This window comes from Myodes glareolus, chromosome X, assembly GCF_982192425.1.
Source record: "Myodes glareolus chromosome X, mMyoGla1.1, whole genome shotgun sequence".
Lineage (NCBI taxonomy): Eukaryota > Metazoa > Chordata > Mammalia > Rodentia > Cricetidae > Myodes > Myodes glareolus.
The window spans coordinates 130,512,766-130,656,944 of NC_142053.1; the positions used below are offsets into that span (position 1 = coordinate 130,512,766).

The window sequence follows — 144,179 nt, forward strand, 5'->3', positions numbered from 1 at the left end:
TTAATTCAGTCTTGTAATTAATGTAATTTCTGTATGATTATTTGAGTCTGGGAGGTGAGGAAATGAGTGAGCAGTCTCCACTTACAAAATGGCCCCAAACCAAAAAAAGCTTAAGAAAAAAAAAGAAGGCTTCTAGACCCACAAAAATGGGAGCCAGGCACAATTTCTTGGTAGCTGCAGTTTTTTTTTTCAGATAGGCTCTGTTTGCAGATGGCAAGCAGAGGCACAGCTCCTTTAAGAGAAGGCTGCCTGACTCAGCACTAGCAACAAATCTGTGTAACTCCTTTAAGAGCTGGCTTCCTGGTTCATGCTGGTCCTGTTACAGAGAACTTAAATGAAGTCTGTGAGTAATGTGTTACAAATTACTTAATAGAAACATAGACCCACTGTGCCCAATGGAAAAGTCTGCCAGATACTATGGACTTATAGGTTGAAGATGGATGCGCTAATGTTACAAGAGAACTTTGGATGAGTATCCAGGCAGTGAGATATCTCTTTATTTCTAGAAATTTGGAAGTTGCTTACAATGCACTTCCTGTTTACTTAGGTAATATTATATCTTTTTGGGGTCTTTGTTGGGGTTGAAGACTAGATAATTATAATTATAGTTTTCCTTAGAAAAGATAAATTAGATATGAAACTTTAGACTCACAAAGATAGAACAGATGATAGAGTATTTTTCTTCATTTTCCGTATATAAATGAACTAAATTATAGCCAGAATTCTTGATAACTGTTTTGTTATATGTAGTTTTACTATATTAAACTTAAAACCTTCCATTTTAATTAGACAGAAAAGTGGAGATGATATGGGATGTCCATATATATAAACCTTCCTTTTTAATTAGACAGAAAAGTGGAGATGATATGGGATGTCCATATATATATATATATATATATATATATGTTGCTTTTTTTGAAATATTTACTTTATGTTATTTTTTTAAAGAAAGAAACCAAACTATCCTTCATTTTACACACAAATCCCAGTTCCCACTCCCTCCCCTCCTCCCATTCCATCCATCTTCCCTCCATTCAAACCCCCATCCACTCCTCAGAGAGGGTAAGTCACATTGCTTTGAGGAAGGACCAAAACCCTCCCTACTATACCTAGTCTGATTAGGATATCCATCCAAAGAAAATTGGTTTCAAAAAGCCAGTATAAGCAGTAGGGATAAACTCTGGTGCCACTTACAGTGTCCCCACAGTCTTACACAACCATAAATCTGTTTCCCACATTCAGAGATCTACTTTGGTCCTATGCTGGTTCCTTCCCTGTCCAGCCAGAGTTGGTGAGCTCCCATTAGCTCAGGTAGACTGTTTCAATGGGTATGCCCATCATGGTCTTGACCTCTTTACTCATATTCTCACTTCTCTAACACTTCCACTGGACTTTGGGAGCTCAGCCCAGTGCTCCACTGTGGGTTTTTGCCTCTGTTTCCATCAGTTGCTAGATGGAGGGTCTAAGGTGACATTTAAGATAGTCATCAATCTGACTACAGGGCAAGGCCAGTTCAAGCACCCTCTCCACTATTGCTTAGGGTGTTACCTGGGGTTATCCTTGTGGATTCCTGGGATAGTCTCTAGTGCCAGGTTTCATGCTATCCCCATAATAGCTCCCTCAAATAAGCTATCTCTTTCCTTGCTCTCCATCTCTGTCCTGTCCTCATCTTTACTATCCTGTTCCCTCAAGTTCTCCTCACTCCTACTGTTCTCCCCCTCCTTCTCCCCTTCTGTCATCCCTTCTCTCCCAACCCCATGCTCCCAATTTTGTCAGGAGATCTTGTCTATTTTCTCTTCCCAGGGGCATCTATATATGTTTCTCTTAGAGTGCATCTTGTTCCTTACCTTCCATAGGGTCATGGACTATAGGCTTACTATCCTTTGCTTTACAGCTAGTATCCACTTATGAGTAAATGCATACCATGTTCATCCTTCTATGTCTGGATTACCTCACTCAGGATGATATTTTCTAGCTCCATCCATTTGTATTCAAATTTCAAGTTGTCATTGTTTATTTTTACCTCTGAGTAGTATTCCAATGTGTAAATATACCACATTTTCTTTATTCATTCTTTGGTTGAGGGGCATCTAACTTGTTCCCAGGATATAATTATTACAAATAATGCCACTATGAACATAGTTGAAAGAATGACCTTGTAGTATGATTGAGCATCCTTTTGGTATATGCCCAAGAGTGGTGTTTCTTGGTCCTGAGATAGGTTGATTCCCAATTTTCTGAGAAATCACCGTACTGACTTCCAGAGTGGTTGTACAAGTTTGCATTCCCACCAGCAGTGGAGGAGTGTTCCCTTTACTCTGCATCCTATCCAGCATAAGCTATCATTGGTATATTTGAACTTAGTCATTCTGACTGGTGTAAGATCTCAGAGTTGTTTTCCTTTGCAGTTCCCTGATGGCTAAGGATGTTGACCATTTTCTAAAGTGTCTTTTGGCCATTTGAGATTCTTCTGTTGAGAATTCTCTGTTTAGATCTGTACCCAATTTTTAATTGGGTTATTTGTAATTTTGATGTCTAATTTCTTGAGTTCTTTATATATTTTGGAGATCAGTTCTCTATCTGATGTGGGGTTGGTGAAGATCCTTTCCCATTCAGTATTCTGCCATTTTGTCTTATTGACTGTGTTCTTTGCTTTACAGAAGCTTCTCAGTTTCAGGAGGTGTCATTTATTTATTGTTGTTCTCAGTGTCTGTGCTTCTGGTGTTATATTTAGGAAGTGGTCTCCTGTGCACATACATTGAAGGCTACTTCCCACTTTCTCTTCTATGAGTTTCAGTTGGATTTATATTTACGTCTTTAATCTATTTGGATTTGAGTGTTGTGCATGGGGAGAAATATGGATCTATTTGCATTCTTCTACATGATGCCATCTAGTTATGCCAGCACCATTTGTTGAAGATGCTTTCTTTTTTCCGTTGTATAATTTTAGCTTCTTTGTCAAAAATCAGGTATTCATAGGTGTGGATTAATAACTGGGTCTTCAATTCCATTGGTCAACCTGTCTATTTTTATGCCAATATCAAGCCATTTTCATTACTGTAGATCTAAAATAGAGCTTAATGTCAGAGATGGTGATGCCTCTGGAAGTTCCTTTATTGTACAGAATTGATTTGGCCATCCTTGGTTTTTTGTTTTTCCATATGAAGTTGATAATTGTTCTTTCATGATCTGTGAAGAATTGTGTTGGTATTTAGATGAGGACTGCATTGAATCTATATTATGTTGATCCTACATATCAAGAGCATGGGAGATCTTTCTATTTTATGGTATCTTCTTCAATTTCTTTCTTCAAAACTTAAAAGTTCTTGTCAAACAGGACTTTCACTTCCTTGGTTAGTGTTACCCCTAGATATTTTATGTTATTTGTGGCTATTGTGAAAGGTGATGTTTCTCTGATTTCTGTCTCAGCTTCTTTATCATTTGTGTATAAGAGTGCTACTGTTTTTTTTTTTTTGAGTTGATCTTATAGCCTCCAACATTACTGATGATATTTATTAGCTGTAGGAGTTCTCTGGTAGAGTTTTTTGGGTCACTTATGTATACTATCATATCATCTGCAAATAGCAAAAGTTCAACTTCTTCCTTTCTAATTTATATCCCCTAGATCTCCTTTTGTTGCCTTATTGCTCTAGCCAGAGCTTCAAGAATTATATTGAATAGATATGGAGACAGTGGACTGCCTTGTCTTGTGCCTGATTTTGGTGGAATCACTTTGAGTTTCTCTTCATTTAATTTGATGTTGATGTCAGCTTGCTCTATAGTACTTTTATTATGTTTAGATATGTTCCTTGTAACCCTGATATCTCCAAACCCTTTATCATGCAGAGATGTTGGATTTCATCAAAAACTTTTTCAGCATCTAATGAGATGATATGTTTTTTCCTTCAGTATATTAATATGGTGAATTACATTGATATATTTTCATATGTTGAACCAGCTCTGCATCTCTGGGATGAAGTCTACTTGATCACGGTGGATGATGTTTTGACGTGCTCTTGGATTTGGTTTGCCAGTATTTAATTGAGTATTTTTACATCCATGTTCATGAGGAAGGTTGGTCTGTAATTCTCATTCTTGGTTGAGTCTTTATGTGGTTTCAATATCAGGGTAACTTTAGCCTCATGAAAAGGATTTGGTAATGTTCCTTCTGTTTCTACTATGTGGAACACTTTGAGGAGTATAGGTATTAGCTCTTCTTTGAAGTTCTGGTAGAAATCTCCACCGACAACATATGCCCTGAGCTTTTTTTGTGGGGGGAGGCTTTTGATGACTGCTTCTATTTCCTTAGGGGTTATAGGTCTATTTAAATTGTTTACTTGCTCTTGATCTTGATTTATTTTTAGTATATGGTACCTATCCAGAAAAATTATCCATTTCTTTTACATTTTCTAATTTTGTGGAGTACAGATTTTTGTAGTACAACCTAATGATTCTATGGATTTTCTCAGTGTCTGTTGTTATGTCTCCCTTTTCATTTCTGATTTTGTTAATTTGTATGTTCTCTCTTTGCCTTTTGATTAGTTTGGATAAGGTGTGTCTATCTTTTGATGTTCTCAAAGAACCAGCTCTTTGTTTCATTGATTCTTTGTCTTGATTCTTTTGTTTCTATTTTATTGATTTCAGCCCTCAATTTGATTATTTCCTCTCATCTACTCCTTCTGGATGAGTCTGCTTCTTTTTGTTCTAGAACTTTCAGGTATGCTGTTAGGTTGCAAGTGTGAGATTTCTCTACTTCATGTAGGTACTTAGTGCTATGAACATTCCACTGCTTCCTTAGTGTCCCATATGTTTGGGTATATTGCGCCTTCATTTTCATTGAATTTTAGGAAGTCTTTGATTTCTGTCTTTATTTATTCCTTGACTCAGGGGTGGTTCAATTCAGCACTGTTCTATTTCCATGAGTTTGTAGGTTTCTACAATTAGTGTTGCTGTTAAATTCCATGGTGATCAAAATAGATACAAGGGGTTATTCCTTTTTTTTTTTTTGTATTTGTTGAGGTTTTCTTTGTTACAGAGTATGTGATTAGAAGGTAGTTTTTTGTGTGTTTGGGTAAAATGTTCTGTAGATTTCTGTTAAGTTCATTTGAGGCTTCCTTGGGTTGAAGTTTTCCTTCTAGTACTTTCTGTAAGGCTGGGTTTGTGGCTACATATTGTTTAAATCTCTTTTTGCCCTGGAATATCTTGTTTTCTCCATCAATAGTGAAAGAAACCCTTGCTGGATATAGTAGTCTGGGCTTGCATCCATGGTCTCTTAGTGTCTGTAGCACATCTGTTCAGGCCCTTCTGGTTTTCATGGTTTCGAATGGGAAGTCAGGTGTAATTCTGATAGGTCTGCCTTTATATGTAACTTGGCCTTTTTCCTTTGCAGCTCTTAATATTCTTTCTTTATTCTGTATGTTTCACATTTTGATTATTATATGGTGAGGGGACTTTTTTCCAGTCTATTTGGTGTTCTGTAAGCTTCTTGTACCTCCATAGAATATCCTTATTTAGGTTGGAAAAGTTTTCTTCTATGATTTTGTTGAGTATATTTTCTGTACCTTTGAGCTGGAGTTCTTCTCCTTCTTCTATCCTTATTATTCTTTGGGTTTTTTTCATGATGTCCCAGATTTTATGGATGTTTTGTGCTAAGAATTTGTTGGATTTAATGTTTTCTTTGACTAATGAATCTATTTTCTCTATAGTATCTTCAATGCTTGAGATTCTCTTTTCCATCTCTTGTATTCTTTCGGTTACGCTTGCCTCTGTAGATCTCATTCATTTACCCAGATTTTCCATTTCCAGAATTCCCTCAGTTTGTGAATTCTTTATTGCCCCTATTTCAGTCTTTAAGTCTTGCACATTTTGAACTGTTTTCTTCACCTCTTTGATTGCTTTTTCTTGAGTTTCTTTAAGTGATTTATTGATTTCTTCCAATTTTTGGTTTGTCTTTTCCCCCATTTCTTTAAAAGAATTTTTCACTTCCTCTTTAATGGTCTCCATCATCCTCATGAAGCTACATTTAAAATCATTTACTTCTGCTTCTTCTGGGTTAGGATGATCAAGTCTGTTAAAAATGCTGCAAGATCCCTGGTGGCAGTAGGCAGGCAGCGGACCCACAGGGCAGCTAGTCCCAGGCAGAGATGGCTCCCGAGCAGTGGCTCCCTGACCGGGACAGTCACAGATGGGCCCAGCCATGCAGCTCTGGACTGGTCCCGGTGGGCTGGTCCCAGTGAGCCTGGGGGTGTGAGCAGGTGGCGGGTTAAAGGCACATGGGCAGACACATCGTACAGAATAGAATTGGATATTTATTACTTAGAGGAGAGAAAGAGTGGGGAAAGAAGGATAAGAGAAAGGAGAGAGACACAGAAGGGAGCAGAAGCGAGGGAAGCGTCTGCGCCAAAAGGAATGGTGAGAAGCTAAGATGGTAGTGAGAAGCTAAGATGGTGAGAGGAGGGCAGGGGGTCACCGGGAGTGGGCGTGGCTTGTCTCTTAGACAAAAACCATAACAAAGTCTTCCTGTTGTATGACTACTGGGTTCTGTTGTTACCACATTGCTTTTTATGTTGTTGAATGAATTCTTGCATTGGTACCTACCAGTCTTTTCTTTCAATTGATGCTGGCAGTGTCTTTGTCTCTTGGTCCAATCCTTGAAGTTGCTGTATGTGTCTTTGGGAACTGTTCTTGGTCTGCCCTGTGCTATTGTTGTCTTTGTCTCAGGGAGCTGCTGAGGTCTCTCTTGACCAGCTAGCTCTCTTGGTCCACTTCTTTTGTTCTGTTCTCTTGGTCCTCTCTGTGCAGTCACAACCTGTGCTTCAGAGTTCCTCTGAGGTAGTGGGGGATAGGAGAGTTTGGGAGCAGAATGTGACTTGTATGTAGCTTGGAGAGTCCGATAGATGGGATGGGGTATTGGAGCAGCCTACCTGCAGGAAGCTTGCCTGCTGACTGGCTAGAGAAACTGATGCAGGTGGGGGAGGGGCCCTGGATTTTGCCCTGGTATGGAGGGCTTACAGAGTGGAGTGCCTTGCTGGGTGCATGATCACTTTCCTCCAAGTTGTCTCTGTGTACTTGCAGCCTGTGATTCAGCATTCTTTTGAGGTCAGGCAAGGGACATGGGAGTTTGGGGACAGAGTGTAACTTGAAGCTTGCAGGGTCCAATTGATGGGATGAGTGTGTTGGAGTAGCCTACTTGCAGGACGCCTTCCTGCTGGCTGGCTAGAGAAGATGCAAGTGGGGAAGGGACCCTGGGTTTTGATCTGGTATGGAGGACATAGAGAGTGGGGTGCCCCACCGAGTTGGTGGGTGGTCACTAACTTCTTGGTCCTCTCTGTGTAGTTACAGCCTGTGTTTCAGAATTCCTCTGCAGTTGCAGGGGATAGGAGGGTTTGGGGGCAAAGTGTGACTTGTAGCTTACAGGGTCTGATCAATAGGATGGGATATTGGAGCAGCTTATCTGCAGGAAGCTTGCCTGCTGGCTGGCTAGAGAAGATGACAGGTGGGGAAGGCTTCCTGGGTTTTGCCCTCCTATGGAGGGACTAGAAAGTGGGGTGCCCAACTGGGTGAGTAATCACTCACCTCTTGGTCCTCCTATGCGTTGCTTTCATTGGTTGATGAATAAAGTTGTTTGGGCCAATGGTTTAGCAGAGCAAAGTCAGGCAGGAAACCTGAAGGGGGGGGGGTAGAGTCAGGAAGATGCCATGTAGCTGCTGAAGTAGAAGGATGCCTGACAGAACCTTACTGGTAGTCCCCAGGCTCGTGGTGATACATAGATTAACAGAAATGGTTTAATTTAAGATACAAGAGTTAGCTAGAAATATGCATGATCCATTGGCCAAACATTGTTGTAATTAATATAGTTTCTGTGTGCGTATTCAGGTCTGGGCTGCAGGAAACAAATGAACAATCTCTATTTACACACATGCATACTAAACAAATTAGGCTTTCTATGCTATTTTAAATTATCAATCCTTTATTCTTATCGACATCTAGGAAGCAGGGTATAAAGTTTTATCCTTTATAGTTATCCTTGTGCTTGTGCAAGGAAACGTCAATAAAGTACACTGTATTTCTTTCAAGTAAAGGACAGTATATGTTTTGAGTATATTATCACAAAAATGTTAAGGTGATCAATGTGTTAAATTGACTTCATTTAATCATTCTGTATTGTATCCACATTTCAGTCCATATATACAAACAATTTTGAGTTGTTAATTGTAAACAATAGCAAAACAAGCAAAAAATAACACAAAGATAATAGTTTGATATATGAAAATGGGGTGAAATGTGAGTTACTGACTCCACAAATAACATCTGACAAACATTACATTCATTGCTCGTTTTGTGATAGTAAATAGACAAAAACTATTGTGTAAAAATAACTTGGGCATTTACTTGTCACTGCACATGCCTATCACTATGAGATGGCTGTGCTTTGAGAAGTCATGATGAACACTGCACTAGATAATAAAGCCCAACTCACACAATCTGTAAGAAAAAAAGGATGAAATCATGACAGAGTCTATCCTGTATGGATGTGGGCCTGAGATGGCCCATACTGCCAACTTTCAAAGACAGTCTGTCTCTGGTAATATTTTATTGTATTAATGTCTGCATTTATTCTATGTGCACATGAACATAGATAAACCTTTTTCTGTTTGAAAAAATAAACTGGCTTACAGTAAATACATTCTTTTGTAAAATGCCCTGTCATTTTAAAATATGAGAACCTATTAAGTGATAAAATGTTAATATTTAGTTATCAAAAATTAGTTCAATGTTACTATTAAGATTCAGCAAGGAAACATTGAGACCTATTTGTCTTATTTCAGTTGAGGGAGAGTTCTTCTCTGAGACATAAAAACAAATAAATAAAATTTACCTGGTTTTGAAAGAATTGCAGTTTATTTAAAATAGTTCCATAGTCATTTAATAGGCAAAGGCAAATATGTAAAACAAAAACATAAAACATGCACACATATACACAAAAATAAGATAACTGGATTTATAAGGAACCTTAAGTAAACAAAATATTTTTAAATTTATATAGACAAGGCAAAGAATACACAGAAATTTTGGGCATATGCATTCTATTATATACATGAAACTTTATACTCTTCTTTTAGAATAATCAAAAATGACTAATAAAATAAGCAATAACAGTGGTTACCATTTGGATTGCTAAGAGTTGTTGGTAAATATTACATTCAATAATCACAGGGAGTGATCATCTATCACACCCCAGGGGTGGAAGTTGGAATATGTACAATCTTTAACACACATCATGATAGCTTTGACCTGGTCATTATCTTTATGGAAAAGAAGATTCGACTTACAAGACTGAGGCAGGTGGTTTTGACTATTGAGTGAGGTCATCTTCAGCACCATAGTGTGATCTGTTTAGAAACCATGGAGGAAAAGGAGGGGGCAGAGGAAAGGAGAAGGAGAATGAGAAAAGGAAAAGAAGAAAGGAAAGAAAGAAGGAAATTAGGTAGAAGGGAAGGGAGGGGAGGAGGGAAGGAAAGAGGAAGGAAAAGGAGGTAAGGGGAAGAAGGGGAGAAGCTAGATCACACTTCATAATTTTAAAGGGGCCTGTTGCCAGGGGGCGGGGCCACTGCTCCAGAAGGGCAGTAGTAGACATTGATGAATGAATGAATGGCCTGCCTTCTGTGTGACGTTTGAGGCTGAGCTAGAGGAATCCAGATAGCCTGGGCAGTACTGGCTGACACAAAACATACAGCAATATAATGGGAGAGAAACTTCTGCGAGTCTCTTGAGAGGTGCTAGGTGATTTCATCAATGGGGCTTTTAAACAGCCGCAACCTGAGATGCGGTGATTCCAGCTTGGCTGAGCCAGCACAGCCAGAAGACAACGCAGGTCCCAGTTATATCTCTGGCAGTCGCAAGCACAAATGGAGCATTTGGGACTGTGTAGCATCAACCCCTAACATCCACGGATCTCGGAACCAGGCAGTCAACCTACAGCAAGTTTTTGGCATTGTCTACAGGAAAAAACCGAAGCTATCATCTAAGTATGCTTACCAAACTTTATTTTTGGACGGGAAGGATAGCGACGTTAGAATCCATGCACTTGGAAGAATATGGTCTCTACACAAAGTATTTTTATGTCAGTCAGGCTTCTTCGCTAAGATGCTAAAAAATACTTGGAAAGAATCCCACAGTCATGTTGTCGACCTGGAGATTAAGAACGAGGATATAGATGTCAGCTCCTTGCACTTTGTGTTTGGGTCATTGTACAGGGAGGAGGACTTGCCAATAATACCCCGTCGAGTTCTTCACGTTTTGGCTGCAGCATGCCTGCTTCAGGTGGAGCACATCATCCGGCAATGTAATGAGACCATGAACAACAGCATCACTAGGGAAACCGTGTGCTCATACTACACAGCAGCAGAAACTTATGGACTGAAATCTGTAAAGACACGCTGCTTTGACTGGCTTCTCTGCAACTTGATGACCCACCCAAATGTTGAACTTTACAAGGAAATTGATATAAAGCTCATGTATCTCCTTATTTCTTCAGCTGATTTACTAGTTATGCGAAAGGAAATGGACATCTACACCACCCTGAAAGAGTGGATGTTCCTTTGTCTTAATCCTTCCTGGAAAGGCCCAGAGAAGCAGATTTTAACTAATGCCAACAGCTGGCTTTCCAAGCACGTGGAATGCATTGATGACATCAGTTTTCTTGAAAGTGAAGAAGGACTCATATTTCAACCGGTTTTTAAAAAACTGAGGTTTCAACATATCATCTGTGATCTGAGTGACACAGCTACTCTTGAACGAGATCGTCTAATACCTTTAGAATGGTTGGCACCCATTTATAAACAGCAATGGCTGGCTTTGCTTCAAGAACAAGAACACAGGGAAATAGGGCCACGAATCATCAGTGAAGAACTCGAAGACTGCGGCATGAGATGTGGTACAATGATTAGCAGAGATGGTGATTACTCCTGGAAGTGGTCAGCTTTTAGGTTTAGTTTCCCTATAAGCATCACCTTTACCAACCATAGCATCATTTTCAGGCAAAGTCCTCAGTGGCGTGATGGTTGTTGTTTAAAACATATACGAAACGTAGTGTTCAAAATAACTTTGGTGTGTTTTGATTCCAACGGGAAAGTAACATTCAGTAAAACAACTGGTCAAAAAATTGTTACCTTCGAACAAAACGAGGAACAAATTGTAATGAAGTTAGATGGCATAGTTTTAAGCTTTCCTTTATATATATTCTTCAATTTCCTGTTTCTATCATTAGGAAACAAGGAACACGTGTGATCTTGTCAATTATTAGACCATATGAGTAGCTTCCAAACATTGAACGATTCATTAACTTGAAGGCTGTGTTATGAATGAGTTAAGATGACCGACAACAAAATGAAAATTCTTAGGAGTCTAGCACCACCACAAATGACTCAATTCCATCTTCACTTTATTTTAATGCATTTCTGAAGAAAAATCCCACATCCAACAAAGAATTTGTCAAAGCAAATCAGAAGAAACTGGTCTTTTGATTTTTATTTACCATCAACGGTAAAGCTTCTAATGGCAATAAGAGACGTATTTGCAAGGAAAATCAGCTAAATCAACTTGTTGAGTAGATTTGACGACAGCCAAGCTTGTGACAGAATAAAAAAAACTCTCAATTTCTGAAACTCTTGTGAATCGTAGCTTATTCATATGTGTTTAAGATATAAGTCATTGGTTAAAAAAATAATTGAGATTATTCACTATTGATGTATGCTTTCAAATAACCAAATAGTGTCAGGTTTTTTCCAGATAGTGTAACATGTAATAAGTTGGTACTTTAAGATTGGATTTCAGATCATTTTACATGATTTGAATAACTTTTACTTCTGATTATCTTTAACTATTTATGCACAAAATGGATATTTATCTTACAATCGAACATGCCAGCTGCTATGTAAACAAGTTAATTATATATTCAGTGTGTTTACATTGAAGTATCTATGTTTACATACATATATGTACATATTTATGTCACTGTCAGTAGCCAAGAATGCAAATTTTGAATGGGATAAACCAGCCAGGAAATGGAACATGGATCTTCATGATTCCAGTCTTCTGGCTATCAAGAAAGAGTTATGTCACTTTCCCTGCTTTACTCTCTTTCCCCATTGCTGTGATAAAACCCCCTTATGAGAACAGCTCAAGGGAGAGGGTTTATTTTATCTCATGCTTCAAGGGGATGCTCCATCACTGCAGGACTTTGCCGCAGCTCGTCACATAATATCCACAATAATAAAAAGAGATGAGTGCTGCCCAAGTCCTCAGCTTTCTCCATTGCCAAGCTGACAGCTCGAGCTGTCACAGCTCTGCCCCTTGTCCACATGACACCCAATCACACCACTTTTCAGCCACAACCTTCAAACGCTTCGTCCTCATAGGCTCACCACCATGTCGTGGTATAAAATGCATTCATGTACTCACTCACATGGTTAAACAGAAAGCAAAGAAAACCAGCCTACAAACCACAATCCCAGAGAACCTAGACAACAATGAGGACACTAAGAAAGACTTACATAGATCTACTCTATATGGGAAATAGAAAAGGACAATATCTCCTGAGTAAATTGGGAGCATGGAGACCTTGAGGGAGGATTGAAGTGGGGAGGGGAGAGGCAGGGAGAGGAGCAGAAAAAAAATGTAGAGCTCAATAAAAAAGAAGAGAAAAGAAAAAATGCATTTAGTCCAACTTTAAAAGTCCTCATAAATATTTCCAACAAAGTCTTTGCATGAATTATCTTTATTGGTTTTTTTCGTGCATGAATATATTTTGTTTCTATACTCACTGACTCCCACCAACTATCTGGTCTGTCTTCCCACATCCTCTCCCGGCTTCATTTGTTCTTATATAATCTACTGAGTTCAAATTGCTGTTCATATGCACATGGTTGTTGGTCTGAGATCAACTTGTTGTCCATATTTCCATGACTGTAGGACTGTCCACTGTATGTGGATAACCTACCAGGAATCCTATCTCTGAAGAAAACTGACTTTCTGTCCCCTGGCAGTTCTCAACTCTCTGGAGCTTATCAACCAACTGTAGTGAGCTTCTCCACCAACTATGCTGGAATAGTGACGAGACAGTTTGTATGCAAGACTTGTGTATTGTGTATGCAATTATGGCTGTGGAAAATTGAATGTCATTTCCTGTCATGTGTAAAAGACATTGCTTTGTGACAGTCTTTCCTGACTTCTGGATCTTAATAAGCTTTCTGTCACCTTCTTATGCAGTATTCCCTGAACCTTGGGAGGAGGAGTTGTGATGTGTGGGGTGACCATCCCCAAACAGTTTCAAATACTTAAAACTCTTAATTGTGAACACACAAAATAAAACATAAGTTATATACTTCTAGGGAAAACACTCTTGGGCAGTTCCCTTTTAAAGAAAATAAGGTCTTTTGCTTAGACGTTCTCTCTTTAAATGGACTAGGATCATCACACAATGGAAGCTCCAAGGACCTGTGCTTTGCCCTCAGAATACCTTCCCTATGGCCCCAGGGAAACACAGCTTTCCCTTCAGTAGTCCTGATCTCTGTAACAGTTCCAATTGCTTCCTCAGAACTAGCCTGAATACTCACCTGTTTTTAAATTTATCTTATTTATGTGTGTGAGTATTTTACCTGCATGTTTGATGTATATTACTTGTGTGCTTGGTGTCCCAGAAGACCAGAAATGAGCATTGGATCCCCTGGGATTGAAGTTGCAGAGGTTGTGAGCAACCATGTGATGGCTGGGAATTAAATTCAGATGCCCTGGAAGAGCAGCCAGTACTCTTAAACACTGAGCCATCTCCCCAGCCTATGCTTGCCTGTCTTGAAATTTCTTCTGCAAAACAAGCAGCCCATTATCTTTAAATGGATCTTTATTCAGTCTCTCAGAAGATGGATAGAATGGAGACAGATTCTTGAGCAAAATATCACGATAGTGTTCCTTTTAAACCCTCGTGTGTTGGCCACTAGTGTCTACATGTCTCTCAGAGTTCTTGTCTTTGAGCTTCTACCGGAATTGCCCATTACAGTCTCCTTCCAGCTTGTTAAAGCTTTTCTAGTCCAGAGTACCAAACTCCTGCACATTTCAGCCCAAAACAGGTAAGCAGAGGGAGGCCAAAGGATCACTTAGGTTCTTCAAAGCAACAGCCCCACTTCTTTACCAATTTGTGTCTTAATTTCTTTTTCTGTTGCTGTGCTAGAAATCGTTTCCTAAAGCAACTTACGTGGGAAAACTTTAGGGTTCACAATTCAAGGATACAGCCCACTATGTCAGGTAACTCACAGCTGGGCTTCAAAGACGTCAATTAGGAGCTTGAAGTAGCTAGTCACACTGTGGCCACAACCATCCCATGATAAATGCTCTCTTAGCTCTCAGCTTGCTTCCTCTATTTTATTCAGTCTAGGAGTCTCCAAACAGGAAACTACACCACCTATTATGGGCAGAGCTTCCTATCTCAATGAACATAATTAACATACCCCACACAGGCATGCCACCATTCCTGGATGATTATAGATTCAAGATGACAAGATTAAGAATCACATTCTATTTGTGCTATTTGGTCTTTTATATTTATTTATATCTTCAATTTTTCTTTTTTTAAATTTTCTTATTTTCTTTAAACCAATTACAGGAGTGATTTTTGAATACACTACAGATGAATAGGGCAGATCACTTTCTTAGTATAGAAAAGACACTTAGATTTTACCCAGTAGTATAGAAGCAATCAATTATTACAAAAGTCATCTTTTTTAATTTTTCCATTCAAAATTTACACTTCCTCCCCTCCTTCCATTCCCTCCCACTCCCCCATTCATCCTCCTCTCTTCCCCTCCCTCCTTAAGAGAGGGCAGGGAACTCTCCTCTGTAGAAAGTCCAAGGCCCTCTTCCCTACATCCAGGCCTAGAAAGCTTTGCACCCAAATAGACTAGGGTCCCAAAAAGCCAGTACATGCAGTAGAGACAAATCCCAGTACCATTATCATTGACTTCTCATTTTGCCCCCATTGTTAGCCACATTCATAGAGTCTGGTTTGATCACATGCTCATTCAGTTCCAGTCCAGCTGGATTTGGTGAGCTACCATTAGAACAGGCACACTGCCTCAGTGGATAGACCAACCCCTCATGGTCCTGACTTTCTTGCTCATCTTCTCCCTCCTTCTGCTCTTCAACTGGACCTTGGGAGTTCAGTCTGTTGCTCTCTGATCAGGGTCTCTGTCTCTATCTCCATCTGTCGCTGGATGAAGATTCTATGGTGACATCCGAGATAATCATCAGTGTGATAGTGGGGCAAGGACAGTTCAGGCACCCTCTCGTCTGCTGCCTAAGGACCTAGCTGGGGACATCCCTGTGGACACTTGGGATCCCCTCTAGAGCCAAGTCTCTTGCCTACCCTAAAATGGCTCCCTTACTGTAGATATCTTCTTCCCTGCTCCTATATCCACCCTTCCTCCATCTCCACCCTCCCACTCCCCCAAGCTCTCCCCAGTCTTTCCCTTCTCTCTCCCCCTCTCCCTTTCCCCCACCACCACCTTCACCCCCACCCCCATGCTCCCAACTTTTGCCCGGCGATCTTGTTTGCTTCCAATTTCCAGGAGGATGTCTATATATTTTTCTTTAATCTTCAATTCTTGAATTTTTTATTTTTCATTGGTCAATATCTATTGCACATATTGTTAGGTGTCATGCAGACAGTTTAAGTATTAAGACATTACCATATCCACTATCCAAACTTTTCCTTTTTTTTAGTTTCTTCATTCTTCCTCCTGATAATCTCTTCCCTGCTTTCTTTTTCTGCTTTCATGTCATATATATGTCATATAAAATGCTTTATATTTTATAAAAAAATAGAGGTTACATAAATAAAAGAAAATACAATCTTCATTTTTCTGAGTCTCAGTTTGCTTAATATGTTGATCCCAACTTGCATCTATTTTCCCAGAAACAATATTATTTCATTCATTTTTAAAATTTCCTCATTCTTATTAATTTTTTTCCAGCAATACATTGCAATCAGATTCTTTCCCCTTCCCTGACTCCTCCCAGATCCTCCTCACTTCTCTTCCCACATAGATTCATGTTCACCCCCTCTCTATCTCTTTCTCTCTCAAACACACACACACACACACACACACACACACACACACACACACACAAATAAACTAACAACCACCCCCATAAAGGATATATTTTAGGAAGCTTCTACAGTAGAAAACTCCCATGTGGCTTTTCAAAAGCCCATTGCCTTAGTTGTCCCTCACCACAGCCCCTTTTCCTTGCCTTCCCTTCCCTCTCTCTATTTAATCCTTCTAGTCCAGTTTCCCTAAGTCTTTTCGTCACATTTTTCTCCCTTCCTGGGAAGATCCCCTCCTCCATTCTGATCCTTCATTAGTTACCTGACCTCTATTGTTATTTGAACAGAAAGACACATATCTAACCGTAAAAGCTAACATATACATAGAAGAGAAAATGTGCAATATTTATCTCTCTCTGTCTGGGTTATCTCACCATCGGGATGGTTGTTTTAGCCTCCATCCATTTACCTGAAAATTTCATAGTTTCAGTCTTCTTAACAGCTGAATAATATTGCATTGCATAGTTTTACCATATTTTTCCTTTCCTGTTCATTAATTACTGATCATCTAAGCTGCTTCCAATTTCTGGCTATTATGAATAGAGTAATAAAGAACATGGCTGAGCACATGTCTCTGTAGTAGAATGTAGAATCTTTTGGGTATATGTTCAGGAGCGGTACGGTTGGATCTTATGGTAGATCAGTTTTCGGCTTTCTGAGAAACCTTCTCAGTGATTTCCATACCAATTGTACCAGTTTGCACTCCCACGAGCAATGAATAAATGTTCCTCTTTCCCCTTTCTCAACAGCATGTGCTGTCCTGTGATTTATTGATCTGGGCCAATCTGACTGGAGTAGGATGGAGTCTCAAAGTAGTTTTAATTTTCATTTCCCTGATGGCTAGAGATGTTGAATAATTTTTAAATGCTTCTCAGCCATTTGTGCTTCATGTTTCGAGACCTCTCTGTTTAGTTTCATTCTCCCTTGTCTTTAATTAGGTTATTTGCTTTCTTGACTTTTTTTGGTTCTGTATATATTCTAGACACTAACCCTCTCACACATGTATAATTAATGTTTTCCCATTCTGTAGGCTGCCCATATCTGAATAATGGTGTTCTTTTGCCATACAGAAGTTTTCAGTTTCATGAGGTACCATTTATTAATTGTTGTTCTTAGTGTCTATGTATCCTATTCAGAAAGTTTTTTCCTGTGCCAATGAGCTCATGGCTATGCCCCATTTCTCTTCTATCAAATTCAGTGTATGTGACCTTATACTGAGGTCCTTGATCCATTTGGAGCTGAATCTGGTTTTTTTTTTTGGCAGGGTGATAAATATGACTAAACTTGCATTCCTCTACATGTAGACATCTACTGTGATCAGTATTATTTGGTGAAGATGTCTTTTTATCTTCACTGTTAAATTTTGGCTTCTTTGTCAAATATTAGGTGTCTGAATTTATTTCTGTTTCTTCTATTGGATTCCATTGATCACAGAGTCTGTTTTTTTTTCCTCAGATACCATGCTGTTTTTCTTACTATAGCTTTGTGTATAACATGAAATTGGGAATGGCAAGACCTCCAGCAGTTCTTCTTTTTCTGTTTTTAAATTCAGGATTGTTTCAGCTCTCCTTGACTGTTTTTGTTTTGTTTCCATATAAAACTGAAAATTGTCCTTTCAAGATCTGTGATGAAATATATAGAAATTTTGATGGTGATTACATTGAATCAGTAGATTTATTTTGTTAAGTTGGACAAGTTTATTATATTAATACTAATAATGAATGGGAAATCTCTCCATCTTCTGGTGTTTTCTTCAACTTCTTTCTTCACTGTCTTAAAGAGATTTTATTATGTTAGTCTTTCACTTAATTGGATAATATTGGCCCAAGATATTTCTTGAGATTGTTGTGAAAAGTACAGTTTTCTGTTTTGTCGGGGCTACTACTGCTACTACTACTACCTCTACTACTACTACTACTACTACTACTACTACTACTACTACTACTACTACTACTACTACTACTTCCTCTCTCTCTCTCTCTCTCTCTCTCTCTCTCTCTCTCTCTCTCTCTCTGTATGTGTGTGTGTGTGTGTGTGTGTGTGTGCTAATTTTATATACTTTTGCTTTGCTGCAGGTGCTAATCAACTGAAGAAATTTCCTCATGGAATCTTGTGGTCTTTCATGTATAAAATCATATGAACTGCAAATAAGACTGCTTTGAGTTTTCATTTCCTCTTTGAATCTCATTTGGTCTCCTTCAGTTGTCTTACTGCTCTAGTTAAGACTTCAGGTAGAGGCCACGTGGTGATGGTGTATGCCTTTAGCCCCATCACTGTGAGTTTGAGGACAGCCTGGGCTACAAGTGAGTTCCGGGATAGGCTTCAAGAGAAGACTGTTTCTCATGTTAATGGAATAGCTGTGTTTTTCTCTCTGCTTAGGATGGTGTTGGCGTGCGTTGCTTTTTCCTTCTAGTACCTTTGTAGAGTCGGATTGGTGCACAGAATCTTCTAATATTTGTTTTTAATTATGAAGTAGTTTTCTTTCTCCAGAGATTTTGATTGATAATTCTGTTGGGTAAAATAGTATGGTGTAACTTGGAGACCATCCATCCAGGCTGTCCAGGCTGTTCTGGCTTTAAGAGTCTCCATTGAGGAGGCAGGTGTTTATTTTAATGGGTCTGCCTTTATGTGTGACTTGGTCTTTTCCCCTTGCAGCTTTTAATATACTTTTTTCTGTTTGGTTATTACATGTAATGGGAAGATTCTCTTGTGATTTTGTCTATTTGGTGTTCTGTATGCCTCTTGTACCTTTATAGGAATCTCTTTCTTTAGAATGGAGACATTTTCTTCTATGATTTTATTAAAAATATTTTCTCTGCCTTTGACCTGTGCTTATTCTTCTTTCTCCATAACTATCATTCATAAGTTAGGTCTTTTCACAGTGTCCCAGATTTCCTTGATGTCTTGTGATTGTATTTTTTTTTAGATTGCACATTTTCTTTGACTGGTTTATGTATTTTATCTACCTTGTCTTAAGACAACGTAGATATTTTCTTTCATGCTTTTAAATCTATTTGTGAGTTGTTCCTCTGAGGTTTTAGTTTGACACACTGAATTTTTCAACTTCATTTTATACATTTTATTTCAGTTTGGGTTTTCTTTAGTGATTCTATTCCTTTGGTAAAGTCTATTTTTTCATTACTTAAGTAGGTTTTATTACTTAATTCAATTGTTACTTTGTGCTCTCATGGTCTTATTTTGAGGCACTTATTCATATCCTCTTACTGTGTAGATGGAAGTTTCTGTCTTACCCTGCCCCACAGTTATTCAATCCCCACAAAACACACAGAGGTTTATATTAATTACAAACTGATTGGCCTATTTGCTCAGTCTTATCATTAATTAGCTCTTACAACTTATATTAGCCCATAATTTTTATCTATGTTTAGCCACGTGGTTTGGTACCTTACTCAGTGAGACATTCTCTTCTTGTTTCCTCTGCATCTGGGTGGCTACTGAAGACAGAGACTTTCCTCTTCCCAGAATTCTCCTAGTCTAGTTACATGCCTATATTTCCCTCCTGGATACTGGGCCAATCAGCATTTTTATTAAACCAATACAAGTAGCAAATCTTCACAGGGTACAAAAGCCTTATCCCACAGCATTAATGTCCTTCAACATATTCATAATTTGTAATTTAAAATCCCTGTCTTGTCCTTCAGCTAAATTGCTCTTTCAGCAGAGGCCTTTTTTTTTTCTTGGTTGTTTGTAGGGATCCAGGTATCTGGAGTCATGATGTTTGCAGTATTTCTTGGTGTGGATATCTAATCTTTTTGTTAGGTGCATTTTCTGTTAGTTGCTTGTTTTTGTCTGCTCTGTGTCCTCCTAGACACATGTGGTGGCTGTGTAGTCCCTGAATCCCAGCCAACAGTGGAGCCTGTGGGGTCATCTCTGCATTCCTGCCTAGTATAGTGGCTCTAGGGTCCTTCATAGAGAGCGATTCTTCCAGTAAGTGGGAGACCACAAAGAAATGGAGATGAGTTAGAAGGGTGATGGGGACAGTTGGGGAAGAACTAGTGGGACCCTGGGGCTGAACCAAGAGGCCAAGTCCCTCAGGGGTTGGAGTGGCTAGACGGAGGAGCTTCTATATAAACGTTTCAGCAGAACTAAGAGTAAGTCAGGAGAGACCAGAAATGAAGACAGGATGGAGAATAAAGGTCACCTCCATGAGTCTAAGCCTAGTGTGGTGGCTGTGGGTCCCTGGTAGAGAGCAGTTCATCAGGTCAGTGGAGTTATAAAGTAATAGAGACAGATTGGAAAGAAAGGCTGAAAGTGGAGGTGAGGAAGAATCAAATTTCATATATTTTTTAAAGTAATGAAGCACTCTTATGTGCATATGCCAGGATTTCTTCATTCACCTGGTGATAGATACCCAGGCTGATTCCTTAACATGAATGTAGTTAATAGTGATTCAATAAGAATGGATGTTCCAATATCTCTTTGGTAGGCTAACATGGTGTTCTTGGTATATATGCAGTTAGGAGTCCTATAGCTGGATCATATGGGAGCTCCAATTTTGGTTTGGGGTAGAAGTCTATACTGATGTTCATAGTGAGTAGACTAAATTACACTCCCAGCAAGTGTATATATTGGATTCCCTTTCTCTGGATCATTTCCAGCATTTATTGCTGCTTTTGTGGTGCGGGAGAATTGTCTGTTTTCTGTCAATCATATTTTAAATAAACGATTGGCCAGGCAGGAAGTATAAGTGGATCAAGCAGACAGGAAGTAGAGGTGGAGCAATGGGAACAGCCTATTCCTCCACAGTTGTGCTCAGATCACTGAAGAAGCAAGAGGTGAGCTGCCCCTCTGAGAATACCATGTGGCTAACATAGAGAAGAATAGGCTAATATAAGCTACAAGAGCTAGTAAGTATCCCTAGCTAATGGGCCAATCAGTTTTATAACTTTGGAGATCTCTGTGTAATTTTCTTTGGGACTTGCCATGTGTGGGGTACTGGGCAGGACAGAAACCCCAACAAGCTGGCCCTTTTGATACAAAATGGTGCCCACGTGGATTGCTGCATCCACATAAAGCCTGAGACATCTTGGAAAGTAATTCTAGAACAAACTGACAGCATTGCGCATAGTTTCTTGGTAGCAGCAATTTCTCGGGTCTGTTCTGCTTGCTAGAGGCAAGTAAGCACTCTCATCCAAAAGAGGCTTCCTGACTCAACTTTAGCTGCAAAACCCTGCAGCTCTTTTAAGAGGTCCTGCCATGAAACACTTAAATGGTGTTGATGAAAAGCTGAACACATGCTTTTCAGTTTTCAGCCGTAGCAGGAAAAAAGCTGCTGCCATTTTAAAATGCTGGCTTTCTGGACCGTCCTGCCAGGACAAACTCTAACTCTTTCAGGTAGGCAGTCCGACTATGGAGCACGTTTGAATGTGGTTTCTGAGTGTACTGCTGTAGCTTGCTTGCTGGCAGGGACCTTGAAACACCATAGAGTTGTGGCAATAAACTTGGCTACGGTCATGTACCTCAGCCACAAGGCTGAAATCTCAGAAAGCTAGGAAATGGGCTGGATCTAGCCGTCAAAGCCATGTCTTTAATCCTCTCCATACTGCTTAGCAAATTAAAGGCTCATGTAGTCAGAAAAAGAGAGATATACAGTAAAGAGAGATTCAAACACAAAGAAAACCTCTAAATGGTTTACGGTGTGTTAAAAATATATGCAGACTTGAAAAAAAGGTTAAAGTCCTTAAAATAAAGAAAGAGAGTAATTGGGTATGGTGGTACATACCTTTAACCCCAGTGCCTGGGAGGCAGAGGCAGACAGATCTCTGTGAGTTCAAGGTGTGGCACATGCCTTTAATCCCAAAGCTTTGGAGGCAGAGGCAGACAGACTTCTATATATTCAATGTGTGGTGGTGCACACCTTTAATCCTAGCACTTGGGAGGCACAGGCAGTTGGATCTCTGTGAGTTCAAAGACAACTTGGTCTACAGAGGGAGTTTCAGAACAAAGATATACAGAGAACTTGTCTCAAAAAGCCAAAAGTTAAAAGTAAAAATAAAAGAAATAGATGTTAAAGTAAAGCCACATAAATATGGAAAATACACAGAGAATCTTGATACTGTATGCTATTATGCTCTCTTTGAATTGTTTGAATGCTGAGGCAGGAGCAACAGCTGCTTAAAGATATTTGCTTATAAATGCTGCTAAATTAATCCAAGGTAGGTATTTTGAAAACACCTTGACTTCAAAATTGAAGTCAAAAGGTATATTACTGTGGAGAAGAGATTTTCTTTTGTTTCCTCAGGAAATGAGAGGCTTTGGATTCATTCTGAGATAAGAAAAATCCAGTTTGATCAAGGAAGATCACCTGAAAAAATTTCTGGTAGGAACAGATGGTGCGGATGTCTATGTTCTACATCCAGAACAGATTCAAGACTGCTGCCTGAGATGATCAAGACGCACAGGATACTCCAGTCATGACTTGATGATAATTCTAAATCTTCTTTAGGTCCCCATAAGATTATCAGCACCCCCAAAAAGCTGGAAGTAGCCTGGAATACTACGCCCACATTCCCAAAAAATGGACTGTGAATATTTTTCTTTGTTTTAAAAAAAAGAGGAAAAAGTGGTGTGGGAGAATTGTCTGTATTCTGTCAATCATATTTTAAATAAACATTGATTGGCCAGGCACGAAGTACAGGGGGATCAACCAGACAGGAAGTAGAGGCTGGGCAATGAGAGCAGGGGAATTCTAGGAAGGAGGAAGCCCATTCCTCCCGAGTCCTGATCAGACCACCAAAGAAGCAAGATGTGAGCTGCCCCTCTGAGAAAGGTACCGAGCCATGTGGCTAATGTAATAAGAATAATGGGTTAATATAAGATACAAGAGCTAATAAGTATCCTGAGCTAATGGGCCAAACAGTTTTATAACTTATGGAGATCTCTGTGTGATTTTCTTTGGAACTTGCCGACTGTGGGGTACAGGGAGGGACAGAAACCCCAACAAACCAGCCTTCATGATGCACTTCTGTTTTTAATTATTCTGACTGGGGTGAGATAAATTCACTATGTAGTTTCAATAGGCATTTCCTGTATGACTAAAGATGTTGGACCTTATTTATTTACTGGCTACTTCCACTCCATCTTTTGAGAACTGTTTGTTCATTTCAGTAGTCCATTTTGAGTAGGCTGTCTGAATGCTTCATTTTAAAGTAATTCTATATATGTTTAATATATAAAATGCAAATTATATAGATAGTAGTCATCTACCAAAGATGTTCTTCTATTGTACAGACATGCTGTAGTTCAGTTCTACAATCTCTTTATTGTTGTACACCATCCTTGAAACTCCATATGATACTATTTGACAAGTTTAGTATTATTGCCTGAGCTCTTGGACTCTGTTTCAGTAAGTTCTTATCTGAGCTTGTATTTATTTGTTTTCCCCAAACAGTTTCATATATTTTTAATTTCATGTCTTTTTAGTATTATCTCTAGTATGTGTCTCAATTAAAATGTAATTATATAATTTTCCCTTCACTTTTCTCCCTCCCATCCCTTCCCTGTACCCTGCCTCATCTTCTCTCTATTCAATAACCCCCCATTTCTTTTATTGTACTTATTACATATATTGACACATAAATATATTAAACAACCTGCTAAATTCATTTTAATGTTACTGCATGGATGCAACTTCAGAGTTGAACACTTGGTATTTAGTAACCAATTAGGGGTCTCACCACTGGGGAAGATTATTTCTCTGCTCTCAGCTTTCCAGAGCTCTCTGTAGTTCTTTACCTAGGAGTGAGGATCCCTGAGATTTCTTCCTTTCATGTTAGTATGTCTATGGGAGGCCTACATACTCAGGTTGTGCTTAGGCACTCCTATTGGTAAGGTTTCAGGGTTGAAACATCTCTGTACTTTTTAGGATTCAGAATCTCATGGCAGACCTCCTGGTACTTTGGCTTTTCCAATCTTTCTACTACCTTCCATGATGTTCCTGAGCCTTAGGTACAAGCACTGTATTATAGATGTGTCCATTGATTTTGGAAACCCCAGTATCAGTTGTTCTTTGTATTTTAAATAGTCAGGGTGTTTTATTATGGTCTCTTTCTGCTGCAAAGAGAAACTTCTTCAATGGAGGTTGAGAGCTACACTTGTCTGTGGGCATAAGGATAAGTATTTAGAATGCAGTTAGGAATTATGCTGGTTTAGCAAAGACACCATAGAATGTTCTCTAAGACACATGACCTCACTAGCCTGAAAATTAGATAGATTTCCAGTACCAGGTATGACTTCCTTCCCGTTGAACAGGCCTTATGCCTTATTAAACTGCTGTTGGTTATTGTCGAGATATGAGCTTACTATTGAATTTTCTGTGGTATAATGGCATCTAGTCATTTTTGTGGTTCATAGGTGCCACGGTGGCCCTTCCTGTAAGCTTACATAGCACCTCTGATATTATGAAAGCTAGTCCATGTTATTTTGAATGTTTCTTGAACACTCTTGAGCAACATCTCAAAAGAGGGTTTTCATGCCTAACACTCGAGTTTCTGTTAGTCTATGGTTCTTGGAGACATCACTGTCATCTCAAGAGTCACAGAATATGCACACACACACACACAAAAAAAAAAAAACTTATATAAAATATATGATTTTTCTAAGAGCAACAAAACATCTGACAACAAATGCTGAAGAAGTATGAGTGGGGAAACATTATTCACTGTTAGTAGGATAATAAATTAGTGCATCCACTTTAAAAGCCAGGAAGAGAATAACAAAAAAGTTTAATCTACCATATGATCCAGCTACAACACTCTGACATATGCGCAAAAGATTTGACATCCCTCTCCACAGACACTTGGTCATCCACATTCATCTCAACTCTATTCACAATGCCGAGGAAGTGGGAACCACCTAAATACTCTTCAAATAACAAATGGATAATGATGATGGGGTACATATACAACATATAAAATGAGATCTGAGCATGTGTACATCGTTTGTTAGTTCTGAGTCTGTGATGGATGGAGCAGGGTTGGGGTAAGGAGAAGATGAATGGCTATGTTAGGTCTTGAAGTTGGAATCGGCTTGGGGGTAATGAATTCAGATGGACAGAGGCTACTGAATCAGCACATAGGTTGTTCTTCCTGTTCCAAGATGGGAGTATAGGAGTAGACAGGTCAGAGTGGAAATGTTGGATCTGATATTAGAGAGCCCTATGATGGTGGTGAGTAGGTAGGCAGGATACTGGCCCAAGCAAGACCTCTTGTACAGTGAAGTCAGGAAGGCAAGACTAGGCTGATGTACTCTTTGTGGGACCCAGGATATATGGTAGGTTACAGAAAAGGCCTGGGTGACTTTTCCCTATATAATTCTTATTGCAATGCTGGGATTTGAACCCTGGGACTTGCACATAGTAGGCAAAAAATGTACCACTGAGCTATGCTCCAAATTGAGTAAATGAACTTTAGGGACTTCTAACTAGATTGTATTTATTATACTATAATCATATCATTAATGATAGTATTAATGTCAAATGTATTTCTTCCTTTATGACCACACAGTTCAATTATTCATCTCACTGAGTGAATTAAGATATACAAAAGAATTATTAAAACAATGTGTTGCTCGGTTTCACAAGGAAAGCTCTTACTACTTCCTATTGTGGATGATGTCACAGTTTTCTGCGTGTTGGTTTGTTGTGATGTTGGTGTTGGGTCCCAGTGCCAGAGCATGCAGGCAGAGCTCTCCTGCTGAGCTGCATCTCAGTCCTGTTATGGTTTTAGCTATTTATGGAGAAAAGAACTTCCTTTACCTTCTCAGAGATAAGAAAGGCTTCATTATGACGATAACTTGAGATTTATCACTTTTATTATTTATTATTGATACAGACAATTTTCATATTATATTTTGTTAACACCGTGAGTTGGGGTACATTTTTGTTAATGATAGGCCTTTGGTCCTGACATATCCTATGATTTACATATTACTGAGTTTTCTTAACAATAATTTGTCTTCTTCAGTTTTCATCTATTACCTTGAGTATGTTTAGCCTGGTTTCTTACTGTTCTTTATTTGTCTAGCATGATGCCCATTGTCATGTTACTACATGCTATAAATGTAGAATGACTGCCCTTTCCTGAGATTCTTTGGTTTTCTCTAAGAGTTGATGAGCTTGGGATTTAGTGTTCATTTAACTGTAGAATTCTTTGGGAAAATTCTTCTTATTGTTCTTTTATTCTGATTGTTGATGGTCAGTTTATAGTTCTGTATTTTCCTGAGTCATCTAAGTTATATTTCTAAAATATGGGCCACTCCAATTAAATGTTTAAATATTGCACATGTCCTCATTTTTATCACAGTGAAAGACTGCTCATATAAAATGTAAATGAAATATAAGCATGCAGGTGAAAATAGACACAAATCGTCCTCTGTCACCTTTGAAAAGACTTAGGTTTTTCTTTTGAAATCCAGGCTCCCTCAGAGACCTGACATACAGGAGGAGCCCTGTTTTCTGTGACTACCTGTGGAAAGGCAGTTTCTCCTGGCCTGCAGGAGCAAACTTACCACAAATTGAGTGTTTCACATGCAAATGTGCCTGCATCCACAGTGCATGTCAAGTTCATGCAGAGGGAAAGGATCAAGGAAGCCTACCCACCCTGACTCTGAAATCACAGCCAATGAAAGAAATACACCCTGATTCAGAGACCTAAGCCAGTGAAAAAAAATACTTTAGCCTTGAACACAGAACTAAAGAAATATGCCCTGACTCTGAAACTAGTGCCAAAGAAACACACATGGTCCCTAGAATCAGAGTCAGTGAAAGAAATATGCCCTGGCGCCAAAACCAGAGTCAAAAGCATAAAAACGCCAGTGAAAGTTCTATGGTGATAGAACCTTCATCTGGCGATGGATAGAAATAGAGACAGAGACACATATTGGAACACTGGACTTAACTCCCTAGATCCAAATGAGAAGCAGAAAGAGGGAAAACGTGAGCAAGATAGGCAGAACCAGAGGGAACCTTCATCCGACGATGGATGGCGATACAGACAGAGACCCACATTGGAGCACCGGACTGGGCCCCCCAAGGTCCAAATGAGGAGCAGAAGGAGGGAGACCATGAAAAAGGAAATCAGGACCGCGAGGGGTGCGTTCACCCTCTGATACAAGGGGACTGATCGAATGAGAGCTAACCAAGGCCAGCTGGACTGGGACTGAACGAGCATGTGATCAAACCGGATTCTCTGAATGTGGCTGACATGGGGGCTGACTGAGAAGTCATTGACAATGGCACTGGGTCTTGTTTCGTCTGCGTGTACTGGCTGTTTGGGATCCTAGTCTGTTTGGATGCTCACCTTCCTAGACCTGGAGGGAGGGGGGAGGAACTTGGACTTCCCACAGGGCAGGAAACCCTGACTGCTCTTTGGACTGGAGAGGGAGGAGGAGAGGGAGTGGGGGGGAGGAGAAGGAGTGGGGGGAATGGGCGGGTATGGGGAGGAGGGGAGGAAGTGGAAATTTTTATAAACAAACAAATAAAATAATAATAATAATAAAAAAGACAAAAAAAAAAAAAACGCCAGTGAAAGAAACACAGTTTTGCTCTGAAATGAGTCATCACCAGCCTTGACCAACTAAACTAACCAACCCCTGAGCAGGGAAAACTAACCAATCCATCTTCTCCCTGGAAAAACTTCATCCCTAAGAAGCCCTATGTAAGGCCTGTACCCGTTCAGTTCGGGGCTGCTCTCCTTCCACCCTGGAAGAGGCAGTCACTCTTCTGGATTCTTCCCTCTCAATAAATCTCTTGAACAAGGTTCGTTTGCTGGAGCAGAGCAGAGAAGAGCAGGACTGCAACACTTTCCCTGGGGGGTGTCTTCCCCTAGAAGCACTGAGTTGTTACAACTCCATCAGGGAAGCCAGAGATGGAGGAGCAGAGTGGAACAGGGTAGGGCTGTAACACTTTTGCTGTGGAAACCTTCCCCTAGCAGCAGAGTTGCTACACTCTGGAGCACCCCACCCGCTATAACTACTGTAACAATGTTGTTGGGGAAACCCTTTCCTCCTAGAGCAGAGCTATGACATTGAGGAAACCTTTCCCTAGAGCAGGGATGTAAACTGCTAAGCTAACTGTGATCTGTGCTATTCCCTGGCTCTTGACTACCAGAATACACTTTCCACCGGAGCTGTAACACTCAGTTTTCCTTGGCTCCCGACTGCTAGTATTCCTATCCATCCAAGCTGCAAAACTTACATTTGGTGGATCCCTTTCATCTGAACTATGACACTTAAACTTCATACCTCTTTTTTCAGGGAGTATTCCTTTACTTGGAGAGTTGAATTTTTTAAAAAGGAATTGTAGAGCAGGTATTTGCAGAAAATAGACTTTTATTGGTGTTGAAAATAGAGGAATGGTGTTTAATCCTGGAGTCTTCCACTCTGCTGACATGGACTGTCTCTCCATTCACACAGCCCATTTTCCCTCTCATTTCATTTCATAACTTTCTACTTGAAGACAAATTTTATAGTTTATTGATTTTGGGGGAAATGTGTGTGTTTTAAGATTATGTTGACTTAATTGATTATTTTTGTTGAAGTGTAATTTTAAATCTGAGAGTCTCAGGCACCAGCAGACATGTAGCAATAGGACAATCACTGAACACCCTGACTCTGAACCCAAAGTCAATGAAAGTAACACACCCAGGGTCTAGAATGTGAGCCAGCAAAAGAAACACCTTATCCTTGAACCTAGAACCAGAGGAAAACACCCTGACCCTGAAACCAGAGCCAAAGAAACACACTTGCCCTCTAGAATCAGAACCAGTTAAAGAAATAGACATTGACTCTAAAACTAGAGCCAAAAGGCTAAAAAGGACCAGTGGAAGAAACACAGTTTGGCACCGAAATCAGAACCATCGTTGCCCCTGACCAACTGAAAATCAAAATCAACCAATCCCTGAGCAGGAAAACTCAACCAATACCTGAGTAGGGAAGTAGCTGCTCTAGTATAGAATTGTGACCTCCTCCTGACTTTAGCAGGAGACAGCCTCTTCCAGTTAGTGACTGGACTGCCCCCAACCTTCACCTGACCTTAGCCCATCGGTATGGATCAATAAGAAACAGGCTGCACTACATCCTACTGAGAGAGGCCACTCAGGAAAAAACAACACCTTAATCCACAGGAAGAGCCCAATTAGAAAGGAGTAAAAAGATCCAGGTCCTCCTGCTACGACACTGCTGTTGCAATACCCCTAGACCCAAGGCAGCTAATCAGCTCAATCCAGATACCTCTAGTCAGGGTTTGAGCCAATCCCGAGTTGGTAGCTATAAAGGTCTGGAATTCACCAGGTCCGTCCCTGTTTTCATGGCCACTATAACAACCTTCCCCCACCCCCACCCCCATCCCACCCGCCCCAAACTGCTCAGGGTCTCTCTTGCTCTGCTGCTGCTGCTTCAGATGGACAGAGATGCCAGAGTTAACTTGCAGTAAAGACTCTTTGCTTTTGCACTGCATTGGGTCTCATGGTAGTAATTTGGAGATCCGGACTTAGGGCATAACAAATCCATACACTCTTTCTGCATAAAATGCCTGTGACTGCATGTAACAACACGAGTCCAAAAATCAAGAAAGAACAGTTCTCCCACCCGCCCCCAAATTTCTCTGTAGGAAATTCCCTCCCCCCCTTAGAGACAAGCACTGGCCCATCACCAGCCCTTTGCCTAGGATCCCTTCCCTTCTCTTAGTCTCTGGATCCATGTCTTTCACTGTCCTTGGAACCTCCTCTCGGATCTCTAATAAAATCTACCAAAGACTTCTGAGCTCTTTACCAACCTCACTCCTGGTTCACATCCTGCTCCAAATTTCCCTTCCCCTCATGTGCCTGAGATTTAAAACACATCTCCAGAGAGTCTTCCAGCCAGTGGAACCCTAGGATCACGTTACGACTGCCCTAACTTTCTTCTGTATGGTCCTGCCCTTTGGTTCATGCCTCAATCCAAACACAATTTAGCAATATATATGTAGCAGTCCTCAGAGATTGAAACATTTAATCCTGCAGGGAGGCTCCTTTTTTAAAAGCATTATTTATTTTTATTTTATGTGCTCTGGTGTTTTGCCTGCATGTATGTGTAAGAGAATCAGATCCACAGGAACTGGAGTTACAAACACCTGTGAGAGGCTCCTTAAACCAGAAGTAAACAACCTCAAAGAGCTTCAGAAAGTCCCTGAAACTGATCAGTATCACGAGACCCCCCTCCCTCCCAAGAGTAAACAACAAAGATTGCTGTGAGTCACTCTCAGACAAACCTACCCCCAGCCAATAAGACTCTGAGACAAGGCCAGCTGCCTTGGAGAAGCAGAGATCAGCTAAGCTTTGTGGAAGAGGTTTAGATCAACTGAGTACGCTGGAAGGACAGTTGCCGAGCATTTGAGAAGCCTGCAGGCTCTGCAGTGTACTCCTGATTCTCCGCTTTTGTGAGCAGTCAGTCACCCATGCTGGACTGGGATGTGTGGATGCAGATGTGTTTTTGAGTCATTTCTGTTCCTGTAAGAAACCCCAATAAAACTCACTGGTTCACGAACTTGGACGTTGGTGCTATCCGTACTTTGTCCTGTTGTGGGCTTTCTGTCTGGGGTGAGTAGAGGAGTGTTGTGTCTCCCAGAAAAAGTCTTGGCACACACCAGCTCTCCCTTCATATGTCCAAACACAGATAAAAACATTCTGGTCTATGACGGCATTAACTGACCTTGCTTTATCTCATTGTGTTTTGTTCTTTATTGGCTATGGTTTGATTTTTGCAGTGGCCCTAACCAGTGACCTCATTCCTGATGGAAAAGCTAAGGCAGAACGTAGAGTATGTGTTTCCTCTGCTGCAAAATCATCCCTGAGTGCTCAGCCCCTGTCCAAAGGATGAACATAAAGCATTTCCATATAGGAGGGTCTGTGGTACTGTCCCAGTTCTGGGTTCCTAATGTGCCAAAGGCATTGCCAGTGACCCAGAACCCGAGATCCTCCCGGGGTGTGTACAGCAGTACTTGCAGTGTACTATAGATTTAACTGGTCTGTGCACACCTGTCATTCACAGCTTGTTAGTGAGAATCAATACCCAGATCCTAAAGACAAATCTGCCAGAGTTCCTTATGAAGCACGATGTGCCCACTACATCTACAGAATTTACTACATGAGTCACTTTTCCCTTGATAGAAAGCAATCTCACGGTAGCCATGGTGACAGCTCTGCAGGGGCCAGCATTCTGGCTACTGCTCAGAACAATAGCATGTATGATTTCCTTAATACTCTCTCCTTACTGTGTCAGGGATCAGCAGCAAGCCTGCCCCAGTAAGAATGGGGGAGCCCCTGAAGCAAGAAGGAGATTGGGGGGATGTGATCTGCTGCCCCTCAGTATCTGAAGAGACACCCATCCCCCAGCACTTGCTTTTCAGTCACAGAGGAGGCTTGTCACATGCTGCTCCCTCTAGCTGTCTGCCTCAGGCAGCTTCTCTGCTGCCACTGCTCCCTGGTATTGTGGGCCTTCCTCAGGTATCTGTGTCTCATTCATCACCATCCCCCCCTCCATGTATCGCCAGCGGCAGAGGAGAGGCAAGGAGGGGGAACTAAAAGTCAATACCACGTTCCTGACAGCAGCAAGCACCTTCAAACATGGGTATGCCAGAGGACACAAAAGCAACACTTTCCCCCAAATCCAGAATTCTAACAGCTGGACAGATTCTGTTCCATGTAAGGAGTGTCATGGAGTATTTGCTTTCTCCAAATCCAGAGTTGATGCCCAACTCACTGATAACATTAACAGCTTGTGGTGTGGTAGCGCAAATCTTTGAACTCAGTTCTCCAGAGGCAGAGGCAAGTGGATCTCTGAGTTCAAGGCCAACCTGATCTATGTAGTGATTTCCACATGGCCACCCAGGGCTCATAAATAGGATCTATGTCCTTATAAAGGTCATAAGTGAGAGGGAACCCGCGTTCCTTTCTCTGTGTTCTGTCATGTGGTGATACAGTAAGAGTAACAGGAAACAGCTAAAGGAGAACCTTCACTGGAATATAACCATGCTTTCCTCTGAGCCTGGACTCATACTTCCCGGAACTGTGTAGCGTCAGCTTGTTGTTTATAAACCACCTGACCTGTGACATTATTATAGTGGCCCAAGTGAAACTATGTGCTTCTGAGAAGAGGTGAGCTGCCTGGCTTTCCGAGGCTGGTTCTTTCAGCCAGCAGATCTGCTACTCACTTGTAGCCTTTAGCAAGCACTGCTGAGTCGGAGACGTCCCACATCTATTCAGGTAACTTCTGGTCTCTTGTTAAAATGCTAGCAGTGTAGTACTCCACTATGTAAATGGACCACATTTTCCTTATCCATTCTTTGGTCAAGGGGCATTTAGGTTGTTTCCTGGTTCTGGCTATCACAAACAAAGCTGCTATGAACATAGCTGAGCACATGTCCTTGTGGCACAATTGAGCATCCTTTGGATATATACCCAAAAGTGGTATTACTGGGTCTTGAGGAAGGTTGTTTCCTCATTTTCTGAGAAATTGCCACACTGACATCCAAAGGGGCTGTACCAGCTTGCATTCCCACCAGCAATGCAGAAGTGTTCCCTTTACTCCACAACCTCTCCAGCACAAGTTTTTGATCTTGGCTATTCTTAGAGGTGTAAGATGGAATCTCATAATTGTTTTGATTTGCATTTCTCTGATGACTAAGGATGTTGAGCATTTCCTTAAGTGTCTTTCAGCCATTTTAGATTCCTCTATTGAGAGTTCTCTGTTTAGGTCTGTACTCCAGTTTTTAATTGGATTATTTGTTCTTTTGATGACCAATTTCTTGAGTTCTTTGTATATATTGGAGATCAGACCTCTGTCTGATGTGGGGCTAGTGAAGATCTTTTCCCATTCTTTAGGCTGTTGTTTTGTCTTGTTGACTGTGTCCTTTGCTTTACAGAAGGGAGGGGAGCATAGAAAAATGTAGAGCTCAATAAAATCAATTAAAAAAAGAAAAAGAGAAAGCCAATAATCTCAAAAAAAGAAAGAAAACATTACAATTCATAACAGTAGCAAAAGTACATTTTTGAAACAGCAATGACATAATTTATGTTGGGGGTCACCACAACATGAGAAACTGTAGTAAAGGATTGCAGCATTTGGAAGGTTGAGAACCCCGGCTCTAGATATGTATTAGTCAGGTTTGTTTAAAGAAAAACAAAAAAAAACCCTAGAAATTCAAAATAATAAAAATAAAATGCTAGCAATTTATTTTTGATCTGTACCCATGGTGCACCAATCTGTCCCTGGCCTTTTTGTCTTTGATAATTGAGACTTCGTATTTATAGGGTAATAGGACCCATTGCTCTTGGAAGTAATGTGCGTGCTTTGCCATTTGTAGTTCTCTAGCCCAGGTGGAATCATTTGAAACCTGACAAGTCGGTGTATCAAGAAACAAAGGTGGTTTATTTGATGGGAAATGTGTGTTTCTTTCCAAAAAGTTCATCTGAGCTTGAGTCACCATTATCTGAAAAGTAGGTGCAACACAAGCTTTCCATTGAAAATATAGACTCTCTTCCAGTGATAGAGGCAACAGGCTCTGTGGCTTGAAATAAGCTGAGTGGGATAAACTAGGCCACAGATAAAGGTCTCCATGGACTCTCTTAAGCCCACATGGCCTCTCTTCCTATCAGCATGTCATCTTCTGTGTGTGCTTGCCCCGTGAGGATTTTAACTGCTTTACCTGGAGCACCTCTTCACCCCCAAGAAAGTGAAGTGGACCAGAGGCATTGGACGAGGGGACGTAGGAGGATCCGGTGTTTACCATTAGACAAGAACATCCTGAAGCACGGGGTTGCAAGAATGTAATTTGCTATGGCTGGAGTCTGAGCCATTCTCCAAAGGCACCTGTGGTACAGGCTTAGTCTAGGCCTGTGGTACCGCTGAAAGGGGGCAGAACAGCTAGGAGAAGGGACCTCTTAGGAGAAGATATGTCCTTGGGAAATTGGCGCTGAAGGGAACAGAGAAGTACTTGCTTCTTCCACTCTTCTTGTTTTGTAACTAAGAGGAGAGAGCACCTTTGTTTCACTGTGTGCTCCCCGCCACGGTGTCACCACATGCTTCTAAACCAAGAGGCCAACTGACCATTGCCTAGAATTTCTGAAAGTATGAGGTAGAACCAGTCTTCCTTGTAAGTTTCCTCCACCCTCAGATATTTTAATACAGTGAAGGAAAGTTCAAAACAGGGCCACGAATCACAGATCCATGGGATGTGGAAGACCTGCCTCTGACAGGAGGAATCACTGGGTAAACATGCTAAGGCACAAAGAAAGGCTGAAAAAGAGTGGTACAAATTGTCAGCGTTATCCTAACCCCTAGCTTACATTTGTGTGAGAGACCCAGAAATATTTTGAGTAACACAGAGAAAAGGACACAGGGTTTAAGATATATAGAACCAAAACTTCAAAACGTTTTCCTTATTTCCAAGAGGCAAGGAGGATCCCATCTTAAAGGTGACTTTTCATCTTTATCCTAAGGCCCAGGATCTGGTCCCTACCACTACCAAAACAAAGAAAAGGAAACGCTTAAAATGTGTTACTTCCTGGCATCTCAGCAGCATGGCCACCAGGTGGCAGCACAACTTTAGACATTGTGTATCCTAGAGCCCTCAGCCCTTTCTATCTTTCGTGAATCTCTCATGAATACATGGACCAGGTTTAGGTCTCTGAACTATTGACACAGGCTATAACTACAGCTATGTGATGTCTTTGGAGGACTGTGGGGTGGGGGCGGGGCGGGGGCGGGGCGGATAAGATCATTGGCGTCTACTCTAGGTCCCTAGGCCGGGAGTCTCTACAGAATCCACATGGTTCCAGTAGAAGTCTGAGGTGAGGTAAGAGATGAATCTGTCCTGGGAGTCAAAGTTCTCTGAGGATGTGAAGCAGTGAGTGACCGTGGAGGAAGTAGCACCCCACAGCTGAACTGCTTCAAGGACATTCACTCTATTTAGGATATGTGGGTGGCAGAAGTGGCAGAAATCCAAAGCCTCCTCTACTCTTGGAGTCATGGGATGTGAGATCTGGACAAGGTCTCATAGATCCAAGTCCAGTCTTTCCACAGTGCGTGGTCCAAATACTCCCTTGAGAAGAGAATGACTGGTTCCCCTGGCTACTAGAAGTGCTGCCAAAAGCCAGCCCTTTGGAAATTTCCATTCTCTGAAAGGAGCCGTTGTGTACAAGTTTGAATTCCCACAGCTTCGTGTCTTCAATGACTGTCATATTAGAAAGTATACAAACCTTATCCCTGACTGTATTTCAGGAGGGCCATCTCAATTACAGAGTTCTTTGTGGGGTCACCTGGAGCCTGTACTGGGGTTTGTGCTAGCTAGTTTTGTGTCACTTTGACATAAGCTAATATCATTTTAGAAAAAAGGACATCAATTGAGAAAATTCCCCCATAATATTGGCCTGTGGGGAAGCCTTTAGGGCATTTTCTTGATTGATAATTGATTATAGAAGGGCTCAGCCCAACATGGGTGGTGCCATTCCTGGGCTGGAGTTCCTAATTCTACAGCAAAACAAGCTGACCAAGCTATGAGGAGGAAGTCAGTAAGCAGCACCCCTCCAGGGCCGGACTGCTGTACCAGCTCCTGCTTCCATGATCCTGCCCTGTTTGAGCTCCTGTCCTGACTGCCTTCAGTGACGGACAGTATGTGGATGTGTCAGCCAAAGAAACCTTTCCCTCCCCAACGTGCTTTTTGGTCATGATGTTTCATCACAGCAATAGAAATTCCAACTGAGACAGGGTTGTTTTTCATCTCCTATCTGTCATGCATCTTTCCTTCTCTCACAAGTCTTGATAGAGGGAGCACTCCCAGTAGATAAGTTCTGGTTCAGAGTCAGCTAGGAAAGCTAATATCACCATTGTTTTACTTGCGGGTAATTGTGGGGAGTGGGGAAAGTCCTGAGTGAGTCTGAGCTGTTGACATGGGTATGCCCTGTCAAGCATTCCATAGCCCCAGGCTCAGAGGGATGACACAAACTTCCTAGGAGGACCAGGACCAAATGCAAGTATTGACAATGTGTGCAGAAAATGTCCATAATAGATTTCTCCCCTGGGTATTTATGGCCTGAAAACTGCCTCCCCACCCTACCCCCTGGATATTTACAGCATGAAGTCTGCTCCCCTACAGAGACTGCTTCTGTAGATATTAGCTACACCTGTCCCCTTGATCCAACGATATAATAGGAACCCAGCCTCTTCCTTTATCGGTCTGTAATGACCCTGCTTCCTTGTCCAGATGTACGCAATAACACTGCCTCGTGTTCAACTCTTTATAATAAACACACTGAACTTCCAGGATGCCTTGGCTTCTCCCACTGAGAGCACACACCGCCCAATCCCAGATTCCTGTCCTTGTATCTGTTTGTCTGTCTTTTCTTCATTTCCTGGATGCCTCAGTCAAGTCTGTCCTTGGAACCATGCTGGATGCTGTGGATAAGACTATTTGGAGTCTCAAATTTTAAGTAAAGAATATATAATTCTAAAGACAGCAGTACCCAAAGTCACGCTGTGCATTAAATGAACAAGCCCTTCATAGGCAGACATATTTTTGTCTTCTTCCTCACTATCTCACTAAGGCCCCTATGTTAGGCCCTATAAACATGCATTCACTGATCAAAGAAATGAGCACTCACCCTTGGGTGGCAGATATAAGCAGAAATTCCCTTAGATGTCTCACAAGAGGCTACTGAGGTTAAGACATGGTCCTTTGCAAGGAATCATGAAGTTGGTCTGGTCTAGCTGTGTTTTTTCAGATTAGAATCCATAGCTCTTGGGGCATTGTGAGTCTTTCGCTTCTTGAGAAACTGAGGTAATCCCTCAGTCATTGAAGCATTCAGGCCACCTATGTGTATCTGTGCTCCCTAGACCTCAGCAAAGCATGGAGAAGCTTGGCTGCATGATTAGTCTCAGACATTAGTCTTGTTTATTACCCATCTAGCTTGCAACTGCTATTATATTCTGGCAACCATCATTATATTCTGTTTTTGTAAATGTATAAAATGTCTGACTGCTTAAAATAAACTTGTCTTAGCCTCCATCTTGCTGAGACCCTCTTTCACCCAGCCTGGTTTTCATTGCCACCAACTATATCAGGAGACCCTGGTTTAGCAAATAAGCATTGGCACTTACAATCCTTTGATTGCTGTGACTAGGTGTTTTCAGCATGAAATCCCATAGCTGTTTTCAGAGAAAGACTTCCAAATCATCACTGAGAATGGCAGGAAGACTTGGAGCATTATCAGCAAACCTGCTAGCTATTGAGCACAGACTCTGTATTGATTTCTTAAGGTTTAAACTGAGACTAGACATTCAAATTACCTTTGGGGATCTGGGATAAAAGAATGCAAGAATTAGACAGACTTAACATCAGTGACTTTTCTAGTGATGTAGAAAACACCTTGTAAAAGAGAGACATAGAAGAAAGAGTTTGTTTTGGCTTATGGTTCCAACTCTTTGGAGTCTGTGATGAAGGGACAACAGGAAGAACAGGCAGCTGGAGCAGTAAACTGAGAGATTACATCTTCAACTGAAGCACAAAGCAGAACGACAACAAAAAGTGGGGTAAGGCTATAGACTCTGAACTCTTCTATGATTTAGTTCCTCCATCAAAGCTGCAACCTCCCCCCAGAGCCTCCCCCAACAGTGCCACCAACTGGGAAACAAGTACTCAAATGCAAAAACCTATAGGAGACATTTCTCTTTCAAATTACTGCAGGCACTGTTGCTGCTGCTGAGATCTTGGAACAAAACTGGCAGCAATTAGTCCTAATTGCACTCCTTCCTCAAAAGCCCTATTGTCGATAACTGGAAAATGCCTATTTTTTGTACACTGACTTCTAAACATGTCAAATTAGAATCTATGAGAATTTGATTCAATCTGAATTTAATAACACATTTTCTGAAATTTGAGAATCACTGGTTTGTGATTTCAATAGCATAATATAGAATCTTGTAGTGTTATTTTTCTCTTTATTCTTTGGGAGCCCACCAACCAGCTCCCAAATAAATACACAAGAGGCTTATTCTTACTTATGAATGCCCACTTAGCTTGGCTTGTTTCTAGCAAGCTTTTCTAACTTAAATTAACCCATTTCTCTCCTATATTTTCCCTCTGGGCTCTTTACCTTTCTTTATTCTATATGTCTTTCTCCCCTTCTTATTCTGTGACTAGCTGTGTGGCTGGGTGGTTGGCCCCAGGTATCCTCCTCTACTTCTTTCTCCTTTTCTCACTTCTCCTCTTCTCTTGAGCCTAGATTTCTCCTCCTATTATTCTCTCTGCCTGCCAATCCTGCCTATTCCTTTCCTGTCTAGCTATTGGCCATTCAGCTCTTTATTAGTGCTGTGTTTCAGCGGGCCAAATAACATGGTTTTACAGAGTTAAACAAATGCAATATGAAAGAATGCAACACATCTTTGCATCATTAAACAAATGGTTTCATAAAATAAACAAATACAACACATCTTAAACTAATATTCCACAAATGAATGCTTCTAATAAGAATCTTCTTTAATAATTTTATTTTTATTAAAGTCGAACAGATTTGGGCAGGGATTGCATATAAATTTATCATTGCTTGTCTATCAGTAATGCACCTATTGAGATTATAATGCATAAATTATTGCTTCCTAGAATTTTGCAATTCAATTAATCTCTCCTCGCCCACTTTTTCTATAACTCTTTTGTAGCAGTATTTTAATAACAATGACTAAACTTTCTTGTTCTAGGAAAATACAGAAGTTATACTGTTGAAAATTCTATGTACAGTCCACTGGTTTCATTGTTTGAGTGATCTACATTTTGCTCTTAAATTTCAACATTAAGATTTTGGATAAGATGCTAATCTTTTTAGGTAGTACAATAAGCCAAACAAACTTGGGGACATTTACAAATTGCAGTGATATTATCGTGGTGCCACTATCAAAAGCAAATTTATCCAAATCTGTCATTGAATTGATGCTGTCTTTGTTCAAGGTTTATCTTCACCCTATATATTGCTTAAAGTCAAATATTTGCTTCTTGATGGTATTGCTGATCATTAAACTTAGGGATGTTCACAACCATGTCTAGCATAGATGTACTCTTTGAAGGGCAGTCTCAGGAGATCTTGTCTTTTTCTCCTTCCTATGTAGATTCATGTATGTGTCTCTTAGGGTACTCTTGTTGTCTAGATTCTCTGGGGTTGTGGACTATAGGCTTGTTTCTCTTTGCTTTATGTCCAAAAGTCACTTATGAGTGAGTACATACCATGTTTACCTATCTGGGTTTGGGTTACCTCACTCAGTACAGTTTGTTCTAGATCCACCCATTTGCCTGCAAATTTTAAGATGTCATTGTTTTTTACTGCTGAGTAGTACTCAATTGTGTAAATGTACCACATTTTTCTTATCCATTCTTTGGTTGAGGGGCATCTAGGTTGTGTCCAGGTTCTGGCTATTATGAATAATACTGCTATAAACATGGTTGAGCACATGTCTTTGTGGTATGATTGAACATCCTTTGGGTATATACCAAAAAGTGGTATTGCTGGGTCTTGAGGTAGATTGTTTCCTAATATTCTGAGAAAACACCATACTGATTTCCAAAGGAGCTGTACAAGTTTGCACCCCCATCAGCAATAGAGGAGTGTTCCCCTTACCCCACAACCTCTCCAGTATAAGTTATCATCAGTGTTTTTGATCTTGGCCATTCTGATAAGTATAACTGGATATCAACATGTAGAAGAATGAAAATAGATCCATATCTATTGTCATGCACAAAACTCAAGTATAAATGGACCAAAGACTTCAACATAACACCAACCACACAGAACCTCATAGACGAGAAAGTATACTTGAACACATTGGCATAGGAGACCACTTCCTAAATATCACCCCAGTAGCATAGATACTGATATCAACAATAAAAATCTTGATGAAGGTCTTCCTGCCGATCTTTTACCTCAAGACAATTGCATAGGACCATCTTAATAAAGCTGTCAGTTCTTTTCACTATTAGTGTGAGAGAGACTACTTAAGCAGACCTTACTTGGACTGACTTGATTTTAATAGAATTTTAGAATGGGCAGGTAAGTTTGATGGCTGACAATTGACGCCAGCAGAGGCGCAGTAGTGTTCATGACAGGTACTCAAATCGAACACAGGAATGACCACCATGCTAGTTTCTTTCTTAGTGGAAATTCAACAGTTGCATAGAAGAACGCTCCCCTATAGAAATCCATCCATGATTCCATAGTGGAAGTCATCAGAGGTCATGGAATTAACCTTAAACCCTTTTCACCTTTCATGTTGTGTGTGGAAATTTATGAGAGCAAATCTGTCTCACAGGGCAAAGCATTTGTGCCTTGTTCTATTAAGGTTATTGAGAGAAAGTAATGTTGGCTCCATGACTGATCATCCACACCTACCAGTTGAGAAATGAGATTGATTAAGGTTTACCTTTCGCCCACTCATGAATATGATTTAGTGAGGTTATCATTTTCATAGATATCTGTATGACTCAAGTGATGCTTATTTTATTTACACCAACCCTAGAGCTGGATGCACGAGGACTTAGTCTAGCATTTACTCACTATGTTCTCAAACAGATTCAGTTTTTCTATATCCACACAGAATTGGATTCAAATCACATGGGATTTGGGAAGTGGGTACTCAAAAAATTTGTTCCTTAGTGATAAGAAACAGAATTAAGGAATTTTAATTTCAAAAACTAATTCCAATTCTGGTGCCGTTTTCCATAGTTTCAAGGTCCTTAGAGAAAGACAATTCACTCTGTGATTTTCTTGTCAATTAGTTTCTATACTATATTATTGGTTAAAGCACACTGAGATCCAGGAGTCATTTAGAGCATGTCTCAATTCTTCAGGCCTGCTTGGGAGCTATCTGAAGTCCAGAATAACTCAGAAACAGACACGTTTATAATAATCTCCAGGCTTCCACAATTCAATTTGATGCCCATCTCACATATTTTAAGATTTTCAGGATATTGCCTCTGTATGCTTTTATTCACCCATTTATTTATTTATTTTGCTGTAAAGCTAATGTTAAAAAACCTTTTCACTATTTCTGTATGAGGAATATACTCTGCTATCTAGCTTCAGATTGACATATCCTACCTAATTATTATACAAGAATAATTTCAGGGATCAGGGTAAAACTTGGTGGTAAACTGCTTGTCTGGTATTTCCAAGGAATCCTAGAACTAGAAATCATCATCACCACTACCACCAGCACCCTTCTCCTCCTTTGGGAACAATGACTAGGAATGGAAAGGGAAATATAAATTAATATTTTGCTACTTAATATGGCTCAACAACTCCCAATTCATTTATTATTTCATCTAAAAAATTCTCAACAACTCTGAGACAATGTGATCTTCAGTTTTAAAGATATAAGAATATGGCTTAACAACAATGAGTAATCTTCCCTAGGTCATAGAACCAGGATATAACAAAAAAAATCATGCTTTAATCAGTATACAGTTGTATTCATGGAATAATCATTTCAACATATTGTTGTACATCACATGCGCGTTTATCATACTGGATTTTCCACAATTCTGTCTTCTGAAAGTTCAAAAGTTCAATTAAAAATTCAGGACTTATGTACCCCAAGCTACAAAACTATTGAGAGACAAAATAAGGAATAAGTCCTAAAATATATACATATATACAAGTGAGTTTAAATGGAAATACTATATAATGAGAACATAATATCCCAACTAGACATCATACGCTGTCAAATAAAACTGCCTGTACTTGGAATGGGTTATATCTTTTCAAATCACTGACCAAAGGAATCCCAAACACCCCTCAACCACAAACATTAAAGACTATCACCAGTGCTATGCATAATCTTTCACAATCTGACTGTAAGGCCCAATTGATGAAGACATTGTGTACTTATGTCATCAAACATGGAGAAATCTAGCTGGTACTCAGCTGGGAGCTTCACCTCTCCTGGCTCAGGTACAAAGTGGTAGAAGGTATTACGCACCTTAATGGAGGAGAAATATTCCTTAGTCTCACCCAACAAACCTTATGACCTACCTACAACAATGACCTGCCTACAAATATGCCTACTGGTGCAATGGTGGTATGAAAGTTATAGGAGTAGCCAACCACTTTTTTTATTGGTTTTAAGGCCTGGTTCATGAGATGGAGCCCATACATAAGGTTGTTAATGAGGCCAAGAACCTGAACCTAAACATGTTATGAGCCCTAGGGAAAAACTTATTACTATTATTCTGCTAAGTTGACATATCAATGAATGACCTCTACTAACATATTGCTGTAGATCAGTGCCTCACTCAACCCTCATCAGAGAAGCTTCTTTCTGCACAAAGTGATAATTAACACAAAGACCCACAAGGGCACAATATGAAGAGAGTGAGAGACTTTGGGATGCTTGGCCCTAAGTGGTATGTTTATATAACACCCCCTTCTCTCAAGGTCCAGAGGTGAGAAATAACTTCAAGGAAATGGTGTTTTCCGGATATAATAGGAACTGTGCACGTATGAGCTCCCAGAGACTTGTGCCAGCATAAATAAGATTGCCATGAGCTCAAGTTTGACAAAACCCTAGCACAGGGGAGGGGAACTGGGCACAAAGTCCCAGCCATAGCCAAGAAGCTATTTGCAATTAATACCTTCTGGGAGAGGGCAAAAAACAGTTTTCTTCAGTGGAATGACACTAAGTATATCAACCACACTCCAGGGTAAGCCTCATGCTCATGAGTAGCTGGTCAACACAAATAGTACTCCATGTTTGATTGTTTTCTTAAAGAGAAATTACATAAATACATAAACTTGGGTGGGTAGGAAGGTGGACGGGGATCTGAGAGGAGTTGGGAAAGGAGAAAGAATATGATTAAAATATACTACATAAAATTCTCAAAGAATAAATAAAATATTTTATTTAAATTTATTTATTTATTTTACATACCCACTGCAGTTTTCCCTCCCTCTTCTCTTCCCATTCCCTCCCCCACCTTCCTCCAAACCCCCTAATTCACTCCCTCTCTGTTTTTTGTTCAGAAAGGGACAGACTTCCCATGGGTATCAACAAAGAATGGCATATCAATTTGTCCTAAGACTAAGCACCTCTCCTTGTATTAAGCCTGGACAAAGTATGAGGAATAGGTTCCCAAAGCCATTCAAAGTATTAAGGGAAGCCCCTGTTTCTGCTGTTAGGAGTCACAAAAGCAAACCAAACTACACAACTGTCACATATTTGTAGAGGGCATAGGTCAGTCCCTGGTGTCCAGACTATGAGAGCTCCTATGAGCCCAGGTTAGTTGTTTCTATGGGTTCCCTTGTGATGTCCTTCATCCTTCTGGCTCCTACAAGCCTTCTTCTCTCTCTTCAGCAGAATTACTTGAGCTTGGCCTAATGTTTGACTGTGGGTCTCTGCATCTGTTTCCATCAGTTACTGGATGAAGCTTCTCTGATGACAATTGGGGTAGGCACCAATCTATAGGTATAGAAGAATATTGTTAAGCATCATTAAATTGACCTTTTTTTTCTCCAGCTGTGTTTGGTTCTATCCTGGGTCTCTGTGCCATGCAGCCTCTGGGGCCTAACACTCCATGCAGTGTCAGGGGTGGGCTCACTCTGATGCCGTGAATCTCAGGCTGCACCAGTCATTAGTTGGCCACTCCCACAATCTCTGCACCACCTTTATCCCAGCACATTCTGTAGGCAGGGCAGATTGTAGATCAAAGGTTATGTAGATGGTTGGTGTTCCAATCCCACCACTGAAAGCCTTACCTGGTCACAGGAGATGTCCAGTTCAGACTACATATCTACTATTGCTAGGAGTCTTAGCTGGGATCATCCTTGTGGATTTGTAGGACTTTCCCTTGCTCCGGGTTCCTATCTGGTCCTGAAATGGACCCCCTTTCTAGTCATCTTTTTTCAGTACTCTCCCCTTCCACCCACCTCCCAACCTGATCCCCTGTGTTCCCATCCCCCCCCACCCCAAGTTCACCCACAAGATCTCTTCTATTCCCCCTTCCCAGGGCCTTCCTTGTTACCCAGACTCTCTGATCTGTAGATTATAGAATGGCTATATTTTACATTACACCTAATATCCACAAAAACATTTTAAAAAGAGAATTCAACTTGGTGAAAAAACCGTAAAATTGTTTAGAAGTTAGTACTCTCCAAAGTGATTTAAGATTTAAACAGAACTGGTATAAAAGCACTAACTCATTTCTTTGCAGAAATTAACAAGGGGATCCTTAAATTATAAGAAAATTCAAGGGACCCATCACATCTTAAATAAAGTTGATCAAGAGGATAATTGAGAGGGTTTATACTTTGTGACATCAAAACTACAATAATGAGAATTCCATGGTACCAGTTTAATGGTAGACATACAAATCACTTAAATAAAAGTGCTCTTACAAAAAATAATTTTAGCCAAGAGCTTGTCTTAGTTATTTTTCACTACTGTGATGAGATACCATGACCAAGGCAACTTACCAAATAAAGAATTATTTGGTGCTTACAGTTAAGACAGTCCATGACCATTCTGCCAGGGGGGCATGGTGGCAGGCAGGCATTGTGCTAGAGCAATAGCTAAAAGCTTACATCCTTATCAGTAACTGGGAGGCCGTGTAAGCTAACTGAGAATTGAATGAGATTTCAAAACCTCAATGCCCACCCCCAGTGATACACCTCCTCCAACAAGGCCACACTCCTAATACTTCACAAACAGTTCCATCAACTAGGGACCAAGCATTCAAGTATATGAACCTATGGGGCTCATTCTCATTCAAAGCCCCACAGAGCTATTGGCAATTAATTTATACTAGCAGAGGTAGAGTCAGTTTTCTTTAAGAATGCTGCCCCCAGTAAGTACACTATGCTCTTATGTAGTGGTTCTCAACCTATGAGTCGCAACTCCTATGTACATCATATATCAGATAGCCCATATATCATATATTTACACTACAATTCATAACAGTAGCAAAATTACAGTTATAAAGTAGAAAACAAAATAATTTTATGGCTGGGGTCCCCACAACATGAGAAACTATATTAAATGGTCACAGTATTAGGAAGGTTGAGAGCAGCTGCTCTAGTGGAAGCCACACTTCCTAAAAGAACATGAACTTCCTCTCTTTTTCCCTTCTTCCCCATCCCTTCTATAATAAGGCCACAAATTCCACTCTGAGTTCTCTACAACCATGACCTGACCTGTTTCTTTTCACTGCACAAAGTCTCCATCTGCAAATACCGTCACAATATGGGAAGTGGGCAGTTTTGACATATGAATTTTGAACTGGACAAAATACCAGAAAAGTAGAAAAGTACCTTTTCTACTTCCTTAACCAAATTCCCCAAAATAGTGGTCTTTTTATAGGAGTAACAGACTACTCAATTTTTAAATTGTATGTAAGAACTACTCCATGAGACAGAGCCTACCTGACATTCTGTAAAGGGCCAAGAATATGAGACTGGATAGACCATGGGCCCAGGGGAACACATAATACTGTTATTCTGCTAAAGAAATATGGCAATAAAATGAATCCTAATGACATATTGCTATACCCATAGATCAGTGCCTAGCTCAACCAACCTCAGAGAAGTTTCTTCTTGTAGTAGATGACAATTAACTTAGAGACCCACAACTGGACGATGTGTAGAGAGGAAGGGACTTTGGAGCACTGAGTCCCTAAATGAGATGTCTTTATCAAACCTGTCCTCTCAGAGGTCAGGGATCTATGCAGAAGAAGAGGAGGAAAGATATAAGGGTCAGAGCTGATAGATGATTCCAGGGAAACTATGTCTTCTAGACATAACAGGATACACACACATACACACACACACACAGAGAGAGAGAGAGAGAGAGAGAGAGAGAGAGAGAGAGAGAGAATATGTTAGCATGTACTAGACCTGCACAGCTGTAGCCACAAAGCTTTTTGTACTTGATACATGTACATGCTGGGAAATGGAAATTAGTTTTCTCCAATGGAGAGTCACTGGGTATAGAAACCACAGTTCAGGGAAGCCCCTATGCCTAGGTCAATACAAAATGAATTCTACGTACATTTGTGGAAATTATTGTTTAATTTTGTTTTCTTTGGGCCTTATTTTTTTAAATTTTATTAGTGTTTTGCTTGTTTTGACTTTTCTTTTGTGTTTTTTTAAAGAGAGAGAAATTGGATGAGGAGAAAGGTGGGGAAGATCTGAGAGGAGTTGGAGGGAAGGGAAAAAACATGATCAAAATATATTGTATAAAAAATAAAAATTATTAAAAATTACAGAGTCATAATTAGCATATTCAGGGAGTCAGCAACAAAACAAGCAATAACAATGACCACGAATAGGTGATAAAAACACACCTACATACAAATCCAAGTTTTTTCATATTATTCTACCTATTCATTTAAAATTCTTCCCTTTGTCTACAAAGTGACACCTAAGTCCTCAAACCCCCAAACGTCAATAATGACATCTTTATGAGCTAGTATTGCTCTTCTACCTGCTATTTAAAAACATCTGTGAGGGGATTCATTATCTTCCCACGGTGCTGAAACTTGTCACTTTTAGATTTACCTTTTGTAGTTTTAATATGTAAGGAGAATGGCATGTTTAACTTTATGGTAAATTTCAAGTTTTGCTGGAAGGCAGACTTGAATTAGTGTCACAGTGATGCTGTACTTAGACTCTGCTGCTGAGGGTCTCTAATTTGCTCCTTAGCGCCCACACCAGAGTGGGTCTACTGTTCTCCCCCAAATGATCTAACTTTTACAGCTTCTGCATTACATATGAGGCAACTGAAGAAATTAAATATCATGCATTTGCTTAGCAAACACACTTTGAGTACTCATTCTAGAAATTGGAAATACAACAATAAACAAAATAGCTATTCTGGAGCTCATATTCTTGATGGGAAAGCATGAAATAATCAAGTAATATAAATATTATGACTTCAGTGAAGAAGTGCTTTTTAAAAATAATATATAAAACCCCGAAGAAAAAAGAATGAAGCAAAGACAAAATAAATATGCACAAAACTATAACTTCAGCACAAAGAGAAACAGATGCTAGAGGAATGGGTGAATGCAAATTGTTCTGCTTTACGCAAAAATATTCAATGCAATGGAGTGTCTCCTGAGGTGATGTTATTGAATCACTGTTAATAAAAAATATAGACCCATCTTAAACATAGACATAAGATAGAAAATATTCATTCACTGAAAAATTTTGGTTTTAAATGTACTGTGTATAAAATGATAATGTATTTTTTAATTTTTTGAGACAGGGTTTCCCTGTGTAACAGCACTGACTGTCCTGAAACTCACTGTCGAACAGGCTGGCCTTGAACTCAAAGATTCACCTGCCTCTGCCTCCCAAATGCTAGGATTAAAGACATGTGCCATCACTGCCTGGCAATATTATATTTTTATTTAGACAAGGTATTGTTATAGTGCCCAGGGTAGCCACAACCCTTTGAACTCAAGCCATTAACCTACTTCAGCATCTCAAGTAGCTGAAAGTATTTGATCTAAAATCAGTGCTAATCAGAACTAAGAATGACTATAACAGTGAACAAAAAAAGACAGCATCCTTGCTTCCAGAGAATTGCAGTTTTAGTGTTATAGGAAAAATGAACATGTGAACAATTATATAGATTATATGACTTTAGAAATTAGTCAATGCTCTGAAGATAGTAGAACAAAAGCAATAGAATGGGTTTGAGTATTTAGTGGTCCAGAAAGCACTGAGGGGGTGACATTTGAGCTGAGACATAAGTAAGATGAATGTGATCAACTATGTACAGATCTTAGGGGAAAGAATCCTGGAACCATAGTCCAACAAATACATACCTCTATAAGGGAAATCAAGTTTGCCAAATATTGAAAACTGAAAGAAGATGGGCTTTGGATGAGTGATGGGTGGTTGTATATTAGTTGGGAAAGAAAGACAGAGATCATATTATATGGGGGCAGGGGTTAAAAATAAACCAGCTAAAGAGTTGGTTTTATTTTAGGTAAAATGGGATGTTCTCAGACTGAGTACCTCAGTTGCTACATATTGCTTTGTAAGAAGAGCTCGAGGTACTAGATTAGAAGGTTTGGAAGGATCAAGCTTTTGATCAGAGAGACTAAAGACTTGTTTCTTCCCTTCCACACTTCCTTCTCTCACATGCTCCAGACCCAGGAAATTTTGTGGAAGAAAAGGCAAATCTTCAAGAACCAAAATTCAAAGGGAAAGGAGTTAATCTTACCCAATTGATAGAGCAATAGTTCCAAGAGGGTGAAGTAAATCTCTGTCAATCTGTTTTATCTGCACTCCTGTGTCAGGAAATGAAAGTCTATGATAAGGAATACTGGCTTATTCACTGAAGGGCCAAAAGTGCAAGATCCAAGGGGGCAAGACTCACCTGGAAGGATGTAGAGAGCAAACAGTGGAGAAATAGCCTATAAAGATTATTTAAAAAAAGAACTCTATTATTCAAATTTGAGCTATACTTGCCTGAATCTGGTTCTGAGATTTGAGAACTGAAGTAACTGATAGACCTCTTCTTAAGTCCCAGACTTGCCTCTGAATTGTGAGACACTTAAATGGCAGCTTTGAATGGTACTACCGAGTCTTTGGAAATTTAATTGACTTTGTAAGAAACAGAAGGTATGCTGAAACACAGTACTACAATTTACCCAGGCAGATTGCCTACTTTGAAAAATATTGACATTCTCTGCTATAACACTGACCTGCCAAGTAAGATATGGCCAGTCGTGCAATAGTGGCATGAAGGATACGGAGGTAACCAATTACTTTTGGCTTAGATGTGAGACCTATTTCACAGGAAGGCCTTCATGCCTAATATTGTAAATCTGGTTTTAAGAAATGGCTCAGGAGTCCTCTACATGGAAGAACTTACTACTATTGTTTGCTAAATTGACATGCTGCCACACTGCCTTCTAAATATTTGTGATTACATCCATTGACAAATATTACTCTCAGCCTCAATCAGAGAAGCTTCTCTTTTCAATGAATGGTGGTAAATTCAGAGACTCATTGACTACTCAAGGTGCTCTGACTACATTACTGTTAATTGCTCAGTATGAGGCAGGACATTTACACCACCACCTCTAAGGCTCAAAAAATAGTGTAGAAGGGGAAAGTAAATGATATAAGAGCTAGAAGATAGGGAGAAAAGCTATCTTTTTTTCTTGAGCTATTTTTTTATTGATTTTTATTGAGCTAAACATTTTTCTCTGCTCCCCTCCCTGCCTCTCCCCTTTCTCTTCATTGGGCCCTCTCCCATGGGCCCAATGCTCCCAATTTACTCAGGAGATTTTGTCTTTCTCTATTTCCCATGTAGATTGGATCCATGTATGTCTCTTTTAGGGTCCTCATTGTTTTCTAGGTTCTCTGGGATTGTGATTTGTAGGCTGGTTTTCTTTGCTTTATGTTTAAAAACCACTTGTGAGTGAGTACATGTGATAATTATCTTTCCAGGTCTGGGTTAACTCATTCAAAATGATGTTTTTCAGCTCCATTTATTTTCCTGCAAATTTCAAGATGACATTTTTTCTTGATGTGTAGTACTCCATTGTGTAAATGACCCACATTTTCCTTATCCATTCTTCAGTCAAGGGGCATTTAGGTTGTTTCCAGGTTCTGGCTATGACAAACAATGTTGCTATGAACATAGTTAAGCACAGGTCCTTGTGGCATGATTGAGCATCCTTTGGATATGTAACGAAAAGTAGTATTGCTGGGTCTTGAGGAAGGTTATTTCCTAATTTTCTGAGAAATCACCATACTGATATCCAAAGGGGCTGTTACCAGCTTGCATTCCCACCAGCAATGCGAAAGTGTTCCCTTTACCCCACAACCTCTCTAGCATAACTTGTCATCAGTGTTAGTGATCTTGGCCATTCTTATAGGTGTAAGATGGGATCGCAGAGTTGTTTTGATTTGCATTTCTCTGATGGTTAAGCATTTCCTTAAGTGTCTTTCAGCCATTTTAGATTCCACTGTTGAGAGTTCTCTGTTTAAGTCTGTACTCCACTTTTTATTGAATTGTTTGTTCTTTTGATGACCAATTTTTTGAGATCTTTGTATATTTTGGAAATCAGACCTCTGTCTGATGTGGGGTTAGTAAAGCTCTTTTCCCATTCTGTAGGCTGTTGTTCTGTCTTGTTGACTGTGCCCTTTGCTTTACAGAAGCTTTTCAGTTTCAGGAGGTCCCATTTATTAATTGTTTCTCTCACTGTCTGTGCTTCTGGGGTTATACTTAGGAAGTGGTCTCCTGTACAAATATATTCAAGTGTACTTTCTCTTCTATGAGGTTCAGTGTGGCTGGCTTTATGTTGAAGTCTTGATGAATTTGGACTTGAGTTTAGTGCATGGTGATAGATATGGATCTATTTTTAATTCTTCTACATGTTGATATCCAGTTATGCCAGCACCATTTGTTAAATATGCTTTCTTTTTTCCATTTGATGTTTTTTGCTTCTTTGTCAAAAATCAGGTGTTCATAGGTATGTGGATTAATATCCAGGTCTTCAGTTTGGTTCCATTGGTCCTCCTGCCTGTTTTTATGCTGATACCAGGCTGCTTTCAGTACTATAGCTTGGTAGTAAGTAGAATTTGAAGTCAGTGATTGTGATGCCTCCAGACATTGTTTATTATACAGAATTGTTTTGGCTATCTTGGGTTTTTGGCTTTTCCATATGAAGTTGAGTATGGTTCTTTCAAGGTCTGTGAATGTAACATTATGTTGGGGCACCATTCTCTAACATATGGGCTGGCTTGTTGGGTTTCTGTCCTGCCCAGTTCCCACAGTCAGCAAGCCCCAAAGAAAATCACACAACAAACACATGACAAGTTGATTGGCCCATTAGCTCAGGCTTCTTGCTAACTCTTATATCAACTCATTATTCTTATCTATGTTAGCCACATGACTCAGTACCTTTTTCAGTGGGGCAGGTCACATCTAGGTTCTTCGATGGTCTGGGAAGGACTCAGAAGGAATGGGCTTCCTCCTTTCTAGAATTCCCCTGTTCTCATTGCCCTGCCTCTACTCCTGTCTGGTTGACCCGCCTATATTTCCTGCCTGGCCAATCAGTGTTTATTTAAAACATGATAGGCAGAATACAGACAATTCTCCTGCACCAACCACTTCTCCCTCTTTTTTTATAAACAAAGGAAAATACCCATAGTCCGTTTTTTGGGAATGTGGGCATAGTATTCCATGCTACTTCCGGCTGGTTGGGGGCACTGATAATCTTATGGGGACCTAAAGAAAATTTAGACTAACGATCAAGTCTGACTGGAGTATCCTGTGAGGCTTGATCATCTCATACAGTATCTTGAATCTGTTCTGGATGTAGAACTCAGACATCTGAGCCATCTGTTCCTACTGGAGATTTCTCAGGAGGTCTTCCTTGATCAAACCCGATTTTTCTTAACTCGGAATGAATCCACAGTCTCTCATTTCCTGTGGAAACAAAAGCAAAATCTCTTCTCCAAAGTAACATACCTTTTGACTTAAATTTTGAAGTCAAGGTATTTTCAAAAGACCTATCTCGAATTAGTTCAGCAGCATTTATAAACAAATATCTTTCAGCAGCAGTTCCTCCTTCCTCAGCATTCAAATTCAAAGAGAGCATAATGACATACAGTACCCAAATTCTTTGCGTGTTTTCCATCTTTATGTGGCTTTACTTTAACATCTATTTCTTTTATCTTTACTTTTACTTTTTGAGACAGGTTCTCTTTATATCTTTGACTGTCCTGGAACTCTTTCTGTAGACCAGGATGTTTTTGAGCTCACGGAGATCCACCTGCCTCTGCCTCCCAAGTGCTGGGATTAAAGATGTGTACCACCATACCTTGAATTCACAGAGGTCTGTCTGCCTCTGCCTCAGGATTAAAGGTGTGTGCCACCACATCTTGAATTCGCAGAGGTCTCTCTGCCTCACAAGCATTGGGATTAAAGGTGTGTACCACCACACCCAAACTACTCTCTTTCTTTCTTTTTTATTTTAAGGACTTTAACCTTTAGCCTGCATATATATTTAACACACAGGTTTTTTTCCATCTTTGAATCTCTCTTCACTATTTATCTCTCTTTTTCTGACCACATAAGTCTTTAATTTACCAAGCAATATGGGTAAGATTAAAGTCGTGGCTTTGATGGCTGAATCCAGCCCATTCCTTAGCTTTCTGCAATTCCAGCCTCATAGGCTATAGCCATGTTTATTGCCACAAATCTATGGCATTTCAAGGTTGCTACCAGCAAGCAAGCTGCAACAGTGTGTCCACAAACAACACTCAAATGCTCTTTCTGTAGTCAGACCTCCTGCTTCAAAGAGTCTGAGTTTGCACTGGCAGGATGGCCCAGAAAGCCGACATTTTAAAACAGCGCAGCTTTTTTCCTGCTATTGCTGAAAACCAAAAAGCATGTGGTCAGCTTTTTGTCAACAATATTTGAGTGTTTCTTGGCAGGACCTCTTAAAAGAGCTGCAAGGTTTTGTAGCTAAAGCTGAGTCAGGAAGCCTCTCTTTTTTTTTTCTCAAAGTTTATTAAAATACAAAAGTCTCCATTTCCGCCTCTCCTCCCAACACCTTCCCACTCCCCCCATTCCCTCCCCTCCTCCCTCTCCATCCCCAAGAGCAGTCAGGGTCTCCCACCCTGTGGGTAGTTCAAGCTCCTCCCCCTCCCTCCAGGTCCAGGAAGGTGAGCATCCAAACAGACTGGATCCCAAAAATCCAGTATATGCAGAGGAAACAAGTCCCAGTGTCATTGTCAATGGCTTTTCAGAAAGACTCCTGGCCAGCCACATTCAGAGAATCCGGCCTCATTCAGAGAATCTGGCTGGATTACGTGCTCGCTCAATCCCAGACAACTGGCCTTGGTGAACTCTCATTAGATCAGTCCCCTTGTATCAGTGGGTGATTGCACCCCTCGCAGTCCTGATTTCCTTTTTCATGTTCTTCCTCCTTCTGCTCCTCATTTGGATATTTGGGGACTTAGTCCAGTGCTCCAATGTGGGTCTCTGTCTGTATTGCCATCCCTCATCGGATGAAGGTTCCCTCTGATCTTGCCTTCCTTGCTCACGTTCTCTTTCCTTCTGAGGAAGCCTCTCTTAAATGAGAGTGCTTGCTTGCCTCTAGCAAGCAGAGCAGATCCAAGAAATTGCTGCTACTAAGAAGCCATGCTTTACTCTATTCTTGTCCGCCCAGAATTATTTCCCAAGCTCTGTCAGGCTTTATGTGGATACAGTTGTCCACGTGGGCACCATTCTGTATTATTAAGTTGGGGCACCATTCTGTAACATGTAGGCCGGCTTGTTGGGGGTTTCTGTCCTGCCCCGGATACTCCAGTCAAGGACTTGATCATAACTCTCAATTTTCTTTAGGTCCCCATAAGATTATCAGTGCCCCCAATCAGCCAGAAGTAGCATGGAATACTATGCCCACATTCCCAAAAAATGGACTACAGATATTTTCCTTTGTTTAAAAAAAAAAGAGGGGGAACTTGTACAGAAGAATTGTCTATATTCTGTCAATCATGTTTTAAATAAATGCTGATTGGCCAGGCAGGAAGTATAGGCAGGTCAACCAGACAGGAAGTAGAGGTGGGGCGATGAGAACAGGACAATTCTGGGAGTCCTGCTGAGATCACGGAAGAAGCAAGATATGACCTGCCCTGCTGAAAAAAGTACCGAGCCATGTGGCTAACATAGATAAGAATAATGGGTTAATATGAGTTATAAGAGCTAATGCGAAGCCTGAGCTAATAAGCCAATCAGTTTATAACGTAATGTAGACTCTGTGATTTTCTTTGGGATTGATGGGCTATGGGGTACCAGGTGGAACAGAATCCCCAACAAGCCGGCCCTCATGTTACATGTGAAAAATTTTACTGGGATTTTGATGGGCATTGCATTGAATCTGTAGATTCTTTTGGTAAGATTACCATTTTTACTGTTATTCTACCTACCCAAGAGTATGGGAGATCTTTCCACTTTCTGGTGTCAAGAAAGGCTATCTTTTGGACATGACACAACTATTATAATCATGAACATGCACCAACTGTAGTTTCATGCACTGGCCTTCATAAGACTGGCCTTGTCAAGAAGTCATGGATGGGGAAGAAGTTCTGGGGACAGACTCCTCCCTTGAAACTGCTGGGTACTGAAGGATAGTTGGAGAGTGCAAGTCGTTGTCTTCAGTTGTGAAAACATTGGTGAGCCTACCAGGTTCCAATGGACAGACCCACACCTATGGAAACATGAACTGTCTAACTAAACTCAGTATGTCATAAAACAAAATAAAAGACATCAACATAAGAAAAACTTTGTAGGGAAGAGTGGGAGTTGAGAGGAATGCGGGAGATAAGAAAGAATGGGAGATGAGGGTAATTAGAAAGCACGTGTATGAAATTAACAAAGAACAAACTTAAATAATGAAAACATGTTAATTTATAGTAAAGCAAAACAGTAGTGTGGGAGGCAAAGATAGAAGGCTTTGCTGGCTAACCAGTGGAGCTGAATCAGTAAACTATGAGTCCAGTTAAAGACCCTGTCTTAAAATGCAAAGTAATCCAGGCATGGGGGCACAGTGCTTTATTCTGAGTACTCAGCAGACAGAAGTAGGCAGATCTCTGTGAGTTCAAAGTCAGCCTTATCTATACAGGGAGTTCCAGGCCAGCTAGGGATATATAAAGAGACTCTATCTCAAAACAACAAAGGTAAAAAGCAATTGATGGAGACTTCTGATGTGAACTTCTGGCCTAAATATACATGTGAACCACCACTCCTTCATACAAACACATAATAAAAAAGAGAAACTACATTATCTTCTGTGATAAGGAAGAACAAAGGATGTTTTATCTTTTATGTGGAAACACACACACATACAAATCTGTTAAAACCAATCAGACTGAGTGGCTGGGGATAGATATGGACATGCCCACCACGCTCTGGGTAGGCGGAAAGAGACATTGGGTTGTTGGGTACCATTATAATGAGCAACTACATGGTGGAGTATGGGAGGGAGAGAGATTCAGAGAGTGGTTCATGTCCTACAGAGAGAGATGGATCTGAAGAGATGAAGAGAATGAAGAACAGGCTGATATGGGAGGCCTGCTTGCCATTTGGGGACGTGGTGTGGCTCAGTCCTGAGCTGCGCCAAAAAATTTGTCTGTATTTCTCCTATTACCACCAAAGGCCATGAGGTTGCCTGGAGTCTGTGCTGCCACATGTGGCCACCACAGGGACCACCCTGATCTGCATGGCCCTGTCTTCTGCCCAGGGCCATGAAGTCATCTGGGTTTGAGCTGTAATTAGGTGTCATATCTGGGGTTGTGGCACTGCTGCAGCCAGAGTCTGTGTTGATGTCCTTGGTGCCTATTATCATGAGGGATCATGTGGATGCTTGGGGATTGGGCCTCCACCTGGGGCCACCATGATGAGGCCCTAGGGCCACTCTGTACCTGGGTTGATACAGGTCTGAGTGCCCTGTGCTGTCTCCTGGGGCTGTGGTTTTATCATGGCTTCAGGTTGCTTCTGAATACAATGTCTGGGTCTGTGGACCTACAATACAATACAATAGCCAGGGCCTGTGATGATGTCCATAGCCTGTGTCCCCACAAAGGACCAAATAGAAGTCCAGGTTCTGGGTCACCACTTGTGACCATGCTGGGGACTGAGGGACATGCTGCAGCTGACACTGTGATAATCTGGGTGGCCAGCACTGCCACCAGTGACCATGGTGTCGACGAGACCAAGTTGTTGCGGGAGGGCCATGTCTAGGTCCATGAGCCCTACCACAGCCAGGGTCTGTGTTGATGTCAGGGGTTCCTGTTACCACTAAAGGTTATGCAGATGCCTGGGATATGGGCTGACACCTGAGGTCATGTTGGTGCCCAAGGGTCATGTGGCTACCAGGACCATGCAGATGGGGTCCTGTGTGCTGTGATGACACCTGGAGCCATATTGATGCTCTGGCCCAAATTGTGGCTAAAGGCCATTTCTGGGTCTCTGGCCCTGCTGCAGTCAGAGTCTATGTTGAGATCTGTGGCTCCTGTTGTCATCATGGACCATGCTGCTGCTGGGCACATCTGGATCTGAGAGGTCTGTGCTACCACCCAGGGCCATGGTGACATCTGGCCCCCAGTTGCTGCTGATGACCACAGCTGGGTCCATGGTTCTGCAGCAGCTGGAATCTGTGTGGATGTCTATTGCTTATGTTGTCACAGGGGCCCAAGCAAACCATGTATTGAAGTACGAAGGCCCTGCTGAGCTGGCGCCACCCCTCTCTGGCACAGAGCTACCTGTCCCTGCCTCACAGGAGAGCTAACTCTGAACCTCCCCAGCCCTAGGAAAATGGACCCTGATGACCTAGTGTGAGAAAGCTGGCCCCCACACACTTCAGAACACTAACCTCACCCCTCGTCACTGACTTGGGAGAGCTGGCTCTGCCTCTCACCTGAGAGGCGTGGTCCCAGTGGCCTGGACTGACCAATTCAGTTGTCATCCAGGCATATATCAAGGACTTTGAGTTGGCACACCCTAACATCTACCCCATCTATGATCTTCTGGAGTGTTTGAGGGGACTGGCCCTGCAGAACCATAGCCAGCTGCAGGATCTTCATGACAACAACAGCAGGATATTGGAGGGGAATGGTGGTGGAGGTCTGGTATTGATAGTATACCAAAGCCAGAGGCCTTGAACCTGACCAACAACTCATTACCCAGTGAACATTTGCAAGTAAAGCTGTTTGGACAAAAGGGTTTACTGTGTGGTGCACAGCAGCTGCCAATGCCACTAAGATGAATGGGGAAATGGGAAATATGGAGGAGCAGTGTTTTTCTTTTTCTTTTTCTTTTATTATTGTTATTGTTTGTTTTGCTCATATTTTATTCTTTTTTAGCTTTCCTTGGGGGAGGCACGACAAGAGTGAGGGGCAGGTACGGAGAGACTGGGAGATGAGTGGGATTGGTTACATGGTATGAAATTCCTAAAGAATCAATAAAAAAATGTGAGGAAGCTCCCAAGGTCCAAATGAGGAGCAAAAGGAGGCAGAAAATGAAGGAAGTCAGGACCACGAGGGGTGCGTCCACCCACTGAGACAGTGGGACTGATCTAATGGGAGCTCACCAAGGCCAGCTGGAATGGGAGTGATGGAGCATGTGATCAAACCGGACCCTCTGAATGTGGCTGGCAATGAGGGCTGAATGAGAGGCCAAGGACAATGGCACTGGGTTTTTATTCTACTGCTTGGACTGACTTTGTGGGAGCCTGGTTTGTTTGGATGCTCACCTTTCTAGACCTGTATGGAGGGCGGAGGACCTTGGACTTCCCACGGGGCAGGGAACCCTGACTGCTCTTAAAACTAGAGAGGGAGGGGGAGGTGGGGAGAGGGAGGGAAAAGGGAGGTGGGGAGGAGGTGGAAATTTTTAATAAATAAATAAATAAATAATGTGAGGAAGATTTTCTTTCTAATTTATGTTCAGGTAATTCTTTAAAGTATTTCATATTATTTTTAATAAATCAAAACAATCTTAGGTGATAAATTCTAAATAGCAATTTGAATAGTATATAGGCATGCAATACAAGCAGGAGAGATGTCTCAGTGATTAAGAGCACTTGTTGCTCTTATGGAGGACCTGGGTTTACTTCCTAGCACTCACATGGCAGCTCACAATTGTCCATAACTCAATTTCCAAAGGATCTGATGCCCTCTTCTGGTCTTTAAAGTCACTGGTACTCATGTGGTACACACACACACACACACACACACACACACACACACACACATATGTATATACAGGCAAACACTAATATATTTTAAAATAATTTTAATTATAAATAATTATAATAAGTTCTTAAAATGTAGATAGAGAATCACATTACTTTTATATGTACCTAAAATTACATGCATATGTATATGAATATACATGGATATGTATTTAAATGAAGTTATGCCACTTGGTAAGATAACACTCTTCAAAGAGCCATATAATATCTAACAAAAACCTCAGAATCAGGCATGCCAAACTTCTTTTTTAGTTATTGATCAAGGTGTGCAAGAGACTCCCAAAACAATATACACTATTGTTATCCCTTTTTGTGTCCCAGAATTTGACGGTACGATCCCATTGCTAAAATCATCACACAGTTTAAAAACAGGACTTGGGAGAATCAGGCAGAAACTGACCTGGAAGTCTTCCATGAGGATGAGCTCTTATACGACTGGAAGGTGCCTCACTCATAATCTGCCAAGCGAGAGGAGCAATGAGCAGTCAAACCCAGCTGGAAAGCCTGTGGACCACAACAAGGATTGAACTGGTAAGAGATTCACGATGGAGCAACAGGTGTCACTTTTATCTTCAGGATTCATTCAAGAGAAGGGAACTCGTGTCTGGTACCCATGGTTGGCTCAGACCAGAAAGGAGAACCTACTATCACTAGCTTCCTAAACTAATATAATTACTAATATAATTTCTGTTTTCTAAATGCTTATCCTCATACAAGTGTAGCTCTTACCTCTCATCAAAAAGCTTCTTTTTTAGCAGAAAAAAAACCATTATCGTGATCCACAACTGGTCAAAATGCAGAGAATTCGTGTCTGTGGAGTTTCCAACCCCAATTAATACATCTATAATGAAAACCCTACATCTAGGCAGCAGGCAGCAGGCAGGAGGCATGGTAGCTGGAGTAGCAAGCTGAGAGATCATACATTGAACCACAAGCCTGAAGCAGAGAGAGCAAGCTGGAAATGGCACAAGTCTTTAAACTCTCAAAGCGATGCCTCATAAGCCTCCACAAACAGGACCACTAGCCGAGGCTCAATTGTTCAAACATTTGAGCCTACAGGGGACACTCTCATCCAAACCATCACACCATCACTATATTTTAGCATGAAATATTTGCCATTTCAATCACTGACTACTGAACTGGAGGAATGAAAAAGTAACATCAATGACTACACACAATATAGAATATAATCTTAAATCACGTTCCTATGAATGGCAGCATGTCCAAGAATATAGTTGCAACACAAATTGGACTTGATGAGTGACAACAAGAGGACACAAAGTTAATTGCTTGGAGAAGAAAGGATGTTTCTAGGAAGAGTCATAGGAAAGGTGAATATTATCAAAACACATTTTTACAAAATTGTGTAAGAACCAATAAAAACAAAAAAGAAATAAACTGGAAAATTCCCTACCAGAGATCCACAAAAAGGTAACAGAAATGTATGCATCTAGTAAAATTGGAGAATTTGATTTCCAGATTAACCATTTAAGAAGGTTCAAAGTGAAAACCATGAGATATCACTATAAATGGACAAAAATCATAAATGCTCATACATTCTACTTACTATGCAGTGACTTCAAATGAGCTGTCTTAAAAATGATTAACTAGTAAAAGACCTGATGTGAATGAAGAGAATGATTTTCTTTCTGAAAATGAAGGAGGCTATAAACAAAGAAAGATAAACTGTAAAAGAGGAATAAAACAACTCATAGGACTAAAATATATATTAATGATATAAAATTAATGATCTTTTGATTTGAGCAAGCCAAAGAATAAGTGGATTTGAACACACATTTTTAAACCTAATTTTTTAAAAAACTTAATTTTTTTAAATCTAAGATGCAGAAAGGAAAATAAAAAGAATAAAAATGAAATGAGCCTAGTGGATTTATAGACCCACATCAAACATACCAAGCACATATTGTAGAAGCCACAAAAGGAAGAGAAACAGAAAAACCTGAAATAATTTTCAAAGAATCATGGTTGGAAACTTCTTAAACTGAGAAAGGAAAAATACAAATAAGAATCTGAACTCCAGATAAAGTGAACTCAAAGACAGCCACATAATGGCACATGAGTGTGAATTACTAGGTTAAATACAAAAGGAAATGTACACAAGCACTGTACTTTGTTGGTAAAATTATTTATGAGTAAATGAAACTCCCATATGGCTATCTATCACTTAGTAACTGGAAAAAAATCTGAGAACTATATGGTTATGTGAGTTCACCATAGAGAACACTTACACTAAGGCATAAAATATAAAAATAACTATTTATGAAACCATAGGGGTAGAAATGAATGATCAAATCTGTACATAGAAGATAGTAGATAAATCTCATGTGGAGAAGAATCCAAATAATTCCTGTAGATACTATGCCCTCAGGAAACTACAATACCCCTCCTAAAGAGTGCAAAATAGGAAAGAGTAGTTGTGAGGAAGAGTGACATTACAGTGGAAAACATGACAACACTTGCTTCAGGCAAGTGACCAAGGAGTCAGGTGACTCGGCATGATAAGTCATATATTAATAGGATACATGCTTGACATGTGAAAGCTACACTTTACCTGTTTTCTAAATATATTACATAACTTATGAATTCTATATAGTCTACACTCAAATTCTATAAAATAACTGACCAGTATGGTTCATAACTATCAAAATCATCAGTATCAAGTAAGAAAAGCTAAGGACTCATCCCAGTCAAAAGATGTCAAATGATATATAAATAATCTCAGAAAATATGCATAAAGTACACACTTTAATAACATGGTAATGTATCAGCAAGGATTAGTTTTAGCTGTACTGTTGTAAATGTCAGATGTTACTGATAGAAGAGATCAGTGCAGGGTTTACATGTCAGGGCCCACAGGACTCACAAGGTGAGTTCACTCTACCTTGACTAGAGAGGTCAGAGAGTTCGAGCTTGTTTGCTCTTTCAAAGTTGTTGACAACCAGTGGCTACAAAACAAGAGGTCCTGACCTAGAGTGGTTAATTAGTATTTTGAGTAAGAGGTGTATCAGCTCCATCTTGAGGAAAGGTCAGAGATGTTCTGTTTATTCTTTTTATCATGTTGATAAAGTCTGTTACCTCCCTCCTTCCCCTTTTGGAGCTGGGTATAAAAAAAATAAAAAAAAACATGTGGAAAATGAAAGGGTGGTTCAATATTCACTGAACATCCCTCCCCTCCCGAGGCTGTTCTGTTTGTTCTTATTTCCCTCTTATTCCTTTTTGCTTAATAATTCTAATCCTTATGCTCCTACCCTAGAACGAGTGAATCCAACTGTGGCTGGTTCTCAGTCCTGTGATATCTTCACACCTTTTCTATAAATTGAATCGGATCAGTTATCTTTATGCTGTTGTGATAAAATATCATAAACAAGGCACCTTATAGAAGGAAGAGTTTATTTGTAGGCGGAGTCCATAGTTGAGGGGAAGACTTGGCCACAGTCCACCAGAGCATGAAGCTGAGCTAGCATATCTTTCGTTGCACGCTGGAAGTGGAGCAAGCCTTTGACTCCCAAAGCCTGCCTGCAATGACATGCTTCCTCCAGAAAGGTCTCACCCTTTAAGCGTGCCATAGCATCAGCCAGACATATCACCAACTGGAGGCCTCTCATTCAAACTACTATACTAATATTACACAAAATGAAACTATTGAAATTATCGAAGAAAAAAACCAAACAAGTAAAAATCAAAGAATTATTGTTTATGTCAGATCTATTTCAAAAAATACTAAAAGTACTTTAGGCCAGGATGACAAACACAAAGTAGTAAAATTAAATGTAAAGGGCAGTGGTGAAGGTAAGCAGATACAAAACATTGCACAGGACTGCTGCTTGCAACCCTCCTCTCTATGACTTCAAAGACCTTGCTGCCCCAGTGGAGTGGAACATACTTGTAATGGCAACACTTGGGAGGATGGAGAGTCCAAGGTTATTGATGTATTATAATGCATCAAGATATGATTTGTATTATAAAAATTTAACAAAAGGATAAATGTGGGGTACAGTTATATTGAAGCAATGAATGTTTTTGAATATTCTTGAAATTATGTTACTGCTAAAGAAATTAGGTTAAGAAGCCAATGTTACTCTCATTGTCTCACTGTTAGAAGCCTTATTAAGAGACCAAGTTACACGATTGTCACCCACATGCAGAGGGCCTAGATAGATCCCATGCAGGCTGTCTGACTGTTGGTCCAGCATCCATGAGCTCCTGCGAGCTGAGGTCAGCTGTCTCTATGGGTTCTCCCATCACTATCCCTCTGTCTCCTACAATCCCTCCTCTCTTTCTTCCACAAGACTCTTGGAGCGCAGCGCAGTGCTTGTCTGTGGATCTCTGCTTGTGCTTCCGTCAGTTGCTCAATAGAGTATCTCTGATGGCAATTAGGGAAGTCACCAATCTGCTTACAGTAGATGGTTGGTTCAGGCACCCTCTCCACTATTGCAGGAATCTTAGTTGGGGGTCATCGTTGTGGGCTCCTAGGGGTTTCCCCGCACCAGGTTTCTTCCTGACGCGGAAATGTCCCCCATAAAGATGTCTCTTTTGTTACTCTCCCCCTTCATTCTGCTTCCAATACGCCTCTGGCACCCAGTCCACCCAACATGCTCCCTCTAGTTCCCATCGCTCCATTCCCTCCAACTCCCAACCCCAGTTTACCCAGGAGATCTTATTTCCCCTTCCCAGCGAAATCCAGGCATACCTTGTTGGGTCCTCCTTGTTATCTAGCCTCGCTTGTAGGTTGGTTTTAGTGATATTTTGTTTATGTTTTAACAAATAAAGTTTGCCTGAAGATCAGGGTGCAGAGAGCTAAGTCACTAGAGACCAGGGAGTGGTGACACACACCTTTAATCCCAGGACTTCAGAGACAGAAGCAGAAGGTTCCCTGTTAGTTCAAGGCTACCCTGGGCTAGACAAAACTGAATCTGTCTAAAAGAGAAACAGAGCTCACACAAAGGTGATGCCAACCTTTGTTTTTTACTGCTGAGTAATACTCCATTGTGTAAATGAACCACGGTTTCTTTCTTTATCCATTTTTCGACTGAGGGACATCTAGATTGTTTCCAGATTCTGGCCGTTATTAATCCTCTCCCTGGCACTTAGCTGGCTTTTGGTAACCTGTTCCCCATGCTGGATTACCTGGCCCTGACTTGACATAAAGGGAGAAGCTTGGTCTTTTCTCAGTTTGATGTGCCATGCTTTGTGCAAGTCTATGGGAGGCCTGCTGCTTTCTGAGTGGAGATTGAGGACGAGTGGATGTGGAGGGGAGTAAATAGGAGCAGGGTGGAAACGAAAGGAGAGGAGAGGGGGCAACCGTGGTCGGTATGTAAAATAAATGAAAAAATGTTATTTAAATTTTTTAAAAGACAATTTTAAATCTCAATGCAACCATTAATAAAAATAACAATGCAATATTCAAGAAAAATAAAATGGCACACTAGAACATATCCATTTACTATAAAAGAAGGTGATAGAAAAAATAATGCAGAAATATCTAATAACAATAATGGAATGAAATAAGAAATTAATAATTAAATTAAATTTGAGGAAATACATGTAAATAAAATAACAATTCCAAAAAACAAAACAAAAAGCAACAGAAACCTCCCAATGAATCAAGAAGAAAGCATGAGAAAATGTAAAAATAATTTGACATAAAAGAAAGTTAAAATGCAATGTATTAAAACTAATGGAATGCAGATAATACAAGGTTTAAAAGAAAATATACCACCCTGGATGTCTATATTTTAAAAGACAGATCTCAAGTCAACAATATATCATCTTAAAACAATAAAAAGCCAACTAAACTCAAAATATCAGAAAGTTCCTAATATAGGATATAAGTAAATAAAAGACATAATAAACAAATAACATAAAAATCATGGAAATAAAATTATTTCTTTAGTAGAAACCAAGGAAATTGATAGATCTAAAGATAGCAAAAATAATTATGAACAGGGACCTATACAGCAGGTTAGTAACAATCTATAGTATTGATTATTATACCTTCTAGTGATCCTAGATTCCACTGCTTTTAAAAATTTTGTAAGTACAGAGGGTTGTCTTGGAAAGTCATGTGACCTTCTACTTAAATTTCTGTTGTAATTTCAGATTATCCCTTTCAGGCACAGTAAATGTTTTCAGTAAGCTTATGACAGTCTAAAATCCTTTTGGAACTGGAACGGAATGTGTGTCATGATTGGATAAGCATGAGAAATGCAACTCCAGCTTCCCCAACTCCCTAGGCCTTTTCTAGCCTGCCAGCAGGAGGGAGATTTCCTGCAGCTAGGCTACCCCACAAACCACCCTGTGCCCAAACCTGCCTGTTCACCTGTGAGCTCAGTGGAACCCTTAAACACAGCTTGCTCCAGTACTGAGGGGACCTAAGAGGTGAGTCAACAGCCACATGGCCAGACAGCAGGACGTCCCACTCTCTAGGACCTGTCCAGTGAAACAAAACCTAGGGGTCATTCCCCAACTCCTTCGGCTTTACTAGCCAGCCAGCATGGAATTTTCCTGCAGCTAGGCTACCCCACAACCCATCCAGCCACCATCAAAACTACTAGCTACATCCCGTCCCCAAACCAGTCTATTCACTTGCAATCTCTGTGGAACTCTGAAACACAACTTGCTCCAATACTGAGGAGACCTAAGAAGACAGACCAAGAAAAACTCCCAAATACTCAGACAGCTACAGCAAGGATTGGACCAAGATGCCAAGACATTGCCAGTCTCATTTGAAAGAAGAGATGGGTAGACACCAGAGCAAGAATTCCTCCAACAACCTAAAAAGCAATGGTAACAGCAGAACCCAGTGGACACACAACAGAAAGACTTGATTATCCTAACCCAGAAGTAGAAGAAATCAACTTTAAATGTAACTTTATTAAAATGGTGGAGACCTTTAAAGAAGACGTGAAAAACTCCCTTAAAGAAATGAAAGAGAAGACAATTTAAAAAATAAATGGAAGAAATTAATAAATCCCCCCCAAAAAAAAAGAAAAAGAAAAACGAGAAAAAAAATCAAACAGGTGAAGGAAACGGTTCAAGACTTGAAGACTGAAATAGAGGTAATAAAGAAAACACAAACTAAGGTAATTCTGGATATGGAAATTCTAAGTACATGAACAGGAACTAGAGAGACAGGGATAACCAACAGAATGCAAGAGATAGAAGAAAGACTCTCAGGTGCTAAAGATACTATAGAGGAAATAGACTCATTGGTCAAAGAAAATATTAAATCCAACAAATTCTTAACATAAAACATTCAGGAAATCTGGGACACCATGAAAGGACCAAACCTAAGAAAAATAAGAAGGAGAACTCCAGCTCAAAGACCCAGAAAATATATTCAACAAAATTATAGAAGAAAACTTTCCCAAACTAAGGAAGGATATCCCTATGAAGGTACAAGAAGCTTACAGAACACCAAATAGAGTGGATCAAAAAATCCCCTCACCATATAATAATCAAAACACAAAACATACAGAATAATGAAAGAATATTAAGAGCTGCAAAAGAAAAAGGTCAAGTAACATATAAAGGGAAACTTATCAGAATTATGCCTGACTTCTCAATGGAAACCATGAAAGCTGGATAGATGTGTTGCAGACACTAAGAGACCATGGATGCAAGCCCAGACTACCATACCCAGTAAAGCTTTCATTCACCATCAATGGAGAAAACAAGATATTTCATGACAAAAAAACAGATTTAAACAATACATATTCACAAACTCAGCCTTATAAGAAAGTGCTGGAAGGAAAACCTTAACCCAAGGAAGCTAACTACACCCACAAAAACACAGACATTTGATAACACCCTCCAGCATAACCCAAAGAAGGGAAACACACAAAGACTACTACCAAAAAATAACCAGAGTTAACAACCACTGGTCATTAATATCACTTAATATCAATGGACTCAATTTACCTATAAAAAGACACAGGCTAAGAGAATGGGTATGAAAACAGATCCAGCCTTCTGCTATTTACAAGAAACACACCTCAGCCTCAAAGACAGACACTACCTCAGAGTAAAGTGTTGGGAAAAGGTTTTCCAATCAAACGGACCTAAAAAAACAAGCAGGTATGGCTATACTAATAGCTAACAAAATTGATTTCAATTAAACTAAAATCAATCAGAAGAGGTGGAGAAGGATACTTTATACTCATAATAGGAACAACTCATCAAGATGAAGTCTCAATCCTGAATATCTATGCCCCTAATACAAGAGCACCCACATATGTAAAAAACATTACTAGAACTCAAATGACACATCAAACCCCAAACACTAATACTAGAAGACTTCAACACTCCTCTCTTGCCAATGGAGAGGTCAACCAGACAGAAACTTAACAGAGAAATAAGAGAACTAATGGATGTAATGACTCAAATGGACTTAACAGACATCTATAGGACATTCCACCCAAATCAAAAGAATACACCTTCTTCTCAGCATCTTCTGGAACCTTCTCTAAAATTGATCACGTACTCGGTAACAAAGCAAACATCCACAGATACAAAAAAATGTTGTAACATTAAAATTCTAAATAACCCAATTAAAAATGGGGTACTGAACTGAACAGAGAATTCTCAACAGAAGAAGTTCAAATGGCCAAAGGATACTTAAGATCTTGTTCAACTTCCTTAGCTATCAAGGAAATGCAAATCAAAACAACTTTGAGATACCATCTTACACCTGTCAGAATGGTTAAAATCAAAAGCACCAATGATAACCTATGCTGGAGAGGATGTGGAGTAAGGGGAACACTCATCTATTGCTGATGGGAATGCAAACTTGTGTAACCACTTTGAAACTCAGTATGGCAGTTTCTCAGAAAATTTGGAATCAACCTACCTCAGGACCCAGCAATACCATCTTGGGGAATGTATCCAAAAGATGCTCAATCTTACTACAAAAGCATTTCTTCAGCTATGTCCATAGCAGCATTATTTGTAATAGCCAGAACCTGGAAACAACCTAGATGCCCCTCAACTGAAGAATGGATAAAGAAAGTGTGGCATATTTACACATTAGAGTACTACTCTAAAAATAAAAGAACGACATCTTGACTTTTGCATGCAAATGGATGGAATTAGAAAACTATCCTGAGTGAGGTAACCCAGACCCAAAAATATGAATATGGTATGTAGTCACTCATAAGAGGATACTAGCCATAAACAAAGGACATTGAGCCTATAATTCGTGATCCTAGAGAAGCTAAATAGGAAGGTGCACCCAAAGAAAAACATATATAGACCCACCTGGAAATTGGAAACAGACAAGATCGCCTGACAAAAATGGGAGCATGGGGGTGGGGTGGGGTAGAAGGAAGGGGAGAAGGGGAAGAGGAGGAGAGAAGGGAGGGGTTGAGGAGAACTTGAGGGAATTGGATAGTCAAGATGGAGGAAGGACAAATATGAGAGCAAGGAAAGAGATATCATGATTGAGATAGCCGTTATGTGGTTAGCAAAAAACCCGGCTCTAGAAAATTTCCTAGAAATCCACAAGAATGACCCCAGCTAAGACCTTAAGCAATAGAGAAGAGGGTGCCTGAACTGGCCTTACCCTGTCGTCAGACAGATGATTATCTTAAATATCACCATAGAACCTTTGTCCAACAGCAGATGGAAACAGAGGCAGAAACCCACATTGGAGCACTGAACTGAGTTCCTAAGATCCAGTTGAAGAGTGCAAGGAGTGAGAATATGAGCAAAGAGGTTAAAACCATGAGGGGTTCATCCACTGAGACACTTTGCCTGAGCTAATGGGAGCTCAACAACTCCAACTGGACTGGAAATGAACAAGCATGGGATCAAACTAGTTCCTCTGAATGTGGTTGATAGTTGGGCCAGACCAAAGGGCCACTGACAGAGGCACTGAGATTTATCTCTGCTGCAAGTACTGGCTTTTTGGGATGTATTCCTTGCTCAGCCTAGATGTAGTAGGGAAAGCCTTGGTCTTTCCACAAGACAAAGTGCCTTACCCTCTCTGAGGATTAGAGGGGCTTGGGTGGGAGGGTGTGTGGAGGGAATGGGAGGAGGGGAGGGAGTGGGAATTTGGATTGGTACTTTTTTAATTAAAAAAAAGTTTGGTTATGTCTGCCTAAAAATAAAATCTGTAATATTGGTTATAGATGTTTTCAGTTAAAAAAAATGCAACTCCACAATGTGCATGGTATGTTGCTTTTATATATAAAATGTTGGTAATTATTAGGCAGTTGAAGTAGGATGTTGGCTAGACAGCATAGCTCAGCGGCCTCCATCATGGGACTCCGACTTATAGGTTCCTAATCCAGTCCAAAATATATAAATGAATCTTGGTTTCCAAAACTGGATAAATCAAGTTGTTGCAAAGAGCTTTGCTTGCATTTGACATCCATACACCAGCTCCACCAGCACGGATAGCATCTGGAAGTATTTAACATGGGAAATGGACAGCGTGGGACTGCCCCATGCAGTTTTAAAAGTCAGTACACCATCAGGTATGGTCAGTAGGCTGTGAAGTTTGAGTTCAAAGCACTTGCTGGCATTTGAAAATGCTCCACAGTGAATTTGCTTTCAAAAACAGAACAAAGCTTCCAGGAACAGTTTTGAAAAACAAAGATCATTAATACACCCCCTCCAGTGTACACCTGCATTTTGAATTTTCTCCATTTTCACAAAATCAGTGTGCTCCGTCCAATACTTATAAGCTTACACTAACAGTGCCCTAAGCCATTATTTTATTCTCAGTAGGGTGTTTTATGCCTAGATGAGTTATATGTAGGAGAAACCATTTTCACAGGAAAAAATAATCTTCAACATAGTCACAAAAACACATTTAGGAATTACTCATAAAAAATATCACAGGTTTTCAATAGTTTACAAAAAAAAAAAAGTTTTCGACCCCAGTCAGGGAAGCAGGTAGGTCTTTACCTTTTCTTCAGCTCCTACAAATCAAATCCCACAGTTTCACCCCCAGCTCTGTAACAGACTAGCTGCCATGGCATCCCCTCCCTCCAGTCCATCATCTAAAGTGGGTCACACAGATCTTTCTCTCCAAAGTTTCCTTCCACCACTCATTGTGTTAGCCCAGCCCCAAGTCCAGCAGGCATTCCCTGGGAACTGACCTGCTATTCGAGCCAGGGAAGAAACTAGGCTAAGGCCAAGTGCAGATCATCTCCCATCTCTCCTCTCCTCCACATCCATTTCCCCAGTCTCCTCCCCAGCTCTGTAGAGGAACAGTCCTCTACTGTGTTCTCCCTATCTGTTTCACCCCCTTTTTCCACAGATCAATCCTATCTTCTTCAACCTTCCTCCCCACTTATCCTGATATTCCTAAAGCCCAGCTCCAGTAGGTGTTCCCTGGGAACCCTCCAGCCAAGCCTGCCAGAGAAGCAAGTAGGCCAATGAAGCAGGTATGTGAGCTTCAAATCCTCAGTCTCTCTCCTCTTCTCCATATTTGATCCCTTGGTCTCATCCCCAGATCTGTAGCAGCCAACCTGTAGGGGCCTGTCTTCACACTGTATCCTCATTTCAAGGGCACTAAACAGATCCTGGTAGGGCACCCCTTCTAGCCCACCATCATTCCTGTCGGCTCTTAATACCCAGAAATTCCAGTGGACATACCTGTCAGGATCCCAGAGGACTTTTCTTCCAGATCATCCCACTCTCCTAAGAACCAGAGAGGGCAACAGAAATCAAGGAACAAAGCACTAAGACTAGCCTAGATATCAGCACCAAGAATTATAATCACCCCAAGCCCAGATGTCTAGACACTAATGTAAAAGCATAGTCAATAACAGCCAGGACAATTTGTCTCCATGAAAGAGTAACAACCCTACCACAGTTGGCCGTGAGAAATTGAACATAGTTGAAAAATAAGATAAAGATACAATAGCTTTATGGATGAGGTACTTTATGATTGAGGTACTTAAATAAGAAATAAATAAATCCCTTAAAGAAATTTATGAAAACACAAACTGGAAAACAATGAATAAAACCATTTAATACTTCAAAGTGGAAATAGAATCAACAAAGAAAATCCAAACTGAAGGAAACCTGAAAATGAAAAATTTGGGAACTCAAACAGAAACTGCAGAGGCAAGCCACACCAACAGAATACAAGAGATGGAAGAGAAAATCTCAGGCCTTGAAGATGCCATAGATGAAATAAATACCTCGGTCACAGAAAATTTTAAATCCAAACAAACAAACAAATAGACTCCTGACACAAACATCCAGAAAATATGAGACACTATGAAAATATCAAGTATAAGACTAATAGGAAAAAAAGGATAACAGTAATAGAGGAAGAGGAAGAAACCAGCTCAAAAGCCCAGAATATATTTTCAACAAAATGGTAGATAAAATTGTCCTCACTTAATGGAAGAGATGCCTGTAAAGTTACAACAAGTTTACAGAACACCAAATAGATTGGATCAGAAAAGAAATTCCTTTGGGAACATAATGTCCAAAACACTAAATGTACAAAACACAGAAAAAATATTAAATGCTGCAAGGGGAAAAGACCAAGTAACATATAAAGACCGATCTATTAGAATTATACCTGACTTCTCAATGGAGACTCTAAAAGCCAGAAGGGCCTAAACAAATGTGCTGCAGACTCTAAAAGCTAACAAATGACAGCCCAGACTACAATACTAAGCAAAACTTTCAGGCACAATAGATGGATAAAATAAAGCATTCTATAATTAAAGCCAAATTTAAGCAATATATATCTTCAAATTCACTCTTACAAAAGGCACTAGAAGGAAAACTCCAACCGAAAGAGCTTAACAACACCCAAGAAAATGCAGGAAATGATCTCAGAGCAGCAATGTCAAAATAAGGGAAAACATACACACACCATCACCACCACCACCACCACCACCACCATCACACAACCACCATCACCATCACATAACCACCAACAACAGCAATAATAGGAATTAGTAACCCTTGGTCATTGATATCTCTCAATAATAAAGATATAAATTGTCCAATGAAAAATGAAGATTAAAAGAATGGATATAAAAAACAGAATTCAGCCTTCTGTTGCATCCAAGAAACAAACTTCAATATAAAGGCAAGAAATCATCTCAGGGTGAAACCGTGAAATAAGATATTTCAAGCAAATGGACCTAAGAAGCAAGCTGGTGTAGCCATTTTAATATCTGGAAAAAATTGACTTCAAAACTAATCAGAAGAAATAGGGAAGGACACTACATATTCATTAAAGGATAATTTCATCATGAGGATTTTTATAATATTACTAAATAATATAATAAAACATTGCAATTCTTAACATCTATGCCTCAACCACAAGGGCACCCAAGTATGTAAAAGAAACACTACTACAGCTTAAATTATATATTGACCCTCACACACTGATGGTGGGAGACTTCAAAACCCCACTTTCACCAATAGACAGGTCATCTGGATAAAAAAACTGAACAGAAATTCTGGAGCTAATTGATATTACAAAGAAAATGGACCTAGCACATATTTACAGAACATTTCACCCAAACATAAAAGAATATGGCTTCTTTTAAGCACCTCATGGAGCTTTCTCTAAAATTCACACAAAGAAAAAGCTCAACAGATACAAGAAAACTCAAATAATCCCCTGCTGTTTATCAGACCATGAAGGATTTAAGCAGGCTAACAACAACAGAAAGCTTACAAACTCACGGAAACTGAACAAATCTCTACTGAATGAAAAATGAGTCAAGACAGAGATCAAGAAAGAAATTAAAGACTTTTTACAATTGAATGAAAATGAATACGCAACATGCCCAAACTTGGGGGGCACGATGAGGGCAGTTCTACTAGGCAAGCGCATAGCACTGATAGTGCCACGTTCACACTAGTCTCCCTCACAGCAGCAACTTACAGGCACACCAGAAAGCTCAAGAACAAAAAGAAGAAGTAATATTGAAAAGGAGTATACGACAAGAAATAATTCAACTCTGGGATGAATTCAATAAAATAGAAACAAAAATATTACAAAGAATATCAATGAAACAAAGAATTGTTTCTTTAAAAAATTTAACATTGACAAACCTTTATGCAAATTAGCTAAAAGGCAGACAAAGAATATTGAAATTAATACAATTAAAGATGGAAAGGGGTTAAAACAACAGACATTGAGGAAATCCAGATAATCATAAGGGTATACTTTAAAAACCTATATTCCACAAAACTGATAAATCTAAAAGAAATAGATAATTTTATAGATAGGTACCAACTATCTGAAACCAAGATCAGATAAGCAATTTGAACAGACATATAATCGATACTTAGTGAATAGTAGCAGCAATTAAAAGCCCCTGAGCCAAAAAAGCCCGGCCCTGTGGTTTTAGTGCAGAATTCTACCAGATTTTCAAAGAAGAGTTAACCCTAATATTCAATTTATTCCACAGAATAGAAACAGAAGAAACACTATTGTCAACTATGTTTTCCAAGGCCACAGTTACCTTGATATCCAAACTACATAAAGATTCAACAAGGAAAGAGTATTACAGACTCATTTTCCTTATGAACATAGATGAAAATTTTTCAATAAAATACTTGCAAAAAGAATCTAAGAACACAAGAACATGATTCAATATGATCAAGTAGGTTTCATCTCAGTTATGCAGGGATGGTTCAATATATGTACACCAATAAATATAATACACCATAAAAACAATCTAAAAGACAAAAAACATATGATATCTCATTAGATGCAGAAAAGGCATTTGACAAAATCCAATGCCACTTCATGATAAAAGTCCTGGAGAGATTATGAATACAGGAGACATACCTCAACATAATAAAAGCAGTTTATGGAAACTTAAAGGGAAAGTAACTCAAAGAAATTCCACTAAAATTGGGAATAAAACAAGATTGTCCGCTCTTCCATACCTAATCATTAAGTCCTTGAAGTTCCAGCTGGAGCAATAAGACAACTGAAGGAGACAAATGGCATAGAAATTGGAAAGAAAAACGTGGAAGTATCTTTATTTGCAGATGATATGATAGTATATATAAGTGATCCCAAAAATTTCATTGGGAAACTCCCATAGTTGATAAACACTCTCAACAAAGTAGCTACATACAAAAATAATTCACAAAAATCAGTAGCCCTCTTGCATGCAAATAACAAATAGACTAAAGCAAATCAGGAAAACAACATATTTCACAATAGCTTCAAATAATATAAAATATCATGAAGTAACTCTAACCAAACAAGGGAAGGCTTGTATGATCAAAACTTTAATCATTGAAGAAAATCATTGAAAATAATACCAGAAGGTAGAAAGATCTCCCATGTTCATGGATTAGTAGGATTAACATAGTAAAAATAGCCATCCTACCAAAAACAATCTACAGATTCAATGCAATCCCCATCAAATTTCTAATACAGTTTTTCACAGACCTTGAAAGGACAATTTTCAGCTTGATATGGAAACACAAAATACCCAGGATAGCTACAACAATCCTGAATAATAAAAGAACTGCAAGAGGTATCACCATTCCAAATTTGAAAGTGTACTACAGAGCTATAGTAATAAAAACATCATGGTCATGGAACAGAAACAGACATTTTGATAAATGGAATCTAACTGAATGAATTCCCACACATGTAGACACCTGATTTTTGATAAAGAAGTCAGAAGCACATGCTGAAGAAAAGCAACATCTTCAGCACATGGTACTGGTTACACTGGATGACTTCATGTAGAAGAATCCAAACAGACCCATACTCAATCACCATGTACAAAACCCGAAGTAGATCAAAGACCTCAACAAAAAGTCTGATACAATTAACCTGATAAAAGAGGAGAAAGTGGAGAATAGCATTGAACTCATTGGCATATGTAAAGATTTCTGACCATAACACCATTAGTACTGGCACTAAGATCAACAATTATTAAATGGGACCTCCTGAAATTTAGAAGCCTTTAACATTGCAAAGGACACTGCCATTCAGACAAGGCAGGAGCCTATGGAATGGGAAAGGATTTTTTTTTTTACTAACTACGCATTCCAAAAGAAGGCTAATATTCAGAACATATAAAGAACTCAAAAGCTGAGTATCAAGAAAACAAATATCCCAAATTAAACTCAAATAGCCAAAACCATTTAAATGTTCAAATCCTTAAGCATCAAGAAAATGCAAATCGAACCTATTTTGGGATTTCATCCTACCCCCATAAGAATGGCTAAGATCAATAAAACAAAGTGACAGCTCATGCTGGCAAAGATGTAGAGTAAGGGGACACTCATTCTTTGCTGGTGGGAGTGCAAACTTGTACAACCACTATGGAACTTAGTGTGGTAGTACCTCAGGATGATGGGAATCAATATACCTCAAGATCCAGCTATATTATTCTTGGACATATCCCCAAAGGATGCTTCTTCCTTCCACAAAGATACTTGCTCACACACATTCATTGTTGCTCTATTCATCATAGCTAGAAATTGGAAACTAGATGTTCCTAAACAAAAGAATGAATAAAGAAATTGCAGTGCATTTACACAATGGAGAACTCTACCATTAACAAAATAAAATCATAAAATGTGTAGGTAAATTGATGAAACTGAAAAAAAATCATCCTAGTATCCCAGACCTAATAAGGTATCCCAGACCCAGAAAGACAAATATTATATGTGTTCTCTTACATGTGGATAGTTAAAGTTAAGTAAATAGTAACTAAGCTATACTCCATAGAACCACAGAGGTTAAGTATAGAGTAAGGGACTGCGGGAACAGATAGATCTCCTTAGAAAGGGAAACAGAATAAAAGAGAGTTATGGGTTATGAGATTGGGGCTGGAATAGAAAGATCAAGTAGAGAGGGGAAAAGAAGGGCGCAATGATCAAGGGAATATGAAGAGAGACAGTTAAAATTAAGGGCCATTTGAGTGGTCGTAGAGGAACCTAATACAATGAAACTTTTCTAAATATATACATAAAAATGAAATTGCCAAATAATGGAGGAAACAGAACCCCAATTGGACATACCTTGTCACCAAATGAAACTTTCAGTAATGGGAATAGGTTACATCTACCTGAGTTTTTGGCCAAAAGTTTCCCATGGGAACCCCTAAACAACACTGACTGTTGCCAAAACTATAAACTCTACAAACTGATGGCAAAACCCTATTACTGAAAAAACAACCACACAAGTCACTGAATATGGAGAAGTTGAGCTTGTGCCTATATAGAGACCTCACCGGAATGGACTAATGTCTTTGGTTCAGAAAGGTACTCGGCCCACTACCAAATGAGAAATGTAAACACCAATCCAGCCACAAACTCTTTGATCTATAATTGTGTTCTACTTGTAAGATATGCTAGGGCAATGTTAGCACGAACATTGTGGGAGCAACCAACCAGGATCTGTTTTGACTTAAGTCCCACTCCATGAGATGGAACCCATACCAGCACTGCTTGGGTTACCAAGAGCCTAATACTAGATAGACCAGGACCTAGGATAAACCTAATACTATTGGTTAAAAAAAATACCATATAGTGACATATTGACTCTTAATGACTCGTGGTGACGTTTTGCTATTCTCATAGATCAGTGTCTTGTTTAGCCTTCATCAGAGAAGGCTCTCCTTCTCTGCAGCAGATAGGAACAAATACAGTGACCCCACAGAGAGTGGGTCACTCAGCTTTAAATGGGATGTCTCCGTCAATTCCCTCCCCTCAGAGCTCAGAGATCCCTGAGTTTAGAAGGAGTGCTAGAACCAGAGGAGCTGGAGGTCAACAGGAGAACAAGGCCCTCCAAATCAACATGATAAAAGCTCAGATGAAACTCCCAGAGACTGAGGCAGCATGTACAAGGCCTGCACATGGCCTGCGCCAGATGATGTCCTAGGCTGAAAGGAGAAGTGGACACAAGCCCCCATCCCTAATCCAGAAGCTATCTTCAATTGATAATCACTTGAAAATGGAAATATAGTTTTCTACAATGGAGTCTCACTGGGAATCAAATTCTTTTTTTGTTTGTTTGGTTGATTTATTTGTTTGTTTTTTGCCTTTTTTGTTTTTTTTTTTTTAGATACAGGGTTTCTCTACAGCTTTGGAGCTTGTCCTGGAACTAGCTCTGGTAGACCAGGCTGGCCTCGAACTCACAGAGATTCACTTGCCTCTGCCTCCCGAGTGCTGGGATTAAAGGTGGTGTATCACCACCGCCTGACCAGGAATCAAATTCTTAAGAGTAGGCCACATGTCCAGCAGTAGATGGCCAACAGAAAATGAACTCAATGGCATCATTGGAGGTTTCTTATCTCACAATGTTGTCTCGGGATTTTTTAAAAATAATTACTTTTTTCTTTTTTCTAACCTTTCTAACCTTTGCACATATATTATGGCTTCAAGTTTCATAATTTTATGGGATTTCTGAGTATAAGAATGAATGGGTCTCTGTGTTTATATTTTTCTTGTGCATTTTCTTGGGCTTCTGTTTGCTTGGATTTTGTCCCATTCCACTGTGTTTGGTTTTTGTTTTTATCTTATTATATCATATTGCATTTTTATCCCTTAGAAGAATTTGTTTTGTGATGAGAAACAGAAAAAGAGTGGATCCAAATTGTAGGGGAGGTGGAGAGGCACTATGAAGTGTAGAAGGAGAGTGTGATGGCTATTCTTGGTTATCAACTTGACTACATCTGGCATGAACTACAATCCAGAAATAGAGGGCATACTTGTGAGAAATTTTTTTGCTTGGTTTGAAGTGGGGAACCCACTTCTAGTGGGTTAGGATTAGGAGTTAGAGTAGGAACCTTTGAGGTAGGACCTTTGAGATAGGAAGATAAACACTGTTGATACAGATCTTAAGGGAAGACACATATCTTTAATTTGGATCTTGAGGCAGAAGACACATCTTCAATCTGGGCCATATATTCTGCTGGAAGTCTATGTAAGGACACAGAAGAAAGAAGCTTTCGCTCTTTACCTACTTGTCATCACCTTGCTAGCAATTCATTTCTTCACTTGCATCAGAGCCTACTTCTTCAGGATTCCAGCATCTACTGAAGACCAGCTGAGACTTTCAACCTTGTGGACTGAGAAACTCCTGGATTCTCAGACTTTTTGTTCACAGTCAGCCATTGTTGGATTGCTGGATTGCAGCCTGTAAGTCATTCTAATAAATCCTCGGGGTATGTGTGTGTGTATGCGCACGCGCGTGAGAGAGAGAGAGAGAGAGAGAGAGAGAGAGAGAGAGAGACAGACAGACAGACAGACAGAGAGAGAGAAATTAATTCTCTAAGATCTGTTGCTCTAGAGAATCCTAACTAATATAGAGGGGAATCCATAAGCATGATATACTATATGACAAAAATAATCCATTTTCCAGAAAAGAAAGCAAAATGGGTTTCCATAATCTCGCAGCTCTTTTTTCCCCCTGACCATTTATCCAAGTTAGAATCTTCGAGGAGCTAAGTCCCTTTCTATGACCACCTGAATTAACTGAACTGGCTTTTAAAGCTGTGTGCCAGGAGAAAGGTGAAGGAAATAATGCCATGCTATCAGATATCTGTTGAAAAGTGTAATTAATCAAGAAAGTGGAACATAATAATCAACAGGAGGAGGCACTCCTGTCAACGGGTCAAGAATTCAATCTGCCAGGAGTTAGGGGCTGGCTCACACTTGCTGAAATTTATCCGTTCATAACTGGTAAGCTTAAATAGAAATCATGAATTGAAAACAAAATTTACTTTGGATCTTAAATTTAAAGCTTTAATTTATTTTGGGCTGATATTCATCACTGATGAGAGATAGGCCTCCAATCTCATCTTCCTGAATGTAATTATTAAATCATCCAAGAGCTGTTCATTGGTACAATATTATTTCTGGATTGAAAAAGTCAGTTTTGATGTTTTATGATATAGCAGGTGATTATCATTAACAAAAGAGAAGGGAAGAATTTGAGTAAGAAATGATAAAATTTTAAGGTGATTGCTTGCCAGTTTCTTAACTTAATCACTACCCAATGCACACATGAGTCAAAATATCACAGCGTGCTTCAAAATTATGTATAAATATTATGTCAGTCAAAAAAGAAAAAAAGTACAGTTCACTTCTGGATCAGAAATTATGGCTTCAGTTAGGAGCAAGTACCTGTGATCTCAGCAATTCAGAAAGCTGAGGCAGGAGGATTGCTTAAGCCCAGAAGTTTGAAGTCAGCCTGAGCAACATAGTGCCACACCTCCTAGAAAAAGAATATGAATGTGACATTAATACAAGTCCTTTCTTATGGGCGTCTGCAAGTAATGTATAAAGTCTGGCCAGTACTGAGGACGGCTTTTTTGTTGTTGTTGTTGTTGTTGCTTTGTTGCTGTTGTTGTTGTTTTTCGAGACAGGGTTTCTCTGTAGCTTTTGTAGACCAGGCTGGTCTCGAACTCACAGAGATCCGCCTGCCTCTGCCTCCCTAGTGCTGGGATTAAAGGCGTGCACCACCACCGCCCAGCCTGGTTTTGTTTTTATAGTCTAGAACCCCACAGAGAGATTTATACATGCAGTGGAGTCTGAGGAAGAATTTTGTTGGTTGAGCTTATGTCTTCATTCAGTTCTGCGCAGTTCTTGGGCAAGTTGAAATACATAATCTGCAACAGGAAATATCAACTTAAAGTTGATATTTAAAGTGAGGCCCAGCTAATTTTCGTTTGTGAATTACTAGTGCCTAAGAAAACCAGGAGCAAAGTCAAGGTGTTGTAGAAGCAGTCAGGTGTAGCACACATGCAACTGTCATGTAGGGATATATAAATGCTCTTGTCAATTCATTTGACCTATCCAAAAATATCCATTTTAAGCCAGAAAATCATTAGCCTCTAAGGGTCAGATTCTGAGCATGCATTAGCAAATTAAAAATTGTTTTAATAAGTCCAAAAGTAAATGTCATTCCAGAGATTGCATCTCATCACATGCTGTTTCCCTTTTATCAAAGAGCTCCAATAGACAAGAGCTATAGTTTACATCTTCAGCTATGGAGACTTATTCTGCTAATAATACTTAGAGGCTTTAAACTCTAATATGTTCATGAGAGGCAGAAAAATAAACATACTTCTCACTAGCACGACATCTTCCTTTCCATACTGAGGTGACCCCTCAGGAAATTATGCAACTGTGAGAATTTTATCATATATCCTGTTGCAGACTGTTTGTGTCTACCTATTTCTCATCCCCCAAGACGATAGCATTTAAAAGCAGTGCCTGTGGAAGGTAATCAGGTACAATGGGACCTTTAAAGGTAATGTCTTGCACCCATGATGCAATCACTGCCTTATAGTAAGATGGAAAAACAGTATGCCAGTCTTTTAGCTAAGATGAAGTGTAGGAAGAGGCCAGAGTGCTCTACTATACAGTAGTGAGGGAACATCTTGCAAGTGACTGTCAGTGAGGAAGGAACAAATTCTTCGAAGACACTGCATCTTAATCTTGACCTTCTAGCTTCCAAACTGTGAAAGGAAAACATTTGTCAAAGTACTACAAAATACTGAAGTTTGTATTAGAGGCCTGAACTAAGAGACACTTAAGTATAATACTAAATAATAGAAGAAAAATAAAAAATAATTAACCCACTTTTCTTTTCATTGCAAACCACTAGCAGTAAACTCAGCTTGTACAGAGCTACCATTACAATCCTTGGAGATTCTTCCTGCACTGGAAAGAGAGCAGGAGCTGCTTCAGACTGGGGTCTGCTATCTAAGCCACGTTCTGTCTGGCTTACCTAAAGCTTTGTCTTCCCCCTTGACAGAGGGATGTCACATGCTAATAATTTTGACTTACCAAAATGGTAACCTATGATGGGAGTAATCAACTGTCCTTTGATTGATTGTGAGACATATTCCATGAGGAGAGGGGCAACCCATGCCTGGTATAGTAAGCCTGACTAACCACCCAGATTTGGGGAAGTTGTAGGCTGAGACAGGGAATGTATTACTGCTGTTTAAACTGGAATACCATCTAACTGCCTTCTAAATACCTTTGCTTATATCCATAGACAAGGCTGCTCCCAGCCTTAATCAGAGAGACCTGTCTTTGCAAAGAATGATGGTGAATGTAGAGAGTGCAGTTCAGAATGCAGAGAATAAGCAATAGCTATGGTGCTAGTCCTAAACAAGGCATTTGTGCCACCATCTGTAAGGCTCAGCAACAGAGTAGAAGAGGAGGTTGAATATAAAAGCAGGAGGATAGGGTGAAAGACTACAAAATGTCATTCTATTGCAATCATTAATCCACAGCCACAGTAGTTACCTTCACTGGGTTCACACAAGACCAGCCCTATTAACAGTAAAGCAAGGAAGGAGGTGAGATGAGACAACCCAGGTATGTGTCTGGTCTTATTGTAGCTTGTTATGCCATGTTTGGTTGATGTCCCTGGGAGGCCTGCTCTTTTCTGAGGGGAGGTAGAGGAGGTGGTGGATCTGAGGGAGAGGAGAGGGAGGGGAAACTGCAGTCAGAATATGATGAGAGAATAATAAAATCAAAAATTTAAAATAGGGATTCTAAAGGATTTTATTAGTCCTTTGAGAATTTGCTAACAGCTTTTAATCATATTCACCCTCTTTAAGAGGGATCTTTTGAGGACAAAGAGGGGTGCTATAGGGAGAGGGGCTCAAGAGTAATAAAAGGATGTATTGACATAATACATGGAGATAGCATAGTGAATCCCATTTAATTGATACAACTAATATAGGTTAATAATTATTTTGTAAAAGATCCACTCCAAATTGGAGAGAGAGTTCTGTGAGTAAAAGTGCTTACTGTGCAAGCTTGATGGCACGAGTTCAATCCCCAGAGTCCATGGTAGAAATAGAGAACTGACTCTAAGGACTGGGCTAGACTCTGAGGACACATGGCACAGGCCAATCCTCACACATTTAACTACTTAAACAATCTCTGTACACTTAACCTTCAAACTGCATCCTGGCCCCTATTGATCCAGGATACAGGCCATCCCTACACCTCCAGACTATAGGCCAGTGTGCACAGCTACAAGCACCAGCCTAGCATCTGTGGTCCCAGGTTTTGGACAATCACCTACAGGCTCCATACTTGTCTAGGCATAAGGCTGGCTATAAGCTCTAGTGTTATACATGGTTCAGATATATCCCATTGGTCCTTATTCTAGGCCAACTCCCACAGACCAAGGTTCTAGGACCAGTCATAAAAGTACAGGTTCCAGTCCAGACTCTGTAGGCCTTAGGCTAAGGCTTTTTCACAAAATTTCGGCTTCAGAATCCTTCTAGTGCCTAGTTAGCCCATGAATCAACACAAGACAACCTGCCAGAATTTAGGCTTAGTAATTCTAGTTCTAGCATGTATCATGTACACATTGTGTGATAGTTGATATATGTTCATATACATTTGTGGATTTAAGATTATTTTAGTGTGTCTTTTTTTTTTTTTGGTTGTTTGGTTTTTCGAGACTGGGTTTCTCTGTGCAACTGCCCTGGTTGTCCTGGAACTTGCCTATTTCTGTCTCCAGAGTGTTTCCAAGTTTTTAATGAAAAAATAGAAATAAATATTTTTTAAAGTATGTTTTTGTTTAAAGAGAATTCACATGTATAGCTCTTCTCTTCACTCAGTGCCTCAGCTTTCACCTATTATTAACATCTGGCTACTGAGCCATCCAGTTGTTAGTTTATGAGTCTACTGATGCTTTAGTAATGTTGGTGCTTTACATCAGGGTTTACAGCAGGGTTCATCTAGTCCTCCTATGGGGCTTGATAGATATATAGCATGTACCTACTATTATAGCACAATGCAGTTTAATTGCCCTAAATTCCCTTATATAATATGTATTAATATTTCCCATCTTGCTCACATCTTTTGCAACAATTTTTTCAGTCTTTATAGTTTTGCCTTGTTCCCAGTGGCATGTGAATGGAATCCTTGGTCATGTGTTATATGTGGCTGGGTTTTGCCTGTGTGTGGTAGGCATGTACATGTATTCAAACATGTGGGTATACATGTGCACACAAGCATAGGAAAGCTCACAGTATTCAGAATTTTTTCTAGATCACTCTACCTTACTCACTGAGTTAAGTTCTCTCAGTGAACCCACAGCCCACTAATGCAGACTATCTTAGCTACCCAACTTACTCTGGGGATTCTGTTTCTACCATTTGAGTTCTGGAATTACAGGCAGGCCACCATTTCCATCTGGCATTTACATGGATTTTGTAGATTTGAACTAAAGGTGTTTTGTATGTGTATGGAGAGTGTTTTAACCACTGAGCTGTCTCCAGCCCTTAGTATATAAGATTTTTAAATCTGAATTAGTTCATAGAGAATTTCATAAAATGTGTTTTGAACATATACATTTCTTCCCCAGCTCCTCCACTGGAACCTCCCTCCCTCACACAACTTTGTGTTCTCTTTTTCACCTATTAAGTTCAATTTATACTGCCCATATATTCTTGGATGCATGGCCTTCCAAGTGGAGCATGGTTGGCTTACCAGTGTCAATAATCTTAAAGAAAACTGACTCTCCTCTGAGAAGCTATCAATTGCCTGTATGCAGACCTTTAAGACTTTCCTTTTTTTTTTTTAGGTCTCATAAGGTGACCTGAATCTATATAGCTCCAGCTGTTCCCAGATTCATAGAAATATTCTTGCCTCCAAGTGCTGGGATCATAGTACTACCACGAAGTCATTCATACTTGATTCTATTACCGTTTGCATTCAGAGTTCTCTCATGCTTTCCCATGGCTTGATAGCTTTTCACGAATTGATATTTTTTCATTATGTATATGGCCCAGAATTTATCCATTCTTCTATTAAAGAACATCTTAGTTGTTTTCAAGTTTTAGCAATTTTATATATACTATAAACATTCATGTGTACGTTCTTATTTGAACATAAGTTGTCAACTCATTTAAATAAATATCAAGGAGTATGATTGTCATATTGTTATGAGACTATAGTTTAATTTTGTAATAAACTGTCAGTCTATCTGCCAAAGCAGCTGTACCATTTCATATTCCTACAAACAATTAGTTGTCATACTCCTACATAGCATTACCCTTGCTTGATATTTTATTTAGGGTTTTATCCATTTATACTGGTGTCAAGTAGAAAGTCACAAAAGTCAAATATGATATAATTATATAAATATTCATAATTCACCAAAGAAAGTACAACAGTGGTGGGGATATGGCTCAGTCATTAAACTGTTTGCCTTGTAAGCATGAGGACATGAATTAAATCTCTAGCATAAACAAAAAAAGCAAGGAGGTGGGCACTTGTAATTCTATTGCTAGGTAGGCAAAGACAACCTATCCAGATCTTTGTGAGAGACTATCTCAAAAGACAAGGTGGATGGCATCAGAAGAGTAACAGCAAAATTTGACCACTGAACACCATATTTAGACACAGACACATGAACATGTATGCATTTATAGTGTATGCGCAGGAACATGTACACAAACACAAACACACATTCCCAAAATGATTAGTAGTTACTTGGAGCTGTGATAAAGGAGGAACTAGGATTCACTGGTAATGCTCATGGGATTTCTTTTTATGGCAAAACTGAACTGTAGTGGTATTTTCATACCTTCAGGCATTCAAAACTATCAGAATTAAAGAAAATATGGTGACTTTTATGGTGCATCAATTAAAGTTCATTTGAATTGGAGCTGATACCTCTCTCACTCATACCACAGTACGTAGATGAAATATTATTTTACATGCTTTAGGACCCAAATACTTGATGCAACTGAAGATAAATGATTTAGCACCCAAATACTTGGTGCAACTGAAGACAAAGTTTTCCTGATTCTCCAGAATTAGATGTCATATAAATGTAAGATATAAGATAAATGCCACTCTGGTCAGGGAAACAAGTGGGCAGACTATAGATCTTCATCTTTCCTTCTGCTCCTCCAAATCCAATAACCTCCTATTATCTTTAGATCTGCAGCAGAATACTTGATGCAGCCTCGTTTCCCCTCTTGTTCCCATCTCCTGTGCACCACACAGATCTTTTCCTCCAAACTTCCCACCCCATTGCTTTGTCCCAGCCTCCAACTCCAGGAGGCATCCTCTGGGAATCCACAGACCACTGATAAGGGAAGCAAGTAGGCTAACTGCAGATCTTCACCTCTCCCTCCATTCCTCTGGGTGCAGTCCTCTATTCTCATCTCCAAGTCTAGAGCAGACCTTCTGCTGTGGACTCTCCTTACTCTGGTCCCTTTCCTGGGAGGATAACTAAGCAGAACCTGGTGGAATGCCATGCTTTTCTCCCTCCAGTTAATCCCCTCACACATCCTCAGACCACCCTCATTCCTTACTCTCAGGCTCCAATATCCAAAAACACATTTTACCTGGAACACATCCTCCCATGCCCACACTTATCAGGAACTCAGAAAAATTTCCTACCAGATAACAAACAGCCATCACATTCTCCTAAGAACCAGAGACGGCAACAGAAACAACAGAACAAAACATCCACCCAAAAAAGACATGCCCAGATATCAGCAACTGGAATTACAATCTTTCCAATCCCAGATGCCTAGACTCCAGCATAAAACAGATAGTTAATAACAGACAGGACAATATGTCTCCAATAGAGCCCAGAAACCCTACCACAGCAGGCTCTGAATATCTCAGTAAATCTGAACTCCAAGAAAAAGACCTTAAAACAGTCTTGATGAATATTATAGAGGTCTTTAAAGAGGAAATGAACAAATACCTTAAAGAAATCTATGAAAACATAAACAGACAATGGAAGAAAATTAGTAAAACCATTCAAGATCTGAAAGTGGAAATAGAATCAATAAAAAACCCAATCTGAGGGAAATCTAGAAATGAAAATTTAGGAACTCAAAAAGGAACCACAGAGGCAAACTTCAATAGAATGCAAGAGATTGAAGAAAGAATCTCAGGCATTGAAGACAAACTGGAAGTGGGCACATCAGTCAAAGAAAATGTTAAATATTAAAAAAACTACTGATACAAAACATCCAGAAAATCTGTGATGGTAGAAAAACATCAAATACAAGGATAATAGGAAAGAGAAGAAACACAGATCAAAGGCACAGGAAATATTTTCAACAAACTCATAGGAGAAAAGAAGAAAATTTTCCTAACCTAATGAAAATGATACATATAAAGGTATAAGGAGCATACAGAAGACCAAATTGATCATTTCAGAAATGTCCCCTCATCATATCATAAATAATCAAAACACTAAATAAATATATATAATAAAGAATATTATATATAATAAAGAATATTATATATAATAAATAATATTTTTAAACTGCAATGGAAACCACCAAGTTACATATAAAGGCAGCCCAGAATCACATCTGACTTCTCAAAGGAGACTCTAAAAGTCAAAAGGGCCTGAACAGATGTGCTGCAGACTCTAAGAGACCACAGATGTCAGTCCAGACTACTATACCAGCAAAACTTTCAACCATTATAGAAGTAGAAAAATAAATATTCCATGACAAAATCAGATTTAAACAATACCTGTCTATAAATCTATCACTACAGAAGGTGTTAGAAAGAAAACTCCTACTTAAAGAGATTAACTATACCTAAGAAAGCACAGAGAATAAAAATTTCACACCATAAAAAGTCAAAAAAGGGAAACACACACACACACACACACACACACACACACCACATACCACCACCACCAATGACAACAAAATAATAGGAATCAACACCATTGATCATTGATCTCTCAGAACATCAATTATCTCAATTCACCAATAAAAAGACACAGACTAACAGAACGGATATGAAAACAGGATTCATCATACTGCTGCATCCAAGAAACAAACCTCAATATAAAGGAGAGAGGTCACCTCAGGGTAAAAGAATGGAATAAGATGTTCCAAGCAAATGGATCTAAGAAGCAAGCTGGTGAAGCTATTTTCATATCTGACAAAATGGACTTCAAAAACTAATAAGAGATAGGGAAGGACACTACATACTCAAAGGAAAAATCTACCAAGAGGATATCACAATTCTTAACATCTATTCCCCAAACAGAAGGGAACCCAAGTTTGTAAAAGAGACACTACTATAACTTACATCACTTATTGACCCTCACACACTGTGAGTGGGAGACTTCAATACCCCACTCTTATCAATAGGCAGGTCTTACAGACAAAAACTAAACAGAGAAATGATGGAGTTAATTGATGTTATAAAGCAAATGGACCTAACAGATATTTACAGAACATTTCAACTGGACACAAAAGAATATACCTTCTCACCAGCTTGTGGAAGTTTCTCCAAAATTGACGACATACTCAGACGCAAAGCAAGTCTCCACAAGAAAATTGAAATAATCCCTGCATCCTCTCTGACCACCATGGATTAAAGCTGGATAACAACAACAAAAATAACAGAAACGTTACAGACTCATGGAAACTGCATAGCTCTTTACTGAATGGAAAATGGGTCACAGAAATAAAGAGAAAAATTAAAGACTTCCTAGAATTGAATGAGAATGAATACACAACATACCCAAAGTTTTGCGACACAATAAGAGCAGATTAAAGAGGTAAGTTCATAGCACTAAGAGTCTACATAAAAAATTAGAGACATCTCATACTAACAACATAAAAACACACCTAAAAACTCTAGATCAAGAAAAGAAAGAAAGAAGTCACACCCCAAAGAGTAGATGCCAAGAAATAATCACTATCATGGCTGAAATCAATAAAATAGAAACAAACAAAAACAAGACAAAGAGTCAATGAAATAAACAATTGGTTCTTTGAGAAAATCAGTTTTCTTGAATTAACTAAAAGACAGAAAGAGAGAATATCCAAATTAACAAAATTAGAAAGGGGACAAAACAAGACACCATTGCAATCCAGAGAGTCATAAGGATATACCTTAAAAAGTTGTAAAAGACAAGATCTCCTGAGTAAATTGGGAGCGTGGGGACCATGGGAGAGGGTTGAAGGGGAGGGGAGAGGCAGGGAGGGGAGCAGAGAAAAATGTAGAGCTCAATAAGATCGATTAAAAGAAGATGTGCTCCACAAGATTGTAAACTTTAAAAGAAATAGATAATTATCTCAATGCATAATGTTTATCAAAATTTAATCAATACAAGATTAGCAATTTGAACAGACCTATAACACCTAATGAAATAGAAACAGTCATTACAAATCTCCCAACCAACCAAACAAGGGCCAGATGGTTTTATTGCAGAATTCTACCAGACTTTCAAAGAAGAAGTAATGAAAATACTCCTCCTCACATTATCTTGTAAAATAGAAACAGAGGGAATATCGCCAAATTAATTTTATAAATCCACAGTTACCCTGACACTCGAATCACATAAGGCCAAACAAAGAGAATACAGCTCCCTTTCCCTTATGAACATAGATGAAAACAAACTCAATAAAATACTTGCAAACTGAATCCAAGAACACATCAGAAAGATCATACACCATGATTGAGTAGGCTACATCCCAAAGATACAGGCATAGTTCAAATTGTACATGAATAAATGTAATCCACCATTAAGAAAACTGAAAGACAAAAACCACATGATCATATTATTAGAGAAAAGGCCTTTGACAAAATTCAACATCCCTTTATCATAAAAATCCTGGATATGTTAAGGATACAAGAGACACATAATAAACAGCAAGCCCATAGCCAAAATCAACTTTAATGAAGAGAATCTCAAAGCAAATTCCCTAAAATCAGGAACAAGACAAGGTTGTCCACTCCCTCCATAACTATTCAATATAGTATTTAAAGTCTTAGCTAGAGCAATAAGACAAAGTAAGGATAAGACAAAGTAAGGAGATAAAGAAGATATGAATTGGAGAGGAAGAAGTCAAAGTATCTTTATTTGCAGATGATGTAGTATACAGAAGTGGCCCGAAAATTCCACAAGGAAACTCCTACAAATGATCAACACTTTCAGCAATGTAGTAGATACAACATTAAGTCATATAAATCAGTAATCCTTCTATATACAAATGACAAACTACTGAGAAAGAAATCAAGCAAGCAACACCTTTCACGATAACCTCAGATAATATAAAATACCTTAGGGTAGTTCAAACCAAAGACTTGTACAATAAAAAAAAAACTTTAAGACATTGAAGGAAGCAATAGAAAATGATATCAGAACATTGGAAGATCTCTCATGCTCATGGATTTATAGGAATAACATAGCAAAAATGTTCATCTTACCAAAAGCAATCTAAAGATTCAATTCAATCCCCATCAAAATCCTAATACAATTCTTCAGAGATGTTGAAAGGACAGTGCTCAACTTTATATGGAAACACAAAAAAGCTAGTATAACTAAAACAATTCTGAATAATAAAAGAACTGCTGGAGATATCACCATCCTTGATTTCACGTTATACTACAGAGCTATAGGAGTAAAAACAGTAATGGTGTAAAAACAAGCACATTGATCAATGAAATCAAATTGAAGAGCCAGATATAAACCTGCACACATATGGGCACCTGATTTTTATAAAGAATGCAGAAATATACACTGAAGAAAAGACAGAATCTTTAACAAATTGTGTTGGTCAAACTGGACACCTGTATGTAGAGGAATGAAAAGAGTTCCATATTTACCACCCTACACAAAACTAAACTCCAAATTGATCAATGACCTCAACAACAACAAAAAATAAACTCAGATACACTGAACCTGATAGTACAGGAAGCTGGGAATATCTTTGAACTCATTGACACATGAAAAGACTTTCTGAACAGAACACCTTTAGCACAGGCACTAAGTAAAATCAACAAATAATAAACGGGACCTCATGAAACTGAAAACCTACACAGCGAAGGACACAGTCATTCAGACAAAGCATCAGCTTACAGAATGGGAAAAGATTTTACCAGTTACACATCCTATAGAAGGCTAATATCAAAATACATAAGGAATACAAAAAACTAGATATCAAGAAAACAAATAATCCAATTTTTAAATGGAGTACAGATTTCAACAGCGTTTTCCAAAGAGGAAATTTAAATCGCTGAGAAACACACATGTTCAGCATCCTTAGCCACCAGGGAAATGCAAGTCAAAACTACTTTGAGATTTCATGTTAAACACTTTAGAATAGTTAAGACCAATAAAAGAAAGTGACAACTCACTCTGGAGAAGATGTGGAACAAATGGAACACTCATCCATTGTTGGTTGGACTGCAAATCTGTACAGACACTATGGAAATCAGTGTATCAGTTCCTAAGATGACAATTGATCTACCTCAAGTTCCATCTATACCACTCTTGGGGATACGCCCAGACTATTTTCTTACCCTAGAGACACTTGTTATGAATAGAGCAGTTTATTGCTGCTCTATTCATAATAGCCAGAAATTTTAAACAACCTAGATATCCCTCAGCATAAGAATGGATAAAGAAAATTGGTACATTTACATAAAATGAAGCATTACTCAGCCATTTAAAAAATCATGAAACTCATAGGGAAAGAGATGAACTTGAAAAAATCATCCTGATTAAGGTAACCCACACTCAGACAAATATGATATGTGCTTGCTTATAAGTGGATATTAATTTTTAAGTTAAATGTCCAAGCTACAGTCTGTGCAACCACAGAGGGTAGGTATAGAGTAAGGTACAAGAGGGAATATTGGTCAATATGGAACATAGGAACAATAGGTCTTGTTAAGAAATGGGAATAAAGTAGATAACAATGGACAGATGGGGATTCTGGAATTGGAAGATCAAATGGGGAGGGATTGAGGGATAGAATACAAGGCAAAAAAGCTAAAATTAAGGGGACTTTGAGTGGTAGCATGAAACTGAAAAAGTAGAACCTTCCTAAAATATATAAATATATTAAAGCAATCTACATGAAATCACCAAATAATGAGGGAGACAGAGTCTCAAGTGGACATCTCTTGTCACCAAATGAAGCTTCCAGTACCAGGATTGGGTTATATCTAATTGAGTTGTTAGCCAAAGAAGGTCCCATGAGACCTCTAAACAACCCATGCTTTTGCAAAGGCAATAGGCTCCTCTCTATGAAGTGACATCAAGGCCCCATTGCTAAAGACAATCAATTGAACATGAGAATTCTAGCTTACATAAAGCCCTCACCCATACTTTCTAGCGTCTTTGGTACAGGAAGGTACTCTGCAGGCTACCTAAACGGTAGCATAAACATCAAGTCAGTCACAAACCCTTTGATCAATAATTGTGTCCTGCCTGCAAGATATGCTAGAGCAATGTGGCACAAAGATTATGGGAATAACCAACTACTATCTGATTTGACTTAAGGTCCACTCCACGAGATGGAACCTATACGAACACTGCTTGGGTGACCAAGAACACGAGACTAGATAAACCAGGGACCTATGGTAAGACCAAATAATAATGATCTAAAAATCAAACAACAACAAAAGAACACCAAAAAAAAAAAACAAAACAAAAGCAAATAACAAAAAAGAACTACCACAAAGTAATGTATTGAGTTCTAATGATATTCTGCTATACTCATAGAAGAGTGCCTCAGTCAGCTATCACTAAAAAAGCTTCCTCCTGCAGCAAATGGGAACATATATAGAGACATACAGCCAGTCATTACAGAGAGTGAGAAAACTTGGAACATTTAGCCCTAAATGAGATGTCTCCAGCAAATTTCTCCTTCAGAGCTCAGGGAACCCCATGGAAGAAGGAAGAGGCAGAAAGAGTGTAGGAGACAGAGAAGATGGAAGACACCAGGAGAACAAGACCCTCGTATGAAGCTCATATGAACTCAGAGACTGAAGCGGCCTGCATAGGGCCTACACAGGTCTGTACTATGTCCTCAGCATAAATATTATGGTTTTCAGTTTAGTGTTATATTCCAGAATGGGAAAATGATTGAATCTCTGATTCTTGTGCCTTCTCTTTGGGCTCTTTTCCTTCTGTTGGTTTGTCTTGTCTAACTTTGATGTGATAGTTTTTTTATCTTTTATATTTCATTTTGTTGTATTTTATTATCTCTTAGAAGCCTATTCTTTTCTGAGACAAAAAGGAAGTGGATCTGGATAAGAGAGGAGGTGGGGAGGAATTGGGAGGAGTAAAACAAGGGAAAACTGCAATAATGCTATCTTGGAGAAAATAATTCATTTTCTTTTGTTTGGGGATTTTATTTTTGTTTCCAAAACCCTGTTTGTCCTGGAATTTTCTGTGTAGACCAGCAGCCTCGATCTCAGAGCTCTGTCTGACTCTGCCTCCTGGGATTAAAGGCTTGCACCACACCACTGCCCAGCAATAATCTATTTTCTAAAGAGGGGAAAAATGAATGCAACAAAGCTCAGAGTCAGAAGCAAGCTTAAATGTACATTCCTTTAGCATCCACACTTCAGATGATGATATAGCCTGCTTTGTGCTTCTGGGGAAGAAAGTGGACTTTTCTACTTTCCTTCCCCATCAATGTTCCCTTACCAGTTAGCTGGACAAGCAGATCTTGTATCCATATACCTTCCTCAACTCATGAGCCTTTATCCTTTTTCTCAGAAGAAGGCTTAAGACTCGTGCCTTTTACTTTAGACTTGAAGATAAGGTGCTCAATTGAAACAATACTTTTTTTAAAGGAAATTCATAACACCATTGACAACTGACACCATCCTGCCTGTGGGGTTTTTTGTTGTTATTTTGACTACTCAGAGCTTCATGAATAGGGACTAATCATGAATTCCCCATGAAGTTTCAAAGATATCCAGGAGTCATAAGGATAGGAGTCTTTGTTGTTGTTGTTGTTGGGTATTTATGCCTATCCTAGGAACACTGAAGAAACAGGTAAATGAGAAGCCCAATTCGTTCTCCCAGTTCAGCTTACAACATATCGTGATTTCCCAAACCACCTTACATAACATAACTTTCATACTCTTATACAGTTTGAAATCACTATACTATACTTTATATGCAAAACACACATGTTACATTTATTCTTTAAGAAAATGAATATATAAATAAACATACAAATATATAAATAGCGGGGTATTCCATGAAACACACACACAAAAAAAATTTCAGCTTTTTGTGTTCATTAAAGGACAGATTTTTCAGCTCTTGTCATTGAGAACATGGTCATGAGACAAGTAAAACCTTCAAAGGGAGCTCCGTCTTTTTTTCAGTGAAGACAACAGCACTGCAGCATATTAAGGGAAGCATGCTCCGCTATGAGAAGAGAGGAAGCACAGCTGCTGGAACCTGGGTTGTCATGAGAATACTGGTGAGATGAGTAGTAAAGCCTGAATTCTAAGTAGATATGTGAACCAAATGATGCTAAGGAATAGATCCCCAGATATTCAGTCCAGTGAGTAGCAACTGTAGAGAAAGGATTAATTAATTATGAACAGAGTTAACTTATGATAAGTGTGAAGAGACAGGAATTAACAGTGGCAAGCGCATGCCCTCACCCATAAATCAGGCCCTCTCCCACTGAGAACGGTGATAAGACAAGTCAATAGCTATGCAAGTACTGAGACATACCGGGTTTCTCTACCGGGCACATTAGTGAAAGCTGCTTACTAGGACTGCTGCCCAGAGAACAAATTCAGAGGAGCCTCTGGCCCTATCCCTCAGAGATTAGGCTAGATCTCTGTTTCATAGTTATAAATAACAAAAGACAAATTTCTTCTTTCCCGTCTCTCCCAAAGCATTCAAGATTCTCTTTAACAAGAAAAGTATCATTTATTTGCAGTATTGTCCCACCATTTAAATGCAGTAAAGGATTATAGAGAGTCAAGCTGGGCTGGGAATACAGCACAGTGGCAGAGCACTTGCTTACTAGCTTCAGCACCACAAAAGGGAAAGAAACTCAAGGAGTCATATTACAAACTCCGGTTAGTCCCAGAGAGAGCTCTATATCTCCTCCCAAGCCACAAGGTTGTCTTGCAGAGACTCATGCCCAGAAGAGTCCAGCTGGACACACAAAACAAGTGAGCCTAGAATGAAGTCACTTCCAGGACTCCACGTGTTCTACTACACGGACCAGTCTTGTTTTTTCCAAAGTCACAATAAAAGTGACATAACAGCACATCTCCAAAAAACATCTTTTCCAAGTATTGAGGGCTTTGACTAGTTAAATCATACTGATCCATGCTGTGCTACCAGTCCCAGAAAAGTCTTTTCTCTTTTACAAGTCGAGGAGCTCACAAATAAGGGAAAAGGTTTAAATAACTCTAAAGATAACTATTTCATGGTATTTTAAATTACTTTTTAAAAATATTAAGACGTGATCCTAGCACTTAGTTTATAGACTTCAAAGTGCTTGTATATTTTAAGTGTAAGCGCAATATTTGTATTTTTACGATAAGGAATAGAGCCTGTAGAAAGGGTAGATCACTGTCAGCTTTAACACCAATAATACTTTATCTTCTCTAGTTCCTTAGGAAAGCTGAGAGAGCTGCAACTTCCCAGTTATCTACATGTACAGGACTGGGCAATCATGCCCTCATATTCCTTGTACAAGATACTCCCATTTGCCTCAACCAGAAGGATACTCATGGGAAGAAACTTATAAGGGACACAGGAAGGCTGAGGTACAGTGTGATTCACTAGTTCATTTACAAGGCTCTGAATGATGGCATGGTTGGGTGAATTAAGACCATAGGGTAGCACACGACTGCAGATTCCTTTACAGTAATTTGGAGTGTACAGACGGGGAGCAATGATCCAGTGATCCCAGCCTAGTTGACGGAAGCTGACCTTGTAAGGGTGAAGGGAACACTGGTTATTTACGGACCAATCATGTTCCTGAGTATGACAAGGGACGTCAGATGCAATGCTGCATGCTTGCCGGGCACTCCGCATGAGAGGAGAAGATTCTCTATCAGTTAACTCCTCTTGGCCTTGTGTGAGTTTAGCCTGAATGCTCTTGTTGGTGTCATTGAAATAGAGCAGCAAGAAGGCGACATCCAAGGATGCCATGCCATGCCACTGGAACTCAAGAACCTCGCTGCCTTTTTGCTGCTCACACATGAAGCGGAGGCGAAGGACTCTCCGTCCCTTGCGATTCCAGAGTCTCTGCTGAACACAGTGTGTAATATCCATCTCTGTCCAGGCTTTAGACATGGGAGGCGGCTTGAAGGAACCCATTTCAGAAGAAGAAAAGGGCTTGGTCAGGCATTTGGGGACCCACGGCTCCACATGGCAGGAGAGATGGTAATGAACTAAATGAAGCTGATGGCGGTAAACCACGGTGGCTCGGATTAGTTCGTATGCCTCCTGGTTTGATGCCAGAGGAAAGTCCAGGGTCTGTACATGCCAGGGACCTGCACAAACGTGAAAGAACAGGACCCACCATTATTAGAGTCTTGCTTCTTACCTGAACATTCCTTATAACACTTCTAAATGTAAACTGATAGTTACAGCTAGCCCTGAAATTAACTCGCTATAATACAGTCTATCATTTATGGAGCACTTCCCAGTACCATTTAGAACATACTCAACAGTCTTCTGAGATAGTTGTTAGCACTGTTTTGTAGATAACGGCAATGAAGCTTACAGAAACCATCAAAGGACACCAGGGCAAAGGCTGGGGATGAAGCTCAGCATGACCAGTCCAGGCCCTGAATTGAAAAAGAATGCATGCAGCCAGCACCTGGTAAGTTTAAGATTTGCACCCAAGTCTGTTAATAGTAAATATAAATCTGTCTTACTTTTGGATTATTAACATTGAAAACTGATATATAGAATTATTTAATGTGTATATTGTATATATTGAAGACCAATTATATTATTAGTTGACTATTAAAGGTGACCAATTAAAAACCATCAAAACACCCATATATTAAGAAAGTATTCCCATGTCTCATCATTGTACAGCTATAGCTTTAGGGGGAAAATCTAATAGTGGGTGCTATGACTACCATCATTTCAAAACCAGGAAGAATCAACCACTAAACTGGGTGTTTACCATCTTTGTATCTCTGCTTTCCACAACTTCAAGAACTGCTTCTGAATCTTTTCCTTCAGTTCAGTCTACCATATTCCCTCGGGTTTGACCCATTCATTTTACAACCATGCCTTTAAATACCATTTCAATATAAACCTTGATTATATGAATAGTCTTATTTGTAAAAAAAACCAACAACAACAACAAAAAAAAAACCTGCCTCAGCCAGGTGGCGGCAGCACAAGCCTTTAATCTCAGCACTTGGAGGTAGAGGCAGGTGGATCTGAGTTCGAGGCCAGCCTGGTCTACAGACCAAGTTCCAGGATAGCCAAGGCTACACAGAGAAACGCTGTCTCAAAAAACCTAAACAAACAAACGAATGTGAATAAATAAGTAAATAGGAAAAAAGCCTGCCCCAAACTGCATGCAACCTAGGCTTAAAAGCTTTAATCCAAATTGTAGTGCTGACACCCTGTGGCCAAACCATGATCAGAATATATTCTTGAAAACAAATCTGGTTCCAAAAATAAATAAGCAAATAAATAAATAGCGAAAAGTGTCTGTCTACAGAACTCTGAACTTCTCCTTTTCCTGGTACAGGTTAAGAGTAGACTAGAAAAATCAGACAGCACAGGGTAAAACCTTCTCTTGTGTTGGAACATCTTAGTGTGTCCATGTATTATTCACCTAACCTTCCTTTTCCACTGAATGTGTAAGCCTGAAATTCTTCAAGGAGACAGTCACTTTCAACAAAGAAGTTCTTTTAATGTCTTGGTGTTCAAAATATTTTCAGAAGTTCCCATTCCAGCTCATGCCTAACACACCCTCAAGTTTGCAGCACTAGCTTTCCTCCTGGGGAAGGAGACCCACGCCACTTGTTTCCTCAAGTTATCCCACATTCCCCTTTAACAATTTTCCAAGAGGTCCACCCATCCACTTGCCCCACCCTGCAAAGGAACCCCACCCAAACAAACTGTCTGCCGAGGAGCTGCCCTTTCCTTTCAGACCTTGGTATCACGTGTTTCCTGAAGCAGGGTGGGGCTGCTGAGAACCTCAGCCAGGAAGGGTCTGCAAAGAACTTTTCAAGGGAAGGGATGACTCATACGTCGTGTGTGACTGGACTTGACATCTACTTCTGGATCCTTCTACAAGCCCTAGATGCCAGTTGTCCCACAGTCAGAACCTTGTAGTTTTAGTCCTAGGTTCTCTCTCTCTCTCTCTCTGGGGTTTTCAAGACGGGTTTCTATGTAGTTTTGGAGCCTGTCCTGGAACTTGCTCTGTCGAACAGGCTGGTCTCAAACTCACAGAGATCCACCTGCCTTTGCCTCCTGAGTGCTGGAATTAAAAGCGTCGCCACCGCCTGGTTAAGCATACTCTTTTTAAGCTTCACATTACCTTGATTTGCGCAGTTTTCTAGCGCACTTAGTAATGAACCCAAATCCTTTCTCAGGGCCTGCAAGTCCCTGTCTCTAATAAGTCTCAGTTCCTGACATTTCCCACAAGGCTCCAGTCCCACTAATCTTTCCCTTGTTTAAGCAGGATATGCTTGGTTTTGCCCTCTGTGCCTTTGTGGTCCTTCCTCCTAAACAGGTGCTCTCGTTTCCTCGGTTATAATGTCTTACAGACCTCAACTCAAATATCACTTCTTCAAAGCTGTTTTTCCTGAAACCCTTACAGAAAGAGGTGATTTTACTGTTTACTATTCCAAGGCCCTTCACTTGCCACAAATTCCAATTATTTAACAGTTTGCTTATTTATCTCCCCGTTAGAACGGTTGTTCTATGAGAGCAGGTGTTGCATTTGTCCTGTCTGAGACCATGCAGGTTTTCCTAGCTCGTTATCTTGTAGTCTTCGCCTTCAAAGAGCAACCAACCACATAAATAGCCCTCTACAAGAAGGCAGCTGGGTATTTCTTAATTCGTTTAAGTGATATAACAGTTTAGAAAACACAGGGGCTCCTACTGTATTTACTTGTCCCGCAACCCAGGAATGATTGCTCAGTAGGACCCAAGGAAATGTTTTTATGTTATGTTGTGGCTCAAATGCAAAATAGGCTTGAAGCCAGTTTTTCATAAGCTTACAACCCTTTGAAAGCCACGCTTGACTAAACGATTTGCTCACCAATCAATGACAACACACTAAGCCTCCTTTCTGTCTACACATTTCCCCTCTTCTGTCCCTGGAAGATGGTATAGGGCATTAGAACTCACCTCTTAGAGGCCTTACTGCATTGGCTGAGGGCTTTACCAGCCTCACCATTTTAGCTCCAATCGTGCGGTTCTCCCTAGGATGCCCATGCAGGTCAGCCGAACGCTGGTATAACTTCAGCATATACCTCAAGGGATATCCTTGGGGCCGTGGCTTCATCCCCTTGCCAGGGGCTTCTTTGGCCAGATCCAGATTCAAGGGCAACGAGAGGTCGTCAGCCAGGAGGGTGATGGAGGGCCACCCTGCCTTTGCTGTTTGGATCCTGTGTTCCATAAAAAATACCATTCCCCAAAAAAGAATTCTAAGAATTGTGAGAATGGCCATCTTGAAAAGCTTGGTGCTTGTCAACGGATTCCTACTCAAGTCCAAAGGACATCACTCTGACCTCTTCCACATCCTGGTTTAGCAAACACCAAAGACAGGGCAGGAAATCAAAAGAAAAACCGGCTGGCAGACCCTCCTTGCTTCCTGTGGGAGAATCTTCTGGGCCAAAGCAAGTCTCCTGACTAGGCTTCTTGGCACGAAAACAAAGAGAAAGAAGAAGTGGGCCAAGGCAGCATGCCCTTCCCACTCTCCATTGGTGGGAACCACACAGTACTTCTCAAAACAGGCTGAAGGAACCTACGAGGAGAGGCCCATTCCAGGAACCTGGACTGCACCCAATCTACTAGGTTAAAAGGAAGCAGCCTTACCCTGGGCTACCACAGATTTAAAGGCAATACCTCAATCAGGCCTTAAAGAGACAGAGGCTTCCTAGTCCCAGTCAATTTCTATGCCTCTTAGAGAAGCAGTTCACAGAAACGTGGTTTGCTGCTGGCTTGCGGTGAATCTATCTAGGATGATTCCTGCTCAGGATGTAAATAAAGAAATAAAGAAACGAGAAAGAAAAGAAGAAAGAGAATGTATACTCCTAGATCCAGTCTCAAACACGAACCCTCTGGGGCTAAGGTCTCAGAGGTGCTTCAAGAGGTCCCTCCAAACACTAAAACGTGAAATCACTGTGTGAGTGTGCTTCTTGAGCTTGAGGAAGAGTCCTTGCTGGGGCTTTTCCATTCTGGCTCGACATTGGAGTCAGCTGGTCAGGTTCTACCTGACTGAGTATCATTCCTGAGGATTCTGCTATTATGGGTCTGGAATGTGACCAGGCCACAAGAATTTTTTTTTTATCAGTTCACAGGTGATTGTAATATGTATTTAAGTTTGAGAAGTCCAACTTGGAACTTTCTGGTTTACCATAGGAGGTGGTGAGTAGGTTTCCCCTGAGAAACCCAAAGCAATGGAAGATGAATTTGGGTGAGTTTATCTGATCTAGGTTCCTAATGGGAGGCAACAGGCCTAGGCCATTGGTTTAAGCTTCTTTGGGCAACAGCTCTGTTAAAAGGGGCGATAGGTTACAAACTTGCTCTCGCCCAGGTTAGTTGGAGATTTGGTGAGAACATGAGGCATAAGATCAAGACCTGAGTGTGGTGAGTGAGGCCTGATATGTGGGAGGCATTTACCTCATAACGTGACTGTCTATAAACAGACAACATTATCATGCAAGAAGCATGGGCTTTGGGTTTTTGCTTTTGTTTTTGTTTGTTTGTTTGTTTGAGTTTTACATACCAGATTGCAGAGGTCTCATCGTTTTTGAAGCCTATGCCATAAATTCAAAGAGTATATGTCCCGCCAGTGCAGGCTTCCTCCTCAAATGTGCTTTTCTCTCGGTGGAGCAGGCTGGACCTCAGTCGAACACAGGTTCCTCGCTGTTTGGCTTTCTACGTAAACTTTTTCTTTTTTTTTTCTGGACAACATACAAAGTAATGGGTTTCATTATGTCACTCATAGCTGTGTATTACTGCACTTTGCTCATATACACTCCCAAGCTTGCTCTCTCCCCCTGCAAATAGCCTGCCCTAGGCTATCATGTCGTGGAGAAGATGTGATGCTTGTCTTTCCATTTTCCCTCACTACCCTGTCTTGTCTCCCTGCTTCTTCATCTCTTTCCATGTTACATATGTGAAAAAAATTATATTAAAGTTTGGCTTATTTCTGTTACTATGATGGTCTCTGTTTCAATCTATTTTCCTCCAGATACTTTTGCTCTTCTTTGTCTTTTTAAAAGAAGACTCGTTTTAAATGATGCTATGTCCTAGTTATACAGGGGCTCACAGAGACCAGAAGAGAAAGTCACAGGAGGTTATGAAACCCCCACATCATTTCTGGGGATTGAATTGGATTCCTCTGGAGGGCTGGTGCACGCTATTAAGTGCTGAGCTCTCTCCAGTCTCACTATTGCTCTTCTTTAAGACCAAATAGAACCTGCGTGTGTGTTCTCACAGGTATATCGCATTTTCTTCATTTATTCAGCTGTTGATGGACATCGGCAGCTTCTATTCCTGCTTATTTAGTTTTCTTCAGAAATTTCAAGAAGTAACCTTGGCTTTGATGGTGCTCGATATGTACAGCATGCAAATTAATTTTTCTTGGCAATAATCTAGCCTTTAATATGCTTGCTTACAGGAATGCCTATATGCAATGGGGTGATACTGTAGGCTTTTCTCCTTTTGCCATGGTAACCTTTGTGAGGCATTCTTTTTAACTGCACCCAATTCTTTCACTATCTATACTATCACGTTTTATATTTCCAATGGCAAACTCCAGGCCCACCACTTGTTAGCTTGTGTTGGGCAACTTACTCAGTTTCTCTTTGCCTCCAATTTCTTCAAAGAAATCATCTTCTCAGTTTTCTAAGAGGTAAACTGAAATATTGTGAGGACCGATGGAATTAATACATGTAAAATCCTTATGAGAGTGTCTGGAACAAAGTAAGTACCGAGTGTAGGTCAGTTTTCATTATCTGTGCTCTATGCTGCATGTCTTGTAAAGCTGCGGCTTAGCCTGATGGATTTATCCCAGCTTCACAGACTGTAGAGAGGCAGCCAACAAAAGACCCCTCAGCCTTCAGCATCCTCCCACTCTCCCCTCTCATTCTCTTTCTGTGGTATGAGAATTGAATTTGGGATTAGCAAACGTTAGGCAAGTATTCTATCACTGAGTTATATCGCAGGTCGTCTTTTATTTGTGAGACAGGATCTCACTAAGTTGCTCACGCTTACCTGTAACTGACTCTGTTACCCAGGCATGCCTTGAACTTGTGGTCCCTCCTGCTTTAGTCTACTTTGTAGCTGGGATTACAGATCTGCACCACTAGTCCTGGCCTCCTCGCTGTCTTAACCACTTCTCTGTCTTCCTAATTTTGTCTTTGCTATTTGACTCTTGCCTTCAACTAAACTATGTATCTTATGTTGTGTTCTATATAATAATACAAACAGTGAGGCCAACTAGCAACTGTCCATGTAAGGGCTTTGATCATGATTTTCTTAGATATTAAAGCAAGTTTATTAATAATTATCATTGTTTATAATTTCAAATATGTCTAAACCTAGAAATTGACAGAAAATAAGTATAAGCTTTAAATTATCTGATCAATAATTTGTACAATTATTTATAACTACAATGACATAACTTTGTAAAAACATAGCTATGTTCAAAGCTTCCCTACCACAAGCCATAGTGTCTCACCTAAGTTCCCAAGTTGGCCTTATGGATACTCCTGCCTTTCCCTTCAATACAACTGGGATTGTGAGTTTTTGCTACCTGGCCCAGACCAGTGTTCTTGTTTTCAGCAAAAGACCCTCAAACCAACCTCCTTCTTGCGTTTGAAGTAATTTGACCTGACTGCTTTTCTAGAAACGCACCCTGGTGACTCAGTGCATGCTACTGCCCCAAATCCCCAGAAGAGGGCACCAACTGTCTTTCTAGCCCTGCAGTTCTAGGAGGTGAGGGTGGCTATTGTGCGTGAGTGGAAGAGATCTACTAATGGGTATTTACAAGTCCGCTCCACGTGAGAAAAGTCTAACTGTATAAATGGGACTGTTTAGGAGGTGATTATTAACATGACAAAGGGGGTTCTTCACACATCAAAATGATCACTGTGAGATGTTCTAAGCAGCAGGATTCCTTAATGAGCACTATGGGTTCATTTTTTCAAACTATATGTGTGTCGGGCACATTAGTAAAAAGCCTGAGACTTATAAAGAGTTCATTTGTATCCAATTTCTGGAAACAAGGCTATTATAATCAGTGTCCATGTATGACGGCACTCTTTCTTTGCACAATTATAATTTATTATAAATATCAAACTTCTTTGCACAATTATAATTTATTATAAATATCAAACAAGTACCTTTTACAAATTAAAAATATGGGAAGACACCTCATATTCAAATTCTGGCTTTACCACTTAACTTGCTGAATATTTTTTTAAAACAATTGACTTAGTCTCTGTGTCTTGCTTCCTCATCTAACACTAAAGTTAATAATAGCACGACTTTAGAGGGTGCTTGTGAGGCTGGATTCATATAAGTAACAAGCATGTTTTGTGCTAGAGACTATTCCCAACTCTGAGAGTACAGAAATTAACCAGACAAGTGCTCTATCTGCAGCATTCTCAGGCAGCATGCAAAGCACTGGGGTCAGCTGGGAGGCGCCAAGATTGAAGCGTTTCTCTATCAAGAAGCTAGCACCTGGATATAATATATAGGAAACACCGTGACTTTTCCTCTGATTACTGCTTTGATTTCTTGGGAAATGATTACTTAAATTTTAAAAATCCATTCCAAACCAAACAGCGTTGTATGCTTTACAAATATATTTATTGATTTGGGACTGGGCTACATCCCTTTACATAATCATGTAAATGTTGTCAATTAAATACCAGTTTCGTTTACAGATGTAAAGCTCAAGAATGAGAAAGGGTCACGTGCTTGAGGAGTGAATATACTAAGATTGGACTTGTGGGAGGCTGATTTCAAGTCTCTACTCCTTGAATCTCATGGTACTTTAGGATCTGGTAATGTGCATTTAAGCATAAGGTAACACAGCTTCCCTATAAAGAAGTACCACAGAGATTCCTAAACATGGACCTAAGATGTAAACTCTGTGAAGTCCAATATTGTACTTACCAATTTACCTTTGTATGTGCTTAGTAAATTTTTTGTAAATAGGTCTCCGGATAAATTCTTGTGGCAAAGGTAAATTATTCTCAGGGAAAGCTCTTGAGTTTTGAGGTAGAAAAAGCAGAAGTAAATCATTTCTGGTATGGAGAACTCTTTGTGACCCTCACAATCTCTAAAGATTCTAGAAGTCCCACAGAAAGCAACACTCCGATTCCATGCATATATGATAAATAATAAAAAGAGTCGCTGATCCCAGGAGTAGGAAATAGATATTGCACCAGCCTTCTTAACCCAAAGACCACATTCTTTTTTTTAAATTTTTTATTGAGCTCTACATTTTTGTCTGCTCCCCTCCCTGTCTCTCCCCGCCCCCTTCAACCCTCCCCCAAGGTCCCCATGCTCCCAATTTACTCAGGAGATCTTGTCTTTTTCTACTTTCCATGTAGATTAAATCCATGTATGTCTCTCGTAGTGTCCTCTTTGTTGTCTGTGTTTTCTGGAATTGTGAACTGTAGGCTGGTTTTTCTTTGCTTTATGGAAGACCACATTCTTAGTAAAGTGTAGTAGGGTTGAGACCTCACGGGCATATTCCCATCCACTTTGTTTATTGCTGGCATCCTTGTTCATCTGTGTAAAGAAAAGAAATGTAGGCTCCTCAAGGACTCATTAGTCAGTATCAAATCTATAATAAAGTCCCCTGTCTTTCTCTATATATCCAACATCAAGTTTGGTGTTAAAAAGGAAAAGACCTTGAGCTTAGATTTAACTAAAGCTCTTGGGACCAATAGCATAAGTACAAGGCATTTTGAAGGGTCACTTCCTTGTTGTAGACAAATCCTTGACTCTGCTCTACTGAGTTAGCTAGAGCTGAAGATGCCTCTATCTTGCCTTTTGCTTCCTATGACTGTAACAAAATTGAGAAACGGCTGTTTCTCTTTCACCGACCCTAAGTGTTCCTTTCACCTACTACTCTGGCAAAAACTTCCTATAAGACATGCATGGATCTGGGAGTCAGATTATCTGAGACATAACCACGGAGTTTCATGACGTTTGGAGTCAGAGGTCCCTTATCTCAGCTTTTCAATCTTGGACTCTGAGGTTTAGCTGTAATGAAGGCTCAACTCACCCAACACGCACACACACGCACACACACGTTCACACATGTTCACACACGCACACACACGCACACACATTGTAACTGAAAGTTGAAGAAGAAAACAAACTTATCAACAACTGAATTAGCTCCAGATAAATTAGTTTTGTAGACTTGAAGACAAACTAAAACTTCAGACAAATCTCTAAGTAGACTTCAAATCTTTTAGAGTCTCAGAAGACAACATTTTGTTGTGCTTTTCTTTTTTCTTTTTTTCTATTTCTGGTATCTTTTCCCCTGTGGAAATCTTAAAGAGAAACCTGGGGACAAATTGAAAACAAGGAAGTATGCTACTTATTTGTATTGTGGAAAATGGAAATAAGAATGTGGCAGAGATCTTCTTAGTTGTCGGTCCTTCAGAGTATGTTCTCAGCAGACACTAAAGCTGACCCCCAAACTCAGAACAGCATTCCCCTTTAACATTCCCCTTTAATTAATGCTTCAGAAAAAATATGCTCACTCATTCACTGAATGAATTTTTATTAACTGCTATGTGTCAATTTTCTCTGTTGGGGACACAGACAAGAACAGTATAAAAAGTGTTTCTATCCTTGTGTAGTTAACAGTCAGGGCCATGAAGACAGTATATAAATGATTTCATAAATGGAGAGATGGCTCAGTGGTTAAGACAATGTGTTTCTCTTCCAGAGGACCCAAGTTCCATTCCAAAAATAATTAAATCTTTAAAATTATCCTAGAGCAGTGTGAAGGAAATTCATGGGCTGTTATAGAAGCATCAGGCAGCAGAGGAGGGAACTAGTATGGAAGACACAATTTAGGCAGATGAGTCTAGCATGCTGCACCAAAAAACTTGATATGTAAGCTAAGATATAACAGATATATAAAAACTCAACAGATGAAGATTTTAGAAAAGAATGTTACAGCCAGATGATATAACAACAGAAAGACTCTGAAACAAAAAAGACCTTGGAATCCCAAGGGGAAAGAAGACAAGTTTGGCATGAGCCTAGGACACATGTGTCAAAGCTGGAGGGTACAGTAGGGAACAGACTGTGGAAACAAAGCTTCAAAATGATCGTGTTTTGTTATGCTGTAATGGAAGATGAGTAGTCCCTGTTGGTGTTCCAGATCAGTTAGAAAATACATGTGGTCAGAAAATGAGAGAATTCGTTTGATTAGGGACATGATAAATTCAAGAGCATGATAGATGGGGGGATTATAGATACCATTTTGAAGCTTGGAAGAGAAGTTGTTTGCATATACATGTGTATTGGAGACATGGAAGTTGTTGGGTTCACTTTGAGAAAGTACAGAGTGGGAAAATGAGAAGGCCCTGGATGAAATTCTAAACAAGTGTGACTTTAATTGCTATCAGGTTTCTCTAGGTATCAGTCTTGCTTCAATTTGTGATACTCCTGCCTGAGGCTCCAATGTACCTGGGATTACAAGTATTTGTCTTCATACTTGGCTTATTCTACCATTTTATTTTTTCATTTGTATGTGAATGACACATGTACATGATCATGTGAATACATGCATACATGCATGTAGGTACTTATTTGTGTGTATGTGAATAGGATGTTACATGTCTCCTCATTGCTCTCAATCTTATTTTCGACATACAGGTGATCACTGAACCTGGTGATATTCTGACTGGCCCCACATGTAACCTTTCCATTTACAGACATAAACCACTGCACTCCTCTTTATGTGGGTGTGTGGCAAGGTACTTTACTGACTAAGGCATTGCCTCAGCCCCTAATTATACCATATTAGATAAAGGAAGAGGATCAAAGATGAAAGAGAAAAGTCAGGACAGTGTTGAACCCAGAAGCTATAGAAAGACAATGGTTACTAGAGTAATAGTTAACAGGTCAACTGTGTACAGAAGTAAATAACTACTAATAATTGTACTTAGCATTGAGAGCATTGCTCATCTAAAATAAGGATGTATTTGTTAATATAATGGTTACATTTATCTGATAAGTTTTTTTCAGTAACTTTAATAGCCTTTCACTTTGATGATATCTAAATGGTGTCCTTAGTTTTATACGACATCATCACTGTGACGACTGAAATACCCTGTTTTTTTTTAAAAAAAATCTAGTTATTACACAGTCCTATTTAACATATTTCAATTATCCTCGTTTATCTTCAAGATATAGTTGCAAACTCCTCAAAGTAGCAAACAAGGCCCTTTCCAATAAGGCCCATATCTACGTCTCTTGTCTCATTACATTCATGTCTGCAGTTGCATCCTGCAATGTATTCATGTCAAAGTTCACAGTCCTTGAACCAGCCAAGATCTCCTTTAATCCTTCTCTCTCCATTGTTTCTCTTGCTGTTCATTTTTCTTAAATGAAAATTGTCTTTAGTTAATGTGATCAACAAAACTTGCTAAAAATGTGAATGAGATTACCTCCATTTCTTGGCACATTTTGAGAGGTGCTTTTGTGATTATACATGGTAGTGATATGGAAGTTTATTTTGAAAAACTGAAGAACAGTATTTTGGTTTTCATCTCTATTTTTTTAGTTCTTTGTAGATGTGTTGTGTATTGTGATTATACTTAGCATTAATTACTCTATGTTGTCTCTCCTCCTCTCTCTCTGAACCCCTTCTTCTTTTTCCCACCAAGTTCCCCAATGGCTATGCCATTTGAAAAAAAAATGATACCCCTTCCTCTAATAACTTTTAATAACCATTAGCTTCTTAGCAATGGCCAGGACGAACAATATAGTGTAGGTATCTGTCGGTGCTATATGCTCATGTTTGCAATTCCAATATCATATCTAGATGACAGAGTTTCATGACACTCTTACACATTCTTTGACTCCTAAATTCTTCCTATTCTCTCTTCTACGATGTTCCCTGGTTGTTGGGGGTAGAGGTGATAAAGATGTCTCTTTTAAGACTGAGTGCTCATTAATTACTTATTCTCAGCACTTTGACCATATATGAGTCTACATTAACTATAATCTTTTGCAAAAGGGAGATCCACTGACCTAAGATGAGAGACACAGTAGTCTATGGCTAAAAATATGAATATTTAGAAAGCAGCTTGACAATATATTCACTTTAGGAAACAACAGAAGTGTTTTCCTCCCTTGGGCCAAGGCCTTCCTCACATTGTTTTTGCCAGATTTATAGTATTAGGTGTGCAGTCTCTCTCATGTAGCAAGCCTCCAACCCAATCACAAAGTGGTTAGTTATCCTCGCTGAAGAACTGGCGTTTTCACAGAATCATTGAGGTCCTCACTGCACTGTACCATCACTCCTGCTACCATGTACTTAGACCTTACTCCATAAGTGTTTTCTTTTCTTGAGTAAGAGATTCTCCTGATAGAGACTGAGCTGAGTGTTCAAGACACAGAAACTAGAACTGAGAGGCAGCTGGTGGCAAACAGCTAACAGTATCAGTTTGCTCAGAACTGATGTTAACCACTGGAGCAAATGCAAGCCAGTCTAATGCTGTGCTAGTGCAGACAGAAGACTGATTCACAGCCTAAAACAAACTTAGAGAAATTTTAATCCTCCTATTGTGTCTATAAAGGAATTAAAATCACTTATACTCCTTATCACAGACTTGATGTAGAGAAATAAGTGAAACCGAGTAGGGGAGGGAGTTCAGATTGATTCTGGAGATAGGTTACCTCCCTTTGATGGTAATGAAGGAAGGCAGATGAATTAGGGTCTTCAAGCAGAGCCAAGTTCATGAAACAATTGGCCCCAGAGAAGTCCCAGGCTTTTCATAGTACCTATGGAGGGATGAGGGAAGGTCTGGCTCACAGGTTTAATAAACCTGGTAAGCAAGCCAAGAAAAATTCCACGTCTGGCAGTCCCTTTTAGGCCTAGCCAGAAGGAGATCAAAACCACAGTCTTGTGGGTGTGCTCTGGTCTGGCTATGGTTAGTGTTTTTTAGATTGCGTATCTCAAGTCAAAAGACTGACTCTTTTATAAGCGCCTGGGATATAGAAAGTATACAATTCAAATCTCACTATCTTTTCTCTCTGATTCTGCATGACCTCTCAACTACTAAACAGATTATCTGATAGTCAGTTTGGGTTTTGATGTTGTTGTGGGGCTGGTGACAGAACCTAAGTCTTTGTGTTTGCTAGGCTAGTTCTCTACCACTAAGCTACAGCCCCACACCACTGGCCAATGTCAACAGCTTTTGTTGCCATTACTGTTAGTTTTGTTTTTAGAAAATGAGAAATTAAAGTATTGGTTAGGAAACAAAGTGCAATAGAATAGGATACAAACAAGTACTATTGATTTGTTTAAGTAAATCATGTTCTATAAACTTTGTTAAGGGGAAGTTAAGGAAATTTGGACTTCGGTCCACTTTATTCACATTCTACCATTGCTGAGATACTAGTTGTAAGCCCCTGGACACGTTCTTCGCTGGGTCTGAGTTTCTTTACCTATAACATAAAGTTAATGGGAGCCAATTTCATTCCTATAAGAATTAAAGTCCATGGAAAAGTCATTCAGTCAAAGCAAATTCATTTCTTCATTTGTGGGAACTTATAGGGTCCTAGGTAAAACATATTTGGATGGACAAGGATGTTGAAATACTAGTGTCTGAGTTTAGCAAAACAAATTGGTAAGGACATCTTATAGATGGAATATGGGGCAGGTTCACTAGATAGAAATACATTTTGTGTACCTCCTAAATGGATAAGCTGAGTTTGTGGGAATATGTCATTCAGCAAGAAAGCAGGGCCTGTAATAGGTAAGGTGTTATTGGATGACAAAATGACCTTTGATAACATAGTCTGGGTTTCTTATCCTACCTTGCCCAATTTTTTTTGGGGGGGGAGAGAAAGAGAGAGAGAGAGAGAGAGAGAGAGAGAGAGAGAGAGAGAGAGAGAGAGAGAGAGAGAGGAGCGCTAGAAAAGCACTGTAAAGTTATGTGTGGTGGTACACATCTATAATCACACAATCCCAGCTGGAGAGGAGGTAGATGGGTGGAGAAATCAGAGCTAGGCCAGTTTGATCTACATAATGAGACACTGTCAAAAACTCTATCACTATGGAAGTGCTCTAGAAAGATGTGCTATGTTTCTAGAAAGAAAGAAATGGTAAGACTGGCCCTTAATTTGTAGGACTGGAGACTAGAATTCATAGCTACTTTTGTCAAGAGTAGAATTAGGTTGCATGATAGATCCAATTGCTTTGTGTCAGCCAAGTTAGATACTGAGAACATGTGTTCATATTGTGTGGCATGAGCAGAGCTTGCAGGATTGGAAAATCATATTAACCATGAAATCATGTGATATTTACATTGTTTAGCCACCTATACAAGAAACTTTACAGTCATTTTTACATGCTTTTTAATGAATATTTCTAACCTTGGATGATATAGTTCTATCTCCCTTTTTACCAACAAATGTTTAGGAAAATTAGATTTTAACTGACTCTTGTTCTTGCCGTTCAACCTTTTCTGTTATTCCAGGAGATTCAGTGGTTTCCACATGGCCTAAACCTGTCTGCTTCCTTCTTGCTCTTATAACATACCTCATGGTTCCCCCTTTGAAACACTTTTCCCTCTAGGCTACTATGAACCAACACACACCAGGTTCTCATTACCTTTCTAACAACCTCTTCTTTTTCTGTCAAGACTGCATTCCCTCTTAACCCATGCCAAGCACACCATCCTCATGTTTCTACAATTCTCTTGTCTCCCCATATATTCCTTCTTTGCCACCTCATCTTCACAATATGGACCATCCTTCTAAGAATGTGTTTAAAAAATATATCTCAGTCTCAATCTCCAATTATTGTTTCTTACCGCCAACTGACCATCTGTGCCTGTTTCCCTACTGTCGCCTCCTAATCCTGTACTAAACATACATGTCTACTTCCTCAAGTTAGCTCATCATACTTTCTACCCTCCCATTATTGTCATTGCCACTCTCTCAGCCTCAAATCCTGACTCCCTCCTCCCCTTTATACTTTGCATTTACTCTCCAGATCCTATGGATTTTACACTTCCCCAGTATCTTCAACCTGTTGACCCTTTGCTCCTTCTAGCATCACTAGAGTTGTGGTGCTCATCACTTCTCCTGGAGCAATTATAAAGACCTCTTCATACATTTTGCTAGTGCTAAACAACTCAGTCCTTCAATAAATAAGTATTGAGTCAATGACAGTGTGCTTTGCCTAGAGTACAAACCACGAGTGTTTTTTCTAGAAGCATGCAGTCCAGTAAGGATGACAGACAACTGAACTCTAAATGGCCAGATGGAAAGAGGTATCATAAAAGATACATAGACCAAAAACCATGGTACCCAGAGAGGAACAACCCACTAAATCAGAGCAAAATTTATAGAAAGTTTGACAAAGAAGATGATGCCAATATACGCAAGAGATCACCCAGTGGCAGGAATGGTCAGGAATGGTCAAGAGGGTATTGCTAGCAGGGAGATAAGGATGAACACGAGCGTAAGAGAAAGACACTTTATACATTCCTCTGAAAATGCAAATTAGTAGAGATGACTGGTGTGTAGCAGAAACAGGGCAGGAGGCTAAAGAATTCTCAGGACAGGGATAAGCAAGGTCTAGTATCCCTACCTAAAAGATTTCAAGAGCCTAGAAAACAAGATATTTTAATTCTGAAAGGAACAGATTTGATTTGTACTTAAAAAGTCTTTCCCTGGTACTGGAGATAAAGCTTAGAGGTTAAGAGCACATACTGTTTTTGAAGAGGACTTAAGTTCCCAATACTCACATCATAGGGCTCACAACCTTCTGTAACTCCAACTCCAAGGTAAACAGCACACTCTCTTGTACTCTGGAATATTTGCACTCATATGCACATAGCCTTTATACATATAAACATCATTAATTTTTTAAAAATAATTGTAAAATGATTTCCTTGGTAGTGTCATAGAAACTGAATTAGAGGAAGGCTGTTTCAATACAAATCTCTGTGTTAATATTGTCTACTATAAAAAAAAAGCTGCTGTAATAAGGATTGAGCAAAGTACTGATCTATATGTCATTAGGTTAATTAATTGCTATATCCATTTTGCAGAATAATAATAGTAGGTTTCTCCTAGGGCCCATGACTTATCTGTCCTAAGGTTTTTGGCCTCTTTGACAATTGTCAGGTATGGGTACCATCTTAAAGCCAATCAACAAGTGGTTGGTTACTCTCATAACACTCTTGCCACTATTGCACCATCATACATATCTTGCTAGGTAGGACATTATTTTAGCTTATAGGGTTCATAGCTGGGTGAGATTGATGACTACATTTCTCATCTAGTAGTGTGTATATCGCCTTCCAGGAATATGAACACCAGACAGTAGGGATGAAGACTCTAGTTGAGCTAGATTTTTCCATGTTTTATGACTCAGGTATGTGGTATCTTCAGCAAAAGGGCTATACCATCAAGTTATGAAAGATAATTAATAGATTTCATAGAAGTTTCTGTGTTTGTGGAGTCTATGAGACTCCACTGGCCAATTCAAAAAGAGGTAAGTCAAATTTCATCCAGGGCTTCTTTAAGGTTTTCCCCTTGTGACCTGTCCATAATGAGAAAACTTACTTTAAAGATGTATTTGGTGTGGGAGAATTGTCTGTATTCTGTCAATCATATTTTAATAAAACGCTGATTGGCCAGGCAGGCAGTATAGGCGGGAAAGCCAGACAGGAAGTAGGGGTGGAGCAAAGAGACTGGAAGTATTCTGGAAGCAGAAGCTCTCTCACCATTCCTGTACAGACCACCGAAGAGGCAACATGTAAGCTGTCACACCGAGAAAGGTACCGAGCCCATGTGGCTAACATAGATCAGAATAATGGGTTAAGATAAGTTATAAGAACTAATAAGTAGCCTGACCTAATGGGCCAATCAGTTTATAACCTGATGTAGACTCCGTGTGATTTTCCTTGGGATTTGCTGGCTTGTTGGGGTACTGGGCGGGACAGAAACCCCAACAAGCTGGCCCTCATGTTACATGTATTCTTTGACATTTTCATACATGTAAACAAGGAAATATGATTATATTCATCCCCAGATACCCTCCTCCAATTTTTAAGACACAACATTATAACACAACCCAGTCCAAAGATATAACTTGATGTATACATGATGAGGAATGATGGTAGGGAAATACTCAGTCTTTATTTTCCACAATTAAAGCATGTATTTTTATAAGGGCACAAAACGTTGTATGTACAACAAATCACTGCAATTAATAACATGTAATAGTCTGAAATATGAACTGAGCAGTACTGTTCATATAACTCTAAAAGTATTAGTACCAAGAAGGACACTGGTATCACAATACTCCAAAATTTGGAAGCAGTTTTGAAATTGGTAGTGATGACATTTGAGGTTTGTTCTAGAAAGGTTGTCCATTAAATGTGACTATAGTCAAGGTGCAGATACAAAGAAGACATTGGAAATGAGAAGCAAATCATTTCCTATCAAGGGCAGAAGATATGGCTGAATTGTGTTCTTGTGTTTTGTGTAAAGTATAGCTTGCAAATAATGAGTAAACTTGGATATTAAAAAGAATACTTCTAAGCAAAATATTTAAGATGTAGCTTATGCCTTCCTTATGGCTTGTAGTAGAATATTGAAGGAGTTGGCAAATGTCAGCATAACTTGGAGATTTGGAAAAATAGTGTATTCATATTCCAGAAAAAAATGAGCTTATGAACAAAACACTAAAAGTGTTTGATAAAGAGATTCTGGTTACCAATCATAGACATTTTTAAATAGAAACCAAGAGGTGAGAGTGGAGAGGATAAAACAATATGAAGCAAAATTACTTTTGTTGTTACTTAATAACTGTAATTTTGCTACTGTTATAAATTGTAATGTAATTATCTATTTTCCAATGGTACTAAATGACCCCTGTGAAAGGGTGATTCTACACAAGGGTGTCATGACCTACAGGTTGAGAACCATTATTCTACGCAGAGAAATTTAGTCAAAAGACGTTTAGTTTGTGTAATTGGAAGGGGCAATTCTTCTGTTTATCGGTAGTTTTGTTACTCACTCTTATAAAAATATTAGAAAAATGGGAGAGAACATACAAAACCTAGTGCTAAATACTGACTCACCAAGTGAGCAAAACTAAAAGCAGAATGTGAAAGTTAATCCCCCAGAACTCACTTTTGTGCAGCAGAAGCCAAACATGAAATGCTCCCTCCTTTATTCACAGCCTTCAGCATGCTCTTTCTCTTCTAAGTCACCCTCTTCCTTGTCATTTCCACAGAGCTCACTGACATTTAATCATTTTTTCAAGAAGTTAAAAGCTTCCATTTGAAATCAGATTAACTTTCTTTTGGGAGAGGAGGGGTGCTTCTGGTTTTGGTGCTGGTATTTGAACTTAGGCAAACACTATCACACAGCTACATTTCCAGCTGAACAATCTAATGACCAATTCTTCATTCATTTTTCCCTTTAACATACTGTATAAAATGTTGTCAAACAAAACAAGTATTTGTGGGAGTCTGAGTCTTGGTACTAATTTGGAACAAATTACCAATTACAAAATAATGCTAGCTGAAAACGCTTGTTTGTAATGTAAATCCTAAAAGGTACCGTGACTATGGGGGACAGGGTGCACACTGGGGATTGAACCTAGAGTTTTGTTATTAGACACATGCTCTATAAGCTACCATCCCCAGTGCCAAAAGTATTTTTGAATGGTTCTCCTAGCCATTCCAAATATAGACAATGGAGTAACTCTACAATAACAGTGAGGGGGTATGTATTCCAGTAATATGACTTGTTGACTACATCTATTTATCTCATTTCCATCTAAAAGGTTAGTGATAATGTAGAATTTTTTTCAAGTATAAGATGTAAGAAACAAAGAATGGGAAGGGAGATAGAAGGCAGCAGGTTTAGTATATCTGACAAAACAGATAGAGAAGTAAACTGATTTACAACACAGCATGGGAAACTTGAAATACTTTCAGAGTGGGAAGCAAGCCAATTCAAATCTATAAAGCCAGAACAAGCCAGAGACTGGAAGTACCATGTGTTTGCAAAGACAGAGTTAAAGAAGAAGCTAAATATAGGATTGTTTGAATAAAGTAGTTACTGGGTCTACTCCTGCTTTACTATAAGAATTTCCACACATACACCCCACCAGACACTAACATCATTTAATTAAAGAAAAAAGGAAGGATTAGGATATTGACTCCAGACCCTGCAGAGGACAGGGGTAACAAACAGACACTAACAGTAGAATCCCAAGCCAGTTTCCCCTCCCTAATTCTCATAATATCTACAACTAAGAGCATGCACACAAAGAAAATATAACTAGAGGAACTAGGAGTAGGGCTCAATGGATAAAAGTGCTTGCTGGGCAAGGATGAAGAAATGAAGTTCAAGTTATCAGTACCTATGTACAAAGAGGGGTATGGCTACGTGCACCTGTAACTCCAGTACTGTGGGGAAGAGAAACAGGAGGATCGCTGAGGGTACATAATGCTGGCATTACTCCAGGTTCAGTCTTTGTGTCTCAAGGGAATAAAGTGGAGAGTGATGGAGCAGGACACTGATATCCTCCCATGACCTCTAGGCATACACAGGTACTAGCACCTGCAGGCACATGTGCACATATAACACACATGTGCACATGCACAGACAGCAGGGAGGGAGAGAGGGAAATAGGAGAGAGAGAGAGAGAATATTATGCAACTGTGGGTAAACTAGGATATTGTCTCTCTGTTTTAATATCCAATATTTATGCAATGACAAGTGAATATGATGGCACTTACATACTAGCCTCAGCAAGGCTCATTTGCATAGAACACTCAAGGGTGATCTCTAAATTCGAATACATACTATTTTAGATTAAAAAAATTCTCCTGGGAGTTTGCTTTAACATAGTTACCCATCTTATTTTTAAAAATAAGTATAATAAAAAGAACAAAAACTAACACATTAAAAATGCATGAAACAAACAGAAGAAAGAGAATCCAAGAGAAGGCACAAGAAATAAGAGACCCACACTTGTTTGCACACTAAACTGGAAGTCATAATATATACATGGAGGACCTGGTATAGAACTCTGCAGGCCCTGTGTGTGCTGCTTCAATCTCTGTGAATTCATATGAGCCTTGCTCATGTTGATTTAGAGATCCTTGTTTTATTGGTGTCCTCCATCTATTCTGGTTCTTACACTTTTTCTACCTCGTCTTCCACAGTTTTCTCTGAACCCGAAGGAGAGGGATTTGATGGAGACATCCTTTTTAAGACTGAGTATTCCAAGCTCTCTCACACTGTGCATAATGTCTGCCTTTGGGGGTCTGTGCTTATTCTCATATGCTATAGGAGGAAGCTACTCTGTTCATGGATGAGCAAGGCATTGGTCAGAATATAGTAGACTCATTAGAAGTCATTTTCATTATACTTTCTTTAAAGACCAGTAATATTTGGTCTTACCCTATGTCCCTGGGCTATCTAGTCTCGGGTTTTTGTTCACTCTAGCAGTGTCAGGCATGGGTTCCATCCCCTGGAGTAGGCCTTAAGTCAAATCAGATATTGATTACTCCCACAAGCTTTGTACCACTATTGCCTTAGCATGTCTTGCTGGTTGAACACCATTGAAGATATCAGGTTTGTGGCTGGCTTGGTGTTTTCATTTCTCTTTTGAGAGCACACAGAGTATGTTCCTGTACCAAAGACATTGAAATGTAGGGGTGAAGACTCTATGAGGCACCAGTTCAACATCTCCCTGCCATCTTCAGTGAGTTGTGTTGGTATTGTCTTCAGCAGTGGGGACTCCCTGTTAATTTCTGAAAAGCAACCTAATGTCTTGGCAACAACCTGGGTTGTATGGGGATTTGCTACAAGTGTGTATCAGTTATAGGTATTCTCTGCTAGAATTTTTGAGGTCCTTATGGATCCTATCATATCATCTTCAAATGCAGATACATTGACTTCTTTCTTTCCAATTGGTATCCTCTTGATCTCCTTCAGTTGTCTTATTGTTCTTGCTAAAGCTTCAAGTACTATATTGAATAGATATAAAGAGAGTGGAAACCTGTCTTGTTCCTGATTCCAGTGGAAGTGCTTTGAGTTTCTCTCCATTTAATTCTCTCCAATTAATAGCAAAATTGATGCTTGCTATGGGTTTTCTGTAAACTGCTTTTATTATGTTTATGCCCCCAATCTCTCTAGGACTTTTGTCATGAAGGGTGTTGGATTTTGTTGAAGACCTTTTCACAATTTCTATCACTTTTTTGTTTTATAGATAAGAAATCCAGCGCTCAGAGGAATGAGATATTGAAACAATCCTTTTAAAATTATATATAAATACTTTTTAAAGATATGCTTTGTTTTCACAGTGTATATATGTGTCTATTGTGCATTTGTGGGTTTAGAGAGTATGTAGGATGCCCTGGAGCTAGAGTTTCAGATGGTTATAAGCCACCTTATGTGGCTTCTGGGAATCAAACTCAGGTTCATTGTAAGAGCAGCATGCACTCTTAGCTGCTAAGCCATTGCTCCAATTCCTAAAGATTTAGATTTTAGTGAATGACTTTTTAGCTACTTTTTAATGATTTATTTTTAAGTATGATTTTTTATTGAATAGAATTACATCATATTCCCTTTCCTCCCTCCAGTCTCTTCCAACTAATCTCCCTTGAAGTCCTCTCATATCCCATCTCTCTCAACTTGATAACATTTTTCTTTGACTATTTTTATTCATATATATAAACAAAATTTTTTTATATATGCACAAAATAGAAATGTAACCTGTTGAGTCCTTTTTAACGTTTTAATTTTATTCATATGTGTATGTATGTGTACCTGTGAGTGCAGGTCATGGAGTCCAGAATAGGACATTGGATAACCATATCTAGAATTATTGACTGTGTGTTATACCCAATATGTATACTGTACCAGAACCTGAATTCCTGTCATCTTGAGAATAGACTAAGGACACGAACATCTAGAACAGCTGTCCTGAACCTAAACGGCCTGAATTGAAATTCAGCTATAGTTATTGGTCGTGTGACTTCAGACAAATCATCTAACTACTTTGGACCTCTATTTTCTGTTTGTTTTTGTCTATGAAACAGACGTAATAAATTTACCTTCTGAGTAAGACTGATAGGGAAATGCAATAATTTGAGACCTTTAGGTTCTTTATAAGAATATCTGCTATACACTGTTGTGGCACTATTGTCATTTCCATCTCTGTATAAACACTACCACCTTTGTCTAAGCTGGGATCATGAATTGGCAGCTTGCAGGCCATGTTTTATTAGAACCATATGTTGTTTTACTTTCCTTGTTTGCTAGCTCCCTCCAGTTTCGCACAAATTCTGCTACCCCCTGGTTTCACCTGCTTGGTTCATTTGTCTGGTCCTAGACACTTTGTGTTTGCAATCTTGAGCAAGTCCATCTATTTCTCGATGCAAGCAGAAAGAGCCCTACAAGGTTGAAGCACACTTCCATCTCCACAATTCTATATCAACTGATCAGTCCCTACCCTCCTCCCCATGCTTCCCAAGTCTCTGGTAGACGCTCTTCTGAATTCAGTTTCCACTATGATCCAATCAGAGAATCTTCAATCCAGGGTTTGGTTTTGTTTTGTTTTTAGCAGCAAAAACAAATGTAAGCCCTTGTGCTTGTTTTCTTGTCTGTGTTTTTACTGTGAGTTCCTTTCATATAGGAATGGGGATCTCAGTGTGATTAATTCCTAGAACAATGTGTTAAACAAAGAATTTCTCAGTAAATGCTCATTAAATTAACTGGATGAATAAATGAATAGAGGTCTGCATTGTCGGTGAAGAGGGCTCTCCAGAGAGCCTTAGAGGGCTTCTCCTCAGAACTTTAGAAGCTATCACAGGGAGCACTCTGGCCCTAGCTGAAGACTTAAAGAGCTCTCTCTAACCCATTTCCTCTAGGGTCACATCTTCTCTGACAGCCAAAACTAGGGCTGAAGTAATGGGATGTGGCCGCAAAAACACAAGAAGCAGCATGAGTCCTGTTGCCTTTGTAAGCAACTGGATTAGAGCTGATGTCTCCGGAACTGGAAAGACACTCGTCTTTTTCTCAGGACAACAAGCTCAGAGTTTGTAAAAATTGTTCCAAAACAACATTCCACCTTAGGGTGTGAAGTGGGCCATACATTTGTTTCTTTTTGTGACCCAAGACACAAGTTCAAAAGTAGGATGGCTTCTTAGCCTTATTCCATTCTCCTCTAGCAAATGTGCCTGGGATGGTGTGTTAGGGAGGAATGGAAATATATGCCGTGCATACCTAGTGGTGAGACCATTGGATCTGGAGCCTGATAAAGCTTGGTTGAAATCTATGGCAAACAAACTTTAAAATGGTAAAAAGCTCAATCTTCCGGTGTTAGTTTCCTTGTGCGATATACCATGGCCTTGAGTGTGAGTTAAACCAATGACTTAATTATAACCATCTGAATATGGCAAAGGTGTTGTGCTTTTATAATCTTATATTCCACCAGGTCCTGCAGTCGTTCAGTCCCAAATAAATGCACAGAGGCCTACATTAATTGTACACTGATTGGCCTATTAGCTCAAGCTTCTTATTAACTCTTATACTAGCCCATAATTCTTGTCTGTGTTAGCCACATGGCTTGGTACCTTTTTCAACGAGGCAGTCATATCTGGATTGCTCTGTGTCTGGCTTCCTCTGTGTCTGGGTGATGACTACAGACTAAAACTCCCCTCTTCCCAGAATTTGTGTTGCCCTGACTCTACTTCTTGCCTGGTCACCCCACCTAGACTGCCTGCCTGGCTACTGGCCAATCAGCATTTTATTAAAAATAATACAAGTGACAGAATAAAAGACCATTGTCCCACAGCACTCTTGCTACCTTCAAAGAAGTGAACTGCTACCAAGAACTAAACAATGCCAATACAAAGGAAGACGTTTGTAATTGGTGAATCCTACAGCCAATAACATTTTTTTAAAAAAATAGATTGTTTTTTCATACAACATATTCTGATTACAGTTCCCCCCCAATCCCTTTTGATTCTTCCTAAGTGCTCAAATCCACATTCTTTGTTTCTCTCTCTCATTAGAATACAAACAAGCACATAAAAATAGTGATCAAATTAAATAAAAACAAACAAGAATAGGGCAAAACAAAGAGGAATAAAAAAAGCCAAAGAAGAAACAAATTCAGATACTGAGAAATAGAAAACCCATAAAAAACAAAATCGAAAACCACAATATATAAGCAAAAGAACTGTAAGGTTAAAAAAAATCCAAAAGTACCATTGAGTTTGTTTTGTGTTGGTAATCTACTGCTGGCCATGAGTCTTTAAGGGAAACCTTAAGTGTGGTTTATATACCTAATGAGAACCTGTTAAACTAACTTTTCCTTTGTGAGCTGCTTTCAGTTGGAGAGAGCCTCTAGGTTATGGATGGGAGCTTGTGTCTACAACCCCTCTCAGCACAGACCCTATCTGACTTAGACCTGTATAGACACTGTACATTACTGCCACAATTTCTGCGAGTTAATATGTGTGTCAGTCCTATCGTATCTAAAAGGCTTTGTTTCCTTGGTATCTTCCATCCCTACTGGCTCTTACAATCTTTCTACCTCCTCTTCTGCAGCCAACATCTTGGTTGTGACTTTGGAACACCCAAAATAGAGGAGTCAACAAGCCATATATATATATATATATATATATATATATATATATATATATATATATATATATATATATGTTTATTTGCTCATTTTGTTTTAATTTACTTTTGAGACATAGGTTTACTATATATATTTAGACTGGCCTTGAGCTCACTGTCCTCCTGCCTCAACCTCGCAAGCGTTGGGATGACAAATGTATAACACCACATCAGGCTCTAGTCCTAGCGTAGTGTAGTAGTAGTGTAAGCGAGAAAGATGCCATGCAACAGAGTTCATGTGGAGGGGTTTTTATTAGGGGGAAGGGAACATAAAAAGGGGGAAAGGGAGAGAGGGAGACTGGCCTCTGTGAGCAGCAGAAGAGAGAGGCAGAGAGAGGGAAAGAGACAGAGGGAGACAGAGAGACACACAGAGAGAGATGGGAGGTGGGCAGGGCCCTTTTAAAAGGGAACATAGGGAATGTGCGCAGGAGGTGCTCTTAGTGGCTGCAGCTGAGGATGTGTCCTGTTAGGACCCCAAGGGCAGGCCAATATTGATGTCTGAATACTAACACCTAGAGTTCTAATTTTAAAAATTTTTTATAATAAATTATCTGCTGTTTTAAGTGGTTACATTTGTGACCATTTGTAAAATGGGGAATCAGGACTACACAGTTGTTTGCCTTAGCTCTCTCTCAAGAGTCATTTAGAATATAAGGAATGTGGGGGTTCTTTGTAAATAATAAAGCATGACATCCATATGAGAAATGACTGTTAGTTTTCTTGCTCATCTCCCCAAGGCCAAGTACTAAACCAGGTGGCCTGGAGAAATAACACAAAGAAGAAAACAACCAGTGAAAAACTTCAGTGCTTGTAAAGTTAACAGTGGCTTGTTTGATCCCCTTTTGGAAAATGCCATTTGATGAAGTGTAGTCCCCAGAGGCATATTGACAGATACCTTAGAAATCCCCAAGGCCTGTGCTTCCTTGTGACCTCAAACTGTCCAGCAGGCCATGTGATGCTTCACCCTTTTTATCTCCCCCCACTTCACTCTCAAATCCTTGTCTTTTAGAAGCCAGTTCCAAAAGTAATTGTTTAATGGCCCCATTCCCCCCCCCCATTCACCGTCTCAGGCCATGCTCAGAGTTACAGGATGAAGTGCAATTGTTATCAAGAGTAGAAGACTGCTGAAGGATTACATTTATTTCAAAACAGACCAGCAGTAACCACTCACATCCACTTGGTCCCATGGATCAGAGTTAGAGAGAAAACATTGGCTTCTCTCTGGAAGTCAGCAGACCATGCAAACAAGTGGATCATTCTGTTGCTCTTCCTTGAACGCGTTCTCTGGTTTTCTCAAGCACTGGCCCAAGGCCTTGCCTTAGCCCACTGACATGCTGATAGAACAGAGAAAGCCATAATAATTGTGTCTAATACTTGTATTCTGAATTTCATTCTAAGCTCATGGGTACATATGTATTAATCCATTCAGTTTTCATCATAAGAATTTAATAAAAGATAACAAAAAACTAAAAAAAAATCTTATTAAGAATGAAATGTCATTAACACTGGCTGTCTTATGAGTAAGAATATGAAACTTTGCTCCAAATCAATAGAGAATCCCTGTCTCAAAAAGCCAAAAAAAGAACATGAAACTTCAGAGCCTGTTGCTTTTATGTGCATTCTAAGCATCACACGTTCATCTTCTAACTCCCCCTAGACTTTAAGCTCCATACGAATCACAGCTCATACCCCAATGAATATATTGCACAGTACTTAGTAATCGTATTGCCTAATTAATGTTTATTGAATGAACAAGTAAATGAACATGTAGCAAAAACATAACAGTATTTAGGGTTAGAAAGCCAAATATAGGAGAGTATAAAAAGGATAAAAAGCCAAATATATATAGCTATATATATTGTTAGCTATATTATAGCTAACAATTTTTGTGACTCTGAGCAAAGGGTCAGCCTTTCAACCTTTTACATCCAAATAGCATCGTATTCACACACTGGGCTCTGCAGCCAGGTTACCAACGTTCAAAATAAGCCAACTTACAATCTATATGACCTTCAGCTGGTTCCGTAGTTTGCCTTGGTCCCAGTTTCCTTATCTCTAACATTAGAGTAATTGTAACCATCAGATCATAGAGTTGCTAGGAAGGAAATGTGAGTTAGTGTGCTAATATGAGTTAATATGAGTTTTAAAATCCTGACTGAAACATTGAATGTACCCAGTGAATGTTAGTCATTCATGCTATTATTATGTGGCAATATTTTCAAATAGAAAATGGGGAGATAGTGGCACACGCCTATAATCTAAACACTCGGGATCAGAAGCAGGGAATCCCAAGTTTAAGGCAGCCTGAGATACATAAGGAGATCATGATTCAATTAAAAAATAAAATAATAATTGGGATAAGAATATTTACCTCATCAAGTGGTCAGAAAGACCCAGTAAGGTGACAAATGTCAAAATCCCCTGGGTCCTGAGAAGCAAAGTGCTGATGCTGAAGCTTAGGCAATATTGAAAGCCATTTTGCAGATTTTCTTGAGAAATTCAAGTCCCATGTATTTTAGCTTTTTATTCATAAGTGAGGAGAAATACCCAAGAATCCTGGAGAAGGGGGTAGCTCTTTCACTGAAAGCAGCTCTGCCAGTGTTAAGGGGCCCACAGGTCCTAAACTACATGTGTGAGACTTTGGGCTCCAGAGTCTGCTACTTAATAGTGTTATAGCCCCCATAAAAGGCCAGGAAGCAGCCAGGAAGCAGTCGCTACTTGACCAGAGGAGTCCGTGAGCAGCAAAGGAAATGGACTGTAACAGGCACCAGATAAAGAGAAAGGAGCAGTGAAGCCTGAGGTGAAGTTTCTACCCTGTGTGCCTTAGGTAGCTGCGAAGAGAGCAGAGTGACCAGGGATGGAAGCCAATGAAGGGCTTGGGAACCATGAAAGGGAAGTGGGGGGAGGAGACAAAGAGTCAGGCAGTGGCCTAGCAGCTCTAGTTCCCAAGAAGCAAGTGGGTAGGAAGGAAACAAGCACACATTGCTCGAAACTTCCTACAGCAGTGCATAGGCAATGCCTGAGCCGCTTACACTTTATGCTCCCAGGATGTCCGGAGACGAGGGTGGCTACTTTTACACAGGCTGTACACTTTCTTTCCTGTGCTTAGGACCAACACTTTCCATCTCACAGAGGGCAAGGGAAGTTCCATCACTTCCAGTGAACAAATCACAGGTTTTAATAGTGAGCAAACATGAAGCATCTGAAAAATCCCCACCTGGGTTTTCAGAGCCCTGAAAACTAGCAGCTGCTGATAAAGATGGGGGGAGCTGTAAAACTGGCAGGGAAGGAAGGGCCAGAGAACGTTCCATAAATCTGGACTCGGGAACTGAGCTCAGGGAGGATGTGTCAAATATAAGAATGTAAAATGGGCCAGGCGGTGGTGGCGCATGCCTTTAATCCCAGCACTCTAGAGGCAGATGCAGGTGGATCTCTGTGAGTTTGAGGCCAGCCTGGTCTACAAGAGCTAGCTCCAGGACAGGCTCCAAAGCTACAAAGAAACCCTGTCTCGAACTCCCCCCACCCAAAAAAAAGAATGTACAGCAGCTGGGGATAGTACCAGACCAGCAGCATGTGTGGGGTAAAAACATTGATCTGATGCAAAGCCCAAGGAGCAATATAATATTTTTTCTTGTTTTGCAGTGCTCACGATGACAAGTATAGGAGCAGGGAGTCACAGGGCCACAGAAACAGCCCAGTGAGGCTACTGAGTGAGGCCTGAGTAAGACAATTTCAAAGAGCCTGGAGATCTCAGCCTGAATATAGATCAGTGTGATGTGCCGTATGTAATTTTAATGTATTACCCCCAAATCTACTGCCAGAGCTATATGGCTAGCTGCTCCATACTACTCTACGCCTACTGCTTAGCGTCTAGATGCTATCCTCTTAATTGCCTCTTCCTTTCCTAAGCTCACTTCACGACATTCCACACCCCTGATGGAATGCAGGGACCAGTCACATGCAATGAACAAGGTGACCAGATCTAATCAGAGGTGGTAATACTAAATGCTAAAGTCCATGACAGCCTAAGTCAGTTCTGTTCTGGGGTGGGACACGGTGGGATATCATGTGGATCTTGAACTCTGCGAATGAAGAAGAACCCATTCATGTCTGGTGGACATAGAGGTTCCAACTTCCCATGGTGAGCGCCACAGGCTGCCTTCGGCCAACTTGGCAATAGAGAGGTTGGGTGACAAAGGCCAGCATTCAGTATAGACAGTGCTGATTCAAGTCGCTAGACTGCTGGGTGCATAAGACCCCTTAGAGGCTACCTGACCTCCTTTCAGACCTTCCCCAAACACAAGGTAGAAGACCTCTCAGATCGCCTGTTCCTACCTCCTCTGACTGCTACAGGCCTCCCCTCCCTTCCTTAGCCTTCCCGCTAAGCTTTTCCACCTAGCTTTCAAGCAAAGTAGGTCATACCTGGGCGCTCTCTGCTTCTACAGGCACACAGTTTCACTCAAGTGACTGTCCTTCCAGCTGGTGAACCAGGCTTGCATCCCTGTGACTGTTTCCCACCCAACACCTGTGCTCAAGATCACTAGCCAGGCAAGACAGCACATGGGGTATTTCCTTCACATATGAGAACACAGCTACTGATGTTCTCCTTAGTCCCCAGACAGCCATGTCTCCATAATTTCATCTCTTTCAGACACTCCTTGGTGCCAAAGGAGTTGATGTTCATCCTAATGTCCATGTGGAAAGTATAAAGTATTTATTCATGGCAGGGATAACACCAGAAAATAACATCTGTATAATTTCTAGTAATATATGTCAGCAATATATATATATTGCCACCTTGGGAAAGTTGGAGTTCATTCAGACCTGTGCAACTTTTGGTGAGTCTCTTTGCATCTCTAAGATTTAATTTCCCAATGCATAAAGTGGTATCACTCCAGGTAACTGAGTGTTTTTACATTCTGTTCCACAGCTTGCAGAAGTAGTGACATGGTTATACTTAAGTCATCATGAATATTTTTTCTTAAAATATTTAATAAATGTAGTTATTTAAGAGATGCTGTGAATATAGATACAAAGTAATTAGAAGTCAATACATTGAGGAGTTACTTGCACTCCTAGGTTCATCATAGCACACTTTACAATGGCCAATACAAAGAATGTGCCTAGGTACCTACCAACATATTAATGAATAAATAAAATTATATAAATGGCATTATAAATTATATAACTATACACATATATGTATGTATAGATAATGAAAAGTATGGCTCATCATTTAGCTTTTAAATAAGAAGCCATCCTGTAATTTGCCGTCAGATGTATCTAAAGGGCATTATGATAAATGAAATAAGGCAAGTACTTGTCACTGAAAAACAGTCTTCAAGAGAGAAGATAATATTTAGTTAAAAATAATTTCATGACGTTTGATAGACACAGGGAAATTAAAGCTAAGATGAACACTCACAATGTTCATTGTCAATAACAGTGGCAATTCAACAAGGAAGGCTATCCCATGAATAAAAGATGGAACGAAATGTCTGCTCATACTTATCTTTATTCAAAGAAACATTAGTGGTCAATAAAATCCCTTTTGACTTTAATTCATGGTGAAGAAAAGAGGCAAGATTGCGATTATGATAATGTATCTTCCATCAGCTGTTCTTTTTGTGATGGTGAGTGAGTATAGAGCAGTGAAAAGCAAGGCTATCTTTGAGTCCTGGTTTCTTACGATTACCAAGGGAAAAGATTTTCTTCTGAAGGTTTTTTTTTCTTTCTTTTTTTTTTTGATAATGAAGTATAAAGTATTTATTCATGGCAGGGATAACACCAGAAAATAACATCTGTATAATTTCTAGTAATATATGTCAGCAATATGTACTACATTCATCATTTGAAGACTTAACTATTAGCATTCTGTAACAGGATATCTTTGAGTGGCTTAAATGTGGTGCAATTACTGAAGCCAGCAAGAGTCTGCTTCTGTGAGTGTCTTCCCGTACTGGAGAAAAGATGTCATATTAAAACCTCATCCATATACTCTGATTAAATGTGAAAAAGATACAGTAAAAAACTAATCCATCTCAAGTACAGATTAATTTGCTACAAACTTCCAAGTTCAAATATTTTAACCTTTAAGTTTTTAAGCATCAAGTGTTTATCTTGCTATATTTGATATTAGGGAGTGAAAGCTGAAAGATCAGAGAAGCAGAGCAGCCAGCCACTAGAGTTCTTACCTCTATGAATCCTCAGACTGAATGGGGTAGCCTGTCTCCATAAGTCCTCAGACTGAATCCTGAGGTCCTGTCTCCCCCTGCCTAATATTCCTCTCTCTGTCCAGCCATATCACTTTCTGTTTTCACCTCCCTAGTGCTGGGATTAAAGGTGTGATCCCACCTTGGCTCTGTTTCTCTTTTCAACTAGGTCAATTTCACATGGTGCAGAGTGGCCTTGATCTCACAGAGATCCTTCTGCCTCTGTCTCCTGAGTCCTGGGATTAAAGGTGTGTGCCATCACTCCCTGACCTCTATAGCTAACTAGTGTGGTTAGCGCCACACTCTGATCTTCAGACAAGTCTTATTTGTTATAGTACAAACAAAATATCACCACAAATGTGGATCAAGGAAATCTCATGGGCCTCGATCTGAGATAAAGAGCTACAGGTAATTAGAATAACAATTGCTGGGAGACAGAAAATTAGTCTTCCTCAGGGATGATTCCCCCTAACTGGCTATCCAATACCAAGCGATTGGATCTAAAACACATAAATACAAAGAGCACTAAACAGATGCACCGGGTTGTATTTATATATTTATCCATTATATGTATGTAATAATAATAAATAAAGGAAAAGAGGCCAGGAAATTGAGAGGGATTAGGATGAGGGCATTGGGCGAATTAGACAGAGGAGAGCAGAGGGGCAATTATATTTAAATTAAAAATAAAATACTTTGGGGATAGCAAGATGGCTGAGCAAGTATAGGCATTTGCCACAAAGCCTGAGGATGTTGGGGCCCCATGGTAGGTGGAGGGATCTGACTCCCACAGGTTACTCTCTGGCCTTCCTATGTGTACAGTGGCATTGCACCATGCGGCCTACAAACAAACAAACAGTCAAAATAAGTAAAATAATTTAATAAAAAGAAAATAAGGGGTACCAAACCTGACTGATAACTTTTAAGTTTCTTTGGCTATGGATATGGGTAACTTACTGATATACTACATAGAAATTATCATCACTATGATAACTGATTGACTTTGTTTTTATTTTTTTTAAAGATTTATTTATTTATTATGTATACAACATTCTGCCTCCATGTATGCCTACAGGCCAGAAGAGGGCACCAGATCTCATTACAGATGGCTGAGAGCCACCATGTGGTTGCTGGGAATTGAACTCAGGACCTCTGGAAAAGCAGTCAGTGCTCTTAACCTCTGAGCCATCTCTCCAGCCCCCTTGACTTTGTTTTTAGTTAAGGCTAGTAATGGGTCTACATCTATTTCAAAAGCATAGAAAATAATAACCTACCCATATAAACTGGGAGCTAAGAACCTCTTCCAGTTCATATATATGCATATATTCACGAATTTCTGTTATAAGAAATTTTAAAGAAAAAAATCACAATAAAATGAAAACCCCATTGACAGGTAGTACATTAAGGTTTTATGAGTTATTACATCAGCTATGCTTATTGAAGAATTGATTAGATCTGTTCCCCCAAAAATTGATAGGTGAGAATAATTTTATTTCTTTTTTATTGAAAATAGATTTATTTCTCATACAATATATCCTGATTATAGTTTCCCTTTCTTCCACTCCTCCAGGTTCTTCCCTGCCTCCTCTCCCTCTGGATCCACTTTCTTTTTGTTTCTCATTAGAAAAGGACAGGCTTCTAAGAGATAACAACTAAACATGATAAAATAAAGTATACTAAACAAAGCAAAATTTTTCAATAGATGATAATATGGACTAGGGCTGTCAAACCCAAAGAAGATATGCAAGTTCTACTCTACATAATTCTTTTTGCTTGTTTTTATTTTTGAGGTTATTTTCACGTCGTCTTCCCTTTCTCTTTCCTCCATCCCAACGCTCTTCCAAGTTCATTGCTTCTTTTTTTTTACTGATTGTTATTGCATACAAATATGTATATAGTTCTAAATATAAACTGCTCAACCTGTATAATGTTACTTATATATATATATATTTTTTTTCAGGGCTAACCATTTGGTATTGGATAACGAATCAGTGTGCTCTTCCCTAGGAAAGACTGTCTCTTCCACTCTCAGCTCTCTATAGTGGTCTGTAGTTCTTTGTGTAGGCTTGAAGCCTATGGACTTTGCCCCATTTGGCATGATCACTGGTGTCATCCTTTTTCAGCTCATGTTTGTGCGGTCGTGTCGGTGAGACTTCGTAAGTGATGTTACTGGGTAACACATTCTCACAGAAAATCCCTTGATCCTCCGGCCCTTACAATCTTTCTGCCCCCTCTTCAATGATACCGAAGGCTTAGATGTGGGAGTGTTTTGTAGATATATTCACTGGATCTGGCCTCCACAACTCTGTGTCTTGATTGATTGGGATTTTCTGTGTTGGTCTCCATCTGTTGAAAGTAGAAGTTTCACCAGTAAAGGAGAAGACTACACTTAATCTATGGGTATAAGGACTATTTGATTATTCTTAGGGATTATGCTGGTTTAGTAAAGTAGTAGTTCTAGGTTATCCACCAATACCTATGACTTCATTAGTACTGAGTAATTAGCTAGGCTTCCAGTAATAGGAATGGCTCCTTCTTGTTGATTGATCTTAAGTCCAATTAGAGCACTGTTGGTTACCATCAATGTGTATGTACCACTACTATACCCTTAGAGTTATTGTGCCATGCTGGTTATTGATGGGGTTCATAGACATCAACGCTGTATAGGACTATTGTTTTCCTCCCTCCATTGTACACTTCCATGGTGCCGTCTGGTACCATGAAAACTAGTCTTAAGGGAGGAGGCATTCAGCTCAGTTGCAGCTCAGTGGCCTCCGGGTCCTGTTTCTGAAATGCATGGTGAGTTCAGCAGAAGGGACTTTCCTTCCACCTCTGGGGGTTAACTAAGGGCAGCATCAATATGCTATATGCATGTCTTGGGAGTCTCTTGGACAGCTCAGGTCAACAAATCAAAAGAGGGCTTCTCATGTCTGATAGTGTGGCTTTTGTTAAGTGGTTCTTTGACTCTTGGAGGAACGCCATCAGTTCTAGTCAGAAAAGTTTATTAAAACTACATATGTGTACTTATATGCAGAATTATATGTTTTATAGGGTTGGGGGTAAATAGTTAATAGTATGATTCCTTATAGATTATTCAGACATCTTTACTGTTATTTTACCCTCCTCCCCATTCTTTTGTATTTATCCCCTTCTTCCCTCCCTAAAACCCCCTTTCCCAATATTCCCACCAAATCACTTGTACCCTGCTATTTCTCTTTATCTCTTCCTTCCTTTTTCTGAATTCACCACCCTCCTCCTCCATAAAGAGCCCTTTCTTTCCCATTTCCATAATTAGATCACTATTATCCTCCCATTCTCTCCCCACCTATCCCGCCACTGGTCCCTCTTTAATTTCCTGGTTTCTGCAGTTACTCCGGACTATGTACTGACATCTGAAGATTTGGAGATAGGTGTCTCCATTAGTCTTCCTGGGTCTAGGTTACCTCATTTAATAAGATCTTTTCTAGTGCATTTTTTTACAGTTGAATAGTATTCCATAGTGTATATGTACTGCATTTTCATTATGCATGTATTAGATGAAGGAATTTATGTTGTTTCCTAGCTACTGTGAAAATGGCTGAGCAAGTATCTGTGGAGTAGGATGTCAGGCCCTTTGGGCTATAACCAGAAATGGTATACCTGGGTCATACAGTAGATTTATTATTAGCTTTTTGAGAATTCGCCACACTTATTTTTATAGTGGCTGTGCCAGTTTGCAGTCTCACCAATATTGAATGAGGATTTCCTTTTCCCTACATCCTGTTCAGCACTTGTTGTCAATGTCATTGTTGATCTTTGCCATTCTGACAGAGGTAATGCAGAATCTCAAAAATGTTTGATTTGCACTTCTCTGATTGCTAGCAACAATGAAATTTTTTGAGATAATTCCTAGCCATTTTTATTCTTTTCTTTTTTGAGAACTTTCTGTTCAGGTCCCAGGCCCATTTTTGAATGGGTTATTTAGTTTTTGGACTCTCTATGTTTTGAATTTTTAAAAATATTCTGAATGTTAATCTCTGTCAGATGTATAGACAGCCAAAATTCTTTTGCATTCTGTGGGCTTGCTCTTCTCCCACTTGACTGACTTCTTGTGTTTATTTTCTTTTGCTGTGCAAAACCTTTTTAGTTTAATAGAGCTGTACTTAATAACTGTTGACCTCGATTCTTGGAAAAATAGAGTCCTATTCAGGAAGTCATTCCTACACCTATGTCATATAGAATACTACCTAAATTTTCTACTAGTATTTTGAGTGTTTTCAGGATTCAGGTTTAGGTTTTGATCCATTTGGAGTTAGATTTTGTGCAAGGTGATAGATATTGATCTAATTTCATTCTTCTGCACGTGGACATCAGTTTGCCCAGCACCATTTGTCAAGGATGCTTTCTTTTCTCCAGCTTCTGTTTTTGGTATCATTTTTCAAATATTAAATATATTGATTTAAATATGTTCATATTTGGGGCCTTTGATTTTGTCCCATTGAACTTCGTGTCTTTTTTTCTTTGCCAGTACCATACTGGTTTTATTATCATGGCTCTATAATATATCTTGAGAACTGGGATTGTGATACCTCTAGTGTTGTTGTTCTCAGGATTGTTCTGGCTAACTGGAGTCTTTTGTGGTTACATATAAATTTTAGGATTTTTTTTCTATTTCTGAGAGAAGGATTTTGATTAGGATTGCATTAAGTTTATAGTTTTTGGTAGATGGTAATATGGTCTCTTTTTTGGTTTGTTTGTTTATTTATTTATTTATTTTTTGAGACAAGGTTTCTCTGTAGCTTTTGTGCCTGTCCTGGAACAAGCTCTTGTAGATCAGGCTGGTCTCGAACTCACAGAGATCCACCTGTCTCTGCCTCCTGAGTGCTGGGATTAAAGGTGTGCACCACCACCACCCAGTTTCGAATGGTCGTTTTTACAATTAATCTTATCAGTCCATAAACATGGGATCTTTCGATTTTCCAGTGCCTTTTTCTCTTTCATTGCAGAAGTCATTCACTTCCTTGGTTAGGTTTATTTCTAGATATTTTATTTTATTTTAGGCTATTATTAATGGCAGTATGTCTATGATCTCCTTTTCTACATGCTTATTGTTGGTGTGTAAAAAAAGCTATTGGTTTGTTCAATTTATTCTGTATCCTGCCACATTAATTTATTGTTTCTAGATGTTTTCTGGCAGATTATTTTTGTGATCTCTGATGAATAATATCATGACATCTGAAAATATAGATAGTTTGACTTCTTCCTTCCTTTTTAATTTCCTTTAATTTCCTTCTCTTCCTTATTTCTCTAGCTAATATGGTTCATTCATGTAACCGAAGTAGACAACCACTAAGCACCGCTCTACATGTCTCCAACCAGTTCTGTTTTGTAACCAGGTGGATATAGTGAGCACATGTACTTTACAGGACTAGAAGACAGAAAAACAATATATCTTTTAGAAAAACAATATATCTTTCTTTCTTCTTTTTTGTTTTTGTTTTGTTTTGTTTTTGTTTTTCACGACAAGGAGTCTCTGTAGCTTTGGAACTTGTCCTGGCACTAGCTCTGTAGATCAGGCTGGCCTCCTTCAAACTCACAGAGATCCACCTGCCTCTGCCTCCCAAGTGTTAGGATTAAAGGCGTGTGCCACCACTGCCTACATCGCATATTGTCTGATGGGAGAAGGAATATAGGAGAGCTCTAAATAAAACCTGTTTAAACTCTTAAATTTAATTAATTCAGGTGGAATATATGATTTATTTTAATGTTCAACAGTAGTCTCTGTGTGTGTGTGTGCATGTGTTTGTGTGTATGAATGTTTAAGGAATTTATAGAGGAAACTAACTAAGAAATTAAATAGTAACTTTGACAATAGCGAAGCACTCCCTTGCTTTAGATTTTCTTGTGGAAGAATGGAATGTAGAGCAAGCCCCAATAGGAAAGGATAGGAAAAATTCATAATCCAAAAAAAAACTGCTTAGACAAAGTGGCAATAAATTTTGGGGCACCAGAATAAATCTAATTAGTGAAATATTTTGTCTTCCACTAATGGTGAGGAGGAGGAAAGTGTTAGAGGAGAGGGATCATCTTTCTCTTCCTTACTCATATTGTGCTTCTACTTATGCACGATAAAGAGAAAAATCGGAAGTAAGTTGTATCCTCAAATGAAAGATGGAAGCTCAACGAAAGTGTGGACTGATTTGTTGAGAATATGTTTCCTCTTCAAAGTACAACAAAGAAAAAAGCTAATGATAGGAGATATAAATTCAGGTATCTAATTACTTGCTGTCAAAGTTGCTCTGCTCAGGGGGCTGGAGAGATGGCATAGAGGTTAAGAGAACTTGCTGCTCTTGCAGAAGGCATGGGTTCAGTTAACAGTACCCAGAGGGTAGCTCACAAATTACAACTGTCTACGACTCTTGTTTCAGGGAATCCAAAGCCTCACGTATATACATGCAGGCAAATTACTTATAAACATAAAAATAAATAAAAAATAATCCTTTAAAAAGTTTCTTTGGCACAAGGCAGTAGCTCAGTTGGTAGAGTACTTGACCAGTATGAGCAAAGGCGTCGGTTTGGTCTCTAGTAGCCTGTAAAAACTGGATGTATTAGTGTATGTCTATAGTCCCAACACTCAGGAAGTGAATGGAGGGCCAGAAATTCAAAAGTTGCTCTGTGCTGGTAGAGTGGTGAAGATCTGGACTCCCAGCTAGTGGTGGGATGCTGAGGCCAGATTATCACTTGAACCAAGTATCTGAAGGACATTCTAGACAGTATAGCATGACTCTGCCTCAAAAAAAATTACCCTAATACTATTCATTTTTGTATGTCATAAGTTCATGTTATATCCTGCTACTCTGTACAAAGTGATTTTCTGGTGTAAGGATTTTCCAATGGAGTCTTTAGAGTCGTTCAAGTACAGGAAGAATATACCATAGAACATTTCTTCTCAACTTGGTGTTCAGCGACACCATGCTGGCAACTTAAAATCACATTTTAAGAGAACCTCAATTTTTATTTATTTTAAGAGAACATTTACAAGTGACAAATTCTACAAATGAAGGCCTTCCCTGTCCCCAGAGAGCTGGTTGTTAAATATTTACCAGTATACTTTTACCTCCTCCTATTCTCTGTGGATTCTATCTCAAGTGGAACACCAAGAATTCTCTCCATATTTCTAGGCCTCCAACTGGTATTTGTTTGCGCAGCTTGGTCATGAGCTATTCCTCTTCACTCCTACCTACGCACTTGACTCTATTTTCTGTCTGTTTTGGAGTATCTCTTTATATTTTTGGTATTGGTAATATGTACTGGATTCATCTCTCCCCTTTGGGACTTTAAAGCCATTAGTCCCAACCACTTTTAAATGTGAATGGCAGAAATATCGTTTCTACTATGGTGGAGGAGAGACCATGCTGGCAATATGCAAGTTACTCATACATTCATGCTAATCCTATTTTTAACAAACATTCATTATATTGAGGATCCTGACAGAAATTAAAATATGCTCTTCAAAAACCTCGGTCTCAAAGACAGAGTGATCTGTGAACATGCAAAATCAGTTATTATGGAAAGCCAGGGGAGGTAAGAAAACTAAACATTTTGGAAAGTGTAGGGATTGTTACCATTTCCAAACAAGTAACCTTTAGATTAAGTTTTGAAGTCGATAGTCTTAAAGCCAAGGAAGATTGGATGGACATTATGGTGTTGGAAACAGAGAATTGGTATACAGGTTGGGGGGTGATAGGCACATTGCTGTTCCTAGTTCTAAGACTCTGCAATTCTGACCAAATAAAGAAATTTAATGAAAGCATTAATGGTGGATCCACTGGATTGAAATATAGGCTGCAGAATCTCTAAGGACTAGGTAGAAAGGAATGGGTTAAAGTGTTTTCAAACTACTGTCATGTGGCTGAAACTGTTCCAAATATTTTCTGTTTGAATGCCCAAGGTTAAAATTCCCAAGAGAAGACATGTTTGGCATAGCCCGTATTACAGGCACAACTAATACCCTGCCTAGAGTTAAACAAAATACCTTCCCTGAAATACCACCAAGACAGTGTCCAATAGGAGATAGACACCTCCCTGGAAAGGAAAGGTAGTATAGGAATCACAATATTTAGGACAGAATATTAGTTGAACAAACAAAAAAGAAACCATTTGAAAGAGTGTTCTAATTTAAATGGCATTTCTGGCTATAGGTTTACCTTTTAAGTTCTAGTTTCTGCTAACAAGGCTTTCCTTCACTCTTGTGCCTTCTGTCTGGCAGCCTCTACAGTGAACTTGGCACAGGAAACATAGCAGCTCCTCCTCCTCCCTGCCCTTCTGCTACTCCAAAGGGAGGAGGAAGATTTCTAATCTTGCCTCACTTTCTTCCATTTAGTCTTTCAGCTCTCAACTGTTCTCCATAAATTCTGTAGTTCTCACTTGCCTTTCCTAGGGCGACAACGAGAAGCTAGCAGCACCGAAGTACTCTGGAAATGGGGCAATTCCACTCAACACACCTGGACTTTAATCTTTGGCCCATTAGTGCTGAGCAAGATTAGAAGTGGCTGAAAAACCACAGCAGCGAATCAAGGGCAAAAGAAGTAGCTCCGCACTGGAACCGAGCAGTCATTAAGTTGTTTTGTTCTAAAACTCCATGGGGGGTAGTTTTAAAATGAGTTTTCCATGGACTTAGTTAATTATTACAGATGTTTTCTTATGACCTTGCCGCTTTTTTGAACTAAATTCTTTGCTGTTGTTGTTTTAGGGTGGAATCGTGTTATGTTTCAGCTCACAGCATGCGTGGGGGGTATGGTATGTGAACTCTCAAAGAACCACGTGAGTGCAGGGTGAATGCACATGCCTTCAAGTCGGGTGACTCCAGGTTAGACTTTTCATTTTCCAATGTTTGTGTAGGTGAACTCTGTGCCTGAACAATGAAGTTGGAGACTTTTGCTGACTCAACGAGCTTGTCACTTACTCTCCCAAGTCCATTTATGGTGAGAACTAGTCATTTGGACAGTCAGAGCAGAGATACCTTGTTAGTATATGACTAAAAATAGGTACCAAAATCCGCCATAGAAATATTACAACTAGATTAATATTATATCTGCCATGCAATTGGAATTTAGTGAGTGATATCTAGTTTGACCTTCCCCTGACCATCCTCAGATAGAAAAAAAAAACCTCTAAAAGCTCTAAAACAAATGTCCTACTTATAAATTTAGGAACTTCTACAGCTCCTACACATTATTTTCTTCAGCACTGAAATTCCATCAGTCTTTGAGCTTTTGACCTATGATCTTTTGCGTGGTTATTGAGACAAGTACTCTGTCTCAATGTAATGGGATTAAGACAAGATTTGTCTCTAGCCATAACTGATCTTGTTTACTCAGACTATGATTAACTTATATAAAAATTCGTCAAAAGTACTCTGGAGCCAATGTTGAGTGACCGTGACTATCTTTTCCATCTAGGCACAATGGATATCCAGATGGAGGTCAACTAAGGACCTTTCTGGATTTCTCAAATACTCAAGACATAAAGATGTCAGATAATATCCTAAAGGCTCCAGCTACACAGCAGGAAAATGATTGACATCTTGTCAACTTTATAAGAGATGTAAAGCAGCCCTTTCCAATGACAACTTCCATCAGCCTCACTCAGTGTGTGCTTTGGAGTGACATATACTGCCACAGAAAGGTTGTAACGTAGTAAAAACTATTAGAAACAACCTTGTTAGAACTTGGGAAACAGGCGTTTCATCAACCCAGTAAATGCTTAATTAAGGAAAATACAACGATGCAGTGTTAGGAAGACTTTGTGACATTTCCCCACCCCCTTTTTTTTGTGTTTTTGAGACAGGATTTCTCTGTAGCTTTGGAGCCTCTCCTGGAACTAGCTCTGTAGACCAGGTTGGCCTCAAACTCACAAAGATCCGCCTGCCTCTGCCTCCCGAGTGCTGGGATTAAAGACATGTGCCACCACCGCCTGACACATTTCCCTTTTTTATGGTACCAGTTTTAATTCACATTCCTAGTATGGAACCATGGTTCTTAATTCCAAAGGGAGAAGTTTTCATTTATAAAATATTGATAGTAAAACAGATATATAGGTTTGTTTTAACCTGTTTGGGAGCTCCCTAAGAGGATAAGCCCCAAAAGACACATCTCTTTTTCTCTTACTTAGAACTCCAGCTAGAAAAACATGTCATTATTTGCAAACTTGATAACCCATAGAATCCTAGGATAAAAGACCATTTTCAAACTTTACAACAGATTTCATAAGACTGGGTACAAAAACAGGAAAGAAGTTCTTTGGAAAATCGAGACACTCAAAAACAAAACAAAACAACCATGAAGCTAGGGGAATTTAGAAGATTCCAGACATACCTGAGGAAAAGCACATGGTCTTAAAATAGGTGAGATAGTCTTATGTTCTTACCTCAAGCTCATCCTTAGGCTAATCTGAAATTACTTCATTGCTTTAAGATGGACGTTCAAAAACAAAATCTCTGTCAAAAGGTAAGAAATAGACTCTGGTGAATATGTGCAGCATACCAATATATGTAGGATGTAGCAAAATGGTGCTCACAGGGAAATTCACAGCTACTGATGAAATATCTCAAATCAATAACCTAATCATTTAGAGGAAAGAGAACACGAAGAACAAAATAAAACAAAAGCTAGCAGAAGAAAAGAATAAAAAAAATAGAGGATAGATTTTTTTTTTTAAAAAGCAAGAGGGAATCAATGGACCCAAAAGCTAGTTCTTAGGAAAACAATCACTGAAGGTAATAAATCTCAAGCTATTCTGTCAAAGTGATAAGGAGAGAATATACAAATAACTAAAATTAAAGGTAAAGCCAGGAAGTTATTGCCAGTTCTAATAAAGGCTTGTAAGAGTTGGATATGAGTTGGGTATGATGACCTATAATCCTAGCACTCTGCTAGCTAAGGAATAGTGAGTTCTAGGCCAGCATGAGCTATATAATAAGAGCCAGGATCAACCATCAACAAACAAATAGACACAAAATCATAATGAAATAAACAGTATGAACACTTCACTAAAATGTTAGATGGCCTGGAAAATACAAATTACTCAAATCGAAAAACCTAAACTAATTCAGAAAGAAGTAGAAAAACCTCAGTATATCTACAAAACTGGAAAATGTTGAAATAATTCTCAGCAAATCATATAAGACCCATGACTACAAAAATAAATTTTGTCAGTCATAAAAATTGAGCATCAATCCATCTTAAATCCTTCTATTAAAAAAGGAGAAGATCATTTTAAAAACTTATTCTATGAAGTCAGCACTATCCTGATACCATATCTAGACAAAAAATTAAAAGAAAATATTAAACCAATATTCCTTATGAATATTGAAGGAACATTTCTCAATAAAATATTAGCAAAAAAAATTATGCCACAATCAGACAGGGTTTATCATGGAAATATAAGAGTGATTCAATATAAGAAAAATCATACCCAACTCATATCCAACTCTTACAAGCCTTTATTAGAACCAATGTAATATATCATATTAGTAGATGAAATAGAAAACCCTCATAATAATCATCACTCACTCAGAGAAGGCATCTGGCAACGTTCAGTTCTTTTCTCAAAGCAGGCAGAAAGCTAGGAATAAAAGATACTGCCTCAACATTGTATGCTCAGGGTATTTAGGGAAAAATTCAGCTAATCCATAATGAATGATAAAAAGATTAAAATCTTTGAGGAGTGGATGGGTGTATGGGGAGGTAGAGGGAGCAGGAGGAGGGGAGGAAGTGGGAATTAGAATTGGTATATAAAGTGAGAAAAGATTTTTTTATAAATAAATAAATCTTTTTTTTCACTGATTGAAATAGCTTCTTTACTAATCAATGGTAATAAAACATATTTACAGAATACAGAGGGAAATCCCACATCATCTCCTGTTGTAAATGACGACCCAAGAGTATGAGAGCTCTTTCCACTTTCTGGTGTCTTCTTCAATTTCTTTCTTTCTTTCTTTCTTTCTTCCTTTCTTTTTTAAAATAAATAAATCTTTTCCATTAAGATCAGGAACAAGGCAAGGTGCCCATTATTACCAGTACTATTCAACATTGGATAGAATGTTATATTTGAACAAATCAGACAAGAAAAACAACACTGAAACTTAAAAAAGAAGGAAAACTCTTTCTAGTTACATAGTATAAGAGAGCTATTAGAACAAATAAAATAATTCATCAAAATTTCAAGGTTCAAGGCGAATGAAAATACGTACTTCTATATACCTGAAATGAATAGTCTAGAAAGAAAGGAGAGCTGTTCCACTTGAACAGCACGTGAAAGAATAAAATACTTAGGAACACTTTAAAGCAAGTAGATGAAAGATTTGTGCACTAAAAACTACAAAACAGTACCAAAAAGAAATGAATGCTTAAGTAAATAGACATCTTATGGTCATGGATAGGAAGACTTAGTGTTGTTTCATTAGAGAGATCCAGCCAAAAATCACATGAAATACCTTTTTATATGTATTAGAATGGTCATAGTTTAGAAAAACAAATCATGGTGTACATTCGGGTGATGGGGATAAATTAAAAACATTCATTCATTGCTGACAGAAATGCAAAGTTGCTCAATATTTGTGGAAAATAGATTGGTGATTCCTCAAAAATCTAAATTTAGAATTTCCTTATGACATAGTAGTTCTATTCTTAATCACACATCCAAAAGAAACAAAAACACATTTCAAATATATTTTATATGAATGTTCACTTACTTATCATAGTCAGAAGTAGAAAAAAATCTGACATCCATCAATAGATGAATGAACAAAATGTATAACATACATAGAATAGCATCTAGTCATGATAAAGAAGTACTTTCTAGTTCATGCTATAACAAACATACATGCCATGTTGAATAGTCATATAAAATAAACCAGACATAAATGAGAAATATTTTAATTTTATTGATATTCAATAGTTGAAAAAGTCAAGCTCACAAGGCCAGAAATCACAATAGCAGTTATCAGTGTCCAAGGGAAGAAGAGTATGGGGAATCATTGCTTCATGCTTACATAGTTTCTGTTGTGTTGATAAGAATGTTGTGGAGATACACAGTGGTAATCATTGCACAACATTGTGCCTGTAGCAATGTCTCTGAATTGTATACTTAAAAGGCAAAAGTTAAGCTCTATATATTTGTCACAGTAAAAACAAGGAAGAAGATGGAGATTTAATTGGGTGAGACAAACATGACCATAAAAGAAACTTCCCAGCTAGGTAAGCAAGACCCAAAAATCAGAAATGCAAACTTGTCTAATATGTCGCAGGTCAATGGCTACATTAGGGCAATGAGATGTTGGGAGCAGGTAAAAGCAGTATAATGATTATAGTCATGCATCCAAATATGTGTGAATTATTAAAAAGGTACATTTTAATACATACAGTTTATTTTATGCCACTTAGAGATCAACAAGTTCTTTTTAAGTGAAAACTCAATAAAAACCGTTTTTATTAAAGATTGTGTCAACAAGATAGATGATAGATCTAGTCTCTTTTGAATCAGGCATAGATACACACCTACTATCTTCGCACTCAAGGACGGAAGTCAACAGTTTATAAGTTTGAGGCCAAAGTAGACTATGTAGCTAGACTACATAGTGAGACCATTTTTCAAAAACTAATCTAGTATCTGTCATTGAGCTTATAAAGTAGTATGTAGGGGACTTTAAATCAAATCACAGCATAATTATAATGTTGGATATGTTTTAGCAAGAAGAATTAAGATGTTTGAAAATGTTAATAAATATCAAATCTTTTCTAATACAGGAATAATTAACCCACTCCTGAGCAAATGACTGGGTGATGAATAAATTGGCTTGAGTTTATATATTGAGTAGTAGATGTAGACATATAGGAAGAAGGCAGATTCAGCAAAAAGAATAGCTTATACAAAGTTCCTGTGATATTAAAAAAAAAAAAGCTTAGCATCTTTGAAGTGTGTCTAAACCATAGTCATTGGCAGAGTCAGATCATGTAGCATTTTGCATATCATATTATGATTTCAGTCTTTGTCTTAAGACAAGTAAAGAGTCACTGAAAGGTTTTAAAGTGCAGGCTGATTTGATAAGATGTGAACTCTAAAAAAAATTACCTGGCTTGTAAGTCTGAATGGGTGGGTGGTCAGTGAAAACAGAGGGAAAAGAAAGCAGGGACAGCAAGGAAGACAGGAGGAACAGCACCCTGGGGAGGAAGGGTGGGAATAGAAAGGGATCATTAGAAGTGGTCCTAGAATAGTAAAGCAAGCCTGAAAGGGGAGACAGCAGCCAGCCGAAGGTGCCAGATTCGGAGTAAGAGGCTGGTAGAAAGGGAAAGAGTGATGCCTTTTTGTGTTTATACCGTTTCCTTCCGTAGCTTACTCAGGGACATTAACACTGTGAACAAAAGGGCTGGGACTCAACTGGATAGGTAATCAGAGTCCGCACTGTAGTGTTTATTGAGTTCTTTGTACCTGGAAAGACCTGTTTGAAGTATTTGATGTGTGTGGTGCTTCTTTATGGCAATGCTGTGAGGCAGGTACTCCGTTCATAACATTTGTGTAGTTGAGGAAACTGAGGCACAGAAAGGGTAGCCAACCTGTTAGGAAGAAATAGTGGGGAATAGTATAGAATTATTTATTTATTTATTTATATATTTATTAAAAATTTCCACCTCCTCCCTGCCTCCCTTTTCCCTCCCCTTTCCCCCCTCCCCCTCCCTCTCTAGTCCTAAGAGCAGTCAGGGTTCCCTGCCCTGTGGGAAGTGCAGAATCCTCCCCGCTCCATCCAGGTATATAAAGGTGAGCATCTAAACAAACCAGGCTCCCAGAAAGTCAGTCCATGTAGTAGAATCAAAACCTAGTGCCATTGTCCTTGGCTGCTCACTCAGCCCTCATTGACAGCCACATTCAGAGAGTCCGGTTTGATCACATGCTCCATCACTCCCAGTCCTGCTGGCCTTGGTGAGCTCCCATTAGATCAGTCCCACCGTCTCAGTGGGTAAAATTACCCCTCATGGTCCTGAGTTCCTTGCTCATGTTCTCCCTCCTTCTGCTCCTCATTTGGACTTTGGGAGCTCAGTCCAGTGCTCCAATGTGGGTCTTTGTCTCTATCTCAATCCATCGCCAGATGAAGGTTCTATGGTGATATGCAAGATATTCAATCAGTGTGGCTATGGGAACCTGCTTCAAATCATTAATCTGCACCCAGAATTAGCCAAAGAGAGACTGACCCTGAGTGATTGGATGCAATCTCGAGAAAAAAAAAATACCTTTGAATGTTTGCTTTAGGAACCACGATATTGCCTTGTTAAACACCCTAAGGTTTGTCATGGCCAGTATTCATGGCTTATTGTTTAATAAAAATTTTGTGATTATGATCCATATCAGTGACCATTAGATCTAAGGGATATACATGCCCTTCTGAAAAGAATTTTTTTTTTATTATCAGGTCCCAGATGCCAACAGTACCCTTTGGTATACCAGCTGCTTAGTTCATGGAATCCCTTGTCTTCCTCACTAGACAGACTGAGGACCCTGGAGCATAGCTTCCCCAACTATGTACCCTCAACCTAGATTGAAATAATCCCAGCACAATAGCCATCTCCCCCTCCCATTTTCAACACTATTGAAAGGCTAGCCAGGCAAGCTGGAAAAACAAACTCCCAAACCAAACAAAAACAAGCAAGCAAACAAAACAGCCCTCTAAAAGAGACTTGAAATTCCAGCCAGGCATAGTGATGCGCACTTTTAGCCCCAGCATTTTGGGAGGCAGAAGCCAGGGTTCAAGGCCAGCCTGGTCTCCATACTGAGTTCCAGGACAGCCAGAGCTTTTCAGTGAGACCCTGTCTCAAAAAAAAAAAAATATTCCTTACTGGTCTGGGTCCCAGGAGGAAAGATTGAGCCCCTGTGTCATCCAGTTTTAGGGTTATTTACCTAGTCTCCTTTATGTTCTTTTCAGATAGATTTCTTCTTTAGATTTCCTGAAATTTCTCCACCGTGCCTCAGGCTCAGTCTGCCTGTGTTCCTGCAGACTCCTTCCTGTCTACTGACTCCTCATCTACCTTGACGTATGCTTATTCCAGTAACCAGGATCACAAGTGGTTTGGCTTTGCCCTGGAAAAAGGTTTGCCCTTTCTAACAGTTTTCCCATCAACTTCTCTTCTTTTCAGGTCTTCTGCTCTTCATAGTGACCATGACCAAAGGCAAGGCTAAAGAGATTTATTTTCACTTAAGAGGAGCAAAAACAAAACAAACAAAAAAAAAACCTGTGTGGTGGTGGGATCATTGTCATCCCCAGACTCAGCCTGCTACCTTCCTGGAAGCCTTGAAGGATCTTTAAACTATCTACTATTAACCCCAGAACTTAATTCAATCAGTGCAAATTATATTTGTAAATCTAAGATTCTGAATAGAGGTCTAAACCACAATTTAGTAGAGTAGAGTATAGTATAACCTAAATCATCAAAGTTTGAGGGCTTTAGTGTTAGGCCCCACTTTTGTGTAGTGTGGCTACCAAAAAGCAGTCATAATATAGTGTATATGATTGTGGGGTAACCACAGCAAGAAAGATGACCAGCATGCCTCTTGTCCAGCTAGTACAAGGGTATCACTCTACTGGCTGTTTTATTTTGAAATATTTTATGGTGACTGATAAATAGTAGCATCCCAGCGTCCGGTGTCCTCTAAGTGCTTCCTCTATTACTGTAATGATTCCCTGGACCCCAGACCTCTCCACATTTAGAAAGTAGTGAATTAGTTCCAGGCCCAAGTCAGAGCCTAGAGAAACTGCTTCAGTGCTCAGCTTTAATGGCTATTTCTTAAATGGAATCTCTTATATATTGGATAACAGTTAAATTATCATCCTGTGCCCTGCTCTATTTCATCCCAATGAGAACACACTGGATAAACTGTCAGCAATAATCAGGAAAATCAATTTTAAAAGGCAGCAATAAAATAAAACTTCCTGCTAAGTATTTCATTGGCATTAATTTATTTGAGTGTCATTATAACCCTATGAGGTAGAAACAGTGCTTCTGTTTATAATAGGGAAAATGAATTTCAGAGAGCTAAAGACTCTTAGTTTCACAGAGAATATGGATTAAATCCATGTTATTTAACTCCATTTATATGATGTTTGCTTCTTAGAAAAATCAATACAGACTTGACACTGATAATTGGTTGCCTAGGGATCAGGCACTGGGAATGGATGGGTTATAAGGAGGTATAAGATTGCTTTTTGGAATTATAAAAAATTTCCCAAATCAATTATGCTTGTGGTGTCTAACTGTGAATAAACTTATGGCCCTCACTTTGTAATGTGGACAATATATCTGTATTATTGATATTTTTGACATTCTTTTCTAGGTGCAGTGAAATAAAGCTTTGGAGAGTTAGACAAATAATCTTTTTTGCAATGCTATTCTATTAGCTACATAGCTAATTGTAGCTGGCAGAAAAAGTTTAAGAAATTCAAGAATTCTTCCTATAAGTATTGAGGATGGTTGCTAGCTTGTTTGGTAAGAATGTTTCCTGAGGCCAGAGCTGATCTACACTGTACTGAAAAGTCTGTATATAGAGAGGGTTTAGTGGTTAAGAGTACTTGTGGCTCTTCCAGGGGGACCTGAGTTCTATTTCTAGTACTCACAACCACTTGCAACCCCAGCTCCAGAGGATCTGAATTCCCCTCCTGGTTTCCATGGATACCCACACACATGCGACAGATGTTCATACAGACACACACATTCACAGAATAAAAGCAAAGGTATATTAATATACTTCTTTATGGATTTATAAATAGCCATTCTACTCAGTCCTTCAACTATCCCCTTGACATGGCTACTCCAGACTTTCCCTTCTCAGATCCCTTCAACTCCAACTCATTCTCATGATCCAGAAACTACAGAGTAATGACTGACACAAAAGGTCACACAGTAGGTGGTTAAATATTTTCAATTTCCTCCAGTGATTAGATACCAGGTCATTGGGAAAATGAACCTGCAGGTTTGTGGTATGCATTTCACCGGCAAGAAGTCTAATTTAAATTGCAAATGTTCTGCTACATCACACGTAAAGAAATATAGATGTGGTGTGTTGAATAAGAATGACCCCCATAGTCTCACAGAGTTGTGTTTAGTCACAGTTAGTTGGTGGACTGTTTGGGAAAGATGAGGAGGCATGGCCTTGTTGGAGTAGGTGTGTCGTGTGTCATGAGAGTGGGTTTTGAAGTTTCAAAAGCCCTGCCCAGGCCAGGCCCAGTCTCTGGCTCTCTGCCTGCTACATGTGGATCAAGTTGGAAAGCTCCCCGCTACTACTTCAACGCCATGCCTGTCTGTGGGCCACCATGCTCCCTATGATGATGGTCATGGACTAACCCTCTAAAACTTAAACAAGACCCCAATTAAATGCTTTTTTTAAAAAAAATAAAAATAAAACTTGACTTACTCATGGTGTCTCTTCACAGCAATAGAACAGTGACTAAGACAAAGAACACCTCAGATCAGGAAAAAGTAGCGTGAGCAGTTGGGTTTTGCTTCCTGACATCATGATGTATACTAAGACTTGAATTCTTTGTAGCTAAGTAGATTAAGCATTATTCAGTTTAAATAATATGTTCTAAGAGTTTCTGAAAAAGGACAGGAAATGATTTGCTAAGCTTCAATTTGAGATTTTAAAATGACTGTTATTGTTTATCTGATAAATTTAAGTAGATGTTATCTACTATTTGAAATAGCAATCATATGTGATGATAACACATACTTTTATAGGCACCCAGCTAAACAATTTGTACACATAGTCTAACTTAATATAACCAAGGTACACATTTGTATTATCAGGATTTGATAGTAGAGAACTTGAAACCCAGGTATTATTTTCAACTTGTGTACATCATCCATCTATTAAGTGGTTAAGCTGGATTATGAACCACATGTCTAATAGCTACAACAGTAACTATTTTAGTTGACTGGGACCTACTACTTACTATTTTCCAGGGAATGGTGTTCTATATGCCCTTGCTATATATCAGGTACATTCATATATATGTTCATATATATGGTGATATATATTCATATACATATATACTCACTTAATCCTCCAACATCTACCTTAAGGTAGGTGTCATCTCTCACATTTAAATTTTTTATTTCCTACATTTTTATCTTATTTTGA

The 144,179-nt window shown here is 39.4% G+C and overlaps 2 protein-coding genes across 3 annotated transcripts; one reads left to right on the forward strand and one right to left on the reverse strand.

Annotated features, from left to right (window-relative positions):
* The first annotated feature begins 9,795 nt into the window (after positions 1-9,795).
* Positions 9,796-11,289, forward strand: LOC148117499 (germ cell-less protein-like 2). The gene has a single exon (XM_087902700.1). It carries the CDS (start codon positions 9,796-9,798, stop codon positions 11,287-11,289), a length of 1,494 nt encoding a protein of 497 aa, XP_087758826.1.
* A 31,927-nt stretch (positions 11,290-43,216) lies between these two features.
* Bmp15 (bone morphogenetic protein 15) lies at positions 43,217-97,960 on the reverse strand. 2 transcript variants are annotated; one of them, XM_085684437.2, is made up of 4 exons: positions 97,042-97,960; positions 93,643-94,208; positions 58,366-58,469; positions 43,217-43,648 (listed from the first exon to the last, which is right to left on the reverse strand). In XM_085684437.2, the coding sequence occupies exons 1-3, from the start codon at positions 97,361-97,363 to the stop codon at positions 58,413-58,415; spliced, it is 945 nt and encodes a 314-aa protein (XP_085540563.1). In that variant the 5' UTR covers positions 97,364-97,960; the 3' UTR covers positions 43,217-43,648; positions 58,366-58,412. The 2 variants fall into 2 exon arrangements, with proteins under 2 accessions (XP_085540563.1, XP_048317411.1); XM_048461454.3 differs by lacking the exons at positions 43,217-43,648; positions 58,366-58,469 and having other exon boundaries at positions 91,735-94,208; positions 97,042-97,957.
* Positions 97,961-144,179: the final 46,219 nt, after the last annotated feature.

What these genes read in the sequence shown, in the direction of transcription:
- Bmp15 (XM_048461454.3), bottom strand. Translation starts at nt 97,363, where the DNA reads ATGGCCATTCTCACAATTCTTAGAATTCTTTTTTGGGGAATGGTATTT. An exon ending in TGCAGTAAGGCCTCTAAGAG is followed by an intron (nt 94,209 to 97,041) that starts GTGAGTTCTAAT and finishes ACGTTTGTGCAG; the next exon opens with GTCCCTGGCATGTACAGACC.
- LOC148117499 (XM_087902700.1), top strand. Translation starts at nt 9,796, where the DNA reads ATGGGGCTTTTAAACAGCCGCAACCTGAGATGCGGTGATTCCAGCTTG.